This window comes from Thalassophryne amazonica, chromosome 21 (assembly GCF_902500255.1).
Source record: "Thalassophryne amazonica chromosome 21, fThaAma1.1, whole genome shotgun sequence".
Taxonomy (NCBI): domain Eukaryota; kingdom Metazoa; phylum Chordata; class Actinopteri; order Batrachoidiformes; family Batrachoididae; genus Thalassophryne; species Thalassophryne amazonica.
Genome location: NC_047123.1, coordinates 38,109,247 through 38,231,142, shown reverse-complemented (window position 1 = coordinate 38,231,142; position 121,896 = coordinate 38,109,247). Strand labels below are relative to the sequence as shown.

Genomic DNA, 121,896 nt, shown 5'->3' with positions numbered 1-121,896 from the left:
AAGACATAAAACAGAACCCATAACGGGAGCTGAAGCCAGTAATAAATAAGTAAAAGTACTTAAGTACCATCAATCAGGGGGTGGTGGCCAAGTGGTTAATGCACTTGGTTTCAGTTCAGAAGGTTCCGGGTTCAAATCCCACCCCTGCCACATTTCTCCATGTAATGTGGAGTTGCGTCAGGAAGGGCAACCGGCGTAAAACTTGTGCCAATTCAACATGCAGATCCACCTTGGATTTGCTGTGACGACCCGAGTGCAAACAAGGGAGCAGCCGAAGGGTCTTACTTACTTAAGTACCATCAATTACAATGGCACATAAAATTGGTGGTTACCTGGACGACAGAAACATGCTTTTAGTGTGATGTAAAACAACAGCAAAGACAATGCTGCAGACGCACTGTCTGCTTTGGGTTGGACAGTGGAACAGCTCAAACGTGTTCAGGCTCATTTGGACCCTCGAGTGCTGAGATGGAACTGGGTTCCAGGTCTGTAATGCCTCAAACATAATCAGTAAAGTTCTAAAATGATGAGGTGCATATCTTGGATCCTGCAGCATTGGTCATATTTTTTAGCATTTGATTTTTTATTTTTGAAATGCTCTCACAGCAGTGTGACAGCAAGCATTGCTTCAGGATGATGCAGAGCGAGAGAATGTCCCAGAGGTTCAATTACCGAGCCGCCACAGGTCCTCTCAGCCTTCATTAGCTGCCTACTGGAGCGCACTCTCCTTCCAAAGACCTGCTGTGGTTGTTGCATTGTGCTGAACCTCAGGGAGAAACTGTTCCTCTGCTCTCTAATGATCACACAAAAAGCTCTCTGAGAACGCCGAGGCGCTGTTCTGTGCCGTTATGTGGTTTGTTATTCCAGCAGGGAGGAGCTCGTCAGCCACCTCTGCGTCGTGCTGCCGGTTTGGCATGCGCTGTTCCTGCCGTTCCCATCAGGATGGTTAACTAGACGCCCGGGCATTGGCATGCCCAGACAGGGTGGAGGCTGATCAATACTCCGCAGGAGGGTGCGCACCGCTGACTCTCAGCTTCTGTTTTCCAAGAATCTAAATCAGACTGAAATACATCCACACCTGTGGGAGACGTTTTTGTTTTTCTGCTGACAGCCGAGTGACATTGACATCACCTCTGTGCCATAAATTTGGAGAATACTGCACAAGCATCGGAGGGAAAACAAGCCTTATTTCAAGATGAATGCAACTTCAAGCACACCTGCTCCTAATTTCCATCATGCATTACTGCCTGCAACAATTCCAGACATATCCAGCAGATGGCAGTCAGGTATATGATATACTGGACGAGATGGACTCACTCACTGTCTTATACAAGATACATGCCGAGGCTTCAAACAAGGAAAACAGTGAATGCGACACCATGTTCAGCTAATACAAGACCACCTCCAGAAGCTTGGACGTTGCTCACTTCCATCATCTCAAACATCATCATCAGCAGACCGGATTGTAATTGGTCAACAATGTCATGGTCACAGTAATTCATTTGCCAAACATCACCAAAGTTGAACTTAACATTAATAATTAATTCCAATTACAAGACTGACTGAAGACACTGTGACGGGGTTTTTGATCGACAAGTTTTAATTTCCAGTGTCACTGAATAATTTCATCCATGAGAAACGTGGCTCTGACAATCACATTTAACAGCAATCGAGCCTCATCTCTGTTACAGCAGCGTCTTAATTTCCTCAAACTGAGACGCAGATGAAAATTTAATCTGCTCACTTACTTAGGTAATGGAGATTGAAATTAGATTATGCCATATCTGAGCACCGAGCCATCTGTGGCGGGAGAGGATGTCAGCTCATCGTCACTCTCAGCAACTCAGTTTTCACATAAAAATAAATACTAGAACCAATACAGCTGTCACGATCCTGTTATAACCCACAGGATCTGAAACTCTCCACCATACCATGGATCTATACCCAAAGCTGACTACAGGTGACTGTTGACATTCAGTGAGTGCTGGTACCATCACAGCAAGAAAGTACTGAGTCCAAACCTGCACCGAAACAATCCCTGCTGTAATTATTACAGCTTATGTGTAAATACAGAAAAGGGTTCAGGGACTCAACACGATACGTTTAGGGTCAAAATAAAGTAAAGAGTTCATGTTGGGAACCAGTAGTTGGACCAGATTTTGTTGGTGTACATTCTCATATCTCTTTGAAAACATAAAACAAAGGAGATGTCAGCAGACTGGAGACTTCTCTGTGTGCTTCCTTCTCTGACATGAAATGAAGATTTTGGCCTTTTTTTTGGACAATACAAACAAACTGACCACAACATTAGGAACCTAACAATGTATGTGAGGCACATCGTGCTTTATGCTTTAGGACAATCAGTACTTTCACTCCAGGCCTCAGGGTGCAAATCTCTCCCAGTTCAGAAACATCTTTCCACGATGCAGTGTGCTACTAACGGACACGTCAAGTTTGTTTTTTTCATTGTTCTCCTGAGATTCTTTGAAGGTTTATGAGAGTTTCAGCTGCAGAACAAAGCGAGCTGAACTCAACCAAGTTTTAACGTTAAAACCAAATCCATCAATCCATTCAGGGGTTTGAGTATCGATGGAGTCATACATAGTAAGTAAGTCCCTTTAGCGGCTCCCCCGTTAACCCCCTACCCAGGGCATTTTTACAAGACACTACCTTCATCAACTCAGGCAGGAAGTGATGCGTGCCGTCTTTTGGAGGTGGCATGCCTCTATAGCTGCCCCCCCATGACTGTCATCATATTTACAAGCCAGTTATGTCTCTGAGGGAGGGACGTGGAGACCAGAGGCTTCTCAAGCACGTTACAGGAAGGTCAGAGCCGCCGATTGGGGCTAATTGGACAACTGTCATTCAAGAAGCAGCGGAGCGTGTCTCAGTGGGACTTCAGGAAATCTTGGGCGGATCTTCTGTTCGAAACTTGCTTATTCCACATTTCCAACATGTGAAAATAGTGCTTTGGAATGGTCTCAGTCTTGGGAATCAGTGTTTTTTCAGGGAGTTAATGTGAATTCAAGGTTTAAAACAAAAGCAGTGATACTTGACATCACCAAAGGACTGAAGAATAACAACCTGCTTACAGTGAGGAGTTTTCTGACCCTGCACCATGTCTGAGGTGAACATCTTCTGGGTCTGCCGTCGCATTAAACCTCCTGCCTGCAGGTCTGTTTGGCAATGAACCGCGTTGCTGTACGGCGGGGCCGGAGGGGTTAACGCAGCAGCACCGCCTCTATAAAACAGCCTCAGCTGCCAACGTCCAAACCTTTTCAAACCTCTGTCAGTTATGGGGACTTCAGACGACCCGTTCTCTCTGACCCTCATTGATTCAGGTCTGCACCACACCCTCCCCAAGTGCTCAACTCCCCAACCACCCCTCCACACACACACACACACACACACACACACACACACACACACACACACACACACACACACACACACACACACACACACACACACACACACTGTCTCCAAAGAAGTGGGCCCTCCAGCTACAGCGCTGGGGTGCAGTAATGTTTCAATTACTGATGTCTCTCATTGTCCAGGTCTGACAGGGCAGATCAATCTGTAACTGTCTGGTTTCACATCCCTGTTTTTCCAAAATAAAACTCATTAAATATTTTGTGTCTTTTGATATAATTTGTGCAGCTATTAATCAATATTTGTGCTTTTCAATCAATTAAATGATTGGGCCATGCAAGTATCAAAATGGTTTAAAATGATCATTTTTCACTCATCTTCATGGATCCACTTGGCTCATCACACAAATGACAAAAAATGTCCACATTTCTGGGTCCAAACTTCCTTAATCCTAGTTAGCACGGATTTAGGGCATGTGTGCCGCCAATATGTTTAACCTAAAAAAAAAAAAAATAGATAAACAAAACCCCCCCAACTGTCTATGATCAACAGCTGAAATGAAATGTAGCTACAAAAACAAGGTGGAACAGTTGGAGCCAAATGTTACTTTACCACAGCAGGCAACGTAGACGATGGACAACAGAGGACCGATGAACACTACAGAAAAAAAACAACAACAGTGGAAACACCAAAAACAAACATACCAGGAAAGACAAAATGCAAAACAGGGACTGACACACTGCTGAGTGAGATGTCACAACTGCAGACAGGTGCACGATGAGCAAATGACAGGCAGCTGTGTGAACAGAGAACTGAGACATATTCAGTGACTGTTCATGTATCCATCCCCTGACTTGTCTGAAGAAAACTGTCAATGAAACTGATTATTTACAGGTATGATACCAAAGTGTTCCATTACTTATGTAACCCATCATTTTGGCTTTTATATTTTTAATTAATTTATATCAAGTTGTAGAGATTTTCTTTGACTTTGAGTAGAAATTTTTATTTACTGTATTTGCAATGGCATAAACAAATTAAAATGTGTGAAATACCAAATGTTCCAATACTTTTGGAGGGCACTGTATTTAGAACGTTTCTTCCTCCCCATTTATAGTTTCCTTTTGATTTTTTTTTCAACCCCTCCCAATGTTAAAAGCAACCAGGTAAAGTCTGTAAAGGGGTCGGTGGAACCACCAGAGCAGGTCAGGTTCAGTTTTGTGGAGCCTCATATTTTTATCTTCACATGACTTTTTGACTCCTGACCACACATAGATGGTTTAAACTTCTCTCTGGTTCGATACTCGCCTGAGGGGGTGCAGCGCTCCTCCTGATTCTGACTGGAACTGACCGGCTGTTTGTCCATTAGCGACTCTTTTGTGTGAAACTGAATCTGAAGAGCTCCATTCCCATGGAGCCGAGGGACCCAGTGTTGGTTTTAAAAAGACTTAATGCAGATACATTAAAAACACACACACGTGGGATCATCATTTTTATAATTGAATTGTCAAAACCACAAAACTGAGCTAATTTCAGGATGAACCATAGAAACAGTCACAATGTACTTCAATTAAATATCAACAATCATGTGGGAGGCTGTGGGTGTTCATTTTCTGAAATGACTTTCTCACCAAAATCCCTTTTTCATTTTCTTTTTTTTAAAAACAGGACTGCTGTGAATGTTTACAAGTGATGCTGTCATACCAAAATTCACTGTGCAAAACGAACCGGTCCTGAAACTACAAAAGAACCGGCCAGAGGGCATGTCAAACTAACTTCTTCTATGTTACTGAAGCTCAAGGTTCTGCTGCTATGTTTGTCCTGCTTTTTTGCAGGGTCAGAGGTCACGGCCATTTTGCCACACTATCTTTAAATTACAAAACAAACAAACAAAAAACAACGGCCTCAACTTTACCTAAATTCTGGGTCTTTTAGTGAAGTTTAGGGCTACTGGCCAGTGATCACCTTAGTATTTCTCTGTTTTTCTTGTTGTTTAATGCTGACAAATTATACTGTATTTCTTGTCTTTCTGATGCCTGATTCTGTTTTTCTCTCTGTTTGAGGTGCAGCTCCATCCAGAGATGGGAGTTGTGTTCATGTTGGCGATCCTCCTGTCCTGTACACCAATAGCATTTTTTATATATTTGTCCGTGAATTGTTCTGTGAATTGTTCTGTATTTTATGTCTGTATCATGGCCCAAGCAGAGGGTCACCCCTTTGAGTCTGGTCTGCTTGAGGTTTCTTCCTCAGAGGGAGTTTTTCCTTACCACTGTTGCTCTGGGGGTTGGTAAGGTTAGACCTTACCTGTGTGAAGCGCTTTGAGGCAACTCTGTTGTGATTTGGCGCTATATAAAGGAAAATAAATTGAAATTGAACAACAAAAACAAGTCATCTTTTCAAATAAACTTGCTCAAGTATTTTTGTCAAGAATGTTAGTGATGCTCAAGGTCATACTGCTGTTTTAGATTTACATTTTGTTAGGTTTGCCATGTTATGGAATTATATTAAAATTAAAAAAGATTCTTTTTTTTTTTTTTTTTAAAGCAGAAGGCTCTTGTTGAAGTATCTTTACATAAAGTAGTCTGTGACTCTCCAGGTCATTCTGCTGTTTTAGACTTATAGTTGTTGTTTTTATTTTATAAGACAAATGTCAGGGAAAGTGATCCCAGAGTAGTAGATATTCAAACTCTCAAGTTCTGCTTTTCAAATCATTCAGGTTCAAGTATATTTTTAAAATGTACTATTAAAGCTCAAGGTCTCAGTCATGGATTTAAATGTACTCTGATACTATCTTCCCATGCTGGACTCTCCCAGACCTGACCTGATTATACAATTACAACCTGATTTGACCGGCAGAACAAACAAATTTATTTTCTGATGCTTTGCAGTATGCCCCCCCCAAACTGCATTTTCTTGTTGGAAAATAAATAAATAATCCAAAATCCAAGGATCTTCTTGAGCACTTGAATGCATCACACTGTTTTTACTTCTAATACTGAAAAGTCTCAGCTCCCTGTGTGGGACTGTCTGCTTTTGGTTTGGACTGACAACGTTCATCAGGATGTGCTGTGGTCCATGCCAGTAGATTGAGGGGCCCCCTTCATTGGGCCCCTCATGCCCCCCCTGCTCCTGTGGCTCAGGTGCTGCTCTGTGTGACCTTGCTGGGGCTTCTTTCACTGATTCGTCATGCCTCGGTCAGGCTGCTGCGCCGGCGCGTGCCAGCTCACCGAGGAGGGTCAGTCCGGCTCACCAGACGGACGCGCGGCCTGACAGCCTGCTGCTGTCAGCCAGGGCCCCGGGATTCCACGCTGGCCCTGGCAACCAGCTTGTGGCTCCACCAGGGACAAGAATAAGCAATGACGCCCTCCCCTGCCCCTCTGTGGGCTTTTCATTAGCTTCAGTCATCAGGAGGTTCAGACTGAATGCGTTTAAACGGCACAAACACACAGTGAGCCTCTAACTGTGAGCCGCTGATTAAAGTTCTCGCCACCTGAACGGCTACAGGCCTCATACAGCCTTCAGGTGACAAACCTCAACTGCATTTAGCTTTGGTGAATTCTAAACTATAAATAATCTTCACACTGCAAACTAAAAGAGCACTCTGAGTGAAAACCTCAGCCAACTTACAAAATAATGTTAAACATTTTGTGGCTCCTCCCCTTTTAGCTGACATGTTCTGCAATTCTATCGTTCCCGTTCCAAGTGTGACCCATTTTTTTTCCTCATCACATGATAAATTATTTAATTACTAAAATATTCATATCAAAATGTTAAAATGTATTTTTAAAAGTGACCATTCTGCCTCTTTGTATGGATCCAACTTGACATGTCACCTTGTCTCAGACTGGACCCAATATTTTCAGATTTTGAGAAAACTGATTCTATAAGGATTTCATATTTGAATTTTTAAAAAGAAACATTTCAAATTTTCACAGCTTCTCCCACTGAGACAGATCTACATAAAATTGTAGCTACGCAGATTCCAGGCTAGAGGTGCGATTTTCAAGTTTCTTACAAATCAATATATTAATTAATGAAAAAAGCCTCAATTGCAAGGCTAATATAAAATAACTAAATAAGTCTTTGAAATATGCTGATTCTGCCCCCAAATTTCTCACAATCAATTCCAGGACAGAAGCAGCATTTTCATAAATATTAATTATATTATTTGTGCATGCTCTGTTAAAATGGTTTAACATAAAGTTACATGGTTATGGAGATTTCCTCCACATTGTAATGATTTCTGTCAGGTCAGCCTCAATAATTTGACCAAATTTGGCATAAACCAGGTGACTCCTTCCTGGATCATTAGTTTTAACATCAACCATCAAAAGCTGTATTGATAACGCTGGAATTGGCTAACATATTAGCTTGATATTATACCCAAAATTCTACTCTGCCACAGTGTAGACTGTCCTAAAATCAGATGAACATATTTTGCGGTAAGATGTAAGACAAGAATGTATTTGTGATTCAGGTAGTGGCTAACCTAGTTAGTGAGGATCACCCAGTCGTTAAAGCACACCGTTAGCTAGCTTGGCTAATCAGCATGTAGCTTGTTGTGAAAACAGACGTGTTTGAGATTGTTTGCAAGGAAATAACACATTCTGTGTGCACAGATTAAAGTTATCACAGGTGAGTTTTATTGAAACAATTTAACCTTTAATTTAAACCATTAGATCAGTGCTTCCCCCGGTTTGGACCGTGGCCCTCTTTTGGGCTGTGAAAGTACTGCAGGTGAGTCACGACAGGTGATTAAAGAAAATGTATAAAGTTAGCCCTAAAATATTTGATTTTGAAATTGAATCAGATGAAATAGAACAAATGAGATTTAAATTATTTCATTTATCTGACCTAGTTTAAGATAACAGAGAAATATGTCATCTTAGATTATGCATCAAAGAAAATTGTGATTGAAGTTTAAGGCCAGCAACAGAAAATCTTTTTATTTCAAACTGTAAATCAGGGATCTAAAATTTAGGAATGGCTGCATTTTTGTATTGTGATTTTTTTTAAACACCTACTTTATAAATTAATACCAGAAAAGCTGATTTGAAGGGAGACCTTCATTCCACACTACAGAAAATGTAAAGATTTAAAATGACTCATACAGTCGTAAAGCAGTTTGTGCTGCAGCTCAGATTCCTTCGTACTGGAGTCGCCTGCACCCTTTAACAAATGTTATAGGTTACATCTCTGCACTGACGCCAAACGGCTCCAACTGCAGAAAAGCAGGATTTGTGCTTCAGTCTCATCAGGTTTCCAGTGGCGAGAGGTTCCACTGTGCTCATTAGAGATTCATTCTGAACAGCTTGTTATTATCTTTGGCCTCTGGATGTGTGAATAGATTTACAAGCATTAGGGCCGGGGCATTGTGTGGAAGAGGTCCTGGCCCCTTTTGTGTTCACCGAGGCCCTCAAATCAGTGCCCCCCGCCACCACAACCACCCACCCCATACCTCAACCGCCCAAACAAAAGCTTCACAGAACCCTCGATTTTAGGAATTACACAACAGACGTGTGCATTCAACCACTGCAGATAAAAACTAAGCTGCTCCGCAATTTATGGGCGTCATCATCATAACCAGAGCCCAAAGGACGAGTCTGTCAGTTAAAAAATAATCATTCTAAGAATCATTTCATGTCTATGTATTTTTTTAAAAAAAGGTCAAATTTTCACTTGTTTAGCTTTTTTTTTTTTAATTCAAGGATTTCCTACTTTTATTTTTTTTTGAGAGTAGCTGAGTTAGCTGTTCTACACATGGGTAACAGAACTGAGTTTATCCATGTAATTGTAGATTTCATGTCCCTTTAGTTACAGTGTAGTAAGTTGCGTTGCATTGTGTGGATGTTGTCATCATTAATTTTCCATAGAGCAATTTGTGACATTCATGAGACTCAAGTGACTGATGATAAAAGGTGACAGCAGGTCAGATGACTGCAGCGCTCTGGCAGCCGCACACAGCAGGTACATTTTAATTAAAAAACGTGCACCTTAACTCGCACACAACGTGCGCTGGCCTGTTCAGATTGTACCTAAAGTTCACCCTAGCCAGCCGCTACTACGTAGTTAGTAAAGTCTGATGCTGCTACCTGTCCTGAGTACCACGTGAACTGTGAATATAAGGGCTCTCGTGAGCGGGTTGTGATCTAATATATAAGGCTGACCGTGTGTGTGTTTGTGCACGTATGCTTTCAACCCAAGGGCCCCAGTGACCTCGTCCTTGGTGCCCCCAGTCACCATAGCAAGTTTGGTGTTGATTCCTTAATTACTGTGGCTGTGCATAGCGAACACAAACCGTGCCACATACATACATACATAGACTGCCTTTTATATTATAGATAAATGGTTTAAAACTTTTAAACATTTACAAGAAATCATCAGAAAAATGAGTTACAATATCTTTAATCTGACTAAATTAGAGATAATCTACTTTTAAATGGGTTGAAGAACTAGTTTAGTGCTTCAAACAGCTTTAAACTTTTTCTAAACAAAATATTAGTTGTGACTTATATATGGACTTAAACCATTTAAATTTATACCAACTCTAAAAAAAAAAGTATGTGGACTTTGGACCGTTTGATAAAAATAGGTAATGTGACATAATCTCTTTGGTTCAGAGAAAATGTGACGTCTGTTTCTTTTCATGATTTCTATCTTTTAAATCAATTTGATAGAATTACAAAATGTAATCATCGGATTGATTGAGAATGGAAATAAACCAGGTTTTGCACCCACACTGAGCCTGTATCACAGTCTGACTCATCTGCAGTTCAATCTAGCCACCAGCAGAGGCCAGTATATCCTTTACGGTAGATCAATAAAAGCATGAATGGAGTTTTGAAGCAGTGCACTTTACAAAGTGCGTAGATCATCATAAATCAGCACATACACAACGAGTGAGAACTCAGAGCGCACAGTCCCGCCAAAGCCTGTAAATCTTACCGACTGCAGGCACCACACTTACTGTTTGTGCTTTAGTCTGGACTTTACGTCACACAGATGTGCTGCCAGGTGACTTTGTGGTAAATAACTTGTGCGTTAGGTGTTGTATTTAACTGCAATTCAACATCTGAACTGTAGGTGGCGGTGTAGTACAAAGGCATTCAAAAACTTGCACAAAAGCATAAGAATATATTAAGTCAAGTCAAATCTGGTGTTACGCTTCACTGCATCCACGACACCATGGAACCGCCTTAGGTCCTGGACGACAACCACCCAGGACCTAACTGGTCCATGGCTATAATCTCTCATATAACCATCAATGTGCTGTAAACGCTGGTGTAAGAATAAGGAATAAGAACAGCTTTTCACATTATGTAATAATTTCAAATTGATCTGAATCACTTCAACTGACTCAAACCAGACCTCTCCGGTAAACTTTGTGATGGTAAAGTTTAGTTACGTATGTTTTCTACAGACATGCAGACAAACGACACTGAAAATCACCAAACGATTTTTATGCTCCTGTCAACTTTCATGAAAATAAAATTCAGAACCCCTGCGACCCTTAATTGGACTAAGGGGTTAAAGATGAGTGAGTGAGTAAAATTCAGAACAGTTGGTTGATAGAAAGTGAATTAAATGGTTAACTTATGACCTGAGCAGGACTCTGAGCTTCCCTGTTCCTGCAAACCTTCTGTGCATCCCACCTTTCCTCAGTGCAGCCGCCCACCTTCACTCATTTTTCTTGCTCTGGTGATTCATTTTGCTTCTCAGTTTCAGCGCTGCTGGTTTCAGTTAATTAGCTTAGCTACTTTCACATCAACAAAGAGCTTAAGGTTTAACTTAACCCGAACAATCAGAGGAGAGAATGTGAGCCAGCAGAATCCTGACCCGTAAAGCCCATCAGACGTCACCTGCAGGTCCTGACCACAGGTCCAAACAGAGCGGATTCACTCAGAAATAAAACACAGACACTGAATAAGATACAAGATGACTGTGTCATGAATTAACAGCAGCTGATTGAGAAACAAAGGATGGACGTCAGGCCATGTGATGAACAGCATCTGTACCATCATCCTTTTTCAAACTAAAAAAAAAATTGTATTTGAGTGGCAAAACATCTTGAAGACTGATAAGAGGCTTTACAGAAAACTTCTACTTCAATAACTGTCATTTGACAGATTACTAACTTCTTCTACCATTTATGGCTTCTTGAGATTTGCGTCCTGTTGAGATCTTGTTTTGCATCACGACCATCCATATTATTGATGCCTGAAAGTCTCTGTCCTCCAACCTTCTAAAAATTTATAGAATTTTTCTTCTTCAGAATCTAAGCAACTTGCAATTCTACCTGTGGCCACTGTACGACAGAACTGCTACATCGCCTAACGCCAACCCATAAAGGGCACAAACGTATTGTGTCTCTTCTCTGGCTAACGGGGTCTTATTGATGATCTCACTCCATCTCGACATCTCGACTGACATATTTTTCACTGTAGAGCCGGATGGTAACATCGCAGTAGAAAAACATTGGCCAAATTTTTTAGCCATTTTTGTTTTGTTGTTGTTCCAGTTAACTATTTTCTTCTACTGCTCTCACGATCGGTGCAGATATTACATCTAACAAATGCATCACAATAAACTTGGAAGACGCCCACAAAATAACCGTCCACATAACATCCTGCATGTTTTTACAGCCGTGTGGCTAACCACAAATATGTTTGCATACTTGGACTCCTGCAAGTGTCAGCACTGCTTTAGCAAAAGGTCTGTGAGACGTACAGAACAAATGACATGCTTTAACTCTCGGTGGCCATATGTCATGTGATCGTCAGTGGAATCTGACAGCAGTTTTTACTTGAAGCAGCAGCAGAAAGTGTTGGTGTGTTTTTGCCGGCCTCTCTGTGCTTGTTCTCCTCCACTTGTTGACTCTCGATGCCACGCTCGCCTGCTCCTGACACCAACACCTGCCCACCTGCCTGGAAAATGCCCCCGAGGTTTGTTTGACTTGCCTCGGCCCACGCAAAAGCAGCGAGTCTGTGTTTACTCTGCTTTTTTCTTCTCTTTGTTTGACTGTTGAAGATAAGAGGAGGCGCGTGCAGGGCGGCAGATGAGAGGGCAGGCGTGATGGAGAACAGGGCGAGGAGGAGGTGGAAGAGCACAGGACTGGGAAAATACACAATAATACTTCAAAACCTGAGAGTGATGCACAGCTGATACTTTTCAAGAATTTACCTTCACTAAACTCAAAGCACAAAGATATTTTCTGTGTCAGAAAAGTTTTTATGGTAACAAAACCAAAAACGTCAATTCAATTTCAATTTATTTCCTTTATATAGCGCCAAATCACAACAGAGTTGCCTCAAGGCGCTTCACACAGGTAAGGTCTAACCTTACCAACCCCCAGAGCAACAGTGGTAAGGAAAAACTCTCTCTGAGGAAGAAACCTCAAGCAGACCAGACTCAAAGGGGTGACCCTCTGCTTGGGCCATGATACAAACATAAATTACAGAAATAATTCACAGAACAATTCACGGACGAATATACAAGAATTGCTGTTGGTGCACAGGACATGAGGATCGCCAACACAACTTCTTTCTACTGTGCTTTTATTGAAATGTTTGTCATCGTTGTGTGCCTGATGGTTTGATGAATGTGATGGGTCTACAGGAGGAGGGATGCTCGGTCTGTCTACGAGGGCTCATATGGGCGCTTTTGAATCAGGGTGGGAAAAATAAACTGTGCACTTATATGTTTTAACAGCCACACCACAAACAGTCCGTCCTCACAAAACAGGGTCACATATATGAAGATACTGGTGGAAATTCTTTGTAATTTTACCATCATCATTGTGATCCATTTTTTACCTGATGGCTAACATATGGCCATTGGGTATTGCGAAGACCTGGTGTCCATCAGTTTGTCTGTGTTCAGCATACGTCCAGTTCTATTACTGACACAGTCTTCAAATTCACAGGGAATATTCTTGGGACACAGACCCTGGACAAGTTCAAAGATGGCTAACCTTGACAGATTTTAAGAGGTATTTTGAGAGGTTAAATCTCACATTCTGTGTGAACCTGTTCTGTTGTTTTTCAGTGGCGGGCATGACAGCCAATCAGAGTAGAGCTGTACAGTGGCGTGAGTGACTGGTCTCTCCAAAACCACTTCCTTTTGTGTCTTTATATACATGTTTCTCATATATTATGGAAAAGCAAGCGAGAAATAAACACATCAAAAACTGAAAACCCTGTTTTTAGAACCTAATAATACCTCTGAAGTGATTTAAAAGACATTTAGCAGATGTTAACGTTCAATCTGTTCACTTTAGTTTTTGAGTGGCGGGGGTGACAGCCAATCACAGTAGAGCTGCACTGTGACATCACAGTCTGGTTGCTCGTTGCAAATTCAGTTTTTGGAACCTAATAATTCCTTAAACAACTGCAAATTATAAAGAACACAATACTCATACAGCCGAGGGTATGTTAGCATTGCATTATATTTCATTATTATCGATGACAGAAACAGCATCACCATCTGGGAGCTTGGTGCACCTTACTATATCCCACCAGTGTTCCAACCCCTTGACCTTTAATTCATGTGTTAATACGCCACATATCACCATCATATGGTGGTTTCGAGGAATTACACCTGAAACATCAATTGCTATGTTTGCTTCTGAGGCAGGACCATTATCTTAAGTCCTGCCAGTTGGTTGTGGTGTAGACACAAATGCAGAGCGTAACACGACTCCCTGTTCTGAGCTAACAGCATTACAAGGCCGAGGATGTCTGAATAAAGCAGACAAATTGAATAACACTGTGTCGCTTTCATGTCTGATAAGTCATCTGACGCGAGGGAAACACAGAACAGACAGACGCAGCAGCTCTGACACACAAACACATTCATTCAGACTGACGGTGGCACAGAGACGTTACGTCAAGGAAACATTCAACATATGCGGCAGGAAACACATGGCTAATAAAATAATTATCTGCAGTTTGTATACATAAATGTCACTATTTGACACCTGATGCTGCATTTGTGTCATAAAACACAGATGGGAACTATAACAAAGGCTGGAAAAAATATCAGTCTTAATTGTTTACCAATGATAAACTGAAAAAATACCAACTGAACAAACAAATGAGCACACTTTGTTCTTTTGACCATTCTTTACCGCAGCATTGAATGCATCGATGTTAAAGCACTTCATGGTCAATCACACATTCCACTGCAAATAGTTAAAATCCACACCTCAGATATACACCACATTCTTCACAGTCAGAAGGTTTCATGTATCAACATTTAAATTTTAAAGTGAAGGCAGTGGTATCCAGTGAATGCGGGTAAAAATATTTACAACTTCTCCTTTTTAGTTTTATGGTTTGGAAAATGTTTGCCGCTAACGGCTGTGGTGGTTGAATATTTTGGTGTTGAACATCATGCCGAGTGGTACGGTGGTGTAAGCAGATCTGACAGCTGCTGCGTGATGCTGCTTTGTCTTTTCGCTCGGGTTGTCGTTATCTGGACTTCTTATCTGAGCGGCCTGTTTTCCAGCTGCCTTACAGCTGCAGAAATGCACCGCGACGGAGACCGACGCTTCCACTTAGGTAAGGTCAAACACAAAGAGGATGTCATCCATCCACCGCTGTTCCATAGCAACCCTAAAGGGGGCGGTACATAACTGCATCTCAACATACAACTTCTTATATATATAAATAAATCACCACAGGGATGATGGTTTTAACAAAATTAATTTGTTTGCAGATTTATTCCTTTCATGCTGCTGCAAATGGAATTCTGACTCCTCAAAAGCACTTGTCTGGGTGTCTTCAGCTTGAGTTTTGACAAAGACAGTGAGAGTGACACAGGAAAGGAGGAGACACAGACGAGGCAGCAAAGGTCCACCAGACCGGGAAATGAATCTGCAAACTGTATCTTGTGTTTTGTGGTAAACGCCTGAACCTCGTCACATAAACATTAGAAAAACCAAAAAGGTGGGAATTCTCAAAAACTGATTTCCATAAAACCTGGTGGATAGTCACAGTTTGATGTTGATCAGGAGCCAGATGTAGATTCTGGATCTTTATATTTCCTAAGCAAAATTTTATGGGGCATTCAACAATACTTGTATCAAGTTATCAAAAACTAATCAACTGAACTTTAAGATGGACAGACAAATCTGATGCAGCTCCAGATTAGTTTTTAAGCAAATTATCCAGGAGTTATATTAATTGCACTCTTTTAATGCTCAGCCTTGGCAGTGGTGTGCACATTGAGTGCTTGTCTAGTTGTAACCGTTTCTAAGTGGATCATTCTTAAAATGAAGCAGAAATTGTTTCTCAGTTTGGTTTTTATTGTTTTTGGGACATTTAGCAAAATACCGCAAAACATCCAAAGCAGTAAGAGCTATTTAAAAGATACAAACACACAAATAAAATGATTGCATTCAGTTATTTGACCAATAAAACGCCACTGATTGCTATAAAATCAGAAGACTTCAGTTCATCTGGAATAACTTAAGAAAACTAAAAGCATTTGGCTAAAACAGAGCACAGGTTTAAACACACAGAATGATAATTTACACAAATCATTTAATAAATACATAAATAAATAGAACACAAAGTCACATATACTGTATAGTAATACACAAGGCTTTGTAAAAAATAATTAAATATGATACCCAGCCAAAGATAAATAACGTGATAAAATTCAGTTTAAGGCAGTTTTACAGCAGGAGGTTCTAATCCAAAAGGCATTACCGGCTACACTAGTTTTACTTTTCATTCTTAGGCAACAGCTAAACATACTGTCCACACATCCACAATCTATGTTAAAGCTAATCAGAGTGCTGACATTAATGTTTCTGGGCCTCTTAAGTCAAAGAGGGTTTTGATCCGGATCCACGGCGCCCGCCTCTCTTAGGTCTAGAAGCTAATAGCACTTGTGCAGAGATGCTAGAAAAATAACTGGAGTGGAGTGAAATGTCCCGACTTTGTGGGGGTGGGGGGGCACACACTTCAAACCCATGTCCACAACCAGCTGAAGTGTTCTTGAGCAAGGCACTGGGACCCTGGCTGCTGCAGCAAATAAGCAGCTGACCTTTGACCTCTCCACAGACAGGGTGAGTTATCACATTAACATCATCACCCACATCATGTTTTTGGTCCAGTTTGTGCATCTGTCTGTCTGTGACCAACACGACTCACACACACAGACAAACCTCAGTGCGGCGGTGCAGAGGACACACAGCTGAGCTCCAAATCCTGATGTGAACTGGAAGTCATTTCTTATCATTTAAAGTCCCCACGTTGGCTGCCATTTGTAGTTCATTCAAATAGTGCCCCCACCGGCACTTCAGCACAGTTGGAAACAGAGGAAGGAAAATGAGAGTTGGGCCTTGGCATAAGTATGCACTCTGAGCGCTCTGCACATCGTCTACACTGACAAAATATATCCTTCATATTCTTACTTTTCTTGGTTCTCTAGTGGTTCTTTAATCGAGTTCAAATCCTAAAATAATGGCAAAAAATACAGGAGAGTTACATCACACAGTTTTAAGAGATTATATTCAAGTCTAAAAATCTTGAAACAGTTTTTGTTTGTTTTTAAATTATTTTCAATTTCAATAAGGTGTTGGATTTTCATAAAAAAGGATTTGTCTTGTTGCAACAATCAATAAATTGACAAAAAGAAGACAGCAATTAATGATTTCAGTAATTATCATGGGGGTGTGGGGGGACTCTAAATCCTGATCTCAGATATTTATTATTTCCAACTTGTTTTCATATAGTGTAGTAATGACATGATTATCGTTTTAATTTTTATAAAATCTGCATTTATGAAGTTTTCTGAACAATCAGCTCACCATAACAGCCAGCTGATAATAAAATTAATCAAACCTAAAATAATTTAACCAGCACGTGATTTTTAAGGGGGGGGGGGGGGACTACCCAAATTATAAAGTTTTAAAATATATATTAAAATAAATACATTTATATTTAAAAAAGAAGAAGAAGATGAATTGGAAAATAACAAAGGACATTTTTTGCAGTGTGTATGTAGAAAACAGACGGGATCAGCAGGCGGGCCGGACCGGAACCTGCAGCAGGATCACCTGGCGGTTCTCGGACGGGTGACATTTGTTGATGTGCCTCGTGAGTCCCGGTGAGCTGTAAAAGATGGCGGGACAGTATTTGCACGGGTACACGTGCGCGGCGTGCAGCAGGCGGACATGCCTCTCCTGGCCCCCCCTGCTGGAAAAGTTCTCACCGCACACGGGACACCGGAAGCCGCCGGACGCGCTCAGGTTGAGCGGCGCCGCGCTCGGCTCGTGGCCCGACGCGTCCTCGTCCTCGCACGCCTTTGGAGGCGCGTGCTGCGCCGCCAGGTGTTTGCGCAGGTACGCCTGGCGCTTGAACCTTTTCCCACAGTGACTGCAGTCGTACATCCCCTCCTCGGAGCCGGACTCGGACGGGCCGGGACTGGGGGTTTCCCTGTCAGAATCCTTCAGGTCTTCCGGTGCAGCCCGGACCGACTTTTCGCTCTCCTGCTTCGGTTTGTGCCACCGCCGGTGTGACGCCAGATTGGCGGGGCAGCTAAACACTTTGTCACATTCGGGACACCGGTACTCGACCCGGACTATTCTGGAGCACTTATGCTGAGCCAGGGCGAACGGGTCTGCGTACGCCTCCCGACACAGCTGGCACACGAACTCACCGAGCGGGACGTCACCGGCAAGTCCGAGCGGCTTCAGCTCCACCGGAGCCTCCTTGATTCTGAGCCCGAGGACCGGGGAGGTGGTGACGTCGTCCTCAAAGTGCAGCCTCCGGATCGCTTTGGTTTTCTTGGACGCCGGTTTGCCTTTGCGCTCGCTGTCGCTCGACGGGCGTTTGGATCCGGTGGCGGCTGCGGCGGTGTCGGTTCTGGTGCTGTTGCTGGAGTCGATTTTCAGGTCCACAGGAGCGAAGAGGTGATCCAGAGCAGTGAGGGCGGCCGGTGTCGGGAAGGACTCTGCAGAGACCGGCGACCCCAGGCTGAAGCGCTTCTCGTGGTCCTGGCTGACGGGCCGGGTGGGGCTGTACAGAGCCTGGTACACCGCCTCCGGGTTCCCAAACTGAACCGGTTTGACATCGTGCTCCGGAGCCGCCGTGGCCGCCGCCCCGCAGGTGGGCGTCGGCGTCATTGTGCGCACCGAGATCGCGGAGGACGGAGGCGCATCATCCGCTGCCTCTTCCTCCGATCGGATCCGGTAGGACACCGGGTTAGTCTTCCTGTTCCGTTTCACCAGAAACCCTCTCGGCATGTTGGCAGGAGGAGAAGGCACTTTGGATGAATTCACTGCGAGACACTCCGTGCGCCTTTTTGGCTCCTCTGTTCTCACCGCCACATAGCGGCACTGGGTTTTAAGGAGACATGATGACACGGTCCCCGTCCCCCCTTCCTGCCTCATCCTGGACCAATCAGATGGCCCACGGCCCCCTGTGGATTTCGGGAGTGGGTGTGGGAGGAAGAGGAGGCTGCAGATTGCAAAGCAGATGTACCTGAGGGCTTTATTGTAGTTCACCTCCTCCTCCTCCTCCCGGGCACACGCCACAAGCCTCCTGCTTTTACGGTCTGATGAGTTTCTATAGAAATTTACACGTGCCTCCTCTTTGTGTGGCTCCTTTTTGGGCGGAGGCTCCGATTTGTCCAAAAAGGACAAAACCGACCAGAACACGAGGACGGAGACCAAAACGGAAAACTGCTAAGTGAAAATGCAGCTTCCAGAAAAAAAAATGTGACAAATGTTTTCAGTAAATTAAGACTGTCATCAATTAAAATGTGTTTCAGACAAATTTTCAAAGTAGTGGACACAAATTCAGACTGAAGTCAGTCTGATTGTCATCTTTTCCCAGACATGAAAATAGTAAAAAAAAAAAGAAAAAAAATTTTTTTTTTCAACCATCAATATTTGCTTAAAGGTGAAATTTAAGATGCATTCCAAAAATAAAAGTGACCTCACCCAATTTTAGGAGGCTAGATCATTTTAAAAATATAATAATAATAATAAGAAAAAACCTTCAAGTGTAATAAATATTAGATTATAAATAAATAAAGATTAGAGATCCAGATTTTACTGCGGAAAACACATCTTCTGTCCAAAAAGTGGTTTTGTCAAAAAGGATGAGAAATACAGTGAGTCACATTTCAGCTATGACTTCAGTATAAACCAGTTAGATTTGACTGGAACAGAACAGAGTCTTTCAGGATACAAAAATGGCCCAAAAAACACTTTCACTGCACTTCACTCAGCACTGAATGTGTAAAACTCAAAAAGCGGCTGCTGAAATTACTCTTGAAGGAAACTGGACAAATACCACACAAAATTATTTTTACTGTCAAAAGGAAAATGTTCAGAAAGAAAGTTGGCATTTTGGATTTAAGTCATTTTAATGCAAAAACCTCTGTCCAGACAGTAAAAATGCTTAAAAAGCAGTTTCAATTTCTCTGAATAAAATTCTTTTAAAATATTAATTATAAGAGTAATTACAGAAAATACATTTGATTAAAATAATTCTGGACCAATCAGAAAGCAGTTTTGTTTTTACGCTGTGACAAACAAGTTTGTTAAACAAAGTGGCTTTTAAATTAATCTGAATTAAAAGTCAAAATGACACAAAAGTCACCACAGGAAATTCTTGAAGTTGAGTTTGCAGACAGAAAACCAAATGGTGACAGTTAACCGAGTCATTTTGTGCATACATAATTAATAATGGAGGTTTTCCTGCTTTGCATCACAATAGCTCCACTTGTGCAAGCTGCAGACCTGCACTGATTGAAAAGGAAATTGCGCAGCAGAAAAAAAAAATGAGGGGCCCCCAAAAGCAATCTGGCCCGAGATACTGGCAGCACGTGCTGCGCATAATCAGAGCACTGTTTTTGTGAATAAAATGGAGCAAACTGAGATTATCTGAGTGTACCCCCCCCCCCAAAAAAAAAGGAACACAAGACCCAGTTGGTGCAGGTCCAGTCAGACCCGGATCAGGGTTTGTGTGAATGCCATTCTGTGGTGTTGGAGAAGCAGCAGGTTTTTAGATCTTCAGTGTCCAGTGGAACGTGATACTTTATTGGTGAAAATGTAATTTAGTGACAGTTTTTTGGATTTTTAGTATTTTCACATTCTTTTCATACTGGTTTGTTTAAATGTCATTGCTGCTAGAGTGAAATTTATTTGTTATCTCCAACATTTGTGTTTGCTGAATTTACTCAAAAACAAAGAACCCATTTCAGAAATATGAGGAGGATCTGAAAACTTTACTGATCCACCAGAGGATCAAGTACAGGATGTTGTAGCCACTGAATGAGAGACACCTGTGGGACAGCCCTGTCCATCTGAAGCTACATCTCAGCAAGCCCTTATGCCATCATATTGTTAAAAACGCCATCAATTTATGGCCATAAAAACACACATGCCCCCTACTGTTTGTATGGAGAACATAATGTTGAGCAGCCCTTAATGGATGTTTGTTATTAATCAGATCAGATTCAACTTCTTCAAACATTTTAAGGTGTCCAGTCAAATGGCTGAAACATGGCCGTCCTTATGTCTCTGTCAAATACCACTAAAAAGTTCATGTCTCATCCACAATCTCATCTCTCAGGATGCAGAATAATCCAGAATTCTTAACATTTCCAGCCGCAGCACTTAAAATACACAACAGAAAGCCATTAAGCAAAATAATGTGACTATTAACTGAACAGTGAGCAGCACAAAGCAACATGTCCTTGTAAGAAAATTATACTAATTCACAGGAGGTTCAAAATATAATTCAATGCAATAAACTCTCTTTATTACCAAGGCTACTGCACAAAGCTGCACTACCAGAATAAAAGCATGACACAAATGTCACTCAGTATTAAATAACCAGTTATAGTGATATCAGAAAAGCGATAGAAAAGAAGAGAATAAATTCAATGCAGAGTGTTACAGAAACATTAATTATCCTGACTGTACGAGTATGTTCTTTTCCATGAGTCGAAGAATCCTTTAAATCTATAAAATAAGTGTTTTTACACGTTGGATTTTTCCAGTGGGACTGGCAGTCCCTGTGCGAGCAACCTGACACGTGTTTTTTTTTTTTTTTGGACATATGCTGTGTGCGGTTATTTTCCTGACAGGCTTTCAGCCTCATTAGCATACAGCTGTAACTCCTGCACAAGGCATAGATCCACTCTTACATCAAAAGCACCACGGAGGACTTATTGTTTCTGAAAATAAAAACCGAAAGCATGCCACAAACAAGGAGCACACCATCACAAATAGATTTATCTGCAACTTAAAAGCCAATTTAACTGATTTTTACATCAGTTTAACGGATCAGGTTCTGGTACAGCTGGAGGGGGAGGTGCTTATTTTGTGTAAAATTCCCCCAGATTACTTTCAAATTAAAATTAGAAGAGCATTTTAAAAATTAAAGAGGCAAATTAAATTGGCCTTTCAAATTATAGGCCACAAATATTCTAGTTTACAGTATTACAACTTGGGTCTTATTTTGATACTAGCATGACACAATAAAATAAATTATGTGATGATGGAAATGTGACATATATTGTTTTGAAATTAAAATGGCTAAACTGACCACCTTAATGGATAAATATTATTTATTTGTGCTTGTTTTAATAAAATCTCAAAACCAGTCACAGATATTCAGATTCTGACACAGAACCAAAAGCATGCGGTAGCACGAGGCCAGGGCACAATATCTGACCTTTGGCCTTTACAAAACAGCAAAATGTTAGTTTATGTGAACATAAGTTCACAATGAGCCAGAGCACACAAACTACAGTGAAACTGTCACATAATGATCTATACAGTGACGTCAAAGGTTAAATGTGGCTGTATGTGGAAAATTTGACAGCAAGTTCCCTCTGAACTGACAACTAACCGTGCTGATGAGATCAGTGCTGATCTGGGCAGGCGAACATGGGCAACAGGTTACGGTTAAACATCAAATAATTCACAGCACTGGTCCTCAGAGCTGCCCGCATCCCAGCATCCTTCACTCCATCCTGTGGGAGGAGCTTTGTGTCCATCATCACGTCCTGCTTGATGATGTCATCCTGTGGGGACAGGGAGGAGGCAGGACTTAAAAACAAGAACAACTTTTTGCTTCCATGTCACTAATATGATGGATATTTAATATTTACCATGCAACATCAAATGTTATACAACAAGCGTAATATTTTGAAGTGTAATTATAAATATTATTTATGGATTTTGTTTTTCAAATTATGTTTAGATGTTAGATTGTTTTGACATTTTGATGGCTATGTAATTATTTGAAATAAAAAGAAAGAAATAACAAAAAAGAAACAAAAGCAACATATTTGTCACAGTTTTTTTTTTGAAGATTAAGGTGAGTAAACAAACCGTGGATTCACTTGAAGTCATCTGCTGAATCTCTTTCTCAAAGTCAGAAAATCGATCATGATAAATGGCTAAACACCATCTCTGATTGAAGAAGCTGCAGGAAAGTGACATGCATGAAGTCACAAACACGCACATATAAAATACACAAATAAGAAATGAATAACATCAAGGATTACAATTTTCACTTCAGAATAATTTGAATAAACATTCATCAAGTTCATCAAGTGAACAGTGATGTAATGACCGCATTTGCCACAGTATAATCCGTTTTTGCATGTAAGCATTTTTTACTATGGTAGGTTGGGAGGTTTTGTGATTTATTCTCCGGTGCAACTTATCTCTTGTGTATTGTTCCTCCCGTGTTTGTGATAGAAGAAGTGTGTGTGTCACGAGGCTATGACAAATAGCAAAACACCAGTAGTGTGACACACAAACCTGTAAAAGCTCTTGTTATTGGGCACTGCCAAAAGTGGCATCAGCGAATACTTCTAGCTGGATTTCAGCACCAGGTTCCCAGTCAGAACTCTCATGTTCAGTAACGGTCCATCACATTTTTCAATAAGATGTTTCAGAAGTTTGGTCAGAATAAAGTCACTATTAGCTGAGTGCTCAGATTATCATCTCTCAGCAACATTAAATGAATATAAACAGCGCAACCAAACAACAGGGACTAATTAAATGTGAATCATATTAAACCAGTTCAACCCCAGTACGCAATGAAGCCTCAAAAAGTTAACGGTTGTCCAGCATCAGCTAAGCAACTAATCAAAATCACTGATATCATTTCATAAAATATTTAAGGTAAACACCAGCATGATCTTAAGTGAATAATTTTACTGGCAACTAGTGCTAATTCACAAATCAATTTCAGAATTATCAATTCACTAACAATTTAGCTAGTGCTAACTTGAGTGAATAACCAAATTCATGAGCATTAACTCACTAACAAGTTAGTGAATAATCACTTTCACCATAAACGCTAACTGACTAACAAGTTAGCTAAGGGCTATGTTTGAGTGACCAAATAATCACTTTTACAAGAAACACTAGCTAAGGGATAAAGTAATGTTTGCATGAGTGAATAATCATTTTTACATGACTCAGAAATGGTAACTAATTAACAAGTTAGCTAAAGGCTAAGTAGTGTTTGGTGGAGTAAATAATCAAATTCACCAATGTTAACTCATTAAATAGTAAGTTAAGAGCTAATCAGTGTTAGCTTGAGCAGTTAACCACTATAACTCACCAACATTAAGATCTGTTGCACATGCAACTGATGATTCAATGTTCAACCCCCCCAAAAATATGAGTTATGGTAACAATACAGGCACATTATCATATCATGTGTGACTTATTTATTTTGTAATTCATACTTTTACCACCTTTTAAGGTGTTTTGTAGTTGCAGTTGACCTATTCTGCAACCATTTCTTTCATAGTGAGACCTCATTTATGCCATCGCAGAAATCCTGAATGGCACCAGCAGGAGCGACACTGATATCTGATGTTAAATAAAAATACAATCAAAGCCCGTTCACAAAGCCAGACTAATTGTGTTGGTTGACCGGCCGCCCCCCTCCAATCCGTATCACAGTTAATCAATGATTTTAACGGTTCATGATGCGTACTCAGCGTCCACAATGACTTTAAGAGTCAGGACAGAAGCCCACTGGTGCACAGCCCCTCCTGCAGGGGGGCTCTGCTTTTGTTTGGTCCTGGGCACCCCAAAGACTGATTGGGGACCTGCATAAACAGATTAAGCACTGGGTGACATTAGGCGTTCATATCTGGGGGTCATTTGTGTTGAAACCTTAGAAGCAGGTCAGTCGCAGTTTGATGAACAAACAACAAAGTCACACCAGGATGTAGACGGGGAAACAATCAAAACAATTAATTATCCACCTGTGTATGATGACGACCGGCACTTTTGTCATGTCTGGAGTGGGAGCTGTCACGTGATGTGATGTCAAACAATTAAAGTCCAAACGGACTGACTCCGGTCTTACCTTTGCATACCTCCACACTGACAGGGGGCAGTCACAAATTCAGACTTCTCAAAATCAGTTTACATGATGTAACGTGGGAAAGTAAATGAAAGAGTTCAAAGATCACACCAAACTTTAATCAACTGTTCCCGCTGAATTGTCATGACAGAAAACCTAACTATAACCCATCCACGGGTTTGAGCCAGCAGACAGACGGACAGTCAGTCGGAGGCAAACTGGTCTCACGTCTCAGCTGGAAGCAGTAAGATTTCAGATTTTGAGAATAAAGCGAAACTGTCTATATGCTACAGAACAAGGATGCACGGTGTAGTTCCACCTTACTTTGTCTCACCTGTACAGGTTGGGAACCAGGCCCTGCTGGTACTGGTCCAGCAGCTGTCCCAGCAGCTTCTGGTGCTTCCCATACAGACACAGGTAATTGGAGAAGGGGCGGGGCTCCAGGGACAGACAGGTGAGAGACTCCACCACGTGATAGTGGCTAAGATGCAAACAAAAGTAGTTCCCCATCTCCGCTTGTCCAGTCACAATCACTCTGTCCTGTAACTTTCCACAGACGATTACAGGAGTGAGTGTCCAGCTCTCAACAGGAAGGAGAAGTAAAAAAACAACAACTTACGTGCTGAACAGGAGGAGCTGCTGGATTTGTAGCAGATGGTTTGGTTACATACAGGAAATTAAATCCTCCGGGCAACTTCCCAGCTGAGGAAACATGAACGACACTATGGTCAGGATTCAGTGGACAGAAGAACGGCTTCAGTCCAAAGTATGGCTTATAGATTCAACAGGCAGAGGCAAAGAACTGTGGCATGTTTTTAACAACATATTTAAGTGTAAAAGGGAAAAATAAACCAGTTGTGTACAATATTTCCAAAACAATCATTTTAATAGTTATATAAATAATATTCAACCATATTAACAGTTTTCTCAAGACCATACTCAGCAAAAATAAAAAGACAGTCTAAAATTCTGAAAATCTCTATAATGAAAAGTGTAAAAGTACAGATGAATGGGTTTGATGATGAGACCAGAAGAAAAACAGATCTGCACCAACAAACTCAGACAGCAGAGTAGGTTATTTGTATTCGGTCAACACTAAAGTCCCTGAAAAGTTCATGCGTGATTCATCTCTCCCAGGCGGGCGAACAGGAGAGGCTGCTGTGTTGACGTAGCCTGCCGAGTGGCCTTGGTTACTCCGTGAATAGCGACACAATACAGCATTGTTATGCTGCGTGATGGCTTTGAGCATCCACCGCAATAACATCGGCAGTGGTCGGGCCGGCGAAAAACTGAAAATGTTCCACAATCATGGTGAAAATATATTAGCAATTCTATCAGATACAAGAGAAAAGGACAGAGATAAAACTGTCAGTGCAAACATATGAATGTGGAGGAATTTTTTTGTCAAGAGATTTAAAAAAATTAAGAAAAATGCTGCAAGCCAAATAAAGGATAAAAGTACAGCATTGATGTTAATCATGGGTCCATAAGTATGTTTTTAACAACTGACATATCAGTCACCAACGATGTTCCTGTAGGTCACCTGCCCTGACAGATGTGGTCAGCCAATCAGGGGCAAGGAAACACCTGACTAGACTAATCAGTGTTATGCAGTTATGGAAAACATGTAGGGCAGGTGTTCTCCAGATCATTTACAAACCCACATGTGACAGTACGTAATGCTCATACAATGATGCAATTTAAATGTTTAAGTCTACAGAAATGTACAATTCATAACTAAATCGGTGATCAAACCTTGAATTTTGGCCTGTTTGTACTGCGGGATGAGGTAATCCATTTTGGATGTGGACTCCACAGTGTGGTCCAACGTTGGGTCATACAGAGACAGCAAGGTGGCTGCCAGGTCCTGTCCCACTTCCTTGGAGTTGAAGTTGGTGTGCGACCATTCGGGAGCACGGTAACGGCGGCTGAATTTTGTGAGAGGCCCAGCACCAAAAATGGCGGGATCGTTGGTGTTGAACATTGTGTCAATAACAAGTCTTCCATCATACACCAGAAATGCCTCATTGATGCTTTTGAATGCATCATAGTCAACTCTTCTGTTGGAGAGGTTGATGAATACCTGGAAGAAAATAAATCAATGAGTTATGAACAGATTTATTATAAATGTTTGATGTGAAATATTTTCAAGGTTGTATTATTTTCAGTGGTTAGAAATAATCTCAAAATTATTAACCTGAAAACGTAACAGTCCCGAGTGCAGACCACACCCACCTTTTCAGCAAGTTTTAAGAAAATGGATTCCAATAAACATACCTGACTTCTGAAATTTAAAATTCCATAAAACATACAGGCTCCATCCCTTCGCTGAAGTGCAGAAAGCTTTGTGCTGTCTCTTATGAGATGATCCCTTTCATTAACTTGTTAAAAAAATAAATAAATAAAAATAAAAAAATCAGCATTCCCAATCTTGCAAAAACAAATAAAAAGAAAAAAATATATACAAGTTATATGTCCTTTTAATACCTGAGAAAATAAGTGAGGATTTGGAGTGTCTGGGTTTGTGATTCTTCTGGATCAAGATCCAGGCTTTCAGTGACTTCCTGCACTCAGCCATTTGTTTGTAGTGAAAGTGTTTAACTTGTTGAAAGATTCACTGAACTAAGCAGTGACCTTCATTTTTCTGGGCTCGTGAAATCGAGAGACCTCAGTATAGGGCTTATGGAGGAAGAAGTTTCAAGATCCTGGTGCTACTTGTCTTACTGTATGGTTGTGAGACCTGGATGCTAACAGTAACATAAGGCAACAACTGGGTGGCTTTGGTACCAGGTCTCTTAGAAGGATCCTTGGGTACCATTACAATGACTTTGTGTCAAATGAACGGTTATTTAGATGAAGACAATCACTTGCATGATGAGGGAACATTAACAGTGACACTTTGGCCATGTGGAGTGTTTCTCTGTGAACCAGCACACACATGTGGCTTAGTGTGGAGGACCCCAGAAAATAGAACGGGCCAAGTACATACCCACAGGCCACCTGGTTGCAGCAGACAGACAGCCATTTTCACGAGTTAGGGATTGATTGGGGCTCTGTTCAGGTGATTGCAAGGCAAGACCTGAAGCTGTTCCATCATGTGGCGGATGTGGCAATGTGTGGCACCACATGCTTCCAGACATGACCTGACATGGCTCTGCACTGTTTTGAAGATCCAAACAAAAATTTAAAGAGGCATATTACTGGCACAAACCTCTCCAGGTGGCTAAAACAGGTAGCAGGTATCTTAAAAATTGTTTATTGCTAAAAGTACTCCATAAATTCAGAGATGGAACACCCCTAAATAAAAAAAGAACATGAATGTTTATTTGTTTATTTGTTTGTTTATTTATTTGGATCCCCATTAGCATCTGCAGTATAACTGCATCAGCTACTCTTCCTGGGGTCCATTCATGTTTTAATCACAGTTTCAGTACAATAACATAATAGATTTCCATTAAGACCTGTAAATCATAATGAAAATTCATAATACATTCAGAATAAATTAATTCATAATCAATTCATAATACATCACAATACTTCAACCATTTGCCTCAGATAATACTTTTTAAGTTCCTTTTTAAAACCCAGTCCACTGCTCAATTCCCTGAACTTTAGTGGTAAATGATTCCATTCTCTCATGGCTCGAAACATCACTGTCCGTTGTACTCACTCGTCTTGCATGTCATTTTGTACAATATGTCTCTGATAGTAGTCAAATTAACTGATGGTATTTAATCAGGAAAAACAAAAACAACCTCATGCTGGATCTTTGAGTCCAGGAGAATCAAGACGTAGGCAGAAGCTGATCAGTTTTGCAGACTTACCCCACACTGCAGATGGACGGGCTCCTCATCTGTCATGAAGGACACAGATGTGAGTGGTTCAGGGTGATCTCCGTTGTTCATCTGGGCCAACACACAGTTGTGGTGAACTCGAACTTGGGCCTTCATCAACTCCATGGCCACGGCTGTCTCCACAGCAGGGTCCATGAAACAAGACACACCAGGTTCTGTAGCTGGCATGACTAAATGGAGACGAGATCCTTGGACTCCAAGGCTAAGCAAAGTCTCCACAGTGGTGTACACATCGATTCCACTCCCATAGACAACGGCATTATCTGAAGAGTAAAGTTTAACACAATGATGAATGAAGCAGACAGAATTATTTGTGGTGTTGCCAAAAAAAAAAATATTGGATGAAAAACTCTTCATAAGGGACAGCAAGAAGGTGTATCTGCATGCATCCCTCCATTGGTGTAATATTGGCAAATATACAGTATACAGTATAGCAACAAATCCCCAGAAAATTAGTTTCAAGTTTCAATTTGTCTGAAGCAGTAACTTGCTAAAAAAGAACATACAGATTACATTGTGCAGTTGGATGTTCTCCATCCAGGAAGCGGACATTTGCAGGATAAGCAGCAGCACACTCAGTGAAATGTTTTCAGGTCTCAGAATATTAATCAGAATAACTGTAGTTCAACAGAAACACTCAGCAAACCATAAAGACTCCATTTCCATTAAAACATCTCAGATAATCTACTTTCTCTCAGAAGATAGTTCAGTAATCAATATGGGATCTCCGATCAGATTTTTCCTTCTTTCTGTGAAGGCATCTCTAATTGTGTTGATGTCAGTGTCGCTGTCTGTGGTGCTGAAAGAGCACAGAGCTGCTGCTGCTGCTGCTCACACTGAACCATCAAGGACACAGACCATTTCTTTCATCTCTTGAGCCTTCATATTTCGAGAAATATGCAAAAGAACTTCTTCTTTTTATAACAACTGCCTCTTTTTGTACTGTTTGTTAGTAAATTCACTGAGGAATCGATTTCCATAAAACCACCTGTGGCGTGGCACAAACGGCAAACTGTTACATTAACTTGCCTTCTGAGTCCTTCTGGTAGAAATATATTTGTCATGTCCAGTCTCACCTCAGAATGAACTACAAACCACAAAATATCTGTGCAGATTATTCCCACAAGTGCTTTGCCTCCTTCAACTTGTCCACATAAATCATAGGGAAGTATGCTGAAGGGAAGTGAAGTTTGTGCTTGAGCTTTGCTTCTCTCATGCTCATGTGACAGCTGCACTTCAGAGATCCAGATTTAGTCGAGGTCAGGTCAGGACAGTTCAAGGAACATGCCCTAACACTTGCACATTGCTGTATCCACCACTTCATGGAATGACCCGAGGTCCCGACTGGTGACCATCCAGTCACACTGAACACCAATGAGTGCTGGTCTACTGGAGTTCAGTGTTTGCATGTTTGCACAGTGCCTGTGTGAGTTTCCTATGGGTGTCCAGGTTTCCTCCTGCCTTCAAAAATATAAATATTAGGTTATTTTCTTTGCAGATCTAGAGTTGCATCAGGAAGGATGTCCAGCACATTAAAGAAAGTGCCAAATCAATATAAGGATCCGCACCAGATCCACTGTGGTGACCCAGAGGGAATGGAAGAACCCCAAATTAAAAAAGCTATGATTATCAAAGTAATATTGGAGCTTTCTCAGCAAAGATCAAAGTGCACTCTGCTGAAATTTGCAGGGCTTATTGAAATATGGAAATAAAGATGCCATCTGCTTGACTAAGTGCAATATGCAGTTATTAATGGTTTCTCATTATGAGCAGGATCATCTAATTAGTATGTAGAAAAGCTTCACTTAAGATTGCTGCACAATTCCTTCAGATTAATGTTCTTTAATGGCACTGTGTATATTTTCCTGCCTCACTCTCACAAAGTGATATGATAATGGAAAATAGATGGTAGAGTCGATTCACAAGAAATGAAAGATTTCTCTGTGGCTAATTAGTGGCTGGTTATGCTGCAGCACTTCAGCACCCAGCGGCTGAGTGAGGATCACTTTAGGTTACATGCATGTGTACTGGAAGGCGGCGGTGCTTGTATACCCTCCAGCTCCACAAAGTTAGTGCACAGCCAGTGGCGTGCAGCCATGCAGTCGTACGCATCATTGAGGGTGAAGAGGTTGGACGGTACATGTCCGGTGTATCTGTGGCAGCCAGTTGACAGCTGGCTGTTTGTGATTTGCTGATTTACGTCCACAACGGTCGGACACGGCACCTACAAAGTAAAGCACATTTTACACTGGTTACCAAAAGTTCCAGTTCTGGACAAAAACCGTGCAACTCTGACAGAGATCAAAATGCAAAATAAGTAAGTAAAATGCTGAATCATGACAGTTTCCACAATACAATATTTACACAATATAATGTTGACATACACAAAAATTTACAAATGACTGAATGCTCTTTGGAGTTAAAATCAATTATTTGGAAATGTCAAGGGTATGACAAGGTCTAAAAGAGGCTCTGCTCAAAAACTGAGTGAACGTGAAAGACATGAGACAAGGTTAGTGGATGCATCATTACCCTGACAGAGGTACTGCAGCTTCTCGTTTGATGTCTGAGTCACTGTATCTGCATATTTTGTTTACAGTGCAAAATGCAGATGTTTGCTGTAAGCATTGTGCCACTCTGACCTGGTACTGTGTTCCCGTACAGAGAATGAGCTGGTGGTAGGACACCTTCCCACCATCAGACAACAGCACATATCTGTCTGTCCTGTTGATTCCCACCATCTTCCCGGTCACTACTCGGATGCAGGATCGCACAGGAAGCTGTGCCAAATCTCTGCTGCTGTACGCATGACTGCGGAAGAGGAGCACAAACTGTTTGTAATTAAAAAATAAAACCAACAAACCTATTGAAGCACCTTCACCTCACCACTTTGGTGACTTTCTTCTTCTGATGTGAACACTGGAAATTTCTGAAAACCATTCACCACCAACTTTGGTTTGATGGATTTAAATCTATTCAGTGTTTTTATTCAGACATACTGATTCCATTACATGCACTTGCCTTGTGTGCAGAAACCCAGCGTTGTCGTGGTTGTAGTCACCGGGGAAACCGTGCGTGGAGATGAGGGTCAGGTTGTTGAACTTCAGATGAGGACTGTGAGAGAACAAAGACTGGAAAATGTGTTTCCTCACACTGAAAGCTGAGGGAAGAACAGCGTCACACGCTTCAACAACTCGATTCTTCATCTTGCTCTTTCAAAGTGTGTCATCAGAGTCAAAAAGAACACAAACATGGTGAGGCATAATTGAGTGCAGGAATGTTTGATTCTAGCAGGCTTTAAATATTAATTATGAGCTTATTGTGCTGGAAGCGATGCAGAGCTGCATCTGAACGCAGACTTAGAATTTGAGTGCTGCAGCATTAACCGTGTATGGCTGCTGCAAAGTTTAATTACCTTTAACTCCAACTGAAAACAGACTTCGCTAAATAATAACACAAATTTTGCTTGCACATGGAGTCCAGGGTTCAAAGCTTTTCCCTCTGACGCACCTTTGAAGCCTAAGCAAGAAAAATCCTCAACACCCAGCCCACCGTTTTACCGGCCACAACATAAAACATCTGTTGTGATGCAAATGACCTCTTTTGTTGTGGCCTAAAGGACATGACACTGCTGATAGGAGCTCGTACATTCATACGGTGTCTGGCCTTATCGCACAGAAGCTTCTGATCAGCTCCTGCTCACATTTCATCTTCCTGGTAAATTAACACACACACACACACACACACACACACACACACACACACACACACACACACACACACACACACACACACACACACACACACACACACACACACACACACACACCAAAATGATGGGAAACTCACTGGATACACTTAGATGTCTTATTTTCATGATGGACAAACCAGTTAATCTAAGAATACACACATACACACACACATATATATATATATATACGTATATATATATATATATATATATGTGTGTGTATGTGTGTATATATGAAACCGACTTCTTCTGAAACTTCTCTGTTCTCTCATGACGTCCTGGATCAATAGAGCCTGAAATGTGGAGGTTTTGAGCTTGAAACAGGCTGACGACGGCGGCTGAGAGCGCTGCGTGACGTCTCACACCGTGGGAAGTCCTTAAAGCGACAGTATCACCTCAAAATCTCTCATCAGCCGTTAAAATTTTCACTGAAAACCAGCGTAATTTTTCGAACCATGTCCACTTCGATGTGTCTCACAGGTTTAGAAAAAATTTTGATCAAACAAAGCGCCAGTCTCTCAGCAACTTCTCAGACAAAGGAATTCCGACGAGGGGCTGGACGACTCCTCCCACAAGGAGTGCTCACAGGCGAATGACGTCACCGACAGGCGTGGAAAAACTCATGCATGCGCACGAGGGTTCAAGCATGTCTGATGTAAAAACATATGAAATCCATATAGTTTTTGAAAAAAATAAAAAGGACCGTTACTTTATTGACAGACCTCGTATGTCGACCTTTCTCCTTTCCATCATATCAGCCAGCTCTCTCTCTTTACCAGTCATACTACCAACATTCAAAGTCCCCACTCTCATTTCCACCCTTCTAGTTTTCTTCTTCTCCCGCTGTTTGTGGCAACGTTTTCCTCCTCTTCTTCGTCGTCGTCTTCGCCCAGCAGTAGTCCAATTTCCACCGGCACCCTGTTGGCCAATAGCACCGGTGGCGAACGTTGTTAACCCGGGCCGCGACCGATCCGGTATGGGAATTCGATTCTGAGTCTGCATAGTTGGGTTGGCTTGTTTTACGCTGGATGCCCTTCCTGACGCAACCCTCATTTATCCGGGCTTGGGACCGGCACTCAGAATGTACTGGCTGCACACCCCATGTGGCTGAGTTATATATATATATATATATATATATATATATATATGTTCCTCCCCTTAACGCTGCGGTTTTTTTTGGGTTTTTTTTAGCCTTCTATGACTATTGCGCTTTGCCTTTTATTTTGAAAGCGTCAGTCGGGGGCGAGCTTATGCTGCTGCTTCCTGCTGATAGCTGAGTTCACACAGAAAACGACACGAGGGTCGAGAAAAGTACAGGCTATGCAATGCGCAACAAAACAAAATGCAGAACGACGCCGAACTTTTGAATGGACATTTTCGGTACAAAGTTCTACAGGATCAGGCCCGGATCCAGACCGGTTTGGACAGATGCAGCTGCATCGGTCAAATTTGTTTTTACGCATCGTTCGTCATCGGTAAAAAAAAAAAAAAAAAAAAAATCTTGAATAATCTTGAATAATAACGTGTCCCCGCGGTGAACACAGCTTTTCTGTGGTTTTCATGTCAACCTATAGTCCGTAAACGATACGGATTTTTCCGAGTTTCAGAGTCATACGGACGTACAAATAAAGTCGGATATTCGGGGTTTGGTCTGTAATAAACTATTTCTGCAGCGCGGCTCCACTTTGAAACCATGAACCATTGAAGCAATGCTTCGATCCAGTAGCTCGTTGGTTCTTTGATTCACTGCTCTTCAGAAACGGCAAGCCGCTTCTTAACCCCTCGCAAAGCCATTAAAATATCGTCAGTCACTTTTGTGTGGATTAAAGTCACTAACTGGGACTCTTGTCTTGTTGCTGTCAAGAAACAAGAATCGTCCTCCGTTCCGTTCACACAGCTCGAAACGCTGTGCGGCTGAGACAGAGTCCGGTCGGAATTAATAACTTCAAAATGAATCGCCGCTTTAAATAAAATGACACCTCTTTCCAAATGTAATACAGACAAGAAACTACAATCGATTAAAACGTTTTTTTTCTCCCAAAATGAAACGTGCTGTGTTTTCTTTTCAAATTCCATCCTGAAGTGAAGCACAGCAGCTCTAAGCTCAGCTCAGATATATGGAAACACATTCATGCCAATAATGTCTGAAAGGAAATGCTTTTGACAAAAACTACAGATTTTGTTTATTCCTATTTATGTCCAGAGATCAAGGATTCACCATGTAGAGTTCATTATGTGCAAAGTTTAAGGATCCAGTGACCAAATTCATATTTATTTACTTTAAGACTCAATAAAATGTTCAATTTCAATTCAATTTAATCGGCTTATAAAGTGCCAAATCACAACAAAATCTAAATATACTAAAACAAATACATCACAATTGTACACATATCAAATTGTGGTATGTGTACAATTGTGACGTATTTGTTTTAGTACATTTAGTCATGGACATGAATATTGTTATTTTGATATGAAACAGGATAACAAATGACCTGCCAGTGGTTTTATATTTGATTTCATTAGTGTGTTTCAGTTGAAATTTACATTTTCAAATTTATGCAATGTTCATTTACATTTTCAAATAAAACTGCTTTTAAGCGGCTTTTGAATTCATTTTTGGGTTTCACATATACCATGCGATTAATCATGATTAATCACAGAAAGTCATTGAGTTAATGCAATTAAGATTTTTTATGTTTGCCCACCCCTAATATATATATATTCTAAAGACATAAAATATATTTTCTTAACTTTTAATTATACACCAGTCCAAAGTGGCTTTGTTTGCAGTTCGGATTTCTTAAAACTGCTCAACTGAACCACATTCAATAAACATGTTTTAACAGATTTCAGTATGGCCTAAATGAAAATCATTTTCAAAACTAGCTCATCTACACACTTTAATCCAGTTTATTTGTGGCATAGAGCTGTTTTTAAAACATAAAAAAAAAAAAACAATTTAAAGCATCTTCAAAGCATTTTCAAACAGTATGGTTTTGGTGTAAAAAACTTTAAAACTTGTAAAGATTCACTTCCTTCAGATTTCTCTATCATTAAAGCCAGTAGAAAACATTTCACAATGATCTCACAAGTAGAGCAGGTGGACAAGTGGAGAAGAAGCTGGTCTGTCAATAAGTAGAGCCGAGTTTGAATCCTGATCATGTCACAGTCCATGCAGCTCTAAATGGCCACCAGCCTCGGCTGGGGAAGAAACCTGTGTTGGACTGGCGCCCTGTCTAGGGGAAGTCATAGATTCTCATCCACTTCACACTTTGTAATCCAGAGGTACATTCCGGCACCTCAGGGCCTATATACACCTTAAAACACATTAGAGGCTGTTTTAATTCACTTAAAACATATTAATCAGAATATTACAATGTTAGTAAAAAACTGATTTTTATTTTTCTGTCGGTTATTCGTTTTGGGTGTAAAGGATACAAACACGTGGCTTGTTGTCCACTGGAGTCTGTGGATTTCGCATAGATTCTTGGCTTTGTGTAATCTGTAGGTTGATCATAATGTTCATCATAACAATCTGTGAGACAATCATTTCAGATGAACTTTCCTTGCTAATCTGTGCCAGAAGGTGGATTTATGTGGCTGTACTGAGGCATTAAGGTCCATTATTGGTGCCTGGACATGACTAAAGCGGTGGGCCCTGTTATCAGCTGGTGACAGACGGCCACAGTGACCCTGCAGCCTGACCGCGGCGAGCAGAGGGCCGAGCCACCGCACAGTTCTTTATCTGTCTGACCCTGTCCCAGTCAGTGATGGAGATGGGGGTGGTGCTGGTGAAATCTAAGTTTGGGGGGGGGGGGGGGGTGCGTTTGGGCAGGGCTGATAAGGGGGCCCCAGCAGGCCGAAAGTGACCCATCATTCACCTTCTCAATGCATCGCTGCCTCGCCATTAGTTCAGCGGACACTAACTGCCTCATTAGTCAACTCATTAGTGACAGCAAACACAGATTGCTGCAGCAGATCCTGAAGGGGAAACAGTAGAGTGGCTAATTAAAGGGGGCCAGCACTGGCCCCGCTCAATGCCAGGCCTCAGACAGCTGTGCCGGCCCACCTCGGCACTGACATGCCAGCCCCACCAGTAACACGAGCGGCTCATTTGGACAAAGCAACAACCCAGGTTGCCTGGCAGCTATCACCTCGTTCTGATTCAGCCGGCCGAAGCATCTTATTATTTGTCGGAGCGGTTAATCCCACAAAGCGAAGATGAAGACAAACATGTAGCGCTTCTGAGCCAGAGTCAAGTGACATTTCTCGAGATTTAATTCCTGGAATAACAGATAAAGAAATAAAAAGAAGCATCGGTGTGAGACCTCTGTCCTTCAGCTCAAGGTCTCCAAAGAGTGTTACTGTCTGCAAAACCCACAATGAGCTCAATCTTGTCAGCCTGTCCCATTTTAAACCTCATGCATCACTTCTGTGCTGCATCTTTTGGTCGGTCAAACACTTTATACACGATTTAACACAGTCAATGTGATCATTTCTTTTCACATTAAACACCAGAAAACATGTGGACATGTCTGATAACACTCCAACTGTCCCTCTAGAAGCAAGTCCTCTGCAGGTTCTATGGCTGATCAGGCTGATGTTTAGCCCCAGATGTCATAGTGTGAAGCAGATGAGAGCCTCGTCAGTCCCTGTGGTCAGGACGCTAGGCCATCACAGGATACTTCCCCAAACACGGCCAGAACCCATTTACAGCCGGATGGACTGGGACGATACAGATGGAGTCACTTGTCAAGGATACAGACACATAGCCTGATGGACAAACCTGGAATCAATTTCTTGACAGACCAACCTGTATCACACAGAGCCACCTGTGCACACCTTCCCTGTAAAATCAATCATTTATTATTATGTTAAAATAATTCATGGATAATGCCGTCTTCCACTGAATCCATGGCTGCAGTGTAGTTTCTGTTTACAGATTACATTCATGGCATATAGAGTTTTTCAGACAGACGAAAGAACAGTTCAATAAAAGAAAAATGAAGAAAGTTTAAATTAATGGAACCAGTAACACAGATCAGTCATTTTTAAGTGATACGTTTGTGGGTTTTCTTTTTTCAAATAACACTGCTCCATCATAAGAGTCCAATAAAACAATAGAGGTCTTAAATATGACTGATAACACCAGACAACAACTTTTTTTTAAATTAAAAGACAAACAAATTGAAATTATTAGATAGAAAATGTTGAGCTGAACACAAAAAAGTATTTGTTGTAGCATGTAAGAATTTGGGGAAAGCATTAAAATAAATGGAATCACATTAAATCACATTGTGTTAGTTCAAATCAAGCAACTAAATAATATTAAGTTTCTGCACTCTGCTGATGACTGAAGAATGTGTCAACATGCGTCCAAGCAGCAGCTGTAAGTGTGAACAGCAGCTGTAGTTTGTCAGCATCTAACCCGACCAAGCAGCACCCTGAAGACAACATCTGCATCACAGCACCTACTCCGAGCGAGTGCGTGTGCCCAGGTGTGCTGTGGACTCCCCAAAACAGCTTGCATTGTGGGAAATATACTAGTTGACCTACTGTGAGGAGAAAATGAAAACAAAAAATCTTATACCTAAAAATGGTGCATGACAGGAACGTATCTGGTTGATTTTTATAATCAGTAGCCCACAATCCACAAAATACACCAAAAGTGTTCAGGAAGCAAAACCTTCATTGTTCAGTTAAATAAGTCATCTAAAGAATGAAATATGTGCTATAGGATTATTTTAATGTGTACTGGACTTTTTGTTCCGTGTGAATGTTGTATGCGACATCATGCACACGGACGGTGACTCACCAGAAGGTCAGCTCCTCAAGGAAAGACAAACCGGTGCTTGACGCCCCCACCACCACAATCCTTTCATTAACGGTGACCTTTGGTTCCATGGATAACTTTCTGCTGATGAAGCTAAGAGCAAACGGTGGCTGAGACAAAGAAAGACAACGACACAAGAATCATTACCATGAACAATGTGAGCGAGGCCATAACGTGTCAATTAAAAAAACAACTGGTTGTTGTGGGCTGCCTTGGTCTGCCTCCCTGTCCTGTCTGTTTTTAACCTTGTTTTGTAGTTTGTGAGTTTTTCCCCCAGATGATTTTCCTCAGAGCCGAGGCACACCTGCTGTTCATCACTGCCACACACCTGACATGTATGGGCGGCTGATTAGCAGTGGGCTACATAAACCCAGACTTTCAGCTCATCCATGGCAGATTCTTCAATGAGACTTCATTGAGATTCCATGATCGCGGATCATTTGCTGACCTTGACCTCATCTTTCCTGCCGCCTCCATGCTCTTTCATGACAGAGCTTTCCGCAGCTATATTCAAGGTAACGTGGCCAACTTTAATTTCCATATTAGAGCATGCTGATTTTCCTGGTGTTCCAGGACACAATCCTGCGCGGCTTCCACGCTGCATCTACTACTGGCTCCCCGGCTAGCTGCACCACATCACTTTGGAACTCTCCGGCTCTCAGCTCAGAGCGCGAAGCTCTGCCCCACCCCAGTGAAGTTCCTTCATGTTCTGTGAGATTCTGTTCTCACACATTCCTGCCAGTGACTGAGCATGACTAAGAACTGTTCCAAGAGCTATTTTCTAAGAACTGTATAAACTCTGATATTGCACCACTAAGAATTTTCCAAGTCATTTCTAAAGTCAAGTCCTGCTTAACTGGAACTGTCACAAGAAGTGCAGCACTTGACCTCTGAAGATAATTCATGAACTGTGAACGATTCATGAACAGAAAACCTTATTTACTAAATGGAGAACATTATTTCCAGAACTGTGAACATTTCTGGTTTAAGCCTTCAGTGAAGTGTCTGTTGTTAAAGGCTTCAGTATTACGACTGCAGTCACTCACCATCTCTCTCCTCCATTCTTACACTCAACAAAAATATAAACGCAGCACTTTTGCTTTTGCTCCCATTTTGTATGAGATGAACTCAAAGATCTAAAACTTTTTCCACATACACAATATCACCATTTCCCTCAAATATTGTTCACAAACCAGTCTAAATCTGTGATAGTGAGCACTTCTCCTTTGCTGACCTCACAGGTGTGCCATATCAAGATGCTGATTAGACACCATGATTAGTGCACAGGTGTGCCTTAGACTGCCCACAATAAAAGGCCACTCTGAAAGGTGCAGTTTTATCACACAGCACAATGCCACAGATGTCGCAAGATTTGAGGGAGCGTGCAATTGGCATGCTGACAACAGGAATGTCAACCAGAGCTGTTGCTCGTGTATTGAATGTTCATTTCTCTACCATAAGGCGTCTCCAAAGGCGTTTCAGAGAATTTGGCAGTACATCCAACCAGCCTCACAACCGCAGACCACGTGTAACCACACCAGCCCAGGACCTCCACATCCAGCATGTTCACCTCCAAGATCGTCTGAGACCAGCCACTCGGACAGCTGCTGAAACAATCAGTTTGCATAACCAAAGAATTTCTGCACAAACTGTCAGAAACCATCTCAGGGAAGCTCATCTGCATGCTCGTCGTCCTCATCGGGGGGTCTCGACCTGACTCCAGTTCATCGTCGTAACCCACTTGAGTGGGCAAATGCTCACATTCGCTGGCGTTTGGCACGTTGGAGAGTGTTCTCTTCACGGATGAATCCCGGTTCACACTGTCCAGGGCAGATGGCAGACAGCGTGTGTGGCGTCGTGTGGGTGAGCGGTTTTCTGATGTCAATGTTGTGGATCGAGTGGCCCATGGTGGCGGTGGGGTTATAGTATGGGCAGGCATCTGTTATGGATGAAGAACACAGGTGCATTTTACTGATGGCATTTTGAATGCACAGAGATACCATGACGAGATCCTGAGGCCCATTGTTGTGCCATACATCCAAGAACATCACCTCATGTTCCAGCAGGATAATGCACGGCCCCATGTTGCAAGGATCTGTACACAATTCTTGGAAGCTGAAAATGTCCCAGTTCTTGCATGGCCGGCATACTCACCGGACATGTCACCCATTGAGCATGTTTGGGATGCTCTGGACCGGCGTATACGACAGCGTGTACCAGTTCCTGCTAATATCCAGCAACTTCACACAGCCATTGAAGAGGAGTGGACCAACATTCCACAGGCCACAATTGACAACCTGATCAACTCTATGCGAAGGAGATGTGTTGCACTGCATGAGGCAAATGGTGGTCACACCAGATACTGACTGGTATCCCCCCCCCCCCCCCCCCCCCCCAATAAAACAAAACTGCACCTTTCAGAGTGGCCTTGTATTGTGGGCAGTCTAAGGCACACCTGTGCACTAATCATGGTGTCTAATCAGCATCTTGGTATGGCACACCTGTGAGGTGGGATGGATTATCTCAGCAAAGGAGAAGTGCTCACTATCACAGATTTAGACTGGTTTGTGAACAATATTTGAGGGAAATGGTGATATTGTGTATGTGGAAAAAGTTTTAGATCTTTGAGTTCATCTCATACAAAATGGGAGCAAAACCAAAAGTGTTGCATTTATATTTTTGATGAGTGTAGCTCCTGTTCTCAGCTTTGTGCGTCCCATCTGGCCCCGGCTCCAGAATCCAAAACTCCAGGGTTTCAGTTCTCTTTCAAGACTGGCTTGGGAACCTGCAGCTCCCTAACTTCCACCACTATGAGTGGGCTGACTCTCCACTCTGCAGGCACCCCCCAGTGCAACATTTTTATTTTGTCCTTATTATAAATATCTTTTCGTTCACAACCAGCTCTGTTTCCTTGCTCCCAGCGTTTGGGTCCATAGCCTGTACCGGTCCCGTCCGGACCTCTAACTATAACACTGGTACCATTTTCATAAAATTAAATGACCACATCCTTAATTATTAAATGAAAAAACCTGAAAAGATATAAAGGCTGTTAACATAAGACACATCAGGGATTCAGCCAGAAAACTGGGAGTGAAGCATCATTTTTGTTAAAATGCAGCCACAAGAAGACTGAACCCTCCCATGACCCGGTAAAGACCTGATCCATTCGGACATACATTTGAATTTGTGATAGATAAAGCATAAGGTGCGTTTCGGGGTAATGGGTGGAGACTGGAGACTGGTGGTGTAGTGAGTTCTTGTGCATGAGTGTTTCTTTTTATTCACCTCTTTTTGCTCTGTATGCACCACTCTACTTTTAATCATTGGTGATTGATCTCTGCTCTCTTCCACAGCATGTCTTTTTCCTGATTCTCTCCCCTCAGCCCCAACCAGTCCCAGCAGGAGACTGCCCCTCCCTGAGCCTGGTTCTGCTGGAGGTTTCTTCCTGTTAAAAGGGAGTTTTCCTTCCCACTGTCGCCAAGTGCTTGCTCATAGGGAGTCGTTTTGACCATTGGGGTTTTTCTGTAATTATTGTATGGTTTTTGCCTTACAATATAAAGCGCCTTGGGGCGACTGTTTGTTGTGATTTGGCGCTATATAAATAAAATTGATTTGATTTGAGTGTCAGTCTGCTGTGCAACATTTTCAGCAGAATATGCAACAATACAAATGCAGTTTTTAGTCAAATCACAAGCTGACGTTACCTGATGCTAACATTAGCAGAAAACTATTTGCTTGCAAACAGCATCATTTCTCGCCAAACTTGCAAAGACAGCCTGGGCCATGGCAGCCACCCACGACATACATAATACACACAATTTATGAATGATATGGATCCTTTTATAACAGTTTATACTGTGACAGGATGGAATGTTTTGACATTGTATGAAATCACAGCGAGCCAATATCATGAACTGAGATATATGATGTCATTTCCTTCTGTCACCTTAAAGGAGAGACGTAGCAGATCAGGGTACAGACCGTCTGTAAAGGGCTGCCGGGCAACAATCCTAATAATCATAATCATGGACTTTATTCTCACTGTACATACATGCATACAGTGAAATTTTCTGCATTTAATTACATTCTAATTACATTTAGACACAATCCAGCCCCTAGGGGCAGTGTGCAGCCACAGTCCGGCACCTGGGGACCAACTCCAGATGTAGAGACGCTGTGTTGGTGAGGGGCAGAGAAAGGAGGAGACCCTAAATAAGCATGTTTTTGATTGTGGGAGGAAACCCACACAGACACGGGAGAACATGTAAACTCCACACAGAAAGGACCAGGCGGGAAGCGATCCAGTGACCTTCTTGCTGTGAGGCAACAGTGCTAACCACTACTCCACCATGCCGAACGGAGCCTGTCCCAGCATGCACTGGGTGAGACTGTCTGAAATGTTTCAGTTAGTTAATTCATAAAATCAGGAATCAATGAACTGTACCATCTCAGCTAATTTATTTATGATAAAATTAATCAATAGTGTTTAAAATTAAGTGTATCACACCTCATTTTGCCTCATCATTGATGAAAGCTGCTTCCTTTGCCTGCGATAAGCCGAAGCATCGCTCCATATGTCAGCATGCAGAGCCTCAAGGAAATTATATGAATATTACACAAAGGTTAATTCCAGCCTCTCGTTTCCCCCCTTTTTTTTTTTGCTTGAAGCTGTTTCTACCCAGCAAGGTGCACTGTGGGGCCAATCTACCTAATTATAGATGATGAAGGAGCCATTAGGCCAATGGCGCTGAGGCGGCTGGTGGTGGAGAAATTGTGAAATTAGAAAGCTGTGGTCTGCTAATTCCTACAGGACTCCTGTGTCATTATTATGGAAAAGTGTTCTGACACTGTCTGATCCCAGAAGGATCCAGTTCAGTTTTTACCTCAGAAACATTAAAGTGAGTCCCTTCAGCTGCTCCCTTGTTTCACTCAGGGGTCTCCACAGCAGATCTGAAGTGGATCTTCATGTTGATTTGACACAAGTTTTACACTGGATGCCCTTCCCCACACAACTCCATATTGGAGAATGGCGGGGGGGGGGGGGGGGGGGTGTTGAACCAAGAAGAAGTGCACTAACCGTTTGGTCATCACCCCCGTCATTAAACGTACATACAGTTAAAACTGCAGGAATTAACTGCCTGTTATCCTGCTTCACCTTTAAAACAGAACGAGTGCCGCTGTGTAACATGATCCTGTATTGACCGAGAGGGAACAGGTGCTTTAGATTTGATTAATCTACCAGCGCAGAGCCTGCAGCTAACACCAGGAGGCACTGAGGCGACGTGCTTATCTGCACGAGGGCCCGGACAATGACAACCGCTGTGTACGACGGGGGGGGGGGGGGGGGGGGGGGGGGTGTACACTGTGATGCCTCGGGTCCAAAGAGCGGCTCTGTGAATGTGGCAAATATTTGAGGTACATGTCTTTAAAATCAATCAGAGCACTATTAGGTTGAGCCGAGCGTGTCAGGGTTCAGTGCTGATCTGTTACTAAAACAAACACTCTGCGACTGCAAGTCAAAAATAACCCTGTTTTAGATGGTGGTGGAGTCAGAATGTGTCTGAGTCCATCCAAACACACCAAACCCAAACCACAACAATGTTTCAACCAACTGTTTATAACCACATGATGCTCATCAAACTAACACACAACTCAAAGTTTCACTGAATATCAATTGTTTCCAAATAAATGTCTGGAAGCAGCTTAAAAATAAATGAAGTCTGAGTTAAGCAGCACTAGAGTATATTTGCAGTGAAGGAGTAAAAGCTCCCGTTGTTATATTAGGAAGTGGATTTAGTTCAGTGCAGTTGCCAGGTTAAAGCTAAATACCTGGACTTGGTTTTAGCAATGACAAAGACATTATTACATAAATCAGCACTAATCTGCCCCCTGGTGGATAAAGTGCTTATTTAGCTTCATGCAACAAATGCAGCGTGTAGCATTTTTTACGTCTTTTTTTTTTTTTTTGCACCTTGAAGGCTTGAATAACTCGATCATTGACACCTGTTTGACTTCTTCTGAGGCTGCACCTCCTGCTTTGTCACTTTCTTTGACCCAAAATAAACCTGAATGAGGTCACGACCTGCAGCACAGTGATTTGTCACCTGGCTGTGGAGCACAACATTTAAGGATGTGGGTGTTGCAAACCTTCCTGCCCACATGTGCAACATGCAGTCTGGATCCAGATCAGGCAGAAAGTTCTGGAAAATGATCTCATATTACTGGGTCATGTGGAATCAATAATTTGTTCCAACTTATAATCAGCTTGACTACTGATCCTAAAGCGTTAATGAGTGCTGCTGTAATTTCAGTTCTTTGACTTACTATTTTAATGTAACAATCATAAATAAAAACAAACTGTTTAGGAAGCAGCCAGAATCTATCTGAAGATGGTGCTTGTTGGTTAAACTGCAGGGTTGCTGGATTCTTCCTGCTGAAGGGATGAAATGGTATAAAGCTCCCTATGGGCTACAACCTGTTGAAACATCGCCATCTAGTGGTCAGACTGATACCCTGCTGGATTTCCTGGGTGGCCTTCAGCTAATCTACAGTCCCTGGCAAGCGGTTCCGCGTCAGCCAGCTGCCTCTGTACCCACCTGCTCCTCTGTGATCGTCTTGGAAGGAGCGTTTGTGCCAAGCTCCTCTAACGGGTAGATGATCTGGCATCGAGGGCGGACGGGGACCATGCTGTTGAGGACAAAATCCAGATGGTGGATGCAGGAATTCTGAGTGTGGAAGAAGAGGGCACGGTGTCAGTGAGCTCAGACAGGAACAAAACGGCAGCGGTGAGAGGGTTCGGGAGGCTGCGATGGGATAATTAGCTCTGGTGAAATAGTTGGATGATGCAAGGTTTATGTTACTTACATGACCTGTTTGTCAGCGCATCGTGCACCATTCTACACTCACCATTATTCTATTTGCACATTATCACCTTCTAATCTGGTACTAGTCTGTGAAAGCTAATCAGGAGAGGAAGAGGAGAGCAGCAGAAGTGGAACCTGCAACTCCGTCACCACCTGCTGCTCTGACTCCAGGGACAGCAGGACACCATGCAAAAATTACAATTAGACAAATTTAACACAATTACACAGATGGACCAAAAGCTTCCCAGCCAAATGAAGAAATGACTACAGACTTGCAGACGGAGTTCCAAAGACACTTGCATCACCAACCTCCAGACAAACTGCAGAACATTGAGTATTATTAGTTCCTGGTACCGGCAGGCGGTTCCTCTGCACTCACCTCCTGAATGTTGTGAGATGGATAGTTGCGGAAGTACAGGCAGGACTTGTGGGCAAGCCGCAGGACCTCCTTAAAGACCTGTTTGGTGTGGATCTGGAAGGAGGACTGGAGGACAAAGTGACAGAGCTGAGCGTGCTCGTCTTCACCATGCTGGCTGAAATAGATGAAGTTCTCGATGTTGTAGTGAGCACAGATGTACTCCACATCCTGAGAAAGACATTTGGTTCAACATTTATCAACACAAATAAAGAGCAAAAAACAGTTTTTAATGAATGTTCATTCAATGTGGCATAAAAATAACACTCCCATTTTAATAATAGTCATTAATTATAACTGTTATTTATTGTTACTCATGTATAACTTCAACTTTTGTCACTGAACCTGGGCTGTCAACATTATAACCTTTTGAAATGGGAATTCAAAGCCTTTTGGGAATGAAACATAAAACAAATGTGAAGACACGTAGGAAAAGCCTAACTTAACTAGCAGGTGAATCTGTGGGAACCTCCAGGCTGAGGTTTGAGTCCAGGTCTGTGCTACTGGCTGCTCACCCATGTCCTTTGAGCTACCTGTGTGTCCTTGGACAAGACAGTTCATCTGCATTGTGCCAGTCCACCCAGCAGTAAATGGGTACTGGCCTTGGCTGGGGTAGTATCCTGTGATGGACTGGAGTCCCATCCAGGAGGACTCACAGACTCTCAACCACTACACAATCGGGAGATAAGCATCAACTGGACTGGAATCGGGGTCTGACTGACTTCTTCTTTCTACTTTCAGTTTTACGAAGTCCATAAAACCTGTGGATGGGTTGTTCTGTTCCAGCACCAAGGTTCTGGTCAGTCCTGGTTGTTGGACTAGGCTTAATTTTAAATGTCAGAGGTTAAACTTGTGCATGAAAAGACTTCTGAAGAATCTTTTAATTTGTGCATTTTAAAAGGAGCTTTTGCAACATAAAAACAAGCAATAAAATCAGGCAGAGTAAGTCCCCCGTCCTCCTCCAAAACACTTGGGTGTGTTTATAAGGAAACGCGCTGGATAACAGCACCAACCTGCTCGTTCTTAATGATGACGATCCCGACAACCTGGCTCTCTGTGACGGCCACGAAGGCGTGCAGCGGTGCCTGAGCAACGAGAAGAGGAGACTGTGGTGTAAAATCAGACATGACTGTTTGAGCTGAAAACACCTTCCTGTGCCATGAACACACATGACACGGCTGCAATCTCATTTGGGAAGTAATTATCGGTGTTGGAGCTGCAGTGGTGACAGCTGGGGCGTCAGGCAGAGCAAAATCTGTTCAGCTGAATTCTCACCCGTCTGCTCCTTGGCAAATGTGACGCCCTTCGTTTTCTTTTTTTCAAGACAATCATAATAGTGGCTCATGCCGTGTTCCAAAACAATCATTTCATTTTAAAGGTGAAGGAGGGAGACAGACACCGGTTCAAGCAGGTCACTTTGACTTTAGGACATAAAAATGCTTCATTAAGGACACATCTGGTTCTCTAGTCAACTTAGAACAGAACAAGAATGAAACATTACCCACCCTCCACCCCCCCAAAAAAACTGATTAATATTTTCATTAATGAGTAATCCATTGTTATCTTTTTGACTGTTTGGTCTGTTAGAGCTTAAAAATCAATGGATTTAGTTTCAGTTGACAGGATTAGTTTCAGTGTCATACTGATTTTTCCCACATGGAGTTAAGGCTGACATTGGGTCGTCATGAGAATAGAGCCCAGTAGAATCGGTGCACAGAGACTGGCGTCGATCTCTGAGGCGCTGAGAAGCAGAAGTTTGCTGCCTTCATATGACAACTTGGGGGTTTAAGGACCTTACCCAAGGTCTTGGTGATTTTCTGGTTTGACAGGGATTCGATCCTCTCATCTTAAGCCTACCACTTTAACTGGGTTTGACTTGAGACTGTTGACCTTTAGACCATCATGGTCTAAAGGTCAACAGTCTCAAGTCAAAACCAGTTTTAACCAATAGACCTTTGGGTCAGTTTTAAAACCCACTGAAAGAACAACACTATAAAACTCTCTGACAGAATTCAGTGTTCAGCACTTATAAAGTCCAAACAGTAGATGTGGTGATGACCGTGTGCTGAATGAGAGAATCTGGAATGGTCTTATAGAACTGGTCCAGATCCTGCAGCAGAGACTCGTGGAGCCTCAAACCCTTCACCAGGTGACAGACAGCAGGTCGGTCTGCAGCCACCGCCAGCCTCACCGCCACAGTGCTGCAATCAGAACAGCATCATGACGTCACTGACACTCAGACTATTGCAGCTACAATCATCAATCCTAAAGTGCACGACTCTTATTTACTCATTTGTATCTTCCTGGATAAAGCAGGTAAAGGACCAATGAGCCCACCTGAGTCCACTGCGGTGTAAGAGGTAGAGATCACAGAGCGGTGAGCTCGTGGCCCGGGCCGCTACCCTGATGAAGTTCTGCAGAAGTACTAACTCCGGAGCCAGCAGGTGTACTGTCATGGCACAATAGTCCCGGTCCTGACAAACATGGCAAACATGTAAGGATTCACTCCTCCCACCAGGTACAAATAATGTCATACTGTTGTTATTGATTCCATGATCGCACGCTGTGGATGCTGGTAGACGCATGGAGTCTAATGAGTGTCCCTTTCTTTATCTTGCATTCCAGGACCACAGGAATACTTATTTATTTGGTTATTCATTTGTAAATCAACGATGTGACGTTTGCACATTTTTACAAACACATTTTCTGTGATTCAGAACATCAGCCAAACCACCAACAGAAAAATGTAAAGGTGATACTCACAGGGAAAACTCTGAATATGTAGGGAAGGACGTCCACTGATCTGGAAGAGAGGGAGAAGGAAGGGGGATTTAAAAACCAAAACCACATCTCTGCCAAGTGGGTGACGACCGCAGAGTAACAACTGGCCAAACTGATTCCAGCTCAGCTTCACCTCGCTGTCACTTTAAGCTTGGCTCTCATTAATAACACGCTCACTCTCAGCAGGGAGCCGCTCGACGCCGAGCTCAGGAACAGCTGGGAGGTGAGGAGATGGTGAAGGGGGCTCAGCAGGAGCCAAATAACAGTCACTCTCCTCTTACAAACGCTACCAACGCTGCAGCTCTCACAGCGCCCCACATAAAAGAACGAAGTCAGAACTAAAATCAAGAATACTGTTGTGCATCATTTGACATTTCAGATATGTGGAAGGAAAGAAGTCATCATTTATCTTCATTCACTATTTCCTGAAAGTTTGTCATTTTGAATGCGACTCTTTAAATTTCACAGGCTGCTGAACACCTGTCACCTGGCGAGTTGTGTTTGTGTGCACGAGCACTTCTGCATGGTTTTATAACGGCGTTCTGGCTGAGTGGGTGTGTCTCTATCAGGTTTGTGCATCTGCTCATCTCCCCCCATTCTTCTTTGCAAACCTGTGGGAACAACTTTTCATAAATTGTCGCTCCATTTGGGACATGGATTCTGACTTATCTCCTCCAGAACAACAGCATTGTTGTTTTTCAGCCTCAGGTTTTTGTGTGCTCTTCCATCCTAAATGCACTTTAGCTTTGACACAACACAGACCATCCTGAATGAAAAAACATTCTTTCTTTCTTTCTATAGGAACGTGCACTTCTGCTCACACACAAGGAAAACTTCTCCACTTAACTGACCAGGAACCTTCTGCACTGGCTTTGTGATAAAATATAAAAGGTTGAACTTAACACCTTGGAGTGAGAGCATGCTTAAGTTTTGCATTTTCCCTCTCGAAAGAAAAAGAAATCTAGAGTCTAATCTGATGTTACCTCATTTCATAAGTTTTGTCCATGACAAAGATCTGGATGCAGAAAACATTTGGTTTGTGTGAACGCTGCTGTTCTCCTGCTGTGACTGTGGGCTGCGTCTCCTCCTGTGGAACACAGAGCAGGAGGTGACATTATGTCCCAGACGGCAGTGAATGAGAAAATGTTTTTCGACAGTTTGAAAGCTGGTGTCACCATCTGGTGGTGGCCGTATGTAACTGCACCTTTCTATAATGAGTTTTGGAGCTGTTCATGTTTAGACATTTTGTCAGATTACTTCTGCTGTGAGCTGGTTCTTTTTTTTCCAGACATGATGTATGAGCGAGGTGAGTGCAGAAGACTATGAGTGACCTGCTGTGAGGTGGAGGTTTGGCTTCCTCTCTGTCCTGCAGCAGCGTGACACTTTGGTTGCACCGGTGCATAGAAACCATCAAACTGGAAGAGCTCAAAATCATCCTGCAGATTTTCCAAGACAACCTCTGTGGTGATGTGGACAAATCCCACAGTGATGCCGTCCATCTGTGGAGGAAATGTTAGAATTCAGTCACTGTGACCCTTTTCTGTTTGTTTCTTCACATCATAGAAGATTGTTTGTTGGTCTGAGTAAAGAAGCAGAAGAAGGTCTGAGTCATTAACATGAGCCACATTTACCCACGTTTGTTTCAGAGCTTAAAAACTACAAAGCAAAGGGGTACTTATTAAATCACCTACCTCTACCAAGACCAAAAATGCTCGAATTGTGCAGTTAAATAAAATAAATGATTAGAATTCATGTTCATCAACTCTTCACACCTCCTCTTTTTTATTATGCAGACAGGTTCAAGCTACATTTTTCACTGCATTTGCTAAAAATCTGTTCATTAGTCTTGGTGGTGAACAAAACCCACCAGAATGCTTCAGATGTCTGGACACAATATGTTGAGTGTGAGCATGTCTTGGCGGAGTGTCAGCACGTATCTGCCATATGCTGCCGTCAACACATCAGCCTGAGGCGCGGGGCCTGTCGTTTCCCGCATCTCCAGGGAACGGACCCCAGCGGGCTCCCAGCATTAGCATGCTGCTTCTTACATTTTACAGTCAGGACTCAGAAAACCAGTACGGGAGCCCACATCAACCAGAAGAGAGTTCAGAGTCAAAAACCACAATCAAATATTTTAAATTATCGGTACAATGAAAAATTTCTGAGAGCAATACTGTCAAGAAATATATTAAACAACTATTCAAGCTTAAATTATGTGCACAGTTTCATGCACTGACTGATAAACTCAAGTCATTCATTCCAATATATAAAAGGATGAGCAACAGACATTAACGGACGCATGCCCCCTAGTGGTCACTGCATCTGCTAACAGCCAGATAATGGATAGGAAGGATGCTTTTTTTCCCCCCCCTTTTTTCTTTTCTGCAAGCAGTATAACATCACCAACTGATCCAGGTTGTGATCAAATTTATCTGAGCAAAATAGCTAAAAAATTAAAGGCTGGATTTTCTCCATTTCTGTGGCATAATGATCATGTGATTAAATTTAAGTGGTGATTTGGATGTACCTTAAATTTTATTGATTCATTTTTTAACATCCAGGCTCTGCCCCTTTATTCAGATACACCCCAAAGATAAAGAATGTCATCTGTTCTGATCCATGCAAAATGTTTTCATTAGTAAAACTGGCTACCTGTCAAATGTAATAAAAAAAAAATAATTCAATCAAAACTCTGCTTTGGCTCCACCCCTTTGTGCAAATGTCACTAAAATGTTATAAATCCATTCCAGGACAGCCCTGATGCTTTCATTAAGCTTCTTGGAAATCATTATCACAAATATTTCTGGCTTAGAATAAAACCATCTTCCTGTATTTGTTGAAAATCGGTTCATTACGTGGGTCGTAATCCCGCTCGCTATGTGTGAAAATGTCGCCTCCTTCAGGCTGAACTCATTTCAAGTGGAAAACAGCAAACCTCACAAACTGCCACGTGATGGTCTTCATTCTCTGCCTCGATGATCTCCACCAAGAAATACGGCTGGTTGACGTCCGACAGTAAGTTTGTCTGCTCTGCAAACAACCGCATGATGTCATCGTGATCCTCAACCCTGTAATGTGGTGCAACAGAAACACCGTCCACAAACACCAGAGATATTCACACTCACACAAAGCCAAACCAACACCACAACTGGTCATATCATAAGCAGCCAACTCAGCCTTAAAACAGACTCTGGAAGCAAATTCAGCAGAATGCGCTGCGGACTTAGCTGCGTGCTAAGTCCGTTGCTTTATTCCATCTATACATATGACTGTATTCACACCCATCCCTCAAATACGATAATAAAATTTGCTGATGACACTACTGTGGTGGGACAGATCTTGAATGGCAACGAAGCAGCCTATAGAGATGAAGTTGAAAGGCTAGTTGAATGGTGCACAGAAAATAATTTGACCCTGAATGTCAAGAAAACCAAAGAGATTATAGTTGACTTCAGGAAGCGCAAGGATGACCTCTCTCCCTTAACCATCCAAGGTGAGGTAGTAGAGAGGGTCTCTTGTTTTAAATTTCTGGGCACCTGGATCACTGAGGATCTTAAATGGGAAGATAACACATCTGCTGTGGTCAAAAAGGCGCATCAGAGGCTTTATTTTCAAATCCATCAGACGAGTCATAGGAACGGCAGAAAAGATCATTGGTCTCCCTCTGCCCTCAGTGGATGATGTTTTTAGGACTCGCTGCCTCCGCTGAGCAAGCAGTATTCTGCAGGACAGAACACACCCCTCACACCACCTTTTTTCTTTGCTTCCATCCGGCAGGCGTTATCGGGCCTTTAAAGCCCCACCACAAGGGTGAAAAACAACTTCTTTCCTCGAGCTGTTACAGAATTGAACAGACACGCCCAAGCTCCAATTGGAACAATTGCATTATTCTAATTAAAACAAGGGGCGGACATGTGCAATAATTGTTTTTAACTATTTTTAATTTTAGGTATATTTATTACTGTTTTTAAGCTATTTAATGGGGTTTTATTAAGTTGGGTATTTTTACTGTTAATTGATGTTTTAGAGCAGTGGTGCCCAAACTATTCCAGAAAGGGCCGAGAGGGTGCAGGTTTTCTTTGCAGCCACTGACTCCAGCAGGTGATTTTACTGATTAACATCCTTTGAACAGGTGGGATGAGTTCATCAGTGAAATCACCTGCTGGAGTCAGTGGCTGCAAAGAAAACCTGCACCCTCTCAGCCCTTTCTGGAATAGTTTGGGCACCACTGTTTTAGAGGGATATGTGCAATATGGGACATGTGCAGCATGGGATAGTGTAATATAGGACAATGACAATGTGGGATCAGTGCAATACGAGTTATGTTTGTCTCCGAGCTTGCCCCCCCACCAATCTCCTGATGTTTTTTAATATTTATTGAAGTATGTGTATGGGTGAGTGTGTTTGAGGGTGTTCATTGTTTTTGAGGATGCACAAGCAAATTTCATTGTGTTAATTGCTGTGCAATGACAATAAAGGTGATTCTGATTCTCTGAATAAAATGATTAATTTTAGTTCCATGTGCTGCCGTTGTCTCCACATGGAAATGGTGTCGTGGAGTCAGAGTGGAGCAGATTTTCATTTCTACCATCCACACCTGCAGGTGATGTCAGTGCCAAATATGATCATCTCTGCTGAGGAAATAATGTACAGTCCCTCCGTGTGACCAAAGGCTTTGGGTTCAAATGGTGAAGGGCCTGTTGGACCTGGTTAACTGTGTAAGTTCAGTGGGCTGGACTGGACTCACCTGGCAGGCCGGATGTGTAGCCGTGGGTAGTGCTCGTGCCTGTGACACACTGCTAAACACTGTGGTCCAAGATCACCCAGAGGCAGCAGCAGCTCAAAGACCTCATCCAGCGCAAGTTCTGGACACAACCATCAAGATGACACCGAGCCTGTAAGTCCATCCACCAAAGAAGAAAGTGGCACGAGCCGTGTGCGTGAAGCAGCCGACTTACCCGATGCCGTGGAGACTGGACTCAGCAGGCAGACGTATTCAAGCTCTGGGATGGCACAAAACACAGCTCTGCAACAAAGTAGTACATTATGCAATACTACTCTAAATATGCAAACAGCACATACAAATCGGTTACTGCAAGAACTATTAAAAAAAACAAAACTCCAACACGGACCTGGATTCAGTTTGAGACAGTTCTCTGTATTGTTCTACTACCATACTCTTTGGAACTGCAATTTTAAGCATTTTAACATCTTTTCAATAGTATTTTTTTTTTTTTTTTACATTAGTGCAGCATGCATATTTTGCCCAATATGCACATTCACATAGTTTAACTAAGTAAGTCCCTTTGGCTGCTCCCTTGTGTTCCACTTGGGGTCACCGCAGCAGATCTGCATGTTGAATTGGCACAAGTTTTATGCCGGATGTTCTAACGGACACAACTTTGTATTACATGGAGAAATGTTGCAAGGGTGGTGTTTGAACCGGGAACCTTCCACACTAAAACCAAGCAGACTACCTACTTGGCCACCACCCCTCCTATTCACATACTTAGCAAATCTGAGGCATCATTTCCTATGACATACCACTTAATGTACATATGTTTAAATGCAAAATATCATGCACACATTGCTGGCAGTACTGTATAAACCTTTATATACGAGACTATTACATAGTATTTTTACTTTGTACTCTACAGTATATTAGCTGTTTCTGTTATTATGTGTACTTTTATATTTGTGCATTTTGCATTGCATACAGTTCCGTTCACCTCACCCAGATGTGCAATATTACGCACAAATTTGTTCTTTGCACTGAATGCATGTTTATAGTGCATCCAGAAAGTATTCACAGCACTTCACTTTTTCCACATTTTTTATGTTACAGTCTTATTCCAAAATGGATGAAATCATATGTTTTTCCTCAAAATTCTATACACAATAGCCCATAATGTCAATGTGAAAAATTGTTTTATGAGATTTTTGGCAAATTTATTAATAATATGACACATTCATAAGTATTCACAGCCTTTGCCATGAAGCCTAAATTGAGCTCAGGTGCCTCCTGTTTCCACTGATCATCCTTGAGATGTTTCTACACCTTAACTGGAGTCCACCTGGGGTAAATTCAGTTGACTGGACATGATTTGGAAAGACACACACCTGTCTACATATAAGGTCCCACAGTTGACAGTCAGACCACAAACCAAGCATGAAGTCAAAGGAATTGTCTGTAGACCTCTGAGACAATGAGGCACAAATCTAGGGAAGGGTACAGAAGCATTTCTGCTGCTTTGAAGGTCCCAATGAGCATGTATTCATCTGAGCGCACTTGCCCTGTAAACTGGACTCTGATATCTTTGTAAACAGGTGACACTGCATTAACACACACTAACTGACATTTTTCAGAATTAAGCCGTGACTAAGAAATAGTCCGATTGACCAGTCTGGGTACACACAAAACATCTGCACAACATGGACATGTATGTCTAGACAAATAAACTTCAAATAAATCAATAAATTAAGAGTCCAGATATGACCGTACCTCATTATCTCCTGTAAACTTGCTTTGGCAAAGCCCGGCAGTGCCACGAACAGATGGAGGAAGAGGGTGTTCAAACTCTGCAACAGAAGGAATCCATGGGACACATTGGTTCCATGGAACACTTCACTCATTTATAATATTAACAAGAAAGTCTGAAACGCATCAACGATACACACGGTGCATTTCTCAGCTCGGAAGTGTTTCTGCAGAAACTCTTCCCAGTCAGCTTGATCCACCAAGTCTCCAGCAGGGTAATCAAAGAACGCTGCGTGGGCCAGGACCTGGTTCTGGTCATTGGCCAGAGTCACAGCCAGGTTAGCCTTCTCTCTGCAGGGTTAATAATAAAACACACACAGAGAGTTATTATTCATCAGCAAAATGACCAAAAGCAGAAGCCTTGTATGATGTCACCAATGCGTAAGTTATGCACAAATAATATAACAGTCTCATGCACAGATTTATACATTATAAACATGAGTGTCCGTTCTCGTGGAGTACAGTGACACTGCAGCAGTTCTCAGCCTGTGTCTGACTTGTGATGAAAGTGTTTCCGTACAGAAGCGTGACTGCATTGACCCTTCCAAAAACAGCCACAGCTGAAGGACTGATCAGACCGTCGATTCCGGGAGCATCAGCCGACTCGCTTCTTCTCACAGCCACGGTTTCCACTCGACCGTCGTCTGAACTTACTGTGGTCTTCATCTCTTCATGGAAGAACACGTCACATGACAGGCACACCATCAATTAACACAATAATTATGAAATGTAGTTTGACAAACAACATTAAACAAACATTTTTCAAGAAAACACAAACAGATCAGAGCCATATTCAAAGAAAACTGGCCAGATTGAAAAATGCAAAGTTAAAAAAAAAAAAACCTTTTCTAACAACACTGAAGTTCGCGTCTGATTCCTTGGTTAAGAGGAAAGTTAAAAGAAAAATCTACTAAATCCTGAGACACGGGCTCAGATTTTTTTTTATTTTAATATTTATTTATACATTTAATTATTTATTTGTGCACAGGTTGCAGTTGTGAAAGTGTGTCTGACATCTGAAATAAAGTCTAAACCTTGTCTGAGATGCCTTTTCAAATTTCTGAATTTCTATATTTTGAGTCTTCTGCTGAAACAAACCTGTTTTGTATTTTCTGTCGGTTTCTTCGCTCGCGAATCATGAAGCACTGAACCGAAGCATGAGTCGTTTCTGGGAAACAAACAAAAAAAAAAACACCTGCACATTTTCCATGTCCTGCAGGGGGCGGTCGCATCTCTCTCTATCTGTATCTCTCACTCTCACTCTGACACACACGCTAACATAAGCTATTTTTGACGGCACCAGCGTGGTATAAATCAGTGATAAAACTACTGATTGCAAAAAACAACAACAAAAAAATTCTATCTGTTGTATTAAAACTTTGCGCGCCCGCCGTTTAATTATATCCAGTACACCTGTCTGTCCACCAGATGTCATCCAAGAGCGCTATGAATTGAACCTTTGAGTTGTGAAACGATAAACGACACAATGGTTCAAAAAGGTTCAGACTGTCCGAAAATAAAACTTTTCATCGTAAACGTTTAATCGTGAGCCTGTGTTGCTTATGAATACAAGTGAGAAACAAACCTTATCAAAAGCACTGTCTAACACGTCATGTTTAAATGTGTTGCGTGTTTCTGTAGAAAAAAACACCTTACCGTCGCCCGGCAAACACAAGGTTCCCATGGTAACAAGTCCATTTTTTATACATTAACTTTATTGACACAAGACGTCTTGCTAATGGCAAAAAATACAAATCAAATTAAATCCTTATCTTCAAAAGAGTATCTCAATTTCTTTTTCTTCATCTCCCATCTCTGTGTGGCTCATTGAATTCTGGTTGTGATGGACTTTCTTTCTCCACACAGACTGGTTCTGAAGCTGCTTTTATTATTCTATTATTTTATTATTATACATCCACCTTCATCATATTCATCACATCTTTTTCTCTGACTTTTGTTGTGCCCAGTGGCTAACCTCTGTGGACACACACACACACACACACACACACACACACACACACACACACACACACACACACACACACACACACACACACACACACACACACACACACACACACACACACACTTGGCACATTATGGGATTATGACCATCAAAATAATTTGTTTTACATTAATTAGTTAAAGAGCTGTTAGCATGACCAAAATTTAAACTTAACTGATCTCATCACACCAAATTCCATAATTCTGGAAATCAAAAGTGATTATAGCTCATCGGCCAAAAGTTGATATATATAAAAGCTCCATTTATTTTTAAGTGGTAGTGCTTAATAGTGATCCATTACCCCTCCCCCCAAAACACACAAACCCAAACACACACACACACAAAAAACAACCAACAATAACAGCAACAACAAAACGTTTTGTGTGTGTAATTCGTCTACCTGCACTAAATGACTCAAAATACCAAATGCCAGGACAAAATCTCATTGATTTCCAAACAGTTTTTTCCACAAGTCAGATAGTGTTTAAGTGTTGGTAAGAAGTATAAGTAATTTATTTTTTGGGCTGCAATTTTCATTTATGTCAATGCAAAATTTAAATGCAAATTTCATTTAGTGAGATTTTTATAAAATATTCCCAACCTCATTTTTTAAATAAAGTATCACGTAATTGCAAAATATGAGGAACCATCAGTAATTATTTTAATTATAGCCGTGTCCCAAATCAGCAGCTTCACGCATCGAATGCTATAATAGTCACGGCCAGTATAATCAGTAGTGAAACACCACAGACTGATTTAAAATGATTTTAATATTTCTCCATGTGAACGCAGCATCGCTTGTTGGCCGGCGCCTAATCCACTCCAGAACACATGGTGGCAGTACTGCGTTTATTTGTTGTTTAATCGAAGAAGAGCAAAAAGCAGTGTTACGTGCTTTTTGCTAACGATCACAAACCTGAAATTGTGGACTTTTTTTTTTTTTTAAATAAATCGATTTATTATCATAATTTTTTAGAAACTTTTACGAGGGAAAATGGCGTCCACAGCAGCAGGAAAACAGAGAATACCGAAAGTGGCGAAGGTAAGGAAAGAAAATGGTAAAAAAATCAAGAGGCTCGCTAAATTCATGCTAACCTAATCACCACCGCTAAGTTCTAGAATCGGTTCAAGTTTGAGATTTGTCATTTCTGACAATATTATCAGCTGTCAGACAGCTCAGATAATAAAGTAGAGGGAGCTGGGAATAAATGAGCATTTTAAGAAGTCTTCAATTTCAATATGTTTATTTGTCACATGCAAATGTACAATATGTAAAATGCAGTGAAAAGTGTCTGTACCTGCGCTGACAAAAACAATAACATAGCAAAAGTACGCAAACACTAAAAAAAGTCAAGGTGCAATAAAAGTGATTATGGTATGAGTACATGGATGGATGGTTTAGCTTATCCTGTTTTGTATTATGGCGTCCTGTATACTTTAGACAAAATAAGTTTTTTTTTTTTTTTTTTAAGAGGATGCTTTATTGTCGGCCCTCCTAAGACTGAGCCATTGTACATGGTATGGATTTATTGGAAAAACCTCAAACATGGAAAATAAGTCATTACAGGGGATGACAAAGTATTTAATGCATGTATCTCCAATGTGGTCCTCACAAACTGTTGATGCAATTTCTGTTCAGTTAAACATGAGCAAAAAGCAAGATTTTGCTCTGAATACATTTGCTTAAAATGTGATTGGATAGTAGCTCTGTACATGTCAACATTTGACATGTACAGCTTTGTGATTGACTACATTATTTTGCTATAGCTAAACCATCCATCCATGTACTCATCATGTAATTCATTTCAATTCAATTTATTTATAAGTGCCAAATCACAACAAAGCTGCCTCAGGGTGCTTCACACAGATGAGGTCTAACCTCAGCAATTCCCTTGAGCAAGCACATGTGTGACAGTAGTCAGGAAAAACTCCCTCTGATGTTTTTGAGGAAGAAACCTCAAGCAGCCCAGACTCAGAGGGGTGACCCACTGCTTGGACCATTCTAACAGTTACAAGGTTTTTTCCAAAAGATGAAGAAAAAAGAGAATCAGTTATTGTAAAAGATATAGTCCATCTCAGTGCACAGACTCTAGTTTCAGATCTTTAGCTCTTCTGAGTACAGATGTCATATGGCAAAGTCACGCAAGTCCGTGACCAAGTCTTCAGCAAGCAGCATCAGCCTCTCAGATCCCGGCAACAGCAAGGCAGTCAAAATATGGCATTTTTCTTTTTTCCTCTTTTTTCATAGACTGTTGATAGCAGCATGTCAGACTTTTGTTATGCACTTAATTTGGTGCAAAATATTACACTTCAGATGAAAAGAGATATTGTCCACAAATGCAGCAGTTTGCCTCTTAAGGATGATTTTCTTATGTTTTAGGTGAAAAACAAAGCTCCGGCTGAAGTTCAGATCACTGCAGAACAGCTGCTCAGAGAAGCCAAAGAGAGGGAGCTTGAACTTTTGCCACCTCCACCTAAACAGAAGATCACAGACAAGGAAGAGCTCAATGATTACAAACTCAGGAAGAGGAAGGTAAGAGCGCAGCCATCTGAGGCATTACCAAACTGTCAAAATTCTATATTGTCTGATTTCTTTTATATGAGGTACATTCAAGAAGTATCATACCTTATTTCATCCTATGGAATTAAATGGCGTGTGCGAGGTGTCATTTGCTGGGGAGGTGTAGGGAACGTTCTTGCGATGTATGAATTTTTTTCCCACCCACAGAGGGCATCAGTCGCTAGCAGTCAGGCTTAGAGCGAACGCGCTTACTGAGCACCTGTCAGATTCTCATTGGCTATAACATACAAGCTTGGTTATACCCAAGCAGAAACCATTAACAAGATTAAGCAGGCTTTTGGTGATGATATGAGTATAATGCTAATAAGAGTGAAATTACCGCTTCAAAAATGGGCGCACATCAGTGGAAAGCGAAGCACATTTCGGTAGGCCATCCACAAGCTGAAATGACAAAGTGATTGACAGAAGATGGACTTTGGTCATGGATGATCATCATGTCAGAGTACAAGCAGCTGTGTCTGGAAGTCTTGCAGGACATACTGGAATGTGCAGACAGCAACCCCTCCTTCCTGAACACTGTCATCACTGGTAATGAGACATGGGTTTACGGGTATGACTTGGAAACCAAATTTCAGTCATCACAATGGAAGCATCCAACATCACCAAGGCCAAAGAAAGCATGGCAGGTGTGTAGCAAGGTCAAAGTCATGCTGACTGGTTTCTTTGACTCTCACAGGGTGGTGTATTGTGAGTATGCATCAGAAAGTCTAAATATTAATAAACTCCATTCTCGGGAGGTCCTATGTTACCTTTGTGATGCTGTGCGCCGTAAATAACTGGATCTGTGAGTGGTGAAAAGTTAGCAGCTCCATCCATTGGCAGTTGTACCCGCCCATTCTGCTGCTCTGATTCAGGCTTACCTGGACAAACGCAACACTCATGTTACTTGTCAGGCTCCCTACTTTCCTGACATGGCTCCCTCTGATTTTTGGCTGTTTTACAATATCAAAATGACAAGGGACTCTTGAGTCACGAGAAGACATTGTGCAAAACATGATGGCCCAGTTGTACACCATTCCAAAAGAGGCCTTCCAGAAACGCTTCCAACAATGGTAGAAGTGTGTGCCATTGTGCAGAAGGAGACCACTTCAAAGGGGTTTAGAATTTCAGACCCCCAGGTGAGTAATTGTATTTTTCACAGACAAAGGTTGGATACTTTTGAATTCACCTAATATTATATCTATGTATTGACAGTCGACGGCATATTCCAAATGTAATAACATATTTAATGTAAGAATCACGTTTTAACCATTACTTTCTGCCTTTTCAATGAACAAAAATTAAGGAAATGTTAAAGTACATACAAAATGTTACACACACACATGCCTCAAGCTAAAGTTGCGCTGACATTCTGCAGTTTCTGCTCCTAATTTGTTTTCACCTTAAGTGTGCTGCAGTAGAATACTAAGGTAATTTGACTTTGGGAGTGTCCAAGTTTATGTGGACTAAACTATGCCTTCCAAGAATTTAAATGGGGATCAGTAGGTGGTCATGTGATAAGTGGTTTGCATGTTATTGCCATGTTTCCATGCTGCTGCACACTCAAGTTTTGTGAAATTTCTTCAGGGCTTTGAGGACAATATCAGGAAGAATCGCACTGTCATCAGCAACTGGATTAAATACGCACAATGGGAGGAAAGCCTGAAGGAGATTCAGAGGTACTGTGTCTTTATATAAGACAGCACTTATTTTAAGGAATTATAAAATAACATTTTGATCCAGCACTGGTATAAATAAATAAAATAATCTGTTCTATACAGGTTTTAATCGCCCTTTTTAGGCATTCGTACTGACAAAGAGGCTTTCCTATCATTTCAGGGCTCGTTCCATTTACGAGCGAGCGTTAGATGTTGACCACCGCAACGTCACCCTGTGGCTCAAATATGCAGAAATGGAGATGAAAAATCGGCAGGTGAACCACGCCCGCAATATATGGGACAGAGCCATCACCATCCTGCCACGAGTCAACCAGTTCTGGTACGAATTATGCTTCAGTGCTTTATTGAGTGAAAGGCTGTAAGATCAAGCTGCTGCTAATGACTACAAACATAAAAAAAAAAAAAAAAAAAAAAATCCAAAACCTGAAGGAGACAAGAACTGTGTTTAGATTAAGTTCACATTTTTGATCAAATTATTGAACAAAGGCCATATCTGGGTATGTTAAAGGGAGCAGATAATGATTGACCTTAAACACTCACATGTGATTGTGTGGCTGCAAACCACTCCGAAAATTCACAGACACTAAAGACACATGGGGCTTGTGGCGGGGAATTCAAGAGATCACCACCTACAAGCCAGCTCCACTGTCCTGTGTTGGTGATAACTCCTCCCTGAAGCACTGCATCAGTTCTACTTAAGATTTGAAGAACAGAATGACACAGTAGTGAGGAAAGTCACCATTTCCCCCAATGACCAGGTGCTATATGTGTCACTTCAGAAGTAAGGAAAACTGCTCAGAGTCAACCCGTGGAAAACTACTGGACCAGACCAAATACCAGGTCATGTGCTGAGAGAATGTGCAGACCAACTGGCTGACGTCCTGACCGACATCTTCAACATCTCTCTGAGCTCCACTGTTGTCGCTCCGTTTCAACACCACCACCATCATCCCTGTACCAAAAAAAGAAACAAATCCAGTGACCTGTTTCAGTGACTACTGCTCAGTTGCACTTACATCCACCATCATGAAGTGTTTCAAAAGTCGAGTCATGAAGCATGTTAAGTTCCAGCTACCTGTCACACTGGACCCCATGCACTTTGGTATCATGCCAACCGGTCCACGGATAATGCCATCACAGCTGCCGTTCACCTGGCTCTCACATCTGGATACAAAGGACATTTACATAAGAATGTTGTTTGATTTTAGCTCAGCATTCAACACCATCCCCCAGCAGCTGGTGAAAAAAACTGGATCAGTTGGGTCTGAACACCAGCCTCCACAACTAGATCCTGGACTTCCTGGTAGGAAGACCGTAGGCAGTCAAGATAGGAAACGGGACCTCCAACACCACTGTGCTGATAGCAAGAGCCCCTCAAGGCTGTGTGCTCAGCCCCCTGCTGTTCACACTTCTAACCCATGACTGCGTGGCTACACACGACTCAAACTACATCATCAAATTCACTGATTATGATACAGTTGTGGTGGATTTGATAAGCAGAAACAAAGATGCCCTGTACAGAGAGGAGATGACAAAGCTTAGCAACTGGTGCGCTCACAGCAACCTGTCCCTCAATGTGGACAAAACAAAAACCTAATCATTGATTTCAGATGATCCCCGGTGAACACACCCCATTGTCCATAGAAAGACCTTCCAGTTGAGATTGTTCAGAGCACAAAGCTTCTGGGCGTTCATCATCACAGACAACCTCACATGGACTCAGAACATTACATACATCACAAAGAGAGGCCAGCAACACCTCTACTTTCTGTGGAAGCTGTGGAAAACCAATCTCTCCTTCTACAGAGGGACCATAGAGGATCCTCAGTAGTACCATCACAGCATGGTTTGGCAACTGCATTACTGCAGAATGAAAGACCCTGCAGCGGATTGTGAGGATGGTTGGAAAGATCACAGGGGCTTCTCCTCCCTCCCTCACTGACATCTACAGCACCCACTGTCTGCGCATAGCTACTAGCATCGTCAACACATCCGTCCCATGCACTGTTCTCCTTACTACCATCACGTAGAAGGTATCGCAGTATAACTGCCCGCACCTCCAGAATGAGGTGGAGTTTCTTCCCTCAAGCAGACTCTTGAACAATTGCTCAGTTCTACATATTTTACCTCCACGTCACTGTGAGCTTAACTTATAATAACCAGTGCTCTGTTTTATGTTGTCTGTCCTTTGTCTGTCTTAAATGCTCTACTTTAAGTAGTGACTGCGCTGTATGTATATCTATAATGTGCATGTACTAAATGTAACCCATCATAAATGTCTCTTTATTTTAAAGGTAACGCCAACATTGTTTTGTCTCACTATATTACTGTGTATATGGCTGAAATGACAATAAAAACCCACTTGACTTGAATAGGTACAAGTACACGTACATGGAAGAGATGTTGGGGAACAGCGCCGGCTGCAGGCAGGTGTTTGAACGTTGGATGGAGTGGGAGCCCGACGAACAGGCCTGGCACTCTTACATCAACTTTGAGCTCCGCTACAAGGAAGTTGAAAAAGCTCGCGCCATTTATGAGCGATATATCCTTTAGTCGCAAATGGAATGTTTACATTTGGAACAGCCAAATAACAGTAAATGGAAGGAATTCCCACCTGTTCCACCAGAATGTTTTTGGAATTTTTTTTGTAAATTCATTTTTAAATGATATGTGCTGTACTTTTACCGACTAAAACCTTACTCATACTCAAATTATTTTCTGATAACATTGATCATTAATTGCAGCCAGAAAGTAGGTCAAAGTTTAAATGTTTGTCTTGGAATCTAAGTAACAAATTACTCTTCTCCCTCCAATTTTTTTTTTAATCTGTTTTATTAATTTGTGGTCTTAAGAGTTCTTTAACTCCACTGTACTTGTTATGGTTCACCCAGAAGTGAAAAACTGGATTAAGTATGCTCGTTTTGAGGACAAGCATGGTTACATCGCCCACAGCCGGAAAGTTTACGAGAGGGCGGTGGAATTCTTTGGACAGGATCACCTGGACGAAAACCTGTTTGTGGCTTTTGCCCGATTTGAGGAAATGCAGAAAGAAGTTTGTGCTGCAAAAAAAATTAAATCATGATTCAGATTTTTTTTTTTTGTCTTTTTAATTAACTTTTCAATATTTCTTCTTCCTTCACAGTTTGAGCGAGTTCGAGTAATTTACAAGTATGCCTTGGACAGAATTCCCAAACAACAAGCACAAGAGCTCTTCAAAAACTACACAGTGTTTGAGAAGAAGTTTGGAGACAGGAAGGGTATTGAGGACGTCATCGTCAGCAAGAGACGCTTCCAGTATGAAGAGGAAGTCAAGGTATTGTCACAGGAAGCAGAAAAAAAAAATTAAATTACCGTGCCTGTCTGCAGAATTTGATCACAAAATGTTATCAGTCACACTCATTCTTTAAATGAAGCACAGAAGTTGGATGTCATTTTTTCCCCTTAATACTTAGAATGCTGTCAAACATTTCATTATTTTTAGCTCACCCAAAGTTATACACAAAATCTAACATGACTTCAAAAATGCAGCTCATGGGCTCATTAATTGAATCTATTTTAAACCTGCAACCTCCTTAGAAGACATTTTAGCAGCTCATTTTTACATTGCAAACATTTTTATTTTTATAAACCGTTTTTGATGGATAGATGGGTGTCCAAATTTTTAAAATTAATTCACATTTCTTTGTTGTTTAAAGGCACAAACAATCCAATGCATAGCGGAGGTTACTTTTTCTTTCATGAACTTTAAACTTAAATTTTTCATTGCAGTTATTTGAAATAATTTTTGACATGAAGCTCTCTGAGGTTTATGTCAAGCCAAAATTCCCATGTGTAACAACACACGTCATCTGATCTTCTGTATTATCTATGTTTAGTAGTTTAACGTTTCGGCTTCTTACTGTCCCCGCCCATTTAGCCAGTGGCTTGCTAACTAACATTATTGCCTGAATGTTTGCATGCAGGCAAACCCACACAACTACGACGCGTGGTTCGATTACCTGCGTCTGGTGGAGAGTGACGCTGATATCGAAGCGGTGAGAGAAGTTTACGAGCGGGCCATCGCCAACCTTCCTCCTGTGGAGGAGAAGAGACACTGGAGACGCTACATCTACCTGTGGATCAACTACGCCCTCTTTGAAGAGATGGAAGCCAAGGTTGGTTCACTTTCAGACATTTGCAGAAAGATGTGTACTACACAAAAATAAACTGAGTGTTGAGCAAAATATTACAGCAACGTATAAAAATAACCTTTTAAAGGCTAATTAGCTCCTAGCATTAGCCCGGCGGTGGTGGTGGAAATATCAGATTTGTGCTATTTGGGTTAATTACACCACCTGAGGGCGCTCAGTGAACTAGTATAGATTGAGTTCAGGTGATAAAATAAAAGATTCATGAACACAGAGCCGTTAATTCTGTGGTATGATTAATTCTCTCTCTGGCAGGACTTTGAAAGAACACGGCAAGTTTATCAAGTCTGTTTAAAGGTCATCCCTCACAAAAAGGTAGCTATGCTGGTTTTGTTTTTTAAATACAAAAATGTGTGTCATGTTAATACAATAATGTAATACCTATGTCATCATCATTTTCAAGTTATTGTGTGAATCCCCCTCTAAATAAATAAAGGGCAATACTCAGCCTAATGCACACTTTGGAATCAAACATTGAACTTGTGGAAAGTCTTAATATAGTTTAATCTGCAATAGCAATTTTTATCGTGGACACTAGGGATATAAGTTTTTTGCATCCCCATAGTCCTGTATCATATTCTGATGAGCATTTGCTAGAAAACGATGAAAATCAATTTTTTTTTTTTTTTTTGTCTCAGCAGTTGATGTTACTAACAACATTTGTCAAACATATCGTCTCTTCACCAGTTCACGTTTGCTAAAATATGGCTGCTCTATGCCAAGTTTGAAATCAGACAGAAAAACCTGCAGGGAGCCAGAAAAATTTTGGTAAGATTTGGCGGAACTGGTGTGTTCTGATAATTCTTTACCTGTGCTCGGTCCATTTGTGATGTCACTCCCATGTCCTCTTGTGGCTGCTCAGGGTACTGCCATAGGTAAATGTCCGAAGAATAAACTGTTTAAGGGCTATGTGGAGCTGGAACTGCAGCTCCGCGAGTTCGACCATTGCAGAAAGCTGTATGAGAAGTACCTGCAGTTCGACCCGGAAAACTGCACCACATGGATGAAGTTTGCAGAGCTGGAGACGATCCTGGGAGACATCGACAGAGGACGCGCCATCTTTGAACTCGCCATCGGACAGCCACGACTAGACATGCCCGAGGTATCACCAGACTGTGTTCAATATCACTATAACAGCAGCTAAATCAGCTGCAGCACACACACACTAAAAAGAACAGCATCCCTGTGTTTGAGCGGTACAGCTGTTTGGGCAAGAACTGCAGAGTTCTGGTTCTGGCTGCGTCCAGATTTGTGCCATACTTTAGTGCTTTCACTATGTTCTACGTTTTACTATTAGGTTCTGTGGAAGTCCTTCATTGACTTTGAGATCGAACAGGAAGAGTTTGAAAACACCAGGAACCTCTACAAAAGGCTGCTACAGCGCACCCAGCATGTCAAGGTGAGAACTGCAATCCAGCTTTTGAGTCCTAGTGCTAATTGGAATCAAAGCAAGAAAATGTGCAAAATCTAACCCCAGTTACAATTTACACTGATGACCGTAGTTTTGAACAGGCAGCAATGATCTCAGAGTTCTACTCCTTTAATCAGCAAAAAAAAAAAATACACGTGATAAGGTATAGGAACCTTTACCTTTGGATTTATGGTTAAACTGTTTTTCCCTTGGCAGGTTTGGATCAGCTATGCAAAATTTGAGCTGTCCATCGACAGCCCTGACCGGTTGCGGAAGTGCCAGCAGATCTACGAGGAGGCCAACAGGAGTCTGAGGGGCTGCGAGGAGAAGGAGGACCGGCTGAAGCTGCTTGAGTCCTGGAGAGACTTTGAGAGGGAGTTCGGCTCAGACGAGTCCAGGGAGAGAGTCCGGAAATTGCTGCCGGAGAAGGTGAAGAAGAGGAGGAAGCTTACAGCTGAAGATGGGGTAAGAACCGATTTTCTAATGGTTTTCAAGCAGCCAAGCAAGATTTAAATATTACTGGGAAAAAGTGCTCGCGTCCCTCTGTTTTGAAGGTGACCAGAGCCTGACTGATTAGAATGCCTTATCCAAAATCATTGCTCAGGGCTGGTCGGTCGGTCTGTCTGTCTTACATACGATGGCACTCATCCAGCATCCTGCAGTCAATGGCAGGACAAAAAAAAGTACTTTACATTTGTTTTTTTTTTGTTGTTGTTTTTTTGCCCAACAGTCAGACGCAGGCTGGGAGGAATACTACGATTACATCTTCCCAGAGGACGCTGCCAACCAGCCCAACCTCAAACTACTCGCTATGGCCAGGATGTGGAAGAAGAAGGAGGAAAATGAGCGCCAGGAAGAAGAATCCACTGTTCAAGAAAAAGAGCCAGCAACTTCTTCTGACAAACTTGTAGCTCTGAAAAGTAATAATGTGACTGAAGCCGAGGTGCCACAATACAACGACCGTGATGATGATGACAGCAGCAGCAGCAGCGATGAAGAAGAGCAGCCAAAGTCGAAACAGTCCAAGAGCAGTGATGACGATAAAAACTAAGTTTGTTTTGTAAGTCCAGGGATTAAAATGTAAAGTTTTCTCACACAAATGTTAATTTTGTATTACATATTAAAAAACAAAGTTACACAGAACCCTTTATTTTTCATTTGCAGTGTTCATTTACAATATTAAACTGAAATGAGTTTAGGGAGTAAAACCTATTTACAATCTGTGGCCCTCCGACAGAAGTTTGATAGACCGCAATGATCATTTTGTTATTTAAGTCCCAAAATATTAACGTTTCACATGTTCTGAACCATAGACAGGAGAAGTGAAAGAACTGCAGGGCTTTAGAACCACCTGCTCTGTCACTGGATTCACAGTAAAATAAAATTAGTAATGCTGCAGGTAGTCTTTCCACAATGTGTCAAAATTAGGAAAACGGTCCTTTACTGCTGCACATGTGACAGTTCTTTTAACTTTGTGGGGTGTAGCTGATCTGTCCAGGAATTAGACACATCTCATGTGCTTATTACCATTAAAGAAGGCGGAGTCTCAGAGAGCCACAGTCTATTGTTATTCAATGTCTTCAGGTCGGACAGGGTGTGGGAGCGGGATGATGGACTTCCTCTCTGTGTCTCTGGACAGAGCTTTCCTCATATCTATAACACAAGAAGAGTTTGGTTTTAAATCTTGTCTCAGACATCCCGAATGACAAACTTGAATTATTTAGCAAATTCACCAACAAGCAGCAATGCAGAAAACGCTCCACAAATCTGCGAATAACCTGGAGTTGATCAGCCTGTTTTACCAATACAAGCTCTAACTGCTCAATAACTTCAACACTAAATCAAATTATTATGCCAACTTTTATGAATCTACATCCTCCTGAAAATGATGCTGCGGCTTTTGTTTTTCAAGCTTCATTTAATAAATCGTTTGTATCTTTATAAACTCTTCTTACCGTAAGCGTCTTCGTCGGGCTCGCCGTTGCTGGCAGAGTAATACTCGATCACTGTTCTGTAGACGCTGTAGCCCAGACGCTTATACATGTTCACCGCCACCTGGTTGGAGACTCGCACGAAGAGGTCGACAAAGAAACCGCCCTTCCTACATAGCCACATCAGACAAGAGGGGAGAACTTCACTGATCAACAGCACCACCATCTGGTAGCAGATTAAAACAGAAGCCACAGAATCTGCAACCCAAGTTTTGTGTCTATACAGATCAACCGAATGTTGTTTGACGTATCCAATTAATAAAAAAAGCCAGTTTTGAGTCCTGTCTCCTGAAATGTGCTGTTTACTGAATCCTATCTGGAGGTTTCTTCTGTTACTGTTTGGTAATGATTAATTCATTAAAATCACATCCTGTTCTGTTTCTTAAGTTGTCAAGTGAGCTGTGTGTGTGAAATCTACAATGAACACTGTTAGAGTAAAAAGGCCACAAACCTCTCTGAGATTTCTTCCAGCATCTCCATGAGCTTCGCTGCCAGACCGAGCCGCCTGAACTCGGGGGCAACGGACAGCGCGGTGACGTGGCCGTGCCACTCCTCCCGAGCCACGGATCCCTCGGCCTTACCCATAACTGCAATCAAACACAACTCTTAAGCCCAAACATTCAGACAAACCACACAAATACATTTTCCTCCCCGGACATTTAAAAGACTAAACAAATGTAATATAACTATAAAGTATTTAGCTGCAAACATTATTTTAGAATTCATATTAAACAAATTCTTGCTTTGGAAAGAAGAGTCGTGTCACTGACAAATACCCAAGTTTGAATTAAGCAGGTACGTAAAATTCAGATTAATGAAATCCAGACTAACGTGGAGGTTTACTGTAACGGCAACAAAGTCTTCCTGTCAAAAAAAAATGAAACAATTTGGTAGAGGTCTGCATTCTCTGAGTGCCCTCAAGTCTTAAACTCCCCCAAACACCAAGAGGATTTTAGGAATAATAATTTAAAAAAACTGCAGAAATGTCTTGGGGGGGGGGTTAACATCTTGTGCACATGTTTAATAAACAGGTTATTTCTTTCCTTTTTTTGCAAATGTTGGAGAATATTACATGTAGATGAAGTGATGATTCCTGCTGCGTAAACACTGGAAATCCAGCATTTGATGTGACGTTTGCACACAGAATAATGAACAAAAACAGGAAGTAAGTTAAGGGACAGTCCTTAACTCCTGAAGCAGCATGATGAAAAGCAGAAAAACTCACTGTAGCCCATCAGTTCACCACCAGGAGCTTCTGCAACAATGAAGTACTCCGGCCAGTGAGCGAGGTACTGCAGGTAAAACGGGATCCCATACTGCAGGACTGACGTCAAAGAAATCTGTCTGCTTCTCACAAATACGAGACCGCGCAAAGTAACAGACCGCAGTCTACAAGTGCAAAGTTAACAACTGAGATCAGTCAGAGAACACATTCAGGAGACCGGCGGGCTTTACTGTACAGCTGCAGCACCAGCTTCTGACAGTAGCCTGTTAGGAAAGGAGGAGCTCAATTTGAACCATAATTCTTTGTTTCCCCATCAAATGACAAAAGGAGATACATGACTACTCAGTGCTGTTTTCTTGGACAAGATATCTCAAAACATAAATCATCAGATTTTAATAAAATTTTGACAAGATGGTTCTCACAATAAAAAAATAAACTACTCATATGTCAATGACTAATTTCCCTTTTCCATAATGCTTCGGCTGATAAGAGAGTGAGGAGGCTGACCCGACAATGAACCTTAACCATGGTTGAAAAAGAGCGCTGCCCATTTTCAAACTTACTTGTCAAATCAAGTACCCCCACAAAAAACAAAGATCCTCCTTTTGCTTGGCAATGTTCACATGTTAGATGAGAAACAAAAACTTTCAGATGCAAGTGAAGGATACTGTTTCTGTCAGAGGATCCAGGTTACTGTGAAATAGACAGATTAAACAGTCAATCATTTATATTACAGAAACTGAGACCGAAATAATCAATTAAAAGAAAACTAAAGCATTTTTCTCATTATTTTATTTTTTTTTTTTGAGGGGGGGGGAGACTCAAATCTGATTGAGTCCACGTTCTCCATTGTGAAGATTTGATGTTTTTAAAACAACAAACTGATTATATTTTGGTGATATGACCCCTGAACCACTTTAGTTCACGTTTGGGCTTCTTCTGTCATTTTAAAGAGCATAAAAATAACAGTTTCACCAATTCATTGTGGTTAAATCAATTAATTATTCACAATCATCAAATTGTTTAATCTTTAAAAATGGCAGAATGTCAAAATGTTGTAGAATACTGCAGAAGGTAGAACATATTGTTCCTAAAAGAATGAAAACGATAAATCAAGTATCAATTTCAAAGTTACATTACGGTAATTTTGTTGAGCTAATTTCAGCCGCGTGCGTCTCAACAACGCATCAGTAAATATACGGTATTTTTTTCAATGGAGTTTGGCACAGAAATAAAAAAAGCAGACTGCTCCTCAATTTTACACACTACAAACCGTGCTGATTGCTAATGCATTTATTTAACATTCAAAGCCAAAAAACTAAAATAAAATAACAAGAACGTGAGTAATTATTAAATTGTTCTGGGGCATTCTGCATAGCAACAGCATTGCGGTGAATGAATGACTGAATTCTGCTGAGACATAGTAAAGAAAGAAAATGTCAACGAACTTGTGCGAATTTGGTATAGTTTTGTTTTTTTTTTTACATACAGATACCTTGAGATCAGGCTGAGGGTAATTTTTGAGTCTTACACCTCGTTCTCAACAGGTTTTGTGCTACAAGCTAACACACTCAGCTCCAGTGATTAGCCAGCTACCGCTTTTTCGAAGGGAGAGAATCATAAAGCGTTTGAATCAATTAAGAGCACGTCTTTAGAAAAAGGCACAAGAAATCCTTGTCAATAATGACTAAATCCTCAGATTTCTCAGTGCAGTTTGGCACAGTGTGACCAGCGGAGGCTTTTAGCCTACTAGCACGGACGCTACTTACACCAAAAACGGGATGGCCACTTGATACAAAATGAAAATACAAAATGAGTAATAAAATTTTAAATATTGTACTCACATGTTATTGAATTTAAACAAATCGTCGCACGTAAAAGGCCGTAATGTTGTCATTTTGACTGAGTAGTGCTGTCTCTCTCACCTCATACAGAAAGAGGTCAAACTATTTGGCGCCCCCTAACGTATAGGAGGAGGTTTCACATTATTGTGGAAAAATGTTCAACACACATTGTGTTTAAAAAAAAAAAAAATAATCAGAATAGCCTTTATTCGCCAAGTATCTACAGAATACAAGGAATTTGACTCCAGATTGAACTGTACTCTATCATGTATAAATATCCACTAAACACAAAATAATTCACAAATAAATGTGCAAATAAAATAAAATGTGCAGCAAAAAAATGTGTGCAAAGGAGAAACAGACAAACATACTGAAGTTGTACACGAGGTATATGAATGAGTGAGTTTTTTGGCAGGTTAAGTTGTTCATCAGTGTGATTACCTGTGGAAAGAAACTGTTCCTTTGTCTGGTTGTTTTGATGTACAGAGCTCTGTAACGTCAACCAGGCATGAAGATGGCAGTGGAATTTTTATCCAGACTGTATAATAAAATCTTGCAAAGTAAGAGGATGCCTGAGAAGAAGATGCATAGTGATATGGATGTTTAAGAAACAACGGTGAGAGCTGCAGTAATTACAGAGGTATAAAGATGATCAGCTACAGCTGGTCTAGTGGTTAAGGTGTTGGGCTTGAGTCCAGAAGATCATGGGTTCAAATCCCCGCCTGACTGGAAAATCACTAAGCCCTTGCCCTTGGGCAAGGCCTTTAATCCCCTATTGCTCGCGGTGTGTAGTGAGCGCCTTGTATGGCAGCACCCTGACATCGGGGTAAATGTGAGGCATAATTGTAAAAGCGCTTTGAGCGTCTGATGCAGATGGAAAAGTGCTATATAAATGCAGTCCATTTACCATTTTACAGCATGAAGTTATGAGAAAGAGTTTAAGCTTGACTTTGAAAAGAGGTGAAGATCTGTGAGCAGCAACATGGTTTAATTTCTAGAAAGAGCACTACAGATGCAATGTTTGCTCCGAGTGTGCTGATGGGGGAGTATAAAGGCCAAAAAATGTTGCATGTGATGTAAGTACTGAGCTGTTACAGGACCTCCAGTGCTGGAAATGCTGGGCACTGATTTAGGGACACTCAAAAAATTACTGTCCAAATACACACCAGAGGTGTTTTCTCAGTAAGGTAAACCTGCAACGACACTTCATACTGAGATTTATTCAGTAAATAAAGACAAGCTTCTCTACGACAAAAAAAAAAAAAAAAAAAAAAAATGCGCATGACACGTCTCTTTAAAATAACATACTTGTTAGACTTTAAAAACCCAAAACACTTGTCATTTTAAAGTGGCACTTAAAATAGGAAAGTATGTTTTCTTATTACTAGAACATTCAGTGTTTTCTGCGGTGGCCCTGAAACATTTAGCTATAACACAATATTGGTATAAGTCGAATTAATGAGGGAATCACCTCATTACACTGAAATTTTCATTTTCTAAGGGGGAAAATAACATAATAGTTCCGAAATGATAAAAACAAATACAATCAATCAATCAATGAAATACCTGATAGTGCACATTACTCAGAAATGTCATCTTATTACCCGCTGGAGATTCATTAATAAGCAAACATTTTATAATAAGTAGAATTAAATAAATAGGACTAAACAATTTTATTTCAAAATATTTAACGTCAAATTCATTTTCACTTCTTTTCAGGATGTTGCTCAGCAACTCCAAATTCTTATCAGAAGAATACTATCAAAATTACCCTGACTAATAAATATCACTGCACTTTTCTAATATTATGAAAAACTCTTTATAATCCTGTGTAGTTTTGATCATAAACAAACACATAAAATGGGCGTATTGAACTTAATAAATGATCTTGTTTTGTTTAAAAGTTATTTTACATAAAATGTAAGCGTTACACGTGCTTTATGACGAAAACATCTGCGTTAAGTCTGCAGACAGAAATTCATTGACGCTCCCTGAAGCAGGCGCGGGTCTGGAGGCTCCAGCGGACCGGAACACCGGCCCACAGTACTCATACCGGCCCGGCCGGGATCAGAAGAGCTGGAGTTCTTTACTCGAACCTCTGCCGATCCGACATCTGGTTCCGGTTCCGAGAGTCGCAGTGTGGACGCTGTTCAGCCGGATGGTGCTGAAGCGGAAGTCACACAGGGTGGACGCTGTCTGAGAAAAGCTCGGTTCTCCTGTCCGGTGCTCCCCGTTAAACCCCTCCCAGGCCGCAAGCATCGCCATTCAGTGAATGAGGAAGAAGGAGCCGCAGATCCGGATGTGGACGAAGTGAAGAGACGCGGAGCGAGGATGCAGACCGAGGAGGAGGAGGAGGCCGCACAGGCGGATCCGGGTACGGAGCAGGATCCACAGGATCCACAGGATCCACAGGCCGGGTCTGACACCCAGCGGGACCGGAGCCAGCACCAGCACCAGGATCAGGATCAGGATCGGGCCTTTCGGGGCGAGATGGAGAGACTACTGGAGGAAAATGATGATCTGAAGGTTTGACGTAAAATAATGTATTCTTTTTAAATGTCGCCAAATAATATGGACGCAGAATTTAAAATTAACAGACAAAATTGCGTTGAAAAATAACAATAATAAAAACCTCAGTCAGTAGGGGAGACTGGGAGCACTTGGCACACAGACTTTAATTTGAATAGTTTTCTCAGATCACAAGTGGGCGGATCTCATGGCTCCAATGAGAACTAGTCCAGGATCTGACTGACCAGTTGGTTAGTGTCCACAACAGAAAATAGTTCCACTTGAGAATTATGACTCAGAATATTGACAAAAAGAGCAGAAAAACAGAACTATCGTTTCTTAGAAATGATTTAATTCACTTAGTTGTTGACGGTTTAAAGCAGACGTCTCAGAAGTTTCACTGATAATCAGTTAATCAGTGAAATCACCTGGTGGAGTGGGTGGTTGTAAAAAAAAATAAAAAAAAACCTGCACCCTCTCTGCCCTTTCTGGAACAAGTTTGAGACCCTGAGATTAAAGAAACCAGGATACCTAAACTCAGGGCATCAGGAGAACATGTCAACTCCACACAACAACAATCTGGTCATTGGTTCAACTTAATATAATATAAAAGAAAGTATAATTTATGCAAGGAAAATCTGGGTATAATCTTGACGTAAAGTGTAGAAAGCCCGAAACAGCAGGTCTGACATTACTTAATTAGATGCAGCATCTGGCCAATTTTGACTTTAATTGGCCAAACTGTCGTTTTTCTTTACAGAAAACCAACTTTTTTTTTTTTTTTTTTTTTTTTTACTTTTCTAGTAAATCATGTCATGGGGTCACACATGACAACCGGCCCCTGTTTAAATGAGTCACTCACCCTCAGGGGGGATTTTTGAATAGCGCCCTCTAAGGGAGGCAGAGATAAGCAGTGTGACCCCAATCTCCCCAATGTTACGTTTGCATTGTTATTAATAAATGCAGCATACAAGTAGATTCATCTGAAATATGTCACAGGTCAATGGCTGAAAGAAAACTGTGTGTGACGTATCCAACTCACAAAATTACGGTGTTTTTCTGATAACGCTGAGTTAGCGTTTGTCTTGCGGTTCCTGCTCCGATCAGAGAACCGGCACCACGCCCTCACTGTAACTTTGTTCTGGTTCTGCTAGTGTGAGATCGAGGAGATGAGGACAGAGATGGATGAGATGAGAGACTCCTTCCACGAAGAGGACACCTGTCAGCTGCAGGAAATGAGGCGCGAGCTGGAGCGAGCCAATAAGAACTGCCGGATCCTGCAGTATCGTGTGCGTAAAGCGGAGAGGAAGAGGCTACGTTATGCCCAGACGGGAGAAATCGACGAAGAGCTGCTCAGGAGCCTGGAGCAGGACCTGAAGGTACCTGAGGGAGACTACGGTCTCTTTACACGGGGCTTCCATCTCCCAACTTTATTTCATAAAATAAGACAGACTTTAAGGGCACCAGGAGCGCATACGTCTGCCAAAGCAAAAAATCCCAGGACTGTACCTTGGGGTGAAGATTATTTTATGTTTAGGGCTGAGTTTTTTACACTGCAGCACCTCAACAGCATCTCCAGGTGAATAGCATTTTAAGAATGTTTTGTTCACATTTGAATTTTTATCAAAAAGGAAAAACTTTTTCGCCTTCGTGTGTCAACAGATAGTCAGACATCAAATATCCAAACTTCGCTATTAGGAATTAAAATCAGGCAGGAACTACGCTCCAGTGCCATGTGGTGCTGCATCCACAACACCATGGAACCGGCCACCATGGTAAATGTGGCCATCTCCTGCTTTGGCCAGGATAAATGTGGGCGTGTCAAAAATAACACACCACATGACCAAAATGTCGCAGCTGATGTTCCCTCATAACACATGTGATTCACCTCGTTTGAGTCCACCTGAATAACCAGTTGACTCAAAGTCATTCTAAGTGGTACCCAAGGACTCTCTAACAAGACCTGATACCAAAGTCATCCAGTCGTACACCTTAGCTCAAGTCTCATAACCGCACAGTAAGACAGGAAGCACCAGGACCCTAAAGACGTGGACCTTGCTTTGCTGCAAAGGTATCAGGATCACCAAACACCTCTATTCTGTGACCTCCTAACCCCATGAGGTCTTCCCAGGAGTCTTAGAACCACAAAAGCAGAGGAGCCAGAGGCATGAACATCATTGCCGAGATCTTCACGTTCAACACTTTTACCACATACAGATCCACTTTGTCCAGAAAGTCATTGAAAGCCCGGATCTTTGTCTTGATCCAAGACAATTGCAAACTCAGAAATCGATTCATGTCTCAGCTTCTCAAGAGCTGCAGTCAGGGTATCCATTGTTTCTGTGAAGATCTCATCAACAGCCATGAAGTTGAGGTCAGTAAATGTTTGCTCACCAACAAAAGCTACTGGTTTCCACAACATGACCCAACACCCAGTCCAACACCTAGTCCAATAGCTAGTCCATGTAACCCCTAAACAGAATCAGAGTCAGAACACACCCCCTGACTAACACCACAATTCACTTTGGATCCTACAGCAAAGACAGTTAAATGGAAACGATGCCTTTGTGTTCCATCCCTCTACGATGACTGCAGGTAGCAAAGGACGTGTCCGTGCGGCTGCACCACGAGCTGCAGAAGGTGGAGGAGAAACGCACAAAGATGGAGGATGAGAATGAAAAACTGCGACAGGAACTCATCGAGGTGGAGGTGACCAAGCATGCTCTGCAGAACGAGCTCGACAAAACCAAAGAGGTAAAGGTCACATTCAGCATTTGCTTTCATCAAAGAAGACTTTGATCATGTCACAAGTTAGAAAGTCAGAAAACATCACGAAAGGTCACAATCAGTTGGACTGTAAACTACTACAGCTAAATTTTAGTCTTGGTCTCTGGTCACACTCGCTGGTTGTAGCGGAAGTTGTCGGGACTGAAAGCTTGATGATGCAGTGACCTCTGCTGGCCACTGCAGCTGATATTTTTGTTTTTTGTGTGTGTGTGGAGATACAACCCCTGGCAAAAATTATGGAATCACCGGCCTCGGAGGATGTTCATTCAGTTGTTTAATTTTGTAGAAAAAAAGCAGATCACAGACATGACACAAAACTAAAGTCATTTCAAATGGCAACTTTCTGGCTTTAAGAAACACTATAAGAAATCAAGAAAAAAAGATTGTGGCAGTCAGTAACGGTTACTTTTTTAGACCAAGCAGAGGAAAAAAATATGGAATCACTCAATTCTGAGGAAAAAATTATGGAATCACCCTGTAAATTTTCATCCCCAAAACTAACACCTGCATCATATCAGATCTGCTCGTTAGTCTGCATCTAAAAAGGAGTGAACACACCTTGGAGAGCTGTTGCACCAAGTGGACTGACATGAATCATGGCTCCAACACGAGAGATGTCAATTGAAACAAAGGAGAGGATTATCAAACTCTTAAAAGAGAGTAAATCATCACGCAATGTTGCAAACGATGTTGGTTGTTCACAGTCAGCTGTGTCTAAACTCTGGACCAAATACAAACAACATGGGAAGGTTGTTAAAGGCAAACATACTGGTAGACCAAGGAAGACATCAAAGCGTCAAGACAGAAAACTTAAAGCAATATGTCTCAAAAATCGAAAAATGTACAACAAAACAAATGAGGAACGAATGGGAGGAAACTGGAGTCAACGTCTGTGACCGAACTGTAAGAAACCGCCTAAAGGAAATGGGATTTACATACAGAAAAGCTAAACGAAAGGCATCATTAACACCTAAACAGAAAAAAACAAGGTTACAATGGGCTAAGGAAAAGCAATCGTGGACTGTGGATGACTGGATGAAAGTCATATTCAGTGATGAATCTTGAATCTGCATTGGGCAAGGTGATGATGCTGGAACTTTTGTTTGGTGCCTTTCCAATGAGATTTATAAAGATGACTGCCTGAAGAGAACATGTAAATTTCCACAGTCATTGATGATATGGGGCTGCATGTCAGGTAAAGGCACTGGGGAGATGGCTGTCATTACATCATCAATAAATGCACAAGTTTACGTTGATATTTTGGACAATTGAAAGGATGTTTGGGGATGATGAAATCATTTTTCAAGATGATAATGCATCTTGCCATAGAGCAAAAACTGCAAAAACATTCCTTGCAAAAAGACACATAGGGTCAATGTCAATGAGCAGATCTGATTTGATGCAGGTGTTAATTTGGGGGATGAAAATTTACAGGGTGATTCCATCATTTTTTCCTCAGAATTGAGTGATTCCATATTTTTTCCTCTGCTTGGTCTAAAAAAGTAACCGTTACTGATTGCCACAATCTTTTTTTCTTGATTTCTTATAGTGTTTCTTAAAGCCAGAAAGTTGCCATTTGAAATGACTTTAGTTTTGTGTCATGTCTGTGATCTGCTTTTTTTCTACAAAATTAAACAACTGAATGAACATCCTCCGAGGCCGGTGATTCCATAATTTTTGCCAGGGGTTGTAATCATCACACACAAATGGCTAAAAATTCAACTGCACCGTGAAATTATTTAGTTGAATCACAAGCGAGTAGTAGCATAATATTATTCTTTGTTCAGCTGCTCCCATTAGGGGGCGCCACAGCAGATCATCCATCTCATCTTGTCTGAATCTTCTTCTGTCACATCAGCCACATGCATCTGTAAAGCTCCTCTTTGACCTCCCTCTTCTCCCCCCTCCTTCCCTGTCTGCTCCATCCTGAGCATCCTTCTCTGTATATACCCCACATCCCAAAGTTCCATCTCAATCTCACCTCTCTCCAGACCGTCTGACAAAATCCCTAAAATCCTCATCATGAACATGAAACATCACAGCATCTTCAGAGCTTTCAGCTCCACCTCTGTTCTTTTTCTTGGCGTCACCACCTGCGGTAGCGTAACATCACTTGATGAGCACATATTAGAAGAATCTATAATGTTCATGAGCTGGCATGTGCCTCTCTAGACTGCGGATGCACTTTGCACCCTCGCAGCACGGCTGTCATGAAATAAATTAATAACTAATTAATGTATTTCCCCAAACTATTCTGACCTTATTAGAACAGCCAGTGCTGAGATTTTACACAGAATTAAGCTCCTGCTGCCTCCATTCTGGACACTCCTGGGTCACGATTGACACATAATTTGCATGTTGAAGTTAATCAAAGTAGAATTACTGTGAATTTTCTGGACAAATTCATTTGTTGATTTATTAGAGTGAATTGAAGTGAATGTGACCATGGTGGTAAATTACATGATATCTCCCTGATTACTCAATATCAAAACACTGGCATGACCACAAAACTCTGGAATGTCTGAAATCAGAAAAGAGAAACTTCACGAGTAACTGAATCCAATGTTCTCCAAAAGTCTCAGAAAAGAAGAGGAAGCAAGGACACGCAGAGGACGGAGAAGAAGGCAGCACAGACTCTGAGCGAGGTGAGAACAATCCTTCAGCCTTTACCAGAAATGAAGTCATGAATTACACATATTCATATTTTCCATCCTGAGCTCATCCTCACAGAGTTAGTTCTCATGTTCAGCACGTCGGGCTGCGACAGACGGGGATAAACCTCCATCAAGTCTGGGAGCGTGCGCTGGAACTGCGCTTCACCAACGAACTGGATGGCAACCACCCAGACAGACAAACAGCATCATTGTTCGAAAAAGTTTCCATTTGAACAAATTGTTTTGCTGGTTTCAGCTCCTGAAACCAGCAAATAGCCCTTCCCAATAAAAAGTTTATTTCACAATTCAACACTCTAAACATTTTTCGTGTTGTTTGAACTTGTACTTTTACATATTGAAACATCAGTTAGTTCAGTGTTTTTGAAAAGGGTACAAACTTTTTCAAATTCTCATTTATAATTTAAATAGAATTATTGGTGTAAATTTATGATTCTCTGCTTGAGCTTATATTTTTATTTATGCTGGTCTGGCGTAATACATCCATTTCCAAAGCCACAGCGCCACCCTCTGGTGGGTGGTTAAGGTGAAAATGCACCGAAATAGTTTTGTAAAAACTTTAGCTCTCACCTTGAACCCCCCCCCCCCCCCACCACCACCACCACGACCCTCACACACACACACACACACACACACACACACACACACACACACACACACACACACACACTCAAAAACCAATTTAAAAGCCAGAGAAAAGCTTGGTGGGGTTACACAGGAATCACCAAAATCAAAATCAGAAATTAATAAATTGGGAAATTTGACACACTGGAACAAATCAAAAAAAAATTTTTTTTTTTGGGGGGGGGGGGGGGTTCTCCCCTTGGTAAATTAATCAAATGTTAAAATTTGTGATGATTATCAAACCATCCGGTGTCAGTGCTGCTGTGGTCATTGAACAGTTGACCGTCTGTACTCCATATTTAACAAATATATAACTTGTATTTTCACTTCAGGAGGACAACGAGGACCTGAAGTGCCAGCTGGCGTTAATCAGAGAGGAAGCCGTGCTGATGAGGAAGAAGATGGCCAAAACCGACAAAGAGAAGGACCGCCTGGAGCAGGAGCTGCAGAGGTACCGCTCCTTCTACGGTGAACTGGACAGCACCCATCCTAAAGGAGAGGCCGGGGGTCCGCCCACCACCCGGGAGTCCGAGCTGAAGCTGCGCCTGCGCCTGGTGGAGGAGGAGGCCAACATCTTAGGGAGGAAAATTGTTGAGCTGGAGGTAAGAGTGAAAAACTGATCAGAGTATTAGACTGAAAGTCTGCAGGCGATCAGTGAGCCGGCTCCGCTCTTCTCCCACAGGTTGAGAACCGCGGCCTGAGAGCCGAGCTCGACGACCTCCGTGGTGAAGGAGAGGGAGCGGGGACCTCTGACGGTGAAGCGGTGGGCGGGCCCAGCGCAGGGCGGGGCCTGGCAGATGATCTGACGGAGCTCCGGCAGCAGCTACAGCTGGTCGAGGACGAGGCGGAGCTTCTGAGGAGGAACTTGACTGATGCTGAGGAGCAAAACAAGAGGGTGACCACAGAGCTGAACAAACTACGCTTCAAAGCTGGAACCCACGAGGGAGGCGCCAGGCACGGAGGCGGAGCTACAGGAGGAGCAGGGATCGATGGAGCCAAGACAGAAGCTCTGCAGGAGGAACTGAAAGCAGCGAGGCTACAGATTAATGACCTGAGTGGGAAGGTAAGAAAGCGTCCTGGTTCATCAGCACAAACACCCTAAACACAGCTGAAGACATTTTCTCAAAGCCGAGAGAACGGCTTGAGTTTAACTCCAGATAATAACTCTTCCAGTTTGGGACAGATGTGCAAAAAGTGTTAACTTCAAACCTTAAAATGTAAAAAGTAAAGACACAGGCTGTAATTCAGCTGATTTTAATGAATCTTGGAGTGATCCCAGCTGAGGGGGCGGGGCAATATAATGTGTCACAGAACCCATTTTTGTAAGATTTTGTCCAACCTGGTGTAGAAAAACTGGGCGGAGCTTTGAACTTTTGTTAGCATTGATGGGCGTGGTCCTTGGCAGAGGCATGCGGGGGGTAATGAGTAGAGGAAGTGGTGCACGCCACATAACTAGCGCCCTTCCAGTCCTCCTCCATGACAAGGTCAGTATGTCACTGTCATTTGTTTGCTCAAACATCCAAATGTGGATTCAGGATTTGATTTAGACATTTTGGATGGAAGAGCTGTGTCAGGATACAGACGTGGATTCTGGATCTTTTTGAGTTTCCTCTCTCATAGTTTGATGAGACATTTCAAGTTCAGTGTGACAACCAATAAGGTCAGATTGATGCAGATCAAGAAAAGGATCCACATCCCTCAGAGTCAGATGAATGACTTGGCTGGAGTATGCACCCATCTCGTCCTGGTAGCGTTCTGATCATATCATTTGATCACGAATGCACAAAAACAAAAATCTCACTGTCGTTGTCGGCGTGTCTCGTCTCCCTTCAGGTGATGCAGCTGCAGTACGAGAACCGCGTGCTCCTGTCCAACATGCAGCGTTATGACCTGGCCTCCCATCTGTCCCTGCGGCCCAGCCCACGAGACAGTGATGCAGAGAGCGACGCCAGCGGTGCCGCAAGCGGTCGCCGGGAAAGTGACGAGGACTCCGCCTTCTCCCGTCTCATTCCTCCACACCGCAAGCGCGAGGGCCCCGTAGGCGGGGAGAGTGACTCAGACGAGGTCAGAAACAGCAGCAGCAGCCGATGCTTGACGCTGACGCAGGGCGTATACACCCCCACCGGGCCTGAGGGCGCCGCCTCCCCTGCATGCTCAGCCATGGCTCGCTTCCTCCCCAGTGTCCAAGACAGCTTACGCGACAGGCAGCAAATGATTGACATCCGCGTGGAAGCGGAGAGGCTGGTTCGTACCATTGACCGGCTCATCGCTGACACGGCCTCCATCATCTCGGAGGCGAGGGTCTATGTCTCCAATGGCGACTTGATGTTTGGGCGGGGTGGAGAAGAGGGCGGGGAAGATGATGGGAGCAGGATCAGGGAACACGAGCTGTTATATCGCATTAACGCCCAGATGAAGACGTTCCGCAAAGAGCTGCAGGCCTTCATTGAGAGGCTGGAAGTGCACCGGCTGGAGGACGATGGGACAGACGAGCCGATGGCGGTGAGACAAACCATCTCAAAATGAGCAGGAATAAAAAAGATGTGTAATGAGCATTCTCTGTTTTCATGACTCTGTTTTCCAAACCTCTTCTTCCTGCCCAGATGTTCCAGCCCATCATTCTGCTCATCCTTATCCTCGTGTTATTCTCATCCCTCTCGTACGCCACCATCTTTAAACTAGTCTTTCTTTTTACTCTCTTCTTTGTTCTGTGATATACTCATCCCTTAATTTGCATCATCCTTTTTTTTTTTTTTTTGCTCAGTAACCCCCCCCCAATCATTTGTTGCCAAGGTTACCACATCATGAAGAAATGCTCCACAATCTAACTCCCATCCACAGATGTACAGCTCGCTTCAACACTGGACTCTACATTACCCATAATGCACTCTTGCTCCCATTAAGCCCTCAACAAGGTGAGTTAAAGGGGCGGGGGGGGGGGGGTGTGATATCAAGAATTCCAAAGAAAAACAGCACCAACATGCAGCTCCATGTTAGACATTTGGAATTATGTCCAATCATTATCAGCGCCGGCCGACAAACCATCTCGAAATATTAAAGAAAGCAAAGAGAGATAATACTTTAGAGATCCAGATCAGCACCAGGAATGAAAAAATCTTCCTGAACCCAGAAACTGTTTCGTCACAGAATTGCACTGTAAACTACTTTATTAGTGTCTCTGAAAAAATAAAATATGCAAATGATTGTAGGAGCACAACCTTCACCATCGCAAGATGAAATCACATCTTCACATTTCACATTAAATAAATCAAAGAATGACATAAAAGTGCCAAATCTGGAATGAAACAAAGTGAAAAGTAGTGAATCCTAAAGTCAATCTCAGGTTTGTATGTTGCCATAAAAAAAAGAGAAATACAGAGAACACAGGACTAAGTTACCAGGCGTAACTCCTGTTCTCTGATGCACCTGCAGTCTGAGGAGAGAAGATCAGACTCTCTGTGACTAAGAACTTCACAATGAGACCAGAACATCCCTACACGGAATTCCTGCTTTGCTCAGGAACGTGTGACAGGGAAAGTTCTGCTCACCTCATCATGGCACCAGCTGTAGCAGGATTTTGCACAATTTTAGCCATTTTTTTTAAGACATTATTTGAAGCTTTGTTTGTTTGTTTCATAAAGGCAGAGAATGGGTTCTGACAGGATTTTGGACCTGGCTCACAGAAACATCTCTAACATTTTGAGGCTCTTTCCTGGTGTTTCAACAAAACAAACTTACCCCATTTGGTGATGATGTCATAAAGATCTACAGGCTCAAGTTTAATCAGATAAGATCAAATGCAACATGAGCGAGTGAAAGGCAGCAGGATTCAGGGGAAGGTGAAATGCATTATGGAAACTGTAGCTTGCTTTAGGGGTTTTAGTGCTCACACCCCAGTGGATTAGCGGTTAGCACTGTTGCCTCACAGTGAGAAGGTCATGGGATCGAGTCCCACCTGTGGCCTTTCTGTGTGGAGTTTCCATGTTCTCCCTGTGTCTGTGTGGGTTCTGTCCGGGTGCTCCAGCTTCCTCCAACATCCAAAGACATACAGGTTAGATGGACTGGAAACTTTAAATTGTCTGTAAGTGTGAATGTGTTTGTTTGTCTGTATGTGATCCTGTGACAGACCGGTGTCCTGTCCAGGGTGAACCCCACCTCATGCTCTGTGACTGCTGGAATAGGCTCCAGCCCCCATGACCCAGTCTTGGAAGATTAGTGAGTGAGTGAGTGTGTGTATGTGAGTGCTTGTAGCCTGCAGAAACATTTTGCATCATACAAAATCTGACCACCTGAATGAAGCAGAGATTCACCTCAATGAAGCAGAGATTCACCTCAATGAAGCAGAGAGTCACATTAATGAAGCAGAGATTCACATAAATGAAGCAGAGATTCAAGTTAATGAAGCAGAGATTCACCTAAATGAAGCAGAGATTCACGTTAATGAAGCAGAGATTCACCTCAACGAAGCAGTCACATTAAAGAAGCAGAGAGTCACGTTATTGAAGCAGAGATTCACATAAATGAAGCAGAGATTCACGTTAATGAAGCAGAAATTCATGGCACATTTCATTGATTGCATGTTTTGAAAATGATACCATCTTTGAGATCTCATTTCTTCATGTTGTTGGAGTTCCGGTGTAAAATTTGTGCCAATTCAACATGTGGATCCCACTCAGATCTGCTGTGGTGACCCTGCGTGAAGCTGAAGGGACCTGCTTGTACCATCTTTGAGATCTCTGTCATGTGACATCCAGCTCTAAAGCTAAAAACACACACACACGTTTCATGGAGTCTTAACAGGATAAACACTGCTCTTTGTCAGTAGGTGGGGCCATTGGTACCCTGGCAGAAGTGTGCACTCTGAATGCACCTTTTAGTTCCTTGAAACACATTTCCATTTTCCAAACTCATGAATAAGATGGTGAAGGTGATTTTTATTGCAGATGACCATGTTTATCTTAAAAAGTGACTGTGCCACTCATAGAAAACAGGATTTAGTCACAAGACCAACTCTGCCCCGGCATCCGAAAGTGGAGTAGCAACAGAGAAGCCTATTGGCTGAGAGAGCTATGCAAACACTTTCTCTCTGGCCGTGTAATTATAGCCACGATGCCGGTGACGACAGTTGTTCCAAGGAGACCTCAAATGCTGGAATAAATTTGACATTATGATATGTGATCCGTGTGGGGCGCTATAAAGGCTCAGGACCCCGGCTGGAACACAGCTTGTTTACTATTTTCCTCAACGGTGATGTGTCACCGGAACAAGGAGGTCGTTTAAATCCACTCTGAGGGGTTTTACGTAACACAGAGGGGTCAAAGTGAAGAGAGGTGGAGGTCTGGAGAGGCCAGAACCCACCACGCACCGGAGCGACAGTCCACAGCGAGGATTTACACACTGACACCACTGACAACTTCATGTAGACAAACGGTAAATAAGCAGCTCTCTGTCTGTTAAAGACTCTTTATTTGGGAGGTTTTAGAGTATCGTGTATCATTCTAGTCATTTTTTATGCATGTCACTTACTGAAGTGGCCAGAAAAATAGGCACAGTCACTTGGAGTATTGGACTGTATCAAAGGTTGGTGGAATCATTTTTTGAAAACACTAAAATATGTGATATATATATATATATATATATATATATATATATATATATATATATATATCCTCACCATCAATGGTGTGTAAATTGTTAAATCTACTTCAAATTAGAGATTAATTTTGCCAAATTTGCCATTTAAATGTTGAAAGCAGTTCAGAAAAAAAGATAGGTAAGTGCTTAAAAACAGATTATTTCTAAGTTACTCAGCACATTTAACCACAAGTTTAGAATCTTTTCAAACAAATATAATTTTTGGATTTCAACACAGTGACAGTTTAAAGTTCCTTGATGAATAACTTTAGCTGTTAAATGGATTGCAACAGTCATCAGTGGTTATTATTCTGACTAAGTCTTAAATGACCATTTTATTCTGTTTGTTCCATCGATTACAGACTGTTAAATTGGACTTCTATTGAATTTGACTCTGGCTGCTGTGTGCGTTACTCAGACGTGGCAGTTTGTGTTTTTCATACTTGTTGAACTCCGCTGCTGTCATTGGTTCTGGGCACACACCTCCAGTTTACTATGCATAGTTACAAGATTATTTATATCTCCGCTGTTGCATCACAGGTAGGAGGGAATAACTAGCTGGAGCATTCGGGCACTTTCCTCTGTCTCACTTCACTTTCACTTATTAGTGTTCCACTTTCTAAATCACCGCCGTTAGAAGGCTGGCACCTGCGCTGTGGAGGTCAGATTCAGAGTCTAACCCCTGATGCCGTCATGCAACACTTTGGTCAACACGTGTCGCAATGTTGGATTTAAATACAAACTCAAATAAAGACTCTGGTTGTCAACGGACATGATTCTCTAACCGCCCCGATTCCTGGGTCCCGTGTGTTTGATATTATAGTTTTTCCAGGCCATCGATCCTTCCGTCCCTTCCTGCCGGCTTTGCAGTGACATCTGACAGGAAACCAGAGGGGAAAAAGGGAAATTGCTCTTTACAAACGCCCGTGGGCGTCCAGTGGCCTGCATCATGGCAGCCATTGGTCTGGAGCGTGGGCTGGAGCACAGCAGCCGAAGCTGGGGTCAGGAGAAGCCAGAGATGTTCGATAACTTTGATTCTGAGATGCAGGAGTGGGAGGACCAGCTACAGGACATCCAGAGAAAAATTGAAGAGGTAAGACGTCCCATTAAAATGGAGCGCACCATCCGAGGTCCTTAAAGCCACCGTTAGCTCCACCCAGAAGGTCATGCTTTCACCAGTGTCTGCTGGTTTAGTTCGATTATTTCTAGGCTTTCAATAACTCTAGGAATTTACTCTGTAAATGAGTGGGTGAATGAATAAGATTATCTTCTACTTTATTAGCACAATTATTTAAAAACAATACATTTGTCATCTTAATTGATTAAATGAAAACTGATTAGACTTTGATGCAGCACAGCAATCCAAAATGCAGGTTTATTTATCTTCTACTATAAGCAACCAGCTCCTCGTTGTGTCCCACAGCAGCCTGTACTCCAGGTTGTTGAAATGGAGCAATATCTCCACCTGGTGGATATTGACCACTCATGCCGGTACAAGAGAATTTCAACAAGTGCTCTCATTTATTATGTTACAGACCCTGTCTGTTGTTGTTGAATACTGATACCTGCTAGACGTTTCTGGGGCTGTTGCAAGGAAGAATCTTATCATCACATGCATGATGGAAATTAGGAGTATGTGCAGTTGACATTACATTTAGCTTGTCAGTGTCTTTCATTTCTGAAGTCTAGGTCTGGTCAACAGCATTATAGCCAAAGCTGCTGATTATCAGGATTAGTCAAAACTAAGGAAGTGCTTTTTTTTTTTTTTTTATGAAACTTGGTGCACCTGATGTGTTCAATCAGGATTGGAAATTTTCCTGTGCATCCTCAAAACATGGGCAAAGCCATCACTTAACCAATCATGTTGCTGAGGGACACAGTGTTCTTGACTATATCCCAGCCAATGGTGGGCAAACAAATACTTTAAACTAATTTGCTTTGTAATCTGCTTTAGGATCGAGTTTCTTATACTGTCAGTGTAAACAAATTCAACGTTTGTCTAATTTTCCTCTATTGTCATGTTGCAGTGAGGTAGACATGTTCACGCAAACCAGGTTGTAATAAATTCCTCTGGGTCTCTAAGATTCCTGACACTCCAGATGAAATTTCACTCTGACATAATGAGGTGGGACAGACACACAGTCCTCTCCTGTTTGACACCGCTGTGTGCCAATGCCACGCCAGGACGGATTTGTTTCCAGCTTATTCTCTTGCCGGTGGTGTTGGCAGCATGTTAGCTGACACGCTGCCGGCCTTGTTGGAGCTATGATACAGATAAACGCTAACGCGCTAATTAAAGTGTGATGTGCCGAACGCGCGCGCGGTGTGAAAGTGGATCCTGATGGAAGTGTTAATGTTGCAGCAGCAAACACGCAGCTACAAAGTGGAATCACACACTGATCATAAATATAGGTTTGGTTTGTGATAATTATAACACCAATTTGTCGTGTAAACATCGTTTCCAAACTTACGCTCTCTGCCCACATTAACTCGTGACATCGGAACTATGACATAATGAGCTGTAAAAAGTGACTGTGCAGGATAAATACTGGTACTCTGATTACATTGTTAGTTGTAATGTTGCAGCAAAGTCATTTTGGCTACATTGAAATTCTGTAACTGCAACATTAGAGGCCTCGAGGTCAGTTGTCTCCCATGGAAGCAAAGTTTGCCGTCTGTCAGTGTAATAGTCTGAGAGCACACGACAATGCCACACATCACCACATACATGACAGAACCAACACGGCTCCTGGATGGCAACCACCCAGGCAGACACCCAGTCCATACCCACAGCTCAAAGGTAATCCATGTCCAAGAGTCACATGGTGATGAGTCACATTCTGACAAATATTAATGAGTTACTGCCCCACAGCATAATGACAGTATTATCTGTTAGTAATCATTTAATCAGAAAAACAAATAGTTATTAGTGGTCACCAGAAAAACAACCACTTTTTCGCTTTTTCAAGAGCGATATCGTCTCCCAAATAGAAGAATTTTCAGTTTTTGTTTGTCCTCGTCACTTCAGCTGGAATCACTGTGCCCCTCTCTCCTGCTTCAGATCATTTCTCTCTGGCTGCACAGTTTGTCCAGCTCAAAACCTTCAGATCTCTGGTTACTGCTGGCATCCCCCAAGGCTCTGTCCTGAGCCCATTTATTTATTATTTACATCCTTCCCTTTGGCTACATTCTTAGGAAATGTGGTTTACATTACACCCTGTGCTACTTATCTACTCAATCAAATTCCATCTTCCTTCTTTGGTTTAAAATTAAATCCTGGTTTTACTTCAACTTTCTCAAACTCAGCTGTGCTAAAACTGATGATGCTATCTGAGCTGCTATATTCACTGAATAACTGCTTCTACTCAGGTTCAGCATCTGTCTCATCCCTGATGGTAACAGTCTCTTGAAAGGTGCGGATCAATAATGTGCATATTCTTCATCCCCATTTTTCAGCTGTACAGTGAAGTTCAAGCCCGCAAAGGAGGAAATGACATCACAACTGGAGACCAGAAAAATGGTGCCGCAACAGAGTACGGACTCGGGCACCACAGCGATGGACTTTGTGTTAAGACTCGCTCTCAACCTATTCCAGTGCCACGTCATAACCGAGTCTGCAACTGCAGCCCTGCTGGCTACAGCTACCCCATGAGCCGAGAGAATGGCGACAGTTTTTGCCACAGCAACAGCATGTCAGGGATTGGAGACTTTATCCAGGATTATTTGGGGCAAGGGAAGCAAATCAGCCCGAAGAACCATGCAGCTCGCCACGTGGTAAGCAGCAGCAAGGCCGCCCTGGTAATCATTTTAAAGTCCAACCTGTCATTCTGTTAGCATTCACAGCTCTGAGGAAGGCAGACAGGCGCACACGATATGAGTGGAAGCAGCCGCAGCATATTGATTACAGCGAGCTGGTTCCTTCAGGTCTGCTTCCAGAGACGGCGGTTAGCTGGACATACTTTCACTGCCTGTCTTTAGTGAACACGTCTCCAATGCCTGTCAGCACAGTCAAGAGTTTTCTGGCCTATTTTAAATACAGCAAAAAATACCAACATTCATTTTGACCATGACACTCTAAACTGTGATGACATCACTTCAGGAACATCGACAGTTTCTTTTAATAATTGTACAGAAACAGGAAACTGTGATTGTAAAATGTGAGGAGTGGTTGACATGTTCATGGCTCACATTTTACAATCTACTGCAGTCCCCCCCCTATTAGTGGGAGGTCCATTCTTCCATCACCTATGAACCATCAGGTGGCAGTAGAGAGAAACAACAGGAGCCAGAAGGACAGCTCACCTCAGACATCCACAAGTTGGGTTGCAACATTCTGGGACTTTCAAAGCTGGAAACTATGTGTGTAATTAACATTAATGAACTGGTAATTTGGAGTTTAGCCCATAACGGGGAACTTAAATGTAGCTTGAAAAAAACAAACAAAAAAAAAACCTAATTTAATTCAGATTAAAATGAGATTTTTTTCCCTGGAACATGCATTCTTCCACCACATGCACAGCACAGCAGAACAACTGAAGCCACACGACCGCAAACACCCTTATTGTTGTTCAATGAAACATTCAATTAATGTTCTACTTGCAAGTACAACAAATCAAAAATGTCATTAAAAATGTATTATAAATACTCATAAATAATGTGTCTGCTTATGACAAAAGGTTTATATGTGACACAGTTTGTATCAATCACCCCTAATATCCCCTTGATTCCCATATAGTCTCATGGAAAGTTTCCAACATGGAATATTGCAAATTGTAAAATAAATAAATAAATAAATTGAAAATTCTTCAATCACCTGTTACAGCAAACTGTACTTTTAAACTTGTACAGGCACAGGCTGCACTTTGACTTTTTCCTCTCTCTCTCTCTTTCTATCGTAGCACTTTAGTGACTCAGTCACACTGAGCCACGACGCGCCTGTGTACCAAGACAAGATAAAAAGAAGTGAAAAGTAAGTTGCCTGAAGCATCCTTCCTGATGTAATGTGGTACATGGACTTATGAATTTATAGAGCACTTTTCCATCTGCATCAGAAGCTCAAAGCGCTTTGCCTCACGTTCACCAATCACAAGACACACTCACACACTGATGTCAGGGTGCCGCCATACGAGGTGCTCACTACACACTGGGAGCAACTCGGGGATTAAGGACCTTAGTGGTTTTCTAGTCTGGCTGGGTTTTGAACTGAGGATCCTCTGGTCTAAAGCCCAACGCTTAACCACAAGACCGTTACCTCCCCATAGGTACATATGAACTAATACACAACACACACTTATTTTTGTGTGTTTCTCTTTTGTCTCGTTTAAATCAGGACTGGTCAAGAGCAGTTTTTGGGCACCAATGAAGAGACAGAAAACCGGAAGAACCGAACGTCTCACACGTCATATTCCCCCAACAAAGAACATACAGGTGCCAAACCTCCTCTCGGACAGAGGGATGCACCTGCTGTCCAACCTCGCTCAACCTCCCAGTCCCCAGGGACCTCCCCGGACTCTCCTGCTGTGGAGAGGAAGGTCTTCAGTCCAAGTGTCCTTGCAGACAGGAAGTGCAGCAGCCCCTCTGTTCTTAGGAAATTTGAAGCCATGCTCCAGCAAAATGAGGGCAAAACGCTCACAGAGACGGGGGTGGTGACCCTGCAGGGGCCGGCCTCCGAGCCAAAGTGCCCCATCCACAGCTGTCATCGCAGAACTGCAGGAGCCTCCCCAGTCGCCAGCAGGGCGCCCGCGTTTGTGTCCACCCAGAAATGCCAAGCAGACGCCAGTGTGTTGACAGCAGCAGCAGAGGCCAGCCAAGAATGTGGGTTCATATCAGACCTGGGTAGACAGACCCATAAGGACCAGAGAGGAAGCCACAGCACTTCTAAAGGCTCACAGCTGAGCCCACAAAAACCTCAGAGGAAATCCCAGGTGCTGGGAAGTCCGAAGGTTAGACCAAGGACGAACAGCTTGGCAGATAGAGATGCAGGACTGAGTCAAGGGGAGAGGGTCAAGAAGCCTGTGTCCCAGCTTCTGGATCCCAAAATAGACTACAGGTCCTCAAGTGGTTCTTCTGGACCTCAGAAGATTCAGAGGGGTGGGGTGCAGGCTCAGTCAGAGTTGCCAGACTGTGTCCAAGTGAGGGATGAAGGACTTATTGAGCTGCTCGATATGTTGGAGATCCAACATGAGTACAGCACCAATCCCAAGACCGCAGGACACACGACTTACAGGCAGGTGTGTACATCATATGAACACATGTCCAAACAACACACATCTGAGCCAGTGACAACACCAGGTGCAGACAGACACCGACACGTGTCCTGTAATCTCTCTTTCCAGGTGATCCCAGCTGAGGGGTGCGAAGCTAAACCGAAGAGCAGTTTCTCGCGTCCTGCACGACCAGCCAACCAACGACCACCATCCAGATGGGCAAGCCACACCCCCACAGCCAGAATCACCGCCCCACTGTACTGTCCACCAAGTCCTCTGACCCGCCCCCCCAGCCCCCGGACAAAGACCCCGAGTCCCGCTCTGAAGCGTCGGCCTCCATTTTCCTTTTCTCGTCAGACTGAGACCGTCATTATGTGACTGGTTCTAGTTACAGAATGTTTAAAAGACACCGCCCCCCAGCCCCACCCCCGGCCCCCCAGCAGGTCCCTGTGTATATAGTCCAGACTGTCCTGTTAAACAGTAAATAGAAATGTTTAATTGACCGTGTTCAACATTCTCCAGTGTTGCTGTGGCATTGTGCACAACTCATAATATCCATGTATTTCCATTCATCTCATCTGCATCTGCTCTTGAATTTCAAATTATTGTGTGTGATTCGCGCGGTAACACCAGGGACTGGGAACGTGAACGTTATGGCCGCGGTCTCGCTAAACAGCGTGGATGTGCAAGCGTGTTGATGTCGTGATTCATGTAAATGTTGTATTGTCAGTGCAAAACTCATCTTATAAAACACCAACATCATGACTGCAAGGCAATATATCTTTATTATAAAAAAAAAAAAATCGCGAACTGGGTACGATCTTTCTAAAACACACACTCACGCAGGATATTTGCTTACAAACAAGCTCAACAAGCTACATGCTAACTACCCAAGCTAGCTAGCTTGCTTGCTACCTTGGATGTGCACCCCTCCCTCACCATTTTTTTAAAAATACTTCAAGAGAATATAATTGTTATTCAGTGATGACTTACACTGCAAATGACGTTTTTGCAAGAATTTACACTCTTGTATGGCAGAATTTTGCAAAATTAGGTCATGTGACACAGCTAGCTCGTTCAATAGCCGCCTCCATTGTTAACACTGATTAGTGTTGTCACCTCTGTCGTCTAAAACCTGGTTTGATTTGGCTCTGATTATTCTGTCAACATTTATATCAAATTACTGGTGCAGGCTTCACAAACAGACTAAATCTAATCGACTGACTGCAGGAAATTACTGTAAATCAACTGAAATTCACCAAAAAATTCACTCAAACTGTGAGCTTGTATTTTCTGCTGCCAGTTTCATTAAATAAAACAAATGCTGACAAAACAAAAGTTGAATTTCTCTTCCTGCTGGTTTACTGACAGATAATCACAGCAGCAGAAATGAGTCACGTCTGGACCTCAACTGGAAAATACCACTTTTCCTCAAAACCATTTACTACACATTTAAATATTACACTTGTTTTTTTCCCCCCCAAAACTCCAGTCAAATTCATTTGGGAAGATTCTCACTTTTGGGAATATTAGGGATTCAACAAATAACTGTGAAATGCAAAAATGGAAATAATTTACATGGAGCATAAAAACCATGAGGTCTAAAAACACCGGCTGTAAATTAGAGTCACGCTGAGATGCAGAATGTTGACTGCAGATCTTCAAGCAAATAGTTGAACATTTAAAGTGATATTATTCCATTTTGTTTTTTGTTCTATGCATGTGTGAGGGAACTTGACAGGAACCGTACAGTTAGGAAAGTGTACCGTTACACCCTGAATGGATTTGCATCCCAGAAGGTCAGAGTCGCGGCCTGGTGATGTCACATCCTGCACATCATCATTCCGAGCTTCATGAAAACGCAAAGTGTTGCCAGAATATGTCAAAATGAACAAAATTAAGACCTCAGTACAATGGCACTGTCCTGGTGCGTCACGGACACCTTCCCGGACCCCCTAAGGCAGGAGTGGGCAACTTGTTCCAGAAAGGGCCAAGAGGGTGCAGGTTTTCTTCACTGACTCCACCAGGTGATGTTACTGATTAATATCACTTTGAGGAGATGGAATCAGTTAATCAGTGACATCACCTGGTGGAATCAGTGGCTGCAAAGAAAACCTGCACCCTCTTTTCCAGGGTATGGACAAGGTTTTGGGGTGTACACTCCTGACAGTGAGAATGGGGCTTAACTCTATTAACTGCACCTGCAGAGACCAACTTTTTATTTTGAAATTTTCGTATTTGCAACTAATCAAACATTTTCACCTCCAAACACAATAGCCATTTTTTTTTACTGCAGTTAATTCTGGTAATTGTTTGACACTAAATAGGACAAAGCATTTATTATTATTATTATTATTAAACTGCTGCTAAAATCTTGGTGACAGAACAACATGCTGGATTTGAGGTTCAGGAACCATACCCAAGTGTCCCCGCGTGAATTTGGACTTCAGTGTCTTTTTAAAAATGTTATTATTATTCAGATGATTATTACTGTGGCCATCTTGGAAGTAAACGCACCCTGTTTCCACGATATGAACGGATTATGTGACATCTGTGCTGCAAACATCATCTACTGCTGTCTGATGTTTCCATATGAATATATTTCAGATGTTCAAACAACTGACAAAAATTTTAATATTTGTTTTTGATGTCGTTTTCTTTGAAATAAACATCACACTGACATTAAGCTGTTTCTCTGTCATGGCACATACAGTTTGATTACTGTTGTCATATTTTAAACAAGGCTAAACGATGCATAAGATGCCACGGCAGGCAGAAATGAACAAACATTACTACAGTCTTTGGACACTTTACAAACTATATGACAAGCAATGCAATAGCTATCTATCCATCTATCCATCCTCCAGGCCTCCATTGTGCAGGGGAAGGAAAAAAAACTTCAAATCTCTAAATGGAATCAAGAAATACAAAAATGTCCTCTCACGCACAAAGAAAAAATGTGGTTCATGCCAGCAGGCTGAAAATATTCAGCCCTTTCCTCTTGTGATTGTGACAGGAGCTCTGATGATGGAGGTCTCGGAGCCCCTGGATGCCTCGGTCCCGTCACCTGACCTCTCAGTGCTATGTAACACCTCAGACGAGAATAGTAAGCATGACGTGGGATTTGGTGCCAGAAATCTTAGCTCGCTGTCCCCGTGGGTATAAATAAAATGCCAGCGCTTCCTTCTGTCTTTTATCTCACACATCACAAATACAAAGTTTCTCAGTTCCAGAAGTCCACAGTGCACAGTGTCTGGTCTCACTGTGTTGCTTGTGTTTTAAGACAAACGCAAACATTTCAATAATTAAATTTTCAACATGCAAAACCTCCAGGAGGTGATGTCAGTTAACTACAGTCAATGCAAACACCTTCACTCTCATTAATAGCAATAAATTATCACTTTTACACCTGAGATGGTCGTGGTTTCACAGCACAGAATTTAATGGTCCACCACTGAAGAAATAACTAAAGACTCCAGGCAGCACTATGAAAATATGTCAGTGGATGGACTAAAGAGAACATCACAGCATGGTCAGTCAGGACACCCTCTGATTGTGCACAAGGACACAAGTGAGGGAAGCCACCAAGACTCTCAAGACTATACTGAAGGATTTATGTAATCACAGCCACTTTGGCTAGTATCAGCGGGTGGCTGGTGGTCTGTCTGTCTGTCAGTGGTGAAAGTAGTGATTGTTTGGATTATTTCCCCAACCCAGGCTGAGTGGCACTTTTTCCTTACGGATCTTGCTGTGGAACAAATTTCCAAAGATACTGCAGTGAGCTTTTGTGCCAGGCCTGAAGGAGACAGCCTGTCTGGAACACACTGTATATACTGTCCATACATCACACGCATGAGCTGATGCTGTGGTCTTCTTGGCCATGGAGTCACGTGTAAATCTGACAGTCCTTCAGTCACCCCCTGGTCCACCTGTCCCCCCTGATCCGGCGTCCTCTAGACGTGTGACCCATCCTGACCTCTCATTCATAGACGCTTCACACTGATGCTTAGTGCATGTCAGCTGCTACCGACACACTTAAAATAGACGCTTAACTGCTGTTTTGTGTCACAAACACACAAATAGAGAGTGACAGGACCACCCAGACATGACACAAAAGAAACTACATCACTGTAACCACTTCAAAATCACATGGAGGTTTTAGCAGCTGATTTGTCACATAATCCATCACACGCTGTTTTAGTGGCTTTAATCTCTCAACTCTTTGATATGAAAACCACCACTAGTGGGCACAGATCGGCTAACAGCTAGCTTGGCAAGCTAACTATCTGCTTTTCAGCCAGCTTTGAAAACCATTAGCAAACCAATTAGCTTCAACTTAAATTATTTCCACTAAATTTAAGTGGGCTAATATTGTATTACAAGTAAAGTTTAATGGTTAAAAATATTTGTAATCCATCATGATTGTTCCTGTTGGCGCTCATACGCGCAAAGTTAACAAGCATCAGCAAGAAGGAAATCTGTTCATTAAAGTTATTTTCCATGCATTTTTTATATTTCTTATTTAACACGTTCTGTAAACAAAGTGCAAAGCTAATTTAATGTGTTTATTGAATTAAAGTGCAGCATGTAACCCTTCTTGTTATCCTCTGTTTTCATGCTTCAGCATATTAAAATATTAGCTTTTTGTGTCTGTTTTAAGGGTTTTCAGGGTCATAAAAGCTAGCAGTTAGCAGTAGCTTCGGCTCAATATTTTAGCAGATTATTAGGATGATCACAGTTAACTTTAAAGTAGCAGATTAGCCTTTTTTATGATAGTAATTTACGTTAGCTGCCGGTTAGCCGCATCATGCTACTGCTGAATTTAAACTGAAGTATGTAAACGTTATTGAAAAGATGGCAGCTAACCGGTAACTCAAGATGACTTGTGGATTAGTACAAATACTCTTTCTTCATGTTATGACTTTAAGTAGAACTTCAGAACTTTGGACGTATCTCTCGGAGGTTAAACACTTAATACCTCTCCATGTCTACATAATGTTGATTTTCATTTTTCAGTCTCCCTGTTGTCTTCTCCTGCACTCCTGCAGAACATCTAAACCATTTCCACTAAAGGGAGTGATGACAACTCAGATTACGACTTCAGGAGTCAGTCCTGGTTGGACACAGTCCTAATGTTTGACTTCTACCCCCCGGTCTTCTATCCCCACTTTATTTATCAACAACATTGGAAACCGTCTCATCTGTTGCAGGAGGTCTAAGGTCCTGGTCCAGCTCTCTACATCTTTGCCTGCCTGTCTGAACTGTCAGTGTGTCACGTCTCCACGTCCACCCACTGAAACATCCATCTCACATACTCAATGATCAACACAGCAGCAATACAAGAGGCGGATCCATCAAGGCCACCCAGTAGGGGGTCCTAACGGGCTGCAAAGGCTGTTAAACCTCTCCATTAAAATAGAATAAAGCCCAAATGTGTCGCCTTTGAAAGAGAAACCCTGAGGCTCATCTTTCAAAACAAGAACGGAATGCTCCCGTGGGATTAGCCAGTGTTGCCCGGCAGAGGTAACTATAGTGGTCTATTTATTGCCTGACGACTGACCCATTTTAATTTGGTTTCATTGGAGCATTCAGTTGGGAGTGACAACAAACATAATTCCCCTCTCTCACTCACACAGCAGTTAAACACAGCTCTGTCATTAATAAATAACATTTTCCCATTTGGCAGATTTACAACTGATGCCACACATCAATTCCAGGGTTCAAGGTTCAAACATCCAGTCGTGGCAACCTCTCTGTGACAAGCAAGACCATCTTTTTTATTGAGTTTCGGATATTATGGTGGATGCAGTGAAAGTCTGCATCCAGGGTTGGTCTAGAGTACACATATTATACACTATTGTGTACTATTGTACACATAGTATACAGTAGTGTTCAGAATAATAGTAGTGCTATGTGACTAAAAAGATTAATCCAGGTTTTGAGTATATTTCTTATTGTTACATGGGAAACAAGGTACCAGTAGATTCAGTAGATTCTCACAAATCCAACAAGACCAAGCATTCATGATATGCACACTCTTAAGGCTATGAAATTGGGCTATTAGTAAAAAAAAAGTAGAAAAGGGGGTGTTCACAATGATAGTAGTGTGGCATTCAGTCAGTGAGTTTGTCAATTTTGCGGAACAAACAGGTGTGAATCAGGTGTCCCCTATTTAAGGATGAAGCCAGCACCTGTTGAACATGCATTTCTATTTGAAAGCCTGAGGAAAATAAGACGTTCAAGACATTGTTCAGAAGAACAGCGCAGTTTGATTAAAAAGTTGATTGGAGAGGGGAAAATTTATACACAGGTGCAAAAAATTATAGGCTGTTCATCTACAATGATCTCCAATGCTTTAAAATGGACAAAAAAAAAAAGAGAGAGACGCGTGGAAGAAAATGGAAAACAACCATCAAAATGGATAGAAGAATAACCAGAATGGCAAAGCCTCACCCATTGATCAGCTCCAGGATGATCAAAGACAGTCTGGAGTTACCTGTAAGTGCTGTGACAGATAGAAGACACCTGTGTGAAGCTAATTTATTTGCAAGAATCCCCCACAAAGTCCCTCTGTTAAATAAAAGACATGTGCAGAAGAGGTTACAATTTGCCAAAGAACACATCAACTGGCCTAAAGAGAAATGGAGGAATATTTTGTGGACTGATGAGAGTAAAATTGTTCTTTTTGGGTCCAAGGGCCCCAGACAGTTTGTGAGACAACCCCCAAACTCTGAATTCAAGCCACAGTTCACAGTGAAGACAGTGAAGCATGGTGGTGCAAGCATCATGATATGGGCATGTTTCTCCTACTATGGTGTTGGGCCTATATATCGCATACCAGGTATCATGGATCAGTTTGGATATGTCAAAATACTTGAAGAGGTCATGTTGCCTTATGCTGAAGAGGACATGCCCTTGAAATGGGTGTTTCAACAAGACAATGACCCCAAGTACACTAGTAGACAAGCAAAATCTTGGTTCCAAACCAACAAAATTAATGCCTTGCAGATGTGAATTCGCAGATCTGGATTTTAAATCATGAAATTTGTAAATGGAAAAATGACTTGTTATGCCCAGGTTCTCCTCCTTTTAATGAACAGACTGTGGTTACTTGTTTCAGAAGAACCAAGGCCAAAAAAAGTCCGGGACCAGACAATATCTGCAGCTGTTTATTATCCTTTTGTGCAGAACAATTAGGCCCAGTCTTTTTTGATATATTTCAAAGGTCAGTCAACGAACAGAGGGTTCCTAATGTTTGGAAACAAAGCACAATAATCCCTGTGGCCAAAACCAAATCCCCCAAGGTCTTCAATGATTTTAGACCTGAGGCTCTTACTTCATTAGCAATGAAGTCTTTTGAAAAATTGATGAAGAATGAACTTCTTTCCCAGATGGAGTATTTACTCGATCCTCTTCAGTTTGCTTATAGGGCTGATCGATTCGTGGAGGATGCTACTGCCACCCTCTTAAATTTGGTCCTGAAGCATTTAGAAAGTCCTATGGCACATGCACGTCTTTTTTTTTAGACATTTCTTCTGCTTTTAACACTATCCAACCACATATTTTAATAAATAAGCCTGTTAAGGATTTTAAACTGGATTTTACTATGGTAGGTTGGATTTTGAACTTTTTAACAGGGAGATCTCAGTGAGTGAGGGTTTCTGATGTTTTATATTCCTCAACAGGCTCACCACAGGGTTGTGTGCTGTCCCCTCTCTTGTATATTTTGTATACAAATGACTGCCGCAGCCACTATAAGAATCGCCATATATTAAAATTTGCAGATGATTCTGTTATAATCAGTCTCCTGCATGGTGATGAAAGGGAACATGGCCCTGTCGTGGCAGATATGGTTCAGTGGTGTGACGACTCATTCTTGTAGCTGAACGTTAAGACAAAAGATATGGTTATTGACTTTCAGAAACGGATGTCTTCACCCAAAACCACCAAGGGCCAACAGGTGGAGCATGTGGACAACTATAAATACTTGGGAACGCTGATTGATAGCAACTTGAACTTTAATGACAATGAAAACATGCTGTATAAGAAGGATCAGCAGCATCTGTTTTGTCTTCATAAGTTGTCATATTTTCAAGTGGACAGGACAATAATGACCGTATTTTATAAATCTCGTGTTGAATCGGTTTTAACTTTTTCGATGATGTGCTGGTATGGAAACCTCAGCATTAAAGCAAGGAAGCCACTTCACAACATTGTAGAATTGTACAGCAAGCTTTTGGGGGCCCAGCAGACCTCACTGTCTGACTTGTTTTCCAGACAGGTGAGGAAGAAGGCTCAGAGAATTTTATCTGATCTGGCCCACCCTCTCCATGGTGAATTTTGTTATTTTCCATCTGGAGCGAGGCTTAGGTTTCCTACAGTGAGGAGTAACAGATATAAGCATTCCTTTGTACCTGTGGCTATCTCTGTTCTGAATGCTGACCAGAGGAGAGAAGCAGGTACTTAGGGTTGATGGCAAATCGTGTTAGGTAACTCGGTTCCATTTCCATCGATCCAGGTCTGTACTGTGTCCCCCTTGTGTACTGAATGTTTGGTGTGTTTTGCTTTTCTTTTCTTTTTATTCTGTGCTTTTCTGTATACCCATTGCTGTACAGCTCGTTGCTCCTTTGGAGACATTGAATAAATAAAGTGAAAGTGAAGAAATCATGAAAAACTGTGGTTATACAACTAAATACTAGTTTAGTGATTCACAGGATTGCTAAAAAAGCAGTTTGAACATAATAGTTTTGAGTTTGTAGCGTCAACAGCAGATGCTACTATTATTGTGAACACCCCCTTTTCTACTTTTTTTTTTAACTAACAGCCCAATTTCATAGCCTTAGGAGTGTGCATATCATGAATGCTTGGTCTTGTTGGATTTGTGAGAATCTACTGGTACCTTGTTTCCCATGTAACAATAAGAAATATACTCAAAACCTGGATTAATATTTTTAGTCACATAGCACTACTATTATTCTGAACACTACTGTATGTGTTAAACTGATTCCAGAAAGGGCCAAGAGGGTGCAGGTTTTCCTTGTAACCACCAACTCCACCAGGTGATTTCACTAATTCACATCACTTTGAGCAGATGGGATGAGTTCATCAGTGAAATCACCTGGTGGAGTTGGTGGTTACAAGGAAAACCTGCACCCTCTTGGCCCTTTCTGGAATCAGTTTGAAGCCTAGAGACAGACACCCCTGTGTGATCCAGGACCCTCAGAGTGTGAGGCTGACCCATCATTCCAGTTGTCACAGCAGGTCTTGGATAATGTTGCTGCTGTCAATGATTTTGCTGAGCGAGAAGTTGCACTTATCCAGGATTACAGTCAGATCCTAACCAAGGATGAACACTACTATTGCTGGTTTGTGCTAATATGCTCAATCATTGCAATTTCTACACTGCGTGTGGCAGTGGATATAGTTGTACTGAAATATAATTTTGCACAAAACATTTTCTCATCAAGATGGACAATTTTGTCAAGAAGCACCTTAAGAATGTCACATTTTTATTTTTGGAATACTGTAGAGGACCACCCTACGGAGGACTGACATCCCATCCAGCAACATTTGTAGTCTCGCATATGCACTTCAAGCTGTATCCAGACACCAACAGGCTGGATGGGTCTTAGTGCCCATATAGAGGTTTAACTACCGGGATTACACACAGACACAAATGCAAAAAGTAAAAATACAACACTTACACCAGCTTTTAGTTACAAACATTTCTATGCACTGTTCCATGAAACCGACCACTAAGCAGCTCTTTATCGTACAAATGTAACAGAATGCAAGTCAGTTTCTGGATTTGGACGTGTTGACTGCATAAACTTAAAAGTTAAAGAAGCGGAGTGACGACATGATGCTTTACCATTAACTGTTCAGTAGCAGCAGGCTGACTGATGCCTGCCATCTGATAGGCTCTAATGGCGTGAGCTTGATGATGGCTGTAGGAGTGAGGTCACCGATGGCTCCTGCAGGACTGAGATACCTCGTCTGTGAATGTTGGTATTACCAATAAACACTACTGTTTCATATATATATATGCACAGAGATATTTTAGTGGTGACAGACCTGCACATGTGAGGTAGTGTTTAAATTTTACTTTAGACTCCAGATAGTAAAATCTAAAGACAAACTGGGAGCACTCGAGGACTTTGCACCATCTGGAGCTTTATGATCAAAAGGTCAAATCCCCCCCCCCCCCCCCCCCCCCCCCATTCGATGGAACTCATTGGGACAATGTGAGGGAACATCGCTGTTGAACCACAAACTGACAAAATCAACCGGTAGTCTTTTCTCACGTCAGACGATGCACAATCAGGGTTTGGCACGAGTTCCACTTTGTTCCCTCTGGGGTTGGGAGTGTATAGTTTTGATTTCTTGGAGAAATTAGATGCTTTTCAGCCAAATTTGACTCTGCATATAACTTTGCCGTTTAGCAGGGTTGCCACAAAATGTGTGGCATGGTGGATTTTACAAAAACTCTCCATTTTAGTGTTTAATGGCATCCAGATACAGATTCTGAATTCTTCCTTTCAATGAGACCCCCCCCCCCCCCCCCAAAAAAACATTGCTAACTTTTCCAGAAAGACACTCATTGGAAATTGAGATTTCATGCAACTCTGAGTTAAAGATGGAGATCAGATGCAGCGAAACCAATGTTTCATTCATGAAGCTGCTGCAGAACAAATACCCAAACATCCAAGGAGTTTTCAGCCTCAGCAGAACCATGAATTCAGCGCTGTCATATCATAAACAATGTAGGGGGAAAATTAATAAAATCATCACTAGTGAATTAATTCTTTCACATTTTATTCAGAAAACACAAACTGAGCAACTTGTCAAACAGACAGGCAACAGAAATTAGAAGTGTGCGACAACAACTGAAGCTTTTTCTGGTCCAGTCAGCCTACACACAGGCTCCCAAAAAACAAACAACTACACCCTCTCATCTCTCCACCCATTTCACATTTACAAACTCAATTCATCAAATTATTCTGTGTGGATTACGAACTATTAAAATAAAGTCTAAATCAGCAAAATTTTAAACTAGTAATTCATAAAAATCACTCAAGAGGTGAAAAATTGTATTTGACAGGGGTGGGCGGGGGGGGATTGTCATTTTTAATTCTGATTTGATAATTTGCTCATTCTCACAACGTGAAAACATTTATTTGTGTAGTTTCCACAAATTGAAATCTCTCAAATGCCTTATAGAGGCTGTAGATTTATAAAATTAGAAACAGCTCATCACCAGGGATCAACACACACACACACACGACTGGTCCTGAATACATATTAAGGAAAACTGACATCAAAGACCAGTTGTGAGATTAAAACTTTAAACATGTTAAACAGAGTTGTTAGCAGGACAAAGTATTACACAAACCTTTAATGTTAACGAGTGTATTACCAGATTACTCGTTCATTTTCTGGACTCATTCCAGTTAAGGGTCTGGAGGCGGTGCACACGGTGGACAGGACACCAGTCCGGAGCACCCACAGGGAATCCACACGAACACGAGAGAGAACATGCAAACTCCACACAGAAAGGACCAGGCAGGAAATGACCTCAACCTTCTTACTAAAGTACAAATTGGTCAAAGTCTGATGATTCAGTAAAAATATATACAATGTTTTTTTTAAATATCCCACCATGGAGCAGACGAGAACCAGTCGACTCCAGTCTGCCTGTGAAGCTCGTTCCCAGAAGCTGCTCAGAGGACATTTTATTTTGTGCTGAACCTGCCTGTTGACCATTGTGACAATTTGAATAGATGAAATTCTGCCAACTTTACAGCTACAAAAGCACAATTGTTTGCTCTTTAGTATCTCAGCAGCCCTTTCCTTCCTTCACATTTGGTCTGATGTTAGTGCCACATCTGGCGGGATGTGCTATGTTGAATGATGATAAAGTTTAGGGGCACCAAATATTCAAATTTTATACTTTAAAATTTAGATGTGGGCATTTACTGCCCCCTAGAGGGCATATGCCCATCACATTCAATTAGTATTTTTTCTTGGAGATTCAACATGCTTAAATATAAAAATAGCTGAAAACATTTAAGACATTTGGGAAAACAGATGATTTTTCATGCCATGAGAGCCTTGAGTTTTCAAACGGTCACACTTCTGTAATGGTGCACTGTCCATCTGGACTACGGGAGCACAGGCTGAGCACTGAGCTGGAGGCCCCGCCCCTCTGAGGCATCCTGGTTGGCTCACTTTCCTCCAGGTTCCTTCTTCTTTGGTGTGGCATCAGTTCTGCTCTTCCTCTCTCTGGCTCTTGGTTTTCACCGTCACTCTCACTGCTAATGGACTCATGTGTCTGATTGTTCCGCTGATGGTCTCCATCCAGCTCTTCCTCCTCTGGCTGGCTGATTAGGAGCTGGGAGAGCGACTCCTCCAGTGTTGGCTGAAGACTGGGGAGATGGTGACCAAGAACTGTTTGAGGTCTATGAGGAGGAAGAGGCTGCAGCTGGGCTGCAGTGTCCAACCCATCGGCTGAACTCACACGATCTGCTGCTCTGGTAACAACAGGCAAAACAGGTTCAGGGTCCAACCTCAGTCCTGCAACGCCTTTCTTGGGGATATCAACTAGGTCCCTCTTTATCTTGCGTCTACGTCCATGCTCATTGCGGCGGTACTGAACCATGTTCTCCAGATCAGCCACATACAGAAACCCAGCAATCAGCATCTCCGTGCTCTTCCTCCCATTAGCAAAAGCCTCCTCCAGCTCACAACTGGTCCTCTCGTCATACTGCCACCAGCCATTGCGACCCTCATAGTACCACACAGAGTCGCCCCTGGTCCCTCCACTTCGGCTCATCCCTGCAGCTGCTGCTTTCAACTCCTCAGGTGAAATCAAAACCGGCTTCTCCAGGAAGTCCTCAGGGAAGTCTTGGCGGCAGAGAGCACAGCGCTTGCTGTGCCAGGATGCACCTTTCACACACAGAAAGCAGAAGACATGGCAGCATGGCAGACGTACGGGATGCACGCAGCTCTGCAGGCAGATTGCACACTCCTGATTGGTGGAGGAGATGGAAGAATCAGCTGCACAACTATCTACTACTTCCTTTATCAGCTTAGAGGGTGACAGGTGTTTTACAGAACAGTCGACATCGCCACAGTCTGCCATGCTACAGAAAAAAAAAAGAGAAAAGTAGCATACAAATACTAAACTGATCCAATTCCAACAAATTCAAGATTTAAAGCCAATATAATACAGTAGAAATTCATATCAAATCATTTTCCTCGATTCTGACAGCGAGTTTCACCAAAATACAGATATTAAAGTTGTGACATACAAGATTGTGGCATTTGTTGTTTTAGTCATTGTAATCATTAATTGGCTTATTTTTTGTTGTACAAATCCCACATTATTACCACCACAGGAGAAATGTACTCGTTAATGTGTGGATTAAGAAAATAAGTGGCTACATTTTAATGAGTAATCTGTTTCTGGCACCACACCTGTTCAAGGTTAACAGGTTTTGGAAGCAGGCTGCTTCATTAGAAATTTCAGCAAATATCTACCAGCAAAACAAATAAACCAAAAACACTACCTTAATTTTCTAGTCACCTATAGTTACTGCTGTGTCATTCTGAGGTGTTCAAACATACAAATTATAGCCTTTTTAGCATGATTTAGCTGCTTGTCAGAATAAAGCAAGTTAACCCGACAGCTAAAATGTTGTCTTACGTCTTTAAATTAACAGTATAAAATTTTATTTTACTTACAATATTTCTGTGACGTGTGTCTTTATTAAGAGCTAGGTTTAGCTCAAATATTGTAAAAATTCAAGTTACCGTTACCCTAGCTAGAGGCTAACTAGCCAGCCGCTACAACATTTAGCATTGCAGTCATAAATGAAAGTAAACGCTTTACATTTCCTCACCTGGACATCAGGACGAACTTTTAGGCCCTTCGACAGAAGTTGAAACGCTGGCGTTCGTTATAAACCTGCATTTATATTTAGATATCTGTAAGTAAGCGACTGCGTTACCTGTTCGAACAGCCAAGCCCAGCTCGCGTGTCGCTGATCAGGAGTCAGTTTACAACTCTCATTACGGTACAGTCTATGCATAGAACTCACCGACCGCCGCTGATCCAGGATCTGTTTTCTTTGCAAGTGGAGTCTTCTTCGTCTTTTTTCATTCGAAGCTGTCAGAGAATTGTGCTCCAACACCGCCAGTGTTTACATGGAACGTTTAGGTATCATCTAAATAAATAAATAAAAAGTAAAAAAAAAACATGCATTTTGGCCATTTTTTTTTAGCACTTCTATTGACACCTCCACTTGTTTAATTTGATAGCTTTGATAAGTCCAGAACTGTAACTAAACTGGTTTAAATTGCTTTTAGAACCATAATGTAACCTGCTTGAAATGTTCTGGAACTGAAGTGAAAGTGGTCTGAGTTGGTTCAAAAACTTTGGCGCCAGGATTGGATTTTTTATTCTCTCTCACAACGAATACTCGTCTTCTTTTTGTACATCATTTTTATTATTTTTACTTTGGTCATGTTTGTGGCACTGAATGCAGCACTGTGCTCCAATATTCTGTAGTTCATGGGTTCCGTGTCTTGCTCATGGGCTTGTCAGCAGTTAGCCACACTTAGGGATTTTTTTTGATTAGTGGACCACCCACTATACCACTAAAGCTCTAAAATTCTAAACCAAATCTTGTTAAATTTAACATAACCTGATTTAAAGTGTTTTACTGTTTTTTTTTTAATATAGACATTGATTTTTTTGTTATTATTTTTAACCATTGTTTGGTAGAATAAATAATTTTTCTATACCTCCTCCAATTAAAGGTGGGGGGGGGGGGGTAATTTGTCCCAGTGACATAATGAAAATAATGTTTGGTTGCAGTTTTACAAACTGATTCCAGGAAAAGTTTCTTGTATTTCTGTTTTGGTCTGTTTTGGAGGCGTGTGTGGATGCAGATCCAGAATGTTCCCAAAACGTGATAATGTACGTGGGAAAACTAAAACACCAACTGTCTGGAGGAATGAAGCCTTCAGCATTTAGCCTTTTAATAATACAGCCATTTATCAAGAAAATGTTATTCTAGTTTAAGATGCTTTCAAACACGTTTTAAACAGGTTTTCACAATAATTAATCTGGCTAAAAATTTGAGATGGCCTGTTCTGACTCTTTTATTTTATATACATTTTTACCCTTTAAGTGATACCAATTAGTGGTAAAATGAAAGTGTGGTGATTTACATCAATAAATTTAGAAATGAATTAAAAATTATTGTTGTTTGTCTCCTTGGAGTTTTGAAAAATCTGCTTTTTTTTTTTTTTTTTTACTATTATTAACATTTTAAAGATTAAAATGAATGATTCCACCAGAAAAAGACTCACTCAAAGCAGGCAAATTTGAAAAACAATTAATATTTAATTTAAAAATAATAATAATAATAAATCCATTTTTAGAACTCTAATTATGTCAATAAAGTTTCCAAAATTGTATTTTTTGACTGGAATACAAAGCTTAAAATGCCCAATTTGTGTAGAGAGAAAGCGAAACAAATAAATCAAAGACAGAATCAAAGTGGAGCTGAAAATTCAAATTATGAACAAGGACAAAAGAAGAAATGAATACTTTATCTTTCTGGCAGAGAGTGAGTGATATGAAAGAATAACTACTAAGAAAACTGGTGAGAATTTACCGGATTTTTAAATAGAAGACAAACAACCCCCCAAAGCAAAAAAAAAAAAAAAGTGGCGTTGCTGGTGACAATACAGGTCATCATCTTCATCCTCGTGCTTTTTTCAGCATTTTCTACAAATAAAAGAAAACTGAGTAAGACACTCTTTAAAGGCAATAAATAATTTAAAGTGATAAATAATCTGTGGCTAAGGAATAATCATGTTGCACTGTCAGCCTGCATGATTTTGTCATGAATAAATCATCTTCACGCACTGCGCCATTGTGATCTGGGTGAACCTCGAAAGTGCAGGTTTTTGTTTTATTGACAGTCAATGTGCAGTGACTCTGGTGCTGCTGAATGGTCTGAAGTAACTCCACGTATAACGGACAGTTTTAAAAAAGTTTCCAACTCTTTCTAACCCAGACCTGAGCCAGCTCGCACCTGGAGCACCGAGGCCTTGGTGGCTTTTAAGAAATATTTCTCCATTTTTATCCAAATATTTTACATGGGATATGCTGGGACATGTCAAAAATATTTTACCAGATTTATATTTTAAAAAAAAGAAATTTAATTAGTTAAATTACTACTTTTTGGCTTGTCAAATGTTTCCATTTCTCAATGATTATTGAAGAAAAATAAAATCACCTGAAGTATTAAATATATATATATATATATTTTTAATCACTGTAGGAGAATCTGGGTAACAGTGTGTCATGAAGGGTCAAGTAAAGGAGGTCATTCACCTCAGGCAGGTGGATTTAGTGATGATGGAAGCAAGAAAAACCTGTTCTCACTTCCCTTCATGGCACCCTGGATCACTGTAAAAGAATTACATTTTTTAAATCAACGTAGAGAATTTAATATTTTACTTTGTCAATTGCTGTTGAAGGATTATTTTTAAATTAATCATTGCAGAAGGATTAAAAAAATATTTTTTGATCATCAGTGATTTTATCTGATTTGTCTTCAACAATCATCAAGCAATGGAAACATTTCCCCAAAAAAACTCATTTTAGTAATAAAATAAAATAATGAGCTGCTGCTCCCGCGACCCGACTCCAGATAAAGCGGAAGAAAATGGATGGATGGTGTGTATATGTATATATATATATATAAATTGTGTAAATTGTTTGTGACATCTCTCAGCATTGTATGCCTTATAGTTTGCTAAAAATGGAGAAATATTTATTTTTAATTAAAAAAGCATTTTAATTAATGTAAAAGGAAAGTTATTGTGCATTCATGAAATAATCAAATATTTCTTCCCAAAAGTTTTTTTTAATCACTGTAGGTTGATTAAAAAAATTTTAATCATTGTAGAAGGATTAAATATTTATTTTTAATCACTGTAGGATTACATTTTTTTGTAATAATTGTAGGATTCAATATTTTAAATATTTAATCCTTGTGGGATGATTTAAGAATCAAATGTCTTCACAATTTTTTTAATCACCATCGAAATACATTTTTAAATCATTATAGAATAATTAAATAAGAATATAATTTTTCTTCGAATACATATATATATATATATATATATATATATATATATATTCGAAGAAAAATTATATGATGATGATTTTTTTTTAGAGTCAAACCTTGCCAACTGCTCGGACGTGATGAGCTTTGATAATCGCTGTTTTCTCTTCAAACGCTTTCCCTCTCGCCTCCTCCGCCAAACTGTTTAAGAACAAAACTGCAGCCAATTCCACCTGAAACACGAAGAATGCGAATTAAAACTTCACGTTTTATTTTCTTTTTATCAAGTTTGTTTTGAATAAAAACAAAAAACTGACCATCGCCTCGGACGCAGCAGCCACATTGACGTCACTCGTCGTTTTCCTCTTTATGACGTATCTCAGTTTCGGCGCTTTGTTTATCATTTTGTATTAGTTTGTTAAGGAAAAATAACCAAACAAACGCACTTTTATCTTTTCAAATCCCGCTTCGTTTACTTCCGCGCACCTCATTCCTTTCTTCTTCCTCCTTTATTATTCTTAAACATCAACGTAAATGTTCATTACTGCCACCATCTGGCTGAGTATGCGACTCAGCACCAATGAACATGAATATATATATATATATATATATATATATATGAGTGTGTGTGTTAAAAATTGAAAAGAAAAGTCAGTAGCATCGAGCTTATTTATGATTCATCACGTTGTATATTAGAATTTACTACACTTGAAAAATGGTTTCACTAGTTTTTCTTCTTCGGTTATTTATTATATTTTACTTAAATTTCACTCTTTAAATTGTTTTAATTGTTTGTCAAGCGAAAACAAAGACAAGGCACTGATGGTTTTTTTTTTTAAAAACTTCTTTACAATCTTGAAGTTGACAAAAAATAAACCCAAGGAATTCTAACATAAACGTGTTTGTGCTGCCCTCTAACGGCTAGACCTTTTTATTACATTGGCAAACGCCTGGAAAAAAAAAAAAAAAACCCAAACAAACCTTCTTCCGGGTCAGGGGTCAGTAATGGCGACCATAGAAAGAATGACAAATATTTTCCAGTTTATGAAACTTATCGGACAACTTAAAGTAAGAAAAGTTATAAATTCGCAGCGGTTTAATGAAGGATAAAGTTCAGTTTGATTCTTTTGATCTACGACTTTTTTCCTGCTAAATTAACAGTTATAATGTAACTAATGATTGTCGCCATTATCTAAAGACATTTAATTAAATGAATGATTTCATGTTTGATCATCATTTAAAACCTGCTTGTGAAATGTAGTTAATTTCAAACAACTGTGTATTTTTCACTGGCTTATAGCATTTAAATCCCGCTCAAAATCCCCAAAAATCTATTTTTATAAAGTGTTTAATTAAAGATAGTTAAAGTCGATTAAAATCAGTTTGAACATGTTTTTCGAATTTAAAGCTTGATTTTTGGTGAAGAGAGGATTAAAATTGGACATTTTATTGTGATGTTGCCGTAAATGTCCTGATGGTGAAGCAGGGTCAGATCCTGGACCGTTGGTCTGTCTGTGGTTCCGCAGAGAATCCCTCGGACCGGCTGGGTTTACAGGCAGGTGAAGCGTCCAGAGAGCGTGGCCGATCACATGTACCGCATGGCCCTGATGGCCCTGACCGTCCCGGATCCCACAGTGGACAGAGACAGGTGGGTCCAAGTCAAGTCCAAAGGTCACAGTCAGGCACTTTGTGTGAACTGAAACCGTCTGTTTTTAGGTGCATAAAACTGGCTCTGGTTCATGACATGGCGGAGTGCATTGTGGGAGATATCGCTCCATCAGATAACATCAGTAAAGAAGAGAAACACAGACGAGAAGAGGCGAGTGAACACATTTTCTGTCTCTTAGAGATGGTCTCTGCTCAGCTCTGGCTTCTAAGGTCAAAGGTCAGCACCTCTCTAACCACAGTTGCAGTTGAATGTAACACCTTCAAAGTGGTCACGTGTCTTGGTGGCTTCCTCACCTTGTGCGTGCCTTTTGTTTGTTATTTGAGGACAGCTTGCTCATATCTATACTAAGAGACGTGTGTGTGTTGAAATCCAGTGGCTTTTAGGAATATCCTCCCATCGATATCTTGACTCGTCTAAAGTGATGTTTTAAGTGCCTCATGTCAAAGTTATAAAATCCTTTATATTATTCATAAAATTTAGATCTTGGCGAGCATTGGTACCCAATGTGTGGTCCGTGGCCCACATTGGGTCCACTCCCTATGTTTTGGGCCATTTGTAGGTGAAATAGGAGCATTTTTATTATTTTGATATTTAGGTTTGTTTTTGTTGTTGTTCTATTCAGAAATTTATTTTTAGAAAATAATTTTCATTTGATGTCCTTAAAAATGTAAATGTCCAAACAGGTGTGACTTTTTGTTTTTCATAATTTTTGTGGTTTGTGTCTGTCAGGAAGCGATGAGACATCTCACAGGTCTGCTATCAGAGGGACTCAAACAGGAGATTTATGGACTGTGGCAGGTGTCAACCCACCTCAGACTGTCTGTGTCTCTCTCTCTCTCTCTCTCTCTCTCTCTCACACACACACACACACACACACACACACACACACACACACACACACACACACACACACACACACACACACACACACACACACACACACACACACACACACACACACACACACTTAGAGATGACATCATCATGTTTAATTACTCTGTTTTTTTTTTTTTTTACATTTGTCTTGTTGTGTGCAGGAATATGAAGACCAGAACAGTGCTGAGGCCAAGCTGGTGAAGCAGTTGGACCTGCTGGAGATGATCCTGCAGGCTCATGAGTACGAACAGCTGGAGGGAACACCTGGTCGGCTGCAGGAGTTCTTCGACTCCGCCAGTGGTGAGTCTACAATCGGCCGCTCACTTTTACTTTCATATTCTTTTGTTTTCTCAAGGTTCTTTGCTGAGGGGTTGAGAAGATGATTGACGTTTTTGTTTTTTTAACATCTCATCAGGTCGTCTCCACCATCCACACGTGCTTCAGTTTGTCAGCTGTCTGAACGAAGAGCGAGGAAATCACATGACCGAAACTGCTGGAGCAAAGGACTCTGGGAACTCTGACTCTTAGAGTCAAAAAGCTGATGTGCAGTTACATGACCTCACAGGATGTGAACACACTGGTTTCACGTTTGAGACTTTTACTGAAGATGATGATGACAGTTCAGTTTTTTGTTGCCACTGTATTGATAAAAACTTTGGACACTGTTTTGTTGCAGTTTAATCATTTGAACAAAAGCAGGTTGAATGTGGAGTAACAGTCAAACATTTGTTTTTTCCCCTCAATAATCCAAACAAACATTCTCTTTATTTCTTTCTAGTTATAAATATTAGAAATGACATGTTCAAATCTATGACCCTGTTTCAGACGTGTGTCGAGGATCTGATCAAACCTGTTTACATATTAGATGGCATTCTGTTGTTTTGAAATGTTTCCAAATGTTGTGAAAATGTTGATTTTTTTTATTTAAGCTTATTTTTCAGCAGAGAGCTGAAATTAAAGTGACTGACTGACTGTTCAAACATTTCTAAAACACATCTTGGACTTTGAGTGTGCTCAGAACAGATGAAACCTGGATGTTGATGTTGCAATAGATTAAAAAAAAATAAAACATTTGCCACCGTATACGTGAGGTAGCATATAGTAAGCTAATAGGTCCACCTGAGAAAAACTATCAAAATTAGTATAACAAGGTAAATGTCTGTTGTAACAAACTGTCCATTTAGTTTAAGCGTCAACAGTCATACACAAACAGATGCTGGTTACATGCTAGCTAGCAAATGTAGCCAACATGGAAACCACCAAGCTAGCTAACCTTAGCTTCCCAGATATGTTGATACATTTGTATTACGAAACACTGTCTTACCACAATGGATCTCATTCTGGAACGGTTTACTTTGGTAGAACAGGATGTTCCACATTCAGAATATGTGGCACAGCGAGATAGCATGATAGCTCCACCTTGCTAACAGTTTACTTTCATTGCTTTAAAATTTGACAGTATTATTAAGCATCAGATCAAATTCCCATGTTCATTTAGAAAAATGATGTGAAATGTCAATGGATTATGAAGGCAAATATTTTTGCCTCGCTGAGCAAACTAAGGCGCTTGTGCTAACGATAGCGAGTTCAGTCATTAAGTTGGCTCCAGATGATTACTCCGAGTTTAGAAAAAGTCTTTAGACCGACATCTTCCTGGACAACAGATGTATTACAGAACAATAATGTAAAATATATTTAAAATCAATCACAATGTGTAACTACCCAAAGTCTCACTTTTGTTATAAATAGTGGGATAAAATTCAACCTTGAGCTATCAAGTGCAATATCGCCGCTTCCATCTACAAAGAAAATACTGGAGTTTGGGTTTTACAGACTCCATTAGTCCAAGACGTGAGCCGCCATGGTGGTGGCGGAAACCAGGTTTTGGAATTAGCTCGTTTGGCTAAAACGGGCTCTGATTGGGAACTTGCTCGTCTGTGAGTAAATGTGTAAGGTTTTTACGTTTAACTGAAAACAGAGTAACAATAAAAAGAGTTTTCATGAAATATGAGCTCAGCTTCTGAGAAAGTAACAATTTCCAAAGTTGGTTTTATAAAAAAGAAAGTTAAACATTGTAGAGGACACATGGTTGGACACAAGGTGCTTTTGGTTTTGTGGTGGTGACCTACAAATCCAGACGTCATTGTGCGTTTTGATTTTAAGGTCCATCTGCTGAGTTTGGTCCAAAGTCATATGGGGTCAACTCTCTATTTTGGGTTTGGTATTTAAGTGGAGGAAAGTGTTTCCTGGGATGTGTTGGAGAACTTTCCTGTCCGAGCCACCCATCGTAAAACCAGGAACTGGTTCCAGTGTTGAGTTGGTTGGACAACAAGCTCCATCACGGCAGCCAAACAGTACCTGGTCCTGTCCTCGTGGACCAGGTTCTAACACGGCCTCTCACAGCTGTCCGTCAAGGTGTTCGTGGGCGTGTCCTGTGAGCTGGCATTTGCTGCTGAGGAGAGGACGTCCTCGAAGCTGCCTCCACTCCCCTGACCTCCAACCTTTGTCTGGAATTACACCAAAAACAAATAAATAAAAATCAAAATAAGTTCCTGTGTGGAACATAAGTTCAATGTCAGAAAAAGGTTAAATCTGACAACAGGCTGATTCAAAATCATCTAAATTTTAAATCTGGTCTCCAGTCATTCGCGTGCCAACATTAGCTTACTGGACGATGGAGGAATCCGTTGCAGCTAATGCTAACAGTAACTCATAAAAATCTGTTATGATTTTTCTGCTCGTTGCTTTTTGACTCATTTGGCTGTTGTCATGGCAACTCGTGATGATTTTTTTTAAGTGATCATATAACTGATCCACAATCAGGCAACAGTTCAGTGCCTTGCTCAAGGACACTTCAGTAGTGCTGGCGTTGGCTGAAATGACCAGTTTCCACATGACTGTGAAATTGTTCCTGATGAACATATGAATCATCCTGCTGTTTATTTTTCACTCATTTAATTTGAACAATTTAGTGTTTCCCTTCATTTTAAGAATACTTTCAAAATGTGGTGCATATTTGAGAGGTTTCAAATAAACACACACCTTTATAGTGGACACTGTCGTCTCAACTTTCTCCTCAAAAGACTTGAAGCTGGGTGAATTTCTGGAGGTAAAAAAAAAAAAAAAAAAAAAAAACATGTTTGACAAAAAGAATTAAGAACAAGGCAACAAACATCCCAGTCATTGAAAATGAAGCCAACATCTCTAAATTATATTTCATCAAATTTCACTTCATTGTCCTACAGGAAGTGTGCAAGATCATAATACATGGGGGGGCATACAAGCCCACCACACTAAAGCAAAGTGCACCAAACACACACACATACAAAAACAAAAAGTGCACTGAAGTGAGTGTTGTTCCTTCAGGACGTGTCAGCTGATAACACCGTTTGAATGTAAACACAAAGTACGACAACACCTGGAAAGAAAAGGAAGCACATGGCGGTTACCTGATGGTGGGCGTGGTCACAGAGTGTCGCATGGAGTAGCTGCCATCAGAGAGCGTTTGTGAGAGACGAGTTAATAATTAACACAAAGTCACACAAAACCACGTCATCCCTGACTGAGCTAAAAAATAAAATAACGTATCCGAAACTGCTCAGTGAGGGACACACACACACACACACACACACACACACAGATCAATAACATTATCTTTGATTCATTAAGTCTGATTTGGTGATAAATCTTTGAATCCACGCCTCCTCCTAAGCCCCGTAATACTCCATCTCACCATGTGAGAAACTAAATCAGAATGTTCAGATTGTATCCGGATCAGCTGCTGCAGCTCAGGGCCATCTGGATCAATAACCGATTATTGATTATTAGCTCTGTACAGGAACTAAGTGATCAAACTGTTTGATGTGGAAGACTGAGTGAAGCAGCAGTTTAAATGAACAGTTTGGGAGTTAAAGCTCCATCAATGTTTAACTGGTTACGGCGGCTCAGGTGGGCGCGTGTAACCGCTACAGTGATACTCCTGTGAAGAACAGCTGGATTACAGATTAAAATCAAAACCCACACAACACAGTTTTTAGCGCGTTCTCAACATGACCGATGCTGTTTGATTGTTTTTTGTTTTTTTTTTTCTTTTCTTTCTTACCCTATGGAGTTGGACCTCACGAAGCATGAAGGAAAACAAACACGTTAAAGACAATAATAATAATAATAAAAAACACTAAATATTTGACCTCAATGACAGCAGAAAAATGCAAAGTGAGGTGTTTTGAAAAACTCAAGGTCAAATATGAACACAAGCTGACATTTTCTTTTGATTCCACGTTGATCACTAAGATGTGTTCATTTGTTAAGGTGACTGATTTTTTTTTATAGAAGGCCCCACTTACGTTCATGTCTACACCCAAACTGGAGCCAGAAAACCTGTATATATATATTGCCATTTCTGAAGGTCAAAAGTCAAATTTGTTATTCATGTCATAGCCCCGTCTGTTGTAACTTCTAAACACCTGCTCATAATTTCCATCATGCATGCGATTATAAATTTATTCCCTGCTAAAGGCCCACACACATCCAGCAGGTGGCAGACATGTGAATGTTTGTCAATCTCAAGTCATCTTGCAAGCAATTGGTGGTCATTATGACTTGAGACTTGCAGATTCATGACTTGGTGACTTACTCGCACCTCTGCTAAAAAGCTGTATTGATTTGGTGCATCAAAGTTTGTCAGTTTATCGTCAAGATGCTCAAACAAAAACAAAAAGAAGAAGAGTCTCTAAATCTCTCTGTGGTCTCTGACTTCCTCTTTAAAACGGATCACTTTGTTTTGGCCTGAACCACTTTAGGTGCAGATTTCTGCATCGCCTGAACCTGAGATCTAATCACAGACAGTTTGGTTTTTGCAAGAATTATTATATCACAGTACATATTACTTTAAATGTGAACAGAATCACGCACAAAAATACACATCATAGTGATGCACTGCAAAATAAATAAATAAATGCACATAAAAACAGCTTACAAACATGCTTTTTTTTGATGTAACAAAACTTTTTGGACACAAACACACACACACACACACACACACACACACACACACACACACACACACACACACACACACACACACACAGCATAAAAACACACAAACATACCTCCGAGGGTACAACAATTCCAGACCAAACAGGCTGGAATAAAAAAAAAAAAAAAAAAGTTTTTTGTTTTTTTTTTTTGGTTTCTGCAATCAGTTTTTCCAAAACACTCCAAAAATAAATAAATAAATAAAAAACACATGATCCAAAGCCACATATGAATATTGATGATTATAACTGCCTGGTTGTATTATTTAGTAGGAATCACTCAGTTAGGAACAGCTAAACACACACACACACCCGTGTGTCTCTGCAACACAAAACAAAGGCTTTGTTTATCTGACAGAAGGACACCAGCGCTCACACACACACACACACACACACACACACACACACACACACACACACACACACAAATCTCAAACACTTTGTTTATGTTTCAGTGTCTGAAACATAAACAAAGGGAAAATGTTCTGACATTTCATCCATCAAATCTGATGGTCAAACACACCAACACACGAGCTCCAGTGTTTACTGCTGTAATCAGCAGATTCACGCAAGACTAGAAGTTTTTGCTGAGTTCATTTGTGTGGACAGTTCACATTTGTCCACTTTGACCGTCCAACCAGAGGGCGCAGTAAAACCGCTGAGCCGGTGTCGCCAACCGAATGGTCCCCCTAAAAATCTGTCCCCCCCGGTGACGCGGTTCACCGATTATCACCTCGTTTCTGCTTCAAACTGCACATCACTCATCATCTATCTCAGCAACAGATATCTGAAGCTTTTGTACAACAATAATTTCCACATAACTTCAGCATCATTTCATCATAAAAGGAGGCGGAAGCAATCAGAACACAGCAGCGTTCACTGTGGGTCAGACATTTCAAACCGTCACAGAATGTCGCCTCGTTTCTGCTTCAAACTGTCTTTAGAATGATTTAAGAGGTTTTACCTTTATCATCTGATGGTTAATAATGCCATTAATCCATTTGATTGATTTGGGTGAAGAGAGTCTCGGACGTGCTGATGCGGTCCGAAATGACGCATGCACAGATGCAAAAGGCGGACCAATTTTTAGGGGCGGACCATTTGGTCTGCTACACCAGAAGGTGTCAAAAAAAAAAAAAAAAAAAATTTCAGTGTGATAAAATTCTCTTCAAAACTAAACAGGTCAACTGTCGATCGTGTGAGTGTCTGCACTCTAACCAGAACAACCAGCGGTGTCTGATTCCACCACTAACTGGTCCATGATTCTGTACCTCATGTCTCCAAGCCGCCGCGTGATGGCACCACCCAGGTTGCTGAAGGCTGCGGAGGTTTTCTGTCCTGCTGTGGTCAACGTCTCCGATGTCTTCTTGAAGCTGATGGACACAAAATAAAAAAGAGAACTTTCAGTTAAGACATTCCACCACCAAACCACCTGTGGACCTCATGTCCTCCTGGGAGTCCACACCACTGACATTAAGTTGGTACTCCAGTGATGTTTCTCTCCTGGCTGCACCATGTAGTCAGGTCAGGTTTGGGAGCATCCATCCGTGTAAACCACCCAGGGGGGCAATCGGTCCATCCCCACCTCTCCAAAGTAAACCACCTGTTTGCTACAGCCAGGTGAAACATGGGCATGTCCATGACCTTCTCCAGTCGCTCATCCAAGTCTCAGGAAGTAACTGTTCATCTAGTGGTACCCAAGGATCCTGCAAAGAGGTCTGGTACCAAAGACATCCGGTTGTCGCCTTAAGTCACTGGTTGGAGTCCAGGTTTCAGAGCCCTACAGTAGGATCGTAGAGACGTGAAGCTTCATTTACTCGTAGGTGTGTCCACATCACCAAAGACCTCTGTCCAGTGACCTCATGTCTTCAGTCTTTTCTTCTTTTGATCTCAAAAGACCCAGAGACATGAACACTGACCGCACACAGATACACTTCTGATGGCAGCAGAGTCACGGGAGTGAAAATCCCTCATGTGCATCCAGACATGCACGTGAGGGACGTTTTCCTTTCTCTGCCACTGGACAAGACAGAGTCTACAGATCTGGAGTAGGACCTCTGGTTCTGGACTGTGGCTACCTACTGGCCCAAAAAAAATTTCTTTAAGTGTATCCATACGTGGACAAACACAATATCAGCCGTTATTCTTCAAAACCTGAATTTTTGTCTCGATCCAGGACAAGGAAAAACTCAGACCCTCCAATTCCTCACTCAGCTTCTCGAGTGCTACAATCAGGATCACAGCATTAAAGTCGAGGTCAGTAAATCTTTCCTCATGGACACGGGTTGAGAAAATTGCCTAAACATCCTGTGGACTCTTGAGCCAAAATGTCTTGTCTTAATTTAACATTGTGCTCTGTCCCACTCTGAGGTCACTGACTGGCATCTAACCAATGTCCCCGCCCACAACGCCACCTCAGACTTCTGAGGAGCTGACATTTAGTCCAGCTCAGTCTAATTCTCTGATTAGACCTTCAGCTCTGAGCTCGGAGGCAGCAGACGAGCGACTCTACCGGCGTCCCATCTGATCTGGTTACACTTCAGGCTGGAGATCAGTTTACACTCACAATCGCCGTCCTCATCCATAATGAAAATGTGCAGCCACCTGGGTGAACCGAGACGTCGGTTCACAAGTGGTAAAAATTCCACATCCAGATTAAAGTAATGTGCCACATTGCACACATCAATAAAGTTATTTACTTTGAACTCTGACATCATCGCCAACCATGGAGGTCACAGCACATGTTCTCGTATCTGAAGGGTATCTGCGACGGTAAACAGCTTGCGTTGCTTGAGTGCACTTACGCTGTGGAGGTCTGCACGTCGTGCCAGCCTTTGCTGAAGTTGTTCCGGAGCTCGTTCAGAGGTCCAATGCCCAGTTTGTGCTTCAGCTCGGCCTGCTGCTTCTCCTTTGAGGACAAAACCTGCTTCAGGGTTCCGATTTCCTCCTCCAGCTGCAAGATCCAAAGAGAAGAAGACCCGAACCGTGAGTCGCAGGCAGACAACATGCACGGCGCCTGTGCAGCTCCGTGTAACAGGCCGAGGCGCCGTGCCACTGTGGAACTCATCATCAATACACAGACGTTCAACAGCACAATTAAAACATTAAACAATTTAGTAAAAATCACTTCAGGAGACAGAAACACAATATTATTTGTTTCACATGCTAAGTCATTTGATGAGCCATTAGTTACTGCGCTAATGAGACTTGTTAGCAATAATACATCATGTTTAAGTTAAACTGTTAATAAGTTACTTGAGGAGAATGTATTTGCTGCCATCTAGTTTTACTTTTCAACTGAATGCAAAGACTTCTTTTTGTTTAAATGCTGTGCTCGAGAAAGAAGTCAGATTTACAGCTTTAAAGCTTTCGCTAGTATCAGAAAATGGCTAGCATGCTAACTATAAAGACACATTATTGAATTAAAGCATTCAATCACTCATTAATGTAAACTAATTTTCCCCCCAACAAACAAGCTAACCAGTCACGCTAGCTACCTTGGTGAGCTATTAGCAGTTGGACCTAGCTAGCTAGATTGGTCACTATCCAAATAATGTGTTAGCAGCCACTTGAAGGAAATACAATCATTTGTGACACACAATATGACACTTCACATCACACTAACCTCTCAATCCAGATGTTCACATGAACATTAACTAATTTGCTCAGAAAAACAAACTGCTAAAATTACTTGTGCATCCAGCGTCATAAATGAGAAATATTTCCCCGTCACTAAAAACTACCATGTACAATGTTTATTTATTGCAAAAAATATTCAAAATATAAATAGAAAATTAAGATTTGAAATGGACTGGACTCGTGAAGTGGATACAGAAAAACATTGAGGTATTACAGAAATAAATGTTGCTAAAAGAGGAGCACGACCCGACATTAAGCCAGAAAAAAAAAAAAGTCTGTTTAAAGCTGTTAATCCACTGAGACAGAGAGGGCCCCAAAACAAACAAACAAACAAACAAACAAACAAACCAGAGCTCCGTCTTTGTTGGACCATTATATTTCTAATCTTATCTCCATTCCCGACCTTTCCCGCTTCTTTGTGTTGTTACTTTAAAAGTGACTGTACGTACTGTTTTTATCTGAATGTCTTATTTGAGATTAAACAGACATGAGTGTGCACGTGCAGTCATACTTTGATGAGTTCTTGCTGAATCTCTGCTCGTTCTTCCTCAGTCATAGAGTTGTTGACTTCTGATACCAAATCATCATCAGCGTCTCTCAGAGGCTCAGAGTCCAGAAAACCTGCAACAAAAAAAAAAGAACAAATGATTCAACAGACTTCACCTTCATGAAAATCTGAGAAAAGTGAATCATAACAAATGAAATCTGATACAAAACCAGAACAGCTCTGTGGAATTTGTAATCACAAAATCAGATCATAAATGAAAAAATTCAAACAATTACAGTAGCAATTAAAATGACACAAGAGACTTTAAAAGAAAGACAAAGGCTTGAGTGAATATGGGAAGATATAATTTCCAAAGAGACTCTTTTACACAGACATAAGAGGCTTCTATAGACAGCAGAGTATCATCAGCATAGCACATGAACCAGTTAAATTTCACACACTGAGCCTGCTGCTGTGTTAATGTGAATAATATAAGATTTATGATGTGACTATCCTCTCCTTGAGCAAATTATGTGTTTGAAATATTCTCTTTTGGAGCAAAGCGTGGCCCTGTACAGGGTCCACCCCGCCTCATGCCCTATGACTGCTGGGATAGACTTCAGCCCCCCTGTGACCTTTAACTGGAGTAAGCAGTTGAAGATGGGATAGAATCTTTATTGTCATTGCACATATATACATAGAACGAAACTTGTCCTCTGCATTTAACCGTCCTAATTACAGTTAGACACAGTCCAACCACTAGGGTCAGTGGGCAGCCACAGTATGGCACCCGGGGACCAACTCCAGATGTAGAGACGCTGCCTTGGTCAGGGGCAGAGAAAGGAGCAGACCCTAAATAAACATGTTTTTGATTGTGGGAGGAAACCCACACAGGCACAGAGAGAACATGCAAACTCCACATAGGAAGGCTGGGAATTGATCC

General features: G+C 41.6%; 9 protein-coding genes across 16 annotated transcripts in view; 3 read left to right on the top strand and 6 right to left on the bottom strand.

The window, feature by feature from the left end:
* Window positions 1-17,375: 17,375 nt before the first annotated feature.
* Window positions 17,376-18,822, bottom strand: insm1a (insulinoma-associated 1a). Its single transcript, XM_034162456.1, has one exon. It carries the CDS (start codon window positions 18,770-18,772, stop codon window positions 17,399-17,401), a length of 1,374 nt encoding a protein of 457 aa, XP_034018347.1. The 5' UTR covers window positions 18,773-18,822; the 3' UTR covers window positions 17,376-17,398.
* Window positions 18,823-21,948: 3,126 nt separating this feature from the next.
* Window positions 21,949-55,474, bottom strand: cfap61 (cilia and flagella associated protein 61). Its single transcript, XM_034161915.1, has 25 exons — window positions 55,290-55,474; window positions 54,910-55,060; window positions 54,734-54,810; window positions 53,190-53,257; window positions 52,979-53,096; window positions 51,167-51,299; window positions 49,563-49,730; window positions 49,215-49,318; window positions 48,214-48,253; window positions 47,788-47,924; window positions 47,510-47,651; window positions 46,464-46,535; window positions 45,415-45,621; window positions 44,769-44,897; window positions 38,155-38,282; window positions 31,610-31,702; window positions 31,231-31,399; window positions 30,641-30,812; window positions 28,559-28,851; window positions 26,490-26,817; window positions 25,354-25,436; window positions 25,069-25,280; window positions 22,733-22,826; window positions 22,237-22,422; window positions 21,949-22,205 (listed from the first exon to the last, which is right to left on the bottom strand). The coding sequence occupies exons 1-24, from the start codon at window positions 55,472-55,474 to the stop codon at window positions 22,261-22,263; spliced, it is 3,465 nt and encodes a 1,154-aa protein (XP_034017806.1). The 3' UTR covers window positions 21,949-22,205; window positions 22,237-22,260.
* A 2,175-nt stretch (window positions 55,475-57,649) lies between these two features.
* On the top strand, window positions 57,650-67,747 carry crnkl1 (crooked neck pre-mRNA splicing factor 1). The gene is made up of 14 exons (XM_034161801.1): window positions 57,650-57,816; window positions 59,155-59,307; window positions 60,922-61,013; window positions 61,174-61,332; window positions 63,389-63,555; window positions 63,887-64,065; window positions 64,156-64,326; window positions 64,976-65,167; window positions 65,456-65,515; window positions 65,888-65,968; window positions 66,063-66,302; window positions 66,498-66,599; window positions 66,828-67,076; window positions 67,342-67,747. The coding sequence occupies exons 1-14, from the start codon at window positions 57,769-57,771 to the stop codon at window positions 67,660-67,662; spliced, it is 2,214 nt and encodes a 737-aa protein (XP_034017692.1). The 5' UTR covers window positions 57,650-57,768; the 3' UTR covers window positions 67,663-67,747.
* naa20 (N-alpha-acetyltransferase 20, NatB catalytic subunit) lies at window positions 67,745-71,797 on the bottom strand. Its single transcript, XM_034161803.1, has 6 exons — window positions 71,672-71,797; window positions 70,496-70,520; window positions 69,828-69,918; window positions 69,054-69,189; window positions 68,567-68,712; window positions 67,745-68,264 (listed from the first exon to the last, which is right to left on the bottom strand). Exons 1-6 carry the CDS (start codon window positions 71,722-71,724, stop codon window positions 68,179-68,181), a joined length of 537 nt encoding a protein of 178 aa, XP_034017694.1. The 5' UTR covers window positions 71,725-71,797; the 3' UTR covers window positions 67,745-68,178.
* A 1,968-nt stretch (window positions 71,798-73,765) lies between these two features.
* On the top strand, window positions 73,766-92,916 carry LOC117502719 (protein SOGA3-like). 3 transcript variants are annotated; one of them, XM_034161815.1, is made up of 9 exons: window positions 73,766-74,197; window positions 75,334-75,558; window positions 76,775-76,933; window positions 79,543-79,611; window positions 80,595-80,864; window positions 80,945-81,325; window positions 82,096-82,764; window positions 82,866-83,177; window positions 86,720-86,792. In XM_034161815.1, the coding sequence occupies exons 1-8, from the start codon at window positions 74,003-74,005 to the stop codon at window positions 82,974-82,976; spliced, it is 2,079 nt and encodes a 692-aa protein (XP_034017706.1). In that variant the 5' UTR covers window positions 73,766-74,002; the 3' UTR covers window positions 82,977-83,177; window positions 86,720-86,792. The 3 variants fall into 3 exon arrangements, with proteins under 3 accessions (XP_034017706.1, XP_034017707.1, XP_034017708.1); XM_034161816.1 differs by lacking the exons at window positions 73,766-74,197; window positions 75,334-75,558; window positions 76,775-76,933; ... (2 more) ...; window positions 80,945-81,325; window positions 82,096-82,764 and adding exons at window positions 89,353-89,670; window positions 90,795-90,865; window positions 91,226-92,127; window positions 92,218-92,916 and having other exon boundaries at window positions 83,020-83,177; window positions 86,720-86,989; XM_034161817.1 differs by lacking the exons at window positions 73,766-74,197; window positions 75,334-75,558; window positions 76,775-76,933; ... (3 more) ...; window positions 82,096-82,764; window positions 82,866-83,177 and adding exons at window positions 85,371-85,692; window positions 89,353-89,670; window positions 90,795-90,865; window positions 91,226-92,127; window positions 92,218-92,916 and having other exon boundaries at window positions 86,720-86,989.
* Window positions 92,917-103,104: 10,188 nt separating this feature from the next.
* Window positions 103,105-106,180, bottom strand: LOC117503304 (E3 ubiquitin-protein ligase rnf146-like). Of its 2 annotated transcripts, none has more exons than XM_034162518.1 (2): window positions 106,004-106,180; window positions 103,105-105,244 (listed from the first exon to the last, which is right to left on the bottom strand). In XM_034162518.1, the coding sequence occupies exons 1-2, from the start codon at window positions 106,009-106,011 to the stop codon at window positions 104,230-104,232; spliced, it is 1,023 nt and encodes a 340-aa protein (XP_034018409.1). In that variant the 5' UTR covers window positions 106,012-106,180; the 3' UTR covers window positions 103,105-104,229. The 2 variants fall into 2 exon arrangements, with proteins under 2 accessions (XP_034018409.1, XP_034018410.1); XM_034162519.1 differs by having other exon boundaries at window positions 106,112-106,153.
* Window positions 106,181-107,344: 1,164 nt separating this feature from the next.
* On the bottom strand, window positions 107,345-109,744 carry cenpw (centromere protein W). Its single transcript, XM_034162161.1, has 3 exons — window positions 109,564-109,744; window positions 109,366-109,479; window positions 107,345-107,898 (listed from the first exon to the last, which is right to left on the bottom strand). The coding sequence occupies exons 1-3, from the start codon at window positions 109,648-109,650 to the stop codon at window positions 107,872-107,874; spliced, it is 228 nt and encodes a 75-aa protein (XP_034018052.1). The 5' UTR covers window positions 109,651-109,744; the 3' UTR covers window positions 107,345-107,871.
* A 481-nt stretch (window positions 109,745-110,225) lies between these two features.
* Window positions 110,226-113,116, top strand: hddc2 (HD domain containing 2). Its single transcript, XM_034162247.1, has 6 exons — window positions 110,226-110,314; window positions 110,773-110,894; window positions 110,963-111,065; window positions 111,645-111,713; window positions 111,953-112,091; window positions 112,207-113,116. Exons 1-6 carry the CDS (start codon window positions 110,252-110,254, stop codon window positions 112,317-112,319), a joined length of 609 nt encoding a protein of 202 aa, XP_034018138.1. The 5' UTR covers window positions 110,226-110,251; the 3' UTR covers window positions 112,320-113,116.
* A 723-nt stretch (window positions 113,117-113,839) lies between these two features.
* The window catches only part of tpd52l1 (tpd52 like 1), a 13,835-nt gene continuing 5,778 nt past the window's right edge, over window positions 113,840-121,896 (bottom strand). For 2 of the 5 annotated variants that reach the window (XM_034162242.1, XM_034162245.1), the window contains 8 exons: window positions 120,978-121,087; window positions 119,632-119,780; window positions 118,099-118,200; window positions 116,903-116,935; window positions 115,894-115,908; window positions 115,241-115,279; window positions 114,834-114,894; window positions 113,840-114,298 (listed from right to left, as the gene is read on the bottom strand). In XM_034162242.1, coding sequence (XP_034018133.1) covers window positions 114,176-114,298; window positions 114,834-114,894; window positions 115,241-115,279; window positions 115,894-115,908; window positions 116,903-116,935; window positions 118,099-118,200; window positions 119,632-119,780; window positions 120,978-121,087 — 632 coding nt within the window. In that variant the 3' untranslated portion in view covers window positions 113,840-114,175. The remainder of the gene's footprint in view (window positions 114,299-114,833; window positions 114,895-115,240; window positions 115,280-115,893; window positions 115,909-116,902; window positions 116,936-118,098; window positions 118,201-119,631; window positions 119,781-120,977; window positions 121,088-121,896) is intronic. The other 3 variants (XM_034162244.1, XM_034162246.1, XM_034162243.1) reach the window with 2 other exon arrangements.

Bases quoted from the DNA above. Each gene is read 5' to 3' on its own strand.
- insm1a (XM_034162456.1), bottom strand. From the start codon at position 18,772: ATGAGGCAGGAAGGGGGGACGGGGACCGTGTCATCATGTCTCCTTAAA.
- cfap61 (XM_034161915.1), bottom strand. From the start codon at position 55,474: ATGGTGTGCCTGTCATGTGACGTGTTCTTCCATGAAGAGATGAAGACC. The intron at 54,811-54,909 runs GTGTGTATCGTT...CTTCTGTTGCAG, and splicing joins TCCGAGCTGAGAAATGCACC to AGTTTGAACACCCTCTTCCT. The intron at 49,731-51,166 runs GTTTGCTGTTTT...TTTCCTCCACAG, and splicing joins ATCACGTGGCAGTTTGTGAG to ATGGACGGCATCACTGTGGG.
- crnkl1 (XM_034161801.1), top strand. From the start codon at position 57,769: ATGGCGTCCACAGCAGCAGGAAAACAGAGAATACCGAAAGTGGCGAAG. The intron at 57,817-59,154 runs GTAAGGAAAGAA...CTTATGTTTTAG, and splicing joins GAATACCGAAAGTGGCGAAG to GTGAAAAACAAAGCTCCGGC. The intron at 63,556-63,886 runs ATATCCTTTAGT...ACTCCACTGTAC, and splicing joins TCGCGCCATTTATGAGCGAT to TTGTTATGGTTCACCCAGAA.
- naa20 (XM_034161803.1), bottom strand. From the start codon at position 71,724: ATGACAACATTACGGCCTTTTACGTGCGACGATTTGTTTAAATTCAAT. The intron at 70,521-71,671 runs GTGAGTACAATA...TCTATTTCACAG, and splicing joins TTGTTTAAATTCAATAACAT to TAACCTGGATCCTCTGACAG. The intron at 68,265-68,566 runs GTAAGAAGAGTT...CTTGTGTTATAG, and splicing joins GCCCGACGAAGACGCTTACG to ATATGAGGAAAGCTCTGTCC.
- LOC117502719 (XM_034161815.1), top strand. From the start codon at position 74,003: ATGCAGACCGAGGAGGAGGAGGAGGCCGCACAGGCGGATCCGGGTACG. The intron at 75,559-76,774 runs GTACCTGAGGGA...CGATGACTGCAG, and splicing joins GCCTGGAGCAGGACCTGAAG to GTAGCAAAGGACGTGTCCGT. The intron at 76,934-79,542 runs GTAAAGGTCACA...GTTCTCCAAAAG, and splicing joins AGCTCGACAAAACCAAAGAG to TCTCAGAAAAGAAGAGGAAG.
- cenpw (XM_034162161.1), bottom strand. From the start codon at position 109,650: ATGATAAACAAAGCGCCGAAACTGAGATACGTCATAAAGAGGAAAACG. The intron at 109,480-109,563 runs GTCAGTTTTTTG...TTCGTGTTTCAG, and splicing joins CTGCTGCGTCCGAGGCGATG to GTGGAATTGGCTGCAGTTTT. The intron at 107,899-109,365 runs GTTTGACTCTAA...TTTTATTTGTAG, and splicing joins ACGTCCGAGCAGTTGGCAAG to AAAATGCTGAAAAAAGCACG.
- hddc2 (XM_034162247.1), top strand. From the start codon at position 110,252: ATGGCGACCATAGAAAGAATGACAAATATTTTCCAGTTTATGAAACTT. The intron at 110,895-110,962 runs GTGGGTCCAAGT...GTCTGTTTTTAG, and splicing joins CCCACAGTGGACAGAGACAG to GTGCATAAAACTGGCTCTGG. The intron at 111,714-111,952 runs GTGTCAACCCAC...TGTTGTGTGCAG, and splicing joins AGATTTATGGACTGTGGCAG to GAATATGAAGACCAGAACAG.